The sequence below is a fragment of the Panthera tigris genome, chromosome C2 (assembly GCF_018350195.1).
Source record: "Panthera tigris isolate Pti1 chromosome C2, P.tigris_Pti1_mat1.1, whole genome shotgun sequence".
NCBI classification, from domain to species: Eukaryota; Metazoa; Chordata; class Mammalia; order Carnivora; family Felidae; genus Panthera; species Panthera tigris.
In genome coordinates, this window is record NC_056668.1 from 8148671 (window position 1) to 8286515 (window position 137845).

The 137845-nt window shown below is 43.9% G+C and overlaps 1 protein-coding gene and 2 pseudogenes across 1 annotated transcript; all 3 read left to right on the forward strand.

Annotated features, from left to right (window-relative positions):
- The first annotated feature begins 18342 nt into the window (after window positions 1-18342).
- LOC122230841 lies at window positions 18343-18437 on the forward strand (annotated as a pseudogene).
- A 3497-nt stretch (window positions 18438-21934) lies between these two features.
- Window positions 21935-22096, forward strand: LOC122230900 (annotated as a pseudogene).
- Window positions 22097-48477: 26381 nt separating this feature from the next.
- VPS26C (VPS26 endosomal protein sorting factor C) lies at window positions 48478-94669 on the forward strand. Its single transcript, XM_042999004.1, has 8 exons — window positions 48478-49060; window positions 73314-73457; window positions 74651-74800; window positions 82371-82451; window positions 86144-86218; window positions 90730-90880; window positions 91121-91273; window positions 93835-94669. The coding sequence occupies exons 1-8, from the start codon at window positions 49004-49006 to the stop codon at window positions 93915-93917; spliced, it is 894 nt and encodes a 297-aa protein (XP_042854938.1). The 5' UTR covers window positions 48478-49003; the 3' UTR covers window positions 93918-94669.
- The last annotated feature ends 43176 nt before the right edge of the window (window positions 94670-137845 follow it).

Below are 137845 nucleotides of genomic sequence, written 5' to 3' on the forward strand. Positions count from 1 at the left end.
GATAAGGTTGTGTTAAGCAAACATACATACAAAACACTTTATTTACAAAACACAACCTTCTAGAATTCAATTTGGCATTTGGCCTGCAGGTTGTAGTTTACCCACCCTGCTCTAAGATAATGTATGGGGGCCTGCCATAAGATAACCTTTGGATGACAATGTTCTAGGCATTCTAGAACTCTTAAATAGGGAGTAAATGCAGGAAAGGAACTATGACTTAAGCAAGGATGGTAGTTATGCCTCAGTGCTGTGGCCCCCCAGAGAGAACACAGTCTGGGTAATGCTACTAGAAGGGAGCATACCTTTTCCCCACTTCTGTTTTCCATAGTGAGAGTTTTCCTCTAACACTAGAGAGGTGGAACCATTATTTAGAAGATGAGGTAGCATGCTTGGCTCAGCTCTGCCCTATTTCTTCTTGAGAGGAAGTTGCTTACAAGGACAAAACGTCCCCTGCTGTGTTCTCATGCCTACACAGTACCCCCATAGAGGGAGGCTTGATCCCATGAAGGACTCCCTGGGACTAGGTAAGAAAGACTGCCCAATCTGAGAGTTAATATTGACAAGCTAACTTGTGGAATAAGCCGAAAGCTTTGTTTGCTAATGTGGCCTCCATTATTAATAAGATAATAGTTTGGTCCTCATTGTTTTTCTTCAAACTATTTACAAGTCAAGTAGGGGAGGGTGGCATTCGTTGGGTGCCAACTAACAGGCCCCAACATATAAAACAACATTGTTTAATTTAATACTTTCATTTGAGAGAGGCAAATAAAATACTTTAAGTCAGGTTTCAGACCACCAAGATAAAGGTATGACCAGAGGTGAACTGAGTCTTACTGAAACTGCAACCCAACCCCAATCCATCTCAGTTCCCAACTGGATTGAGGTGATTAGCTCTTCACCCTATATATTTCACATAGGAAAGATGAAGTCCTGGAGACTCTACAATCCTTTTATATATAATGTCTGACATACAGTAAAAAAATAAATTTTCAAAGAGACAAGACCATATAATGAATAACCAATAAAAACATAAATAAACAACTGATGCAGACCAAGAAATATTACAAGTATCGTCATTAACAGACAAGGACTTTAACCACGAACACCGTGTAAAAGTAAATGGAGGAAAAGATGGATAAAATGGGTGAAACATGGAGACTTTCAACGTAGAATTCATTCGTAGATGGAAATCTGTAAAAAGAAACATGGACATTTTTTGGACTGAAAACAAAATTACCGAAATTAAGAACTTATGGGAAGAATTTAACAGAAGACTGGCATAACGGGAGATAGAAATAATAAAATAGAAGTGAGATCAGTAGAAAAAAAAAAATCCAAACTGAAGCTCAGGGAGAAAAAAACAACAGACTTGGCATAAAACATTTGTGGGACACAGCAAAAGGTCTCACAAATGTACAACTGGAGTCTCAGATGGAAAGGAGACATAGAATAGGGCGGAAGCCATAGCTGAAGAGATAACGCGGGAGCATGAAAACATTAATCTATAGGTTCGAGAAGCTTGGAAAACTGCAAGCAGAATAAATAAAAAGAAATTAGTATTCAGTCACATTATGTCCAGATTACTAAAACCAAAAACAAAGAGAAAACACCATTTAGAGTAAAAAATATATCTTTAAGAACCTACAATTAGACTGACAGCTGATTTGTCAATGAAACTATGGAATCCATAAAATAACGGAGCCACATCTTCAGACTGCTGAAAGGAGAAAGAAACACTGACAGCAGACTTCTATACCTAGTGAAACTATCCTCCAGAAATGAAAGCACATAGAATCATTTTCAAACAAGAATGGGGAGACTTTATTGCCAGAAGTTCTGGATTCAATAAACTGCCATAGGAACGTCTTGAAATTGAAAAGAGATGATCACTCAAAGGAAATTAGAACCTCCAGAAGCACTGAAGATCACTGAAAAGGCTAAATAAGAGAAAATATAAAGGACTGTTGATTGTATAAACCGGTAACAATCCCGTCTTAGGTGCTCTCTGCCAGCCATAGGAGGATAATACATGACCACATTCGCACAAGGAGCAGGAAAGGAGTATAAGAGTTATGGTGTCATGAGGCTCCTGCATTTAGTAAATGGTAAAAGTGCGAATTCAGACCCAGTTGTATAAAGTCAAGGGTGAATGATGAGATCTCTCGCTAAAAATTATATAAGAATATTTAGTTTAAAAGATAATAGAGGAGGGGCTCCTGGGTAGCTCAGTTCACTAAGCGCCCAACTCTTGATCTCAGCTCGGGTCTTGATCTCAGAGTCATGAATTCAAGCCCAGAGTTGGGCTCCATGCTTAGCATGAAGCCTACCTAAAGGAAAAAAAAAAGATAATAGAGGAGAGAAATGGGATGTTATGATGGAGATGGTAAGAGTGGTTATTTCTGTGGGGAGAAGGGCACAAGGAAGGCTGATGGTATGCTGGAAATGTTCTCTATTTTGATCTGGGTGGTAGTTATGAGGATATATTTAAATTATAAATGAATGTATGTTATATATGATATACATACCTTATCCTACTATTAGCATTTACAATTTAATGCACATAATTATATAAATGTTACAATTAATTATAAACATATGAATATATCATATGATATACGCTATAATATTTATATACATTTACATTATATATAAATATTATGACATATTTATATAATAGCATATAATGTATATAAAATATGTACTTTTTAAAGATTTTTAAAAGTTTATTTATTTTGAGAGACAGAGAGAGAGCAAGCACAGAGGAGGGTCAGCGAAAGAAGAAGAGAGAATCCCAAGCAGGCTCTGTACTGTTAATGGGGAGCCTGAGCAGGGCTCAAACTCACGAACTGTGAGATCGTGACCTGAGCTGAAACCAAAAGTCGGACGCTTAACAGATTGAGCCACCCTGGCACCCTTATAATATACACATTTACATATAAATTCACTGAGCTGTACTCTCATGGTTTGCGTACTTTATTATGTGCAAAATAAATCTTAATAAAAAATTTAAATATGTCAGCAAAATAAGAGAAACATTGTATCCATGAAACAAGAATAGGATGCTTAAAATGGAACAGATTGGAGAATCAAAATGAGTCTTTGAAAACTGCAAATATGATAGATATAAATATATATAATAGCAAAAAGAAAAGAACAGTAAAAGAGCTGAAAGATTAAGTCTAAAGTATCTCTCTGAAAGTAGAACAAAAACACTATGTCCCACAGGAGAAAAAGGTAACAAAATTAGAAGCTCATTGTGGATGTTGAATATCTGGCTAACAGGAGTCCCAGAAAGATAGACCAGAGAAAGTGGGGGAAAAAAGGAAATTATTGAATACATAGTTCAATGAATTTTCCCAGAACCAAAGAACACGAGTCTCCAAATGAAAACTTCCACCGAGTGTCCGGCACGATGAATGGAAAGAGACCAACATCAGAGAACACCATGGTGCCATGTCAGGACATCAGATAGAAGAAAATATCCCAAGAATTTTTAGACAGAAAAAGAAGGTCACCTACAAAAAGTCAGGAATTGGAATGGAATTCAAGTCCTCAACAAAACACAGACAGCTACGAGATAAGGAGGCTAAAGCAAACACGCGATCCAAGAATCTGGGGATCCAACGCAGAAGAGACACACTGGGAATTCCCAGCTCGGTGATGAGGCAAAGTCCCAGTTAATAATTGTGCAGTAGGCCTGGGGGCATGCCGTGCGGACCCACACCGGTGGTCAGAGAACTCCACACCAGGCGTCCTCACAAAGACAGTGCGACTGATACAGATTATCTGGGGAAAGATGGCATGGAGCGGGATTTTACAGAGCTGTTATTTTTAGGTGAGAAAACACTTAATGGCTCCTAAAAAGCAAAGCAACTGAAGAAATCAAGCAATTAAGTCCAATAAAATAGGCAGTTTTTACAATACAGGAACTGTAATTGTTGTATACTCATTAGTCAGTATATGGTCCTATATCCTGTAGTAATAATAGTGAGAATATTGAATGTGGAACTGAACGCAAGAGAGCTAGCATCGTCTCCTACTACACCAGAGAGTTATTAGATCTAAAATTGTAGGACCCAAGAAATAGCAGTATCTGGGTTTATTTTTAAATTGGGAAGTAAACACAGAACTGGCAGCTAAATGCATTGAAAGCAGGTATCGTGGGAAACAGGAAGTGGAGGCAAAGGGAAGACTGCATTTTTTGTAATGAGGCTTTTTGCCCCAAACCGTTTTCTCTTTTATTTTGAAAAATGTCAAGTGTATGGAAAAGTTCAAGGGTACAAGGAACACCCAGATACTCTTAACCTGGATTCCATGTGACCTTCCTCTCTCCCTTATTTTCTTTTATTTTTTTCTGAACCTCTTGAAGTGAGTTGACAACATCACAATACTTCCTTCATAAATACTCCAGCTGGTGTCTCCTGAGAACGAGGACATTCTCCTCCACACTCAGAGTATCATCATCACATCCAAGGAAATGAACACTAATCCCTTGTGATCCCCTATGTGGATTGATGTACAGTCTACAGTTAAGTATTCTCCATAGTCTCCCAAATCCTGTTTATATATATATATATATATATATATATATATATATATATGTATGTATATGTGTGTGTATATATATATGTGTGTGTGTGTGTATATGTATATATACATATATATATACACACACACACACATATATATATATATATTTTTTTTTTTTCCATCAGGATTTAATCAAATTTCACAGTTTGCCTTTGGTTGTTTCATCTCTTTGGACTTTTAAATTATGGAATAGTCCCCAGTGCCCAGGTCTTTCTTGTTTTTCATGACACTGACTTTTTGGACGGGACTCTAGTTGTTTGGTACGATGGGTCACATGCTGGAGGTTTCCTCATGACCGGATTCAGCTTCCTATGGAACTGTTCCCAGGCACTATTATATTACTGTAGAAAACAAAATCAAATGGAAAAAACGGAGATGGTATTTGTTTACATTTATTGAAAAGACGACTCTGTTTCTCTCTCTCTCTCTCTCTCTCTCTCTCACTCTCTCTCGGTCACCTTGGGCTGGAGTTTGCTGCCTTCCCTGTGTTAATTGGGTCAGCATGTGCTCACTAAGTGATCTCTGACACAAGTCACTCCAGGAAGCAGGTTAAACACCTTTTCTCAGAGAGGCATACATTTTCACAGCTTTTCATTTGAAATTTGTTCCCAGTGGGGATTTTTTTCCCCCTCATCTTCCCAAGAAATTCTGTGACTGAAAATTCGTGTGAGTTATCTCAATCACAAACGGAAGTTGTTTCTGCGCAAATCCCTCGGTAGCTGAATGGATTTGATTCTCCTGTGTGATAAAGCCAGATCCAAAGGCAGCCCTGTAGGGACGTGGGTTCTGTGCCCGGATCTGCCATTGACACCTTGGGTGACCTTGAGGAAGCCCTTGGCCTCTCTAGGCTCCAGTGTTCTTATCTATAAAAAGAAGGGGGCAGAACAAGTTGATAATGAAAGGTACCTTTCAAAGCATGATTCTCAAGTGAGCAGAAAGAGAGGTCAAGGGCGGATAGCCACCCCACACCTGGTGGGTGGCCCTTTTTACCTTCCTGGAACTCAACTCAGACACACTCTCCACCCAACAAGTCGATCCTCGGCTGTAATCGGGAGACAAATAGGTGGGGGAAGGGCACAGAGAAGAGCAGATCAGGGGCAGTGGTGTAAATACCAGTGCTAAGGGGGCGGAAGAAAACCCCGCTTCCAGGGTGATCTATGTGATGATAAATCGCGAGACAAATAGTCTAAGAAACCAGTGTAATGTTAAAAGCAAAAGAAACCTCAAAATATTCTTGTGAAGTCCTCAACAAACACTTAATAAATTTAATGATTTAATGGCAAAGGACCTCAGGACACACTCCCCCAATATGTGCCCCTTTGGAACACCGATTGTTTTGAGCTGAAGGCTCTGGAAAACAGCAGATACAGGACAGAACCTCTCTGATCGCCCTTATCTGCCTGGAGACATCTCCAAAAGGAACTTGGTCATCTATCCCCTCCCAGGAGTGTCTTCAGCAGGGAAGATAGACTCTCATCACTGGAGACATGAGACTAGAAGAAACTGTCATACATCCCATCTAGTCTTCTGAGGGCCCCCTGCTTCCCTAAAGTCATCTGCCGTCCCCTAAGTTGGCTACACCCCCCTCATTCCCCTATTAAGACATACATAAGCTTTCAAGTCTCACCCACCTTTCAGTATTCTCTTTTGTCCCTACGACGCCCCTGTGTGCATTATACTAAAAGTGAATACATCTGTCGACCTTTTCTGCTGTGAATGCGCCTGTTGTCTGTCTATTTCATACACCCAGCTACACAGCCTAGGAGGGTAGAGGAAAGTCCTTCCTCCCCTACAGGGGAAACTCCAGGTTCCAAGACTGTTGGTGACACCACGTTACCTTTGTGGCTGGTGGTCTTTCCTTCAAATTGCTGCAAATGCTTTGTAAATTCTCTCTCAAAACCCGACAGAAGGAAGGCAGAAGAGTGCAGAGGCCCCCGGAAGAGGCGTCAGCTGGCCCGTGTGCTACCACTCTGCAGTTCATGGGTGCTTCAACTTTGGGCAAACCTCACAGCCCCTCTGGGCTGCCATTTCTCATCTGTGCAAAGGATGGGGGTGGGGTGGGGAGAGTATATTGAGTCATCTCTCAGATTCTTTACTGCTCAAGAACTCAAAGAGCCGGTTCCTGAAACTTGGGCAGAAGCAAGAGAACATATTTGTTGCATCATTTGTACCATGGGCACATTCGATAGCTGGTTGGAGACCTACTGGCTTGGTGTTTCCCTTTAATGGGCTGCTTTCTAATTGCTTTTCCTCTTTTTGAAATGGGTATTAAGGAAATATCTGATTTTTTTTCTTTCTTGGCTTACAGCCATGGCTTCTTGTCCCAGCGTTTTCCAAGTCTGTGAATAATGATCTGGTTTAACGTATGGATACCCTGAAGGTAATACCACAAATTGCTCATGATTCAGTTTTGCTTGTGCTTCCCCGTGCAAGGTTCTCCCCGTCTAAAACACTCTGGGATGAGAACTTTACCCACAATACTACTTTAAATGTACACAGACCTTTCCACTAGAGTGTCTTTCACATCTCTGATAGCAGTGATCAACACAGGCTTTAGTGAGGAGTGAGGAAAAGTAAATGCCTTTGATAATGTTGGAAGGGGTCTTTAAAACAGATTTCTCATTTACTCCTAGACTCTAAAATTTTTCCTAGATCCCGAGAGCCATGAAAGCCTGGAGAAAATAGAAAAGGAAGGAACTCGGATGTATAGTGCTTTTTCAAACAGGAGATAAAATGCTGAGTCAACCAGGCGGTCTCTGATTCTAGGTCAGACTTACCAGGGGGTAAGGATTGAGGAGAGAGAGACATACGGAGGCAGTGCCCCAAGACTTAAAAGTCTTAGGAGATACATTGGGGCATCTGCCTTTGGCTCAAGTCGTGATCTTGTGGTTCTTGAGTTTGAGCCCGCATTGGTCTGTCTACGGTCAGCACAAAGCCTGGATCCTCTGTCTCCCTTTCTCTCTGCCTGTCTGTCCCCTGCTCATGTGCTAGCTCTCTCTTTCTGTCTTTCTCAAAAATAAATAAACATAAAAAAAGTCTTAAGAGATACATTAATCAATCACAACGAGTGGACTTTTTTTGGAACCTGATTCAAACAGCTTGTTTAAAAAATTATAAGGGGCGCCTGGGTGGCTTAGTCGGTTGAGCGTCTGACTTTGACTCGGGTCATGATCTCATGGTTCGTGAGCTGGAGCCCCGCATCGGGCTCTGTGCTGACAGCTCGGAGCCTGCTTCGGATTGTGTCTCCCTGTCCTGCTCCTGCTCTGTCTCTCTCTGTCTCTCAAAAATCAATAAACGTTAAAAAAAAATTATTCCTATTTTAAGATGCTCTACTCACGTTCTTCATGTTCATTTTGGAAAGTTTGTATCTTTTAGGATAATTCTTCTAACTGAACTGATAACTGAAATCATAATGATTTCTGGTGATCGCTTCAAAATAATTTGAGTTGGGGAACCGGGTGGGGTTATAGGTAGAAATAGATGAGCCAAAAGCTAATGAGCATTGAAGCTGATGGATGAGTCTGGGGGGTTTGTGCTATGAGTCTTCATTATCTGTTCGAAAATTTCCATAACAGTTTTTAAATAACTACCAAGAAAGCAAATCTTCTCACAACAGAGCAATAAGGGAAGCGAGAGAAGCCAGGGTTTGCCCGTCCCGTTTTACACTAGGCATCCCTTTGGGGTTTGGGGGTAGAAATAAACTCTTAGAGTTTGAGGTAACCGTGAAGAATGGAAATGGGAGAAGGAAGAAAGGTCTCGATGCTTTTATATTCCCCAACAATGCTAATATCGCCACACATTCAAATAACGTTTCACAGTCTCAAGTCCTTTCTGTCTCACTGGATCTTGGAAAAACCTGGTGTGTATATTCGTTGTCATCTATGACACCTGATGAAATGTCGTCATTGTGTTGTGTTCGTGTTTGTTTTTGGATGATTTACTTTAAACCTCTGGAAATAGACTCTTGCTTCTTTATTAGTCTCATAGTTGATACTTACGGATTTATTTCCTGTTCGAGTTTTGCGTGGAAGACAGTCTGCAGGTCTATTTACGATATTAGAATTCTTAAATGCTCCCCTATCATGATTTGGAGCAGTTTTCTTTTTCCTCTTAGCTTCTATTTGGGGCGGGGGGGGGGGGGTGTACAGGGGAAAAGCCATTCTTTTTCCGTTGAGCCCACCCAGCTCTTTTATTTTGTGTTTCCCCTTATCTCCAAGGCTTCCAGCAGGAGTTGTGAAGCCATCAGAAGTGTTCTGTTCTTTTAAATCCCTTACCAGCTTTTCCTTTATTAGCCACATTATCCTTTATCTCTTTCCTGTGACGGCTTTTGAAACACAAATTGATGAAGCCATGTCTTTTGTTATTTAAATATTATACACATCAACATTTACAAGTGTATTACAGGAAGACTTAAACCCAATATCCTACCCTAATGCTGACAAACCTACACATCTGAAGAAATACCACTTTCCTTTCCCCCTTTTTTGTGTATCTCGGGTTCCAGGATTCTACCCTCCTAGCGCGTGAAACTACCAGAGGGTCTGGCATTAAAAATTCCAAACTGGTCACAGACCTTCAGCGAGGTCAAGAGCAGTAAACACCTTATCTTTATAAGGGCAACACATTCTTAAGTTAATACGAAGGCCTGGATGTATTTTGCCAGCATTGGTCTTTATGCAATCACGGGACCACCACTGAAGGGTGCAACGAACTTCTATGCCATCGGAAGATCATCCTTTAAGGGTCTCTAAGCCGAGCTCTGGTAGGGAAGGGATCCCTTGGGTGAAGGCTTCCCTGGGCTCCGACAGGAGTCACTCTGTGACTCTGCAAATATTAAATATAGCCACATGAATCACACTACAAAATTCCAGCCCTGAAATCTGGTGTCGGGCATAACAATTTGTTCTCTCTCCTTGCTCATGAATAACAAAGAATCAATTGAAGAAATTTTAGCCTGTCTAAAGAATACCCTGATGTTTTTTTCCTCCCTGGAGGAGACACATTCTGTGTTTGACATGACATATGCTTCTCAAGTGTTATTTTGTTTCATTAATCTTTGAACTAAATTGTCAGTCCTTGTAACTAGAAAGACATTTCCCCAGAACCCTCCTGACTCATGCTAAGGGTACACAACAGCTGATAAACTCTAGTGACCTCTGAGGAGACAGATGGGCTGTGTGGCTTTCAACACCTACGTGGCTTTCTGGACCGTGGGTGACAACATAACCCAGGTTAAAACGCTCGGCAAAAATGGGCAGACCATTTCCAGACGTGTTAAGTCGAGAGCAGGGGCTGCATTAACCGGTTCTACCGTCCTATCAAATCTCTTGGCTTTAACTTTCCTCTCCCTTATTCTTTCTCATTTGTTTACGCCTTTGTGTGTTTCTGTTAATAATTACAAAGTAATGCAGGCTCATGGCAAGAGTAACAACGGCTAACATTTATTGATGGCTTCTAAGGTGCCAGGCACTCTAGGAAAAGCTTAAAACTCGCACCTCACTTCATTTTCAACAACTCTTTGGGGGAGGTAATATTATCTCCAAATTACAGATTTAAAAAGCTTGGATGTACAGGACTCAGAAAGTTTATCACCCACTCATCCTTCCTGAAAAAATTTCCTTTGGGGAAAAAGCAAGGAATCCAAGAAAGAGAATACAATTCAAGACATGTAAAAGTGGTGAGAAAAATAAAGTAGTAAAATGTAGACTTAAATCTTAAGGTTAAGAGATTTAAGAAAGGGTTTTAAGAAGACAAAACAGAGTAATGGGAAAAGAACTTAAGTGATAAACTGGAACTAAAATTTCAGATTATTGCTCCAAGACATGAATTGCTTAAGATCTTGTCTTGTTTCCCCCCAAAAGTTACACTGACTCATTCTAAGCGCTGGTAGAAAAGCATTATTAAAAGCTTTCATTAAAATTGAGGGCCATCTCCTACAATTGTCAAGGTCATCAAAAATAAGGAGAGACTGAAAAGGAGTCAAGTCACAGCCAAGAGGACAACTGAGGACTAATGTTAAGCTAAAGTATTAACATTGAGGGAGTTGAGCTCCTAGAGGAAGGTCACTCTGCCTGTCTCAAGGACTCGTCAATGGGCTGTAAGTTTTAAGGAGATTTTATTTATTTATTTTTCTTTTGCCTTTGTTCTCCACATCAGAAAGTATTCAGTAAATATGAGTTTTTAATAATGATTAAAAAATTAAGGGCTGTCATAGAAGAAAAGGAATAGAATGCATATTTTTCCAAACTATAGAAGTAGAAGACTTAAAGAAAATTCAAGAACCCAACAAAAATAGAAACGTTAAAGAGCAAAGAAAGCAACGTAAATAAAAAAACGTAAAATAAGACACAAGGACTCAGTAACTACAGTAAATGTGAATGAGCTAAATTCATTATTAAAAAGCAAGTGTCCACACTCATTAGGTTGGCTACTATCAACAAACCAGAAAATAACAAGTATTGGCAAGTAAAATGTGCTGCACTCAATTCCAATGTGGGGCAGGCAGGGAGGGGCTCCTGTACAACCACCAAGCAATGAACTCAATTCTGACAGTATCTATCTGGAGATAGTATCAGATCCCACAAGTTAAGGGTTCTGTCTCACAGACTAGCATCCCCTCCTTCAGGTGCCAGCCACAAGACCAGGCTGTCACCTGTGCTTCAGTTCTTTTGACCAGAGATGTGAGGTTCCAACAACCCCCGCCTTGGGTTCCATTAATTCCTAGATTGGCTCACAGAACTCAGAAAAACATTGTACTTACTAGATCATTGGCATGTTACAAAAGATTGTAATGCGGGAGTAGCCAGATGAACGAGATGCATAAGGCAACATGCCCGGAAAGGGCTCAGAGATTTCATGCTCTGTCTGTGAAAACCAATTTCCCCAAATCTCCATGTGTTCACCAACTCAGAAGCTCTCCCAACTCACTCCATTTGGATATTTATGGAGACTTCATTACATAGGCATGATCGATTAAATCATTGGCCATTGGTGATCAACTGAGTCAATGTCTAGGCCCTCTCCCCTTCCTGAAAATGAAGGGAGTGAGTGGGACTGGAAGTTCCAACCCTCTCTAATCACAAGGTTGGCTCTACTTGGCAACCAGCCCTCATTCTTAGGTGGAATCCAAAAGTCACCTCATGAACATATAAAAGACACCTTTACTGAGCAATAAAGAAGTTCCTTAGTTAATTCCAGAAAAGGGGGTGAAGATACACACACACACACACACACACACACACACACACACACACACGTGTGTGTGTGTATCTTTCCTCAAATATATATTTGTTGTTATAAATCACAATATTATGGTGAAGATGTGGAAAACTGAAACACTTGGGCATTGGTATTGGGAATGTAAAATGATGCTACAACTATGGAGAACAGTATGACAGTTCCTTACAAACCTAAAAATAGAATGACCATATGAACCAGCAATTCTACTTCTGGGTATATATCCCAAAGAGTTGAAAGCAGTCTCGAAGAGATATTTGCACACCCATGTTCATAGGAGCATATTCACAATAGCCAAAAATGGAAGCAACCCAAGTGTTCACTGATAGATGAATGGACAAACAAAATACAGCATATACATACAACGGAAGACAATAGTATATACATACAGAATGAAGAAGAAAATACATTCTGACACATGCTATGACATGGATGCACCTCGAGGATATTATGCTAAGTGAGACGACCTAATCGTAAAAAATGTTGGGGGCACGTGGGTGGCTCAGTCGGTTAAGGTGAAGAGTCTGACTTTTGGTTTTGTTTCAGGTCATGATCTCATGGTTCATGAGTCCAAGCCCCACGTGGGGCTCTGCACCGGCTGTGTGGAGTCTGCTTAGGATCCTCTCTTTCCCTCTCTCTCTGCCCCTTTCCCTCTCTCAAAAAATAAATAAATAAACTTAAAGTAGTGTTGTATGATCTCACTTATATGATGTTTCTAGAGTAGTCAAGTTTATAGAAACAAAAACAGAATGGTGGTTGCCAGGGGCTGTTGGGAGGGGAAATGGGGAGTGGTTTCATGGATAAAGAGTTTCAGCTTTGCAAGATGAAAAAGTTCTGGAGATTGGATATACAACAGTGCTAATGTACTTAACATTTCTAAATGTTAAGTATACTTAAGTATACTGTATACTTAAAAATGGTTAAGATGGTAAAAAAAATTTATTTTTAATTTATGTATTTATTTTGAGAGAGAGAACATGCACTTATGAGCCAGGGAGGAACAGAGAGAGGGAGAGAAAGAATCCCAACCAGGCTACACACTGTCAGTGAAGAGCCAGAAGTGGGGTTCAGTCTCATGAACTGTGAGCTCATAACCGAGAGTGAAATCAAGAGTCGGACGCTCAACCGACTGAGCCACCCAGGCACCCCGAAGATTGAAAATTTTACTTTATGTGTATTTTACCAGAATTTAAAATTTTTTTGAAGAGAAGATTCTTAGACTGGGTGAAAACATAAAAATGCATCAAGAACATTCTGTGTCACCAAAGAAAAGGAAACTAAACAACAATGAGATATTGCTACATACTCATCAGGATGGTGAAAACCCAGAACACTGACATCACCAAATGTTGGTAAGGATGTGGAGCAGCAGAAACTCTCATTCACTGCTGGTGGGAATGCAAAGTGGTACAGCCACTTTGAAAGGCAGTTTGGCAGTTTCTTGGAGAACTAAACATACTCTTACCATAAGATCCAGCAATTGTGTTCTTTGGTATTTACCCAAACAAATTGAAAACACGTACACACAAAAACCCATACACAGATGTCTGCAGCAGCTTTATTTATATTTGCCAAAATTTGGAAGCAACCAAGATGTCCTTCAGCAGGCAAGCGGATAAAGTGTGGTCCATTCCGACAATGGCATATTATTCAGTGCTAACATCAATGAGCTATTAGGCATGAAAAGACGTGAAGGAACCCCAAGTGCATATTAGTAAGTGAAAAAAAAAAAAAGCCAATCTTAAAAGGCTATTTATGGTATGTTTCCAAATATATGACACTCGAAAAAGCAAAACCATGGAGATAGTAAAAAAAAAAAAAAAAAAAAAAATCAGAGGGGCACCTGGGTGGCTCAATCGGTTAAGTGACTCTTGATTTCAGCTCAAGTCATGATATCACGGTCTGTGGGATTGAGCTCCGCACTGGGCTCTGGGCTGACAGCACGGAGCCTGCTTGAGATTCTCTCTCTCCCTCTCTCTTTCTGTCCCTCTCTCTTTCTCTTTCTCAAAATAAATAAGTAAACTTAAAAAAAATAAGTATGCCAGCAAATAAGACAGAAATGGAGCTGCCATTTAGGACCCACCACTGGAAGTCACATGGTAAAAATACTCAATTGGTCAAAGCCACCCCAGATCGACCGGATTCAAAGGGAAGGATAAGACCTAATCTGATGGGAAGACTAGACTGGTCACATTTTAGAATGTCTTGTCGGATGGAAGGTATTTTTGCAGCTACCTTTGGAAAACACAATGTGTGACATAAATAAAAATCAATAACAATACAGAAGATTTGAACAATGCTATTAAACAGATGCAATTAGCTTATGTAGATCCCTGCATATACGGCTGTTAAGTACAAAATACCCACCTTCTGAAGTATTCATGGTGTCTTTACCAACAGCGATATATGCTGAGCCAGAAAGCAAATCTCAACAAATTTCAAAGGGTAAGAATTATATAGAGAATGTGTTCTGACCCGCGCGACCTGAGCCAAAACCAAGAGCCATACACTTAACCGACCGAGCCACCCAGGCGCCCCTAAGTCATGGGGGCTAAATCATGATTTTAGAAACAGCATGTATCAAAATTTGTGAAACTTCTGCATGTTGCCACGTTGTAGTAAGCGGTACCAGTCTAGCCTTCCCACTCTTCCCACTCAGAAATGGCTAGAAAACTTTAAACTATATATAAAATAAATGCTGTCAGATATCACACAATACACAGTGCTGGACTGTGAGGTCTTTAAAAAAATTTTTTAATGTTTATTTATTTTTGAGAGAGAGAGAGAGCACAGCCCATGTACGAGCAGGGGAGGGGCAGAGAGAGGAGAGAGAGAATCCCAAGCAGGCTCCATGCTGTCAGTACAGAGCCCGACAGGGGACTTGATCCCAAGACCATGAGATCATGACCTGAGCTGAAGTCAGACGCTTAACCGACTGAGCCAGCCAGGCGCACCTTATTATTATTTTTTAAATGTTTATTTATTTCGAGAGAGAGTGCAGGGGAGGGCCAGAGAAAGAGGGAGAGAGGATCCCAAGCAGGCTCCACACTGTCAGCACGGAGCCGGATGCGGGGCTTGATCCCATGAACTGTGAGGTCATGATCTGAGCCGAAACCCAAAGTGGGCCACTTAACCGACTGAGCCATCCAGGCATCCCTGTCTCTCCAATCTTGTTGCCACAATTTGCCTTGTGTCATCCCCTCTCTTATGGATCCGAGAAGAGTTGTTAACTTTTTCGTCTGTTCGGCTTTTTACTTATTAGGATGGAGTGGTGGCTTGCCAAACTTCTTACATGTAGAACCGGAAACTGTTAAGTCTCCCTCTTTCATTTCCAACACTAGTAACTTGTGTCTTTTTTTCTTGGTTGGCTTGGCTAGAGTTTGATCAGTTGTATTCATTTTTTTTTTTTCAATGGTTGTATTAGAGAGAGAAAGACAGACAGTTCGTGAGTGGGGAAGGGGCAGAGAGAGACAGAGACAGAATCTGAAGCAGGCTCCCGGCTCTGAGCTGTTAGCACAGAGCCTGACGCGGGGCTTAAACCCATGAACCGAGAGATCATGACCAGGACCCAGGAGCCCCATGATAAGTTAAGTTGTATTTTCATTTTTATTCAGTTTAAAATATTTTAAAATTTCTCTTGAGAATTTCTTCTTTAACCCATGTGTTATTTAGAAATGTGTTGTTTGGGGCGCCTGGGTGGTGCAGTCGGTTAAGCGTCCGACTTCAGCCAGGTCACGATCTCGCGGTCCGTGAGTTCGAGCCCTGCGTCGGGCTCTGGGCTGATGGCTCGGAGCCTGGAGCCTGTTTCCGATTCTGTGTCTCCCTCTCTCTCTGACCCTCCCCTGTTCATGCTCTGTCTCTCTCTGTCCCAAAAATAAATAAAAAACGTTGAAAAAAAAAAAAAAAGAAAGAAATGTGTTGTTTGCTGTGTCTCCCTCTCTCCCTCTGCCCCTCCCTCCCCCGTTCATGCTCTGTCTCTCTCTGTCTCAAAAAGTAAATGAACGTTAAAAAAAAAAAATTAAAAAAAAAAAAAAAGAAAGAAACCCATACAATTATACATGTTTATAAACGTGTGTCCTAAACTACTCTACTCAGGAATATTTTTGCTTGTTTTTGGTTTGGTATGTTTCTAATGTTAAGGCTTTACAATACTAAAGCAAAAAAAAAAAATTATACAAAACAAAATAAAATAAAACAAAACAAAATAAAAAACAAAACAAAAAAAGAAATAGACCCATACATGTGTGGTCAGTTGGCATAAGAGGGCAAAGACAATTTGCTGAGGAAAGAGTGGTCTTTTCAACAAATGGTGCTGGGACTCTAGACAGCCACATAGAAAAGAACGAAGTTAGAGCCCTGCCTTACACCAGGCACCAAAATTAGCTCAAAATGGATCAAAGACCTGAATGTAGAAGCTAAAGTATGAAACATCTAAAAGAAAACATAGGAGTAAGAAAATCTTCATGACCTTGGATTTGGCAATGAATTCTTAGATATGACACCACAAGCACAAACAAAAGAAAAAACAGAGATTGGACTTCATCAAAATTAAAAACTTTTGTGCTCCCAAGAAAGTTATTAAGAAAGTCAAGGGGCACCTGGGCGGCTCAGTCGGTTCAGCATCTGGTCTGGATTTTGCTCAAGTCATGATCTCACGGTTTGTGAGTTCAAGCCCCACATCTGGCTTTGCAGTGATAGCACAGAGCCCGCTTGGGATTCTCTCTCTCTCCTTCTCTCTGCCTCTCCCCTGCTTGCTCTCTCTCTCTCTCAAAATAAATAAAGTTTAAAAAAATTTAAAAAGTATTTCTTTCTGAGGGTCCTAGGCCAAAATATTCAAAGCCATTGATTTAATATCTGAAGTTATTGTCTGAACATGTTAAAACAGGTGCCACAAAATGTTTCTTACGACTGACCTTGAGCAATTTTACCTTTTACCGTGTTAGTCTCAAACAATTATATTATGTATAACTGTATTAGACTTTGTTTCACAGCCAGTTACATCTATAGAAATACAACCCATAGAAGAAATTATGGTTTGAAAAAACTTTCTATTTTTCTTTCCTTTTTTTAAAAGTTTATTTATTTATTTTGAGAGAGAAACAGCACGAGTGGGGAAGGATAGAGAGAGAGGGAGAGAGAGAAGAATCCCAAGCAGTCTCCATGCTCTCAGTGTGGAGCCCGATAGGGGGCTCGAACCCATGAAACTGTGAGGTCATGACCCGAGCCAAAACCAAGAGTCTGACACTTAACCGACTGAGCCACCCAGGCACCCCAAGCCTTTCTGTTTTTCTTTACAATATTTAAACTCCTTTGTTGAATAGCTAGATAAAAATTTACAGTTAAATATTTAACATACTTAAATGTTTGAATATTTGAATTTCCTTAAAACATTAGTTTAAGGTCTGAAATCCACAACTTAACTGACATTTACCTTGGGTTGGGGATGAGAAGTGATGGAGGGCCTGGTCTAGGTTTTACTTCTTATTAATACAACCTTATCTATAAAGGAATACGGCTCCATGGAAAAGTGATGTCAACTATTAATTGGTTTATTGACTCGGCTATAATATTTGCTTTATTTTCTCGTGGTGTAAATATTTCATAACAAAAAGATTTTTTAATGCTGTCCTTGTAATTCTAATGTTTTAGTGCCACTTAATTCACAAACACCTGAGATGTAACTAAGGGGGTCATTAGGTTCTTGAAGGGAGAAATAGTTTTTGTTCGTTTTTTTTTTTAGTCTTGACACATTTTGATGAAAAAAATGTCCTTACTATGACCTCCTGTTTCCATGAGATAGAGAGCGGGTCTTTAGTCTTTGGAAGCAGAGGAGCCCGAACTTAGACTGTAGAATACGTTGTTTTGAGTACACGTGTCATACGAGAGCAAAAGCCTACCGTGGAAAGACCAGTCAGGAGGGCAGTGTTGCAAAGTCCAATCAAAGGAAACCCCTCGCTCAATCTGAGAAGTTGTGCTGTGAAAGGAATGGACGTTCAGACACTAAAAAGGAAACTGAAGACTCCTGGTCTCGGAGGTGGGCCCTCAAATGTGTCCACGGTGTGAGAGTAACCGTGAAATCGAGACAGCAATGGGTCAGGCAAGGAGCGGACGGTCTCCTTGGGTCCTCTGACAGACAATACTTTGGCCGCCTTGAAAACGGGTAGGCCTGGAGGTGAAATGGACAGCCACACTCAAAAGGAAAACTAAATATTCCTCCTCAGATCCAACCCCCCACAAAACCCACTCTTAACCATAGTGAATATATAAAGAATCATCAGACACTCTGGAATACTCAACAGGCACCCTCCCTCCTCCTCCCTCCTACTCGCTCCTCTAAATAAGAAGGTACGCACAGATACAGTGAGCTTTTTGGAGACGTTGGAGAACTCTCAAGATGCTTTATTTTCTGACACGCATGCGTTCAACCTATTTGGAAAACGTTCTACTTAGAGCAATGTTTCTCACCCTTAAATTCACCAAATAATTTTTAATAAAATAGAAGCTACTAAGTATATTGTGCTCGCTGTGGCAGCACAAATACTAAAATTGGAACAATACAGGCAAGATTAGCATGGCCTCTGCACAGGGGGACACACAAAAAGCTACTTAGTACAGGGGCGCCCGGGGGGCTCCGTCAGGTGATCCTCTGACTCTTGATTTCGGCTCAGGTCATGATCTCACGGCTCGTGAGTTCGAGCCCTGTGTCGGGCTCTGTGATGACAGCACAGAGGCTTCTTGGGATTCTCTCTCTCTTTCTCTCTCTCTCTCTCTCTCCTTCCTCCCCCATACTCACACACACACACACACACACACACTCTCTCTCTCTCAAAATAAACAAACAAACATTTAAAAACAAAACAAAAAACACTACTAAGTATATAGTTAAATGTGGTTTGTTTAAATTTGAAAGACAGCTATAGATCTTAGCATATTTTATTTTGGATTGCATCAGAGAGGAGTTGAACACAAGCTCTGAGATGTTATTTTCATTCAAAGGAAGGGGGGTCATCCGCAGCCGGCATGTTTCTATTCACACGCTAGTTACATGCTGCACAAGACCCATTCCCGTGAGAGGTGACTGCCTTTGGAGGCTTACTTTTAAGATCGCTAATTTAAGAAGTTTCTTCTTACTTTTGAGTGTCGATAGTTTCGTGTTCTTTCAGAGGTATTCCCCTGAAAAAATTTCCATCCTTATTTTTAGAGTTTCTTATTATGGAAAAATTGAAATACATGCAAAAGTAGACAGACTAGCACAATGAACCCAAGTCACCTAGATTCAACAGTTATCAGCTCAAGGTCAACCTTGTTTCATCTATGCCCTCACCCACTTCCTGCCTTCCAGTATTGTTCAGAAGCAAATCCTGACATCGTATCATTTCAGGCGTAAATATTTCAATATGTAACTCTAAATGACAAGGATTCAGATTCTTTTTTATTTAATTAATTAATTAAGTAAGTAAGTAATCTCTACGCCCAGTGTAGAGGCTCTGATTCACTACCCTGAGATCAAGAGTGTGTGTTCTTCTGACGAGCCAGCCAGGCGCCCTGACAGAGATTATTTCCTTTTTCTTTTCTTTTCTTTTTTAAGACTTTATTTTTAAATGATCTCTACACCCAACGTGAGACTCAAACCCACAACCCTGAGATCAAGAATTACGTGCACCACCAACTGAGCCAGTCAGGCGCCCCAAGTATTTTTTTTTAATAAAATAAATCTATAGTTCCATTTTGCACCTAAAAATTAATAACGATTGTATAATTTCAAATACAGGCGACATATCACATTATAGAGAGTAATTCAGACCAAACTGGGTTTTTGAAAGCTCTCATTTTGTACCGTAAGGAAGACATTGTGGTCTGCCTTCCTGTCTCTGGAAGGAAGGGATCCGAGAGTTAAACCAGGACAGAGATAGGCAAAGGGAAATGCGGTCTTACCTGGATTAGTGAGGACTCTGACTGCAGGTCAGAGCTGGAATAAACAACCATAAGAGGCTCTTTTCTTCCTTTCTAAATGTTTTATTTATTTTTGAGAGAGAGTGCACTATAAGGGGAGGGGCAGGGAGGGGGGATAGTGGATCTGAAGTAGGCTCTGCGCTGACGGTAGTGAACCCAATGTGGGGACTGAACTCACGAATCTTGAGATCATGACCTGAGCCGAAGTCGGACGCTCGACCTAGTGAGCCACTCAGGCGCCCCAATGAAACTCTTTCTTTCGGGGATACTGGAGTGTCTGATGGAAGGGAAGTACAGGAAATCAGCAGGGGCTCAGAAGGGATCTGGACTGAGAACTGGGGTGGAGGCACGCCAGAGGGACCCTCTCCATCAGACAACCCTCCTCTCTCTCTCTCACCTATATTTCATTCCTCTTGACTGGAAAAACAGCTGTGCGAAAGCCCCCGAATTTCCTCTCTTTCTCTGCATGAGAAACCAAACAAAACTGGGATGGGAATATCTTAGTAATAATTGCAAGTTTCCAGGAAAACCGGCTCCGATTGGGCCAACGTGGGTTAAGCGCCCACCCTGGGTCCAGTCGGCAGTGACTGATGGGGGGAGTGTCACGTGTCACAAACATGGCTGCCAAAGTTTCCCCGTGGTCTGGCGGGGAGGCGAATCTCCCAGAGAAAAGCAAGGGCCGTTGCTCACGGACTGGGTTGTTGCCGAGGAAAACCGGGAGCAGAAGCGTCTCTGGAGCTAAGGAATCAATGGTGGATCACCGTGTGCAGGGTCTCACAGACAGGAAGGCATTCCTCCCTCCTTATGCAAAAGTGGACAGGTGTCCTCACGAGCGAAGAGGTTCCGTCCTGGGCTGGGTTGTCAAACTCAACCAACGCTGTGCTTCTCTCCCCCTCAACAGTGATCCCAGAGTGAGAACCACCCTACAAGCCAGTGAGTGAAGGTTTCGTCTACCTCTAGCTCGGTCATGTCCCATGGTGGGTGGGGGCTGGGAAGTTGCAAGAGAAAACCCTTTCAAACTATGCCCTCCGACCGTCACAGGGGGACTCCTCTACCTGAGAGCAAGGCTAAGAGGCAGGTAAAGAGGAAGGCACACAATGAGATGTGGATATGAGACAAAGAGGTTTGGAAAGAACCAAAGACTAAACTCAGCTGAGGTGCTTAACAAAAGGCCTGGTTAGGCATCTTCATCACTTTCATTGGGTCCTACTTATTCCTTACTCTTTCTTGTTTGGTTGCTTTCTTGCTTTCTCTTTCCTTCCTTCCTTCCTTCCTTCCTCCCTCCCTCCCTCCCTCCCTCCCTCCCTCCTTTCTTTCCTTTTTTCTATTTCTTTCTTACTTGCTTTCCTTCCCTCTCCCTCCTTTCTCTCTTCTTTATTCAGTGTTCCTTCATCTGTGTTTTGAGGATCAGCAGCAGAAATCACCTCGGAGGCTCCTGCAAGATTCAGACTCTGGCCATTGTTCCCAGACATTCAATTTGGTCTTGAATGGGCCTGGCCTGGGAATCTGCCTTCGTAACAAGTCAGGAGATTTTAATGCACACCCAAGTTTGAGCACCACTTGCTGTGGACAGAAACATTAGTCAAGTTGGCCCCAGAATTTTCCATTCATTCCCATGCCTTTAAGCAAGATGAATTTTCCTAATATAATTTCCCTACATTTCTGTGGTGATGGAGATGTGTGGAGCCAGCATACCGCAGTTGTCAGTCGAGGCATTCAAGTCTACACCCTAAATACCTCTCCTCCTGCCCCAGGAGCTGCCCTAAACAGCTGCCTCATTCAAGAAAAGCTCCCCAAACTCTCCTGTTCTCCGAGTCATGTCACATCTCCCCAGATGAGGGAAGTGGTTTCTTTGCCTCTCTCAATCTAATGTATTAACACTCTTGAACATGGCATTGGTTGGCTAATATAATAACAAGCATGTTTATATAGAAATTGTCAATTCTAATTTTTGAAATGTCACCAAGCCCGATTTGATATAACATCGTCTAGATTTATACGTCAAAGCGCCCTCCTCGGGAGAGAGTCTCCCCATGCGAAGGTATGATGGCTACCATGAAATTATAGGCAAGGCAAGCTGGTTGTATCAAGTAGTCTTGGGCTGGTCCTGAAAGAACCATTTCTTTTCATTTCTTTAAAAAAAAAAAAGCTTTAGCTTTATTTTCAGCCTTTTGGCTAAGATCAAGTGGAGGATCTGTTCTTATCAGTTTCATACCTGATACGTCCTCTATCCAAGGACAATGCATTAAATGGATTTTAGGAACAGGTAGTTAGAAAAGGAGCTTGCTCCGCCCATTCCTCCAGGTACAGTCCCCCCCCCCCCCCCCCGCCCCAGTCCAGAGCTTCAAACTTGGGATGGCTGGGAATGCAAGCTGGTGCAGCCACTCTGGAAAAAAGTATGGAGGTTCCTCAAAAAACTAAAAATAGAACTACCCTACGACCCAGCAACTGCACTACTAGGCATTTATCCAAGGGATACAGGTGTGCTGTTTCGAAGGGACACATGCACCCCCATGTTTATAGCAGCACTATCAACAATAGCCAAAGTGTGGAAAGAGCCCAAAGGTCCATCGATGGATGAACGGATAAAGAAGATGTGGTATATATATACAATGGAGTATTACTCGGCAATCAAAAAGAATGAAATCTTGCCATTTGCAACTATGTGGATGGAATTGGAGGGTATTATGCTGAGTGAAACTAGTCAGAGAAAGACAAACATCATATGACTTCACTCATATGAGGACTTTAAGAGACAAAACAGATGAACATAAGGGAAGGGAAACAAAAATAATATAAAAACAGGGAGGGGGACAAAACAGAAGAGACTCATAAACAGCGAGAACAAACTGAGGGTTACTGGAGGGGTTGTGGGAGGAGGGATGGGCTAAATGGGGAAGGGGCACTAAGGAATCTCCTCCTGAAATCATTGTTGCCCTCACTATATGCTAATTTGGATGTAAATTTAAAAAATAAGATTTAAAAAAAAAAGAAAAAGAAAACGACATAAAACTCTAAAAAAAAAAACAAACAAACTTGGGGTGGCTTTGGGGCATCTGGCTGGCTCAGTTGGTACAGCATATGACTCTTTATATATTTTTTTTAACGTTTATTCATTTTTGAGAGACAGAGCACCAGTGGGGGAGGGGCAGAGAAAGAGGGAGACGCAGAATCCCAAGCAGGATCCAGGCTCTGAGCTGTCAGTACAGAGCCCGACGCAGGACTCAAACCCACGAACTGGGAGATCATGACGTGAGTCGCAGTCGGCTGCTTAACCAACTGAGCCCCAACCCAGATGCCCCAAGCATGGGATCTTGGTCTTGGGACAGTGAGTTCAAGTCCCATGTTGGGCAAAGAGGTTGCTTAAAAAAAAATTTATATACCATAAACTCACCCATTGCAAGGATACAGTAGATGTGTTTTAGTGAATCTCTACATTTACACACACATTATGAATGAATTCAGTCTTCTTTTTTTTTTTTTGAGGTTTTTTTCTTTTTTAAGTTTATTTATTTATTTTGAGAGTGAGAGAGTGAGCAAGCGAGCCGGGGAGGGGTAGAGAGAGGGGAAGAGAAAGAATCCTAAGCGGGCTCCGCATCGTCAGCAAGGAGCCTGATGTGGGGCTCGAACCCAGGAACCGTGAGACCACGACGCAAGCCAAAGACGGATGCTTCGCCAACTGAGCCACCTAGGAGCTCCTGTTTTGTTTTGTGTTTTTTTTTAAGTTTTATTTCTTTTTGAATCCAGTTTTCCAACACTTCCATCCATCCGAAAGCCTTCCTTTGCCTGTTGGCAGTCACCCCCTGCTCCCACCCACAGCCCCGGGGCAACCACTGATCTACTTCCTCCACAGTTTTGCCTTTTCTAGAAATAGAATTATAAATAGAATCTATAATAGAATTATAAATAGAATTGTAGTCTTTGTGTCTGACTACTTTCACTCAGCAAAATGCTTCTGAGGTCTAGCTCAGGCTGTTGTGTAGACCAAGAGTTCATACTTTTTCATTGCCAGGTAGTAGTCCATGCAAAGGATCATTTTAAGGCCTTCATTTAAAATGTCTTCACGTCGGTATGATTGGAACTTCTCTATGACTAGAAACTCCAAACCTAGACAATTTCTTGCCGTCTCTGTGCCATGAGTGGAGAGGAGGCCTGCCCGTCATTTCAACTGTACCAGGTGGCAGAGAAGATGAGAGGATCGTTTTCTGAGTGTTGCTTCAACATTCAGCTTGTATGCTCAGACTGCAACCTATTTTTCAGTAGAAAAGCAGGGCATGTCTTTTCCAAGATGTAACTGTTGAATGCAAGGTGTTTCTGAAACATGCTAATATCATTGATCAGGGAAGATTTATAATATGCCTGTGAGCTTAATCACCCTTTTATATGTATTTTACTACATAAGAAGATCCATGTAAGACTACATGATCTAGGGGCACCTGGGTGGCTCAGTCTGTTAAGCATTCCACTCTTTTTTTTTTTTTTTAACGTTTATTTATTTTTGAGACAGGGAGAGACAGAGCATGAACGGGGGAGGGTCAGAGAGACAGGGAGACACAGAATCTGAAACAGGCTCCAGGCTCTGAGCTGTCAGCACAGAGCCCGACATGGGGCTCGAACTCACGGACCGCGAGATCATGACCTGAGCCGAAGTCGGATGCTGAACCGACTGAGCCACCCAGGCGCCCCCAAGCATCCCACTCTTGATCACAGCTCAGGTCTTGATCTCAGCGTTGTGAATTCAAGCCCCACCTTGGGCTCCATATTGGAGCCACTTAAAAAAAAATTTTGTTTTAATTAAAAAAAAAAGCCAACTACGTGATCTATCGCAAGCATACCGGTCTGTGGCACACGTGTTTTATAGTTACCTTAATTCTTGGATTCCCAGGAATGGGCTACAGGTCCTAAATGAGCTAAAACTGTGATATTCTGTGAATGTGCTCCATGCATCTATTTTGGAGTGCATGGTCTCTGGTTCGAATATCTTTGTGCATATATTGCTTTGGAAATACTTTCTCAGCTTCGGAGGCATTCTCCAAACACTTTCCGACATAGCCCACATTCCAGGGTGTTTGCAGAAGGGCTGTCGCTCTCCCCCCACGATCCATTTCCGGCTGCACAGCTGAGTGGCCCAAAGAGGAAAGAGTATCTAGTAGTTTGGAGAATGTAGTTCAGTGGGCCCTAGAGGTCTTTATTTTTAACAGTGTGATTAAACAATATTTCTGACAGCACAGGAAATTAGACACATGCTTATGAAGTGCTTCTTTTGAAAAGGGCACGATGCCAGGCTAGAAAGCAAGGATTTATAGACTTCATTCATTAAAAAGACATTTTAGCAAAATAAAAAAAAATTTTAGCAAATTTTTAAAAAAGAATTTTGCTAGGTGCGGTGGGAGGTACAAACGGGAGTAATTCTCAGCTTCAAGCATGTACCATCTGAGGAGGAAATGGGACTTTGGCGTTATTCCTCAGGTGATCTGTGTTTGTCGATGGACTTTAGAAACCTACATGTTCTTTCCTTTGGTTTGGTTTGGTGTGACAGAAAAATGGTTTCTGAATTATTCTGGAGACAGAAGTCTTTTGCTTCACCAGAATACAATCAGAAGAGCAGGAGTTAAGTGGATCCAATTGTTTTGGGAAGGTGCATTTAAACAGGTCTGCAGCTTAGGAGATCGTTTGTCTTTTGTGTCCCAGGAGCCAAAAAAACCTGGGTGCTGATTCCGGCTTTGCTGGCTTTTTGTTTGTTTGTTTGTTTGTTTGTTTGTTAATGTTTACTTATTTTTGAGAGAGAGACAGAGAGTGCGAGCAGGGGAGGGGCAGAGAGAGAGGGAGACACAGAATCCCAAGCAGGCTCCAGGCTCCAAGCTGTCAGCACAGAGCCCGACGCGGGCTTGAACTCATGAACCTCGAGATCATGACCTGAGCTGAAGCCGGATGCTTAATTGACTGAGCCACCCAGGCACCCCCCTCCCTGCCCCGGCTTTGCTGTTAATTACCAGGGTGATCTTGGCATCTATGTGGGTTTCCCCAGGGTCTTGGTTGTTTCTCGTCTAGAAAAGGAGGACACGTGTGGCTATAAGTTTTTAGGTTCCTGTCAGCAAGAAAATTCCACAAGGCCTTTTTCACTGGGAAAACAAATCCCTGGCAAGCTCTTGTCTAATAATTACTGTTCGGTAACCCTCCTAAGGCTTTATGACTTTTCTAATCTTCCGGCGTTATGCATTTTTTTCTTTCCTTGGGTTTGTAATGGAGCAAAGTTAAGAAACATGTCATTGATACATATTGAGGTTTTAAACATTGACCTTTGCCTGAGTAGCAATGAGAAAATGAACGTTTGTGTTTCTTTAACATATATATACACATATACACACACACATACCCCTTCTACCATGAAAATGAGAAAATCGAGTCATTAACATAAACAAATGAGAAGTGAGACTTTGGGGTTTGAGTGTGATTCCTCCCACCCTCCTCCAACCTCCGATACGAGACTGATAAACCGTGAGGATGGTGGTGGGAGTCACCTGATGCCATGTCCCAATGTCCCGCCGTTCTTAAATAAAGGAAGGATAAATTCCCTGTCTTCGTAATGTAAAAAAGTAGTCTTTGTTCATCTTTTACGTCTTGACGATTAATTTCTCAGCCATCTGCAAAAGCTGTGATGAAGCTTTAAGAAGAGCAAAGGACAACAGAACATCAAAAACATAGAAATGAAAGATTCAGTGCTCACCCTGCCTGCGTGTACGTGACGCGATGCAACTGGGCATAGGGCACCCTGGTACATGTTGATAAAATTCAGATATCGGGTTTTAAATCCGTAAGTCTTCATTCTCACCAAACAAATTTCTGTTCTTCAATTTTAAAAAGGCATATCAAGAAAATCGACCTCGAAGTTTAGGAGTTAAGTCCAATCTCCAATTCGTTAGTCATGGAAAACATGATGATCAGATAATCAGAAAACAGTCCCTTCCTATCCTCAGCTGAAAATGGAAAACGAAGGGCCTGTGTGTGATACGGGCTCGGGAAGAAAGGCCGGGGTCACAGCGAGGCAGGAGCGAGCACAGAGAGGCAATGGCCAGGGAGGATCTGATGGCATGGGGGGACTTGGATTAACGGTGAATCTAGTAACAGGTGGGCATAGAGTTTTGCAATCTGGATGTAAGCAATACAAAAGGAAGTGTCAAAGAAAAAAAGAAGAGTGAGTTTCAAGCAAATGCTGAAATTAGGTCCTGCTGCAAACGACAGAAAGCCCAATGTAACAGTGGCTTAAACATGATTCCGACGTTTTCTCTAAACAGTCGCATGAAGAGCGCCTCCATCAACAGGAATCCAGGTTCCTTCCTCTGGTGGCTCACATCCTCAACATAGAGCTTCACCTCATGGGCCCAGACAGCCCTTCAAGCCCCATCTAGGCAGCAAAATAAGTGCCTCTATTCAAAGATACTTCCCAGAAGTGGCAAATACCAACTCCACTTATATCCCATTGCCTAGAATTTAGTTACATGGTCACAACTGGGGAAATTGGGAATCTGGTGGAGGTTGAGTTCTTTTTAAAGATTAAAAAAAAAAAATTTAAGTACAATCTACCACCCACCATGGGGCTCCAACTCACCACCCTAAGATCAAGAGTTGCATGCTCTAAAAACTGAGCCAGCCAGGCACCCCTGGGTTTCTTGATTCTGGGTACTTTGTGCTCAGTTAAAAATTGGGGTTCTAGGGGCGCCTGGATGGCTCAGTCGGTTGGGCGTCTAACTTCAGCTCAGGTCACGTTCTCGCGGTCCATGAGTTGGAGCCCCGCGTCGGGCTCTGGGCTGACGGCTCAGAGCCTGGAGCCTGCTTCTGATTCTGTGTCTCCCTCTCTCTCTGCCCCTCCTCTGTTCATGCTCTGTCTCTCTCTGTCTCAAAAATAAACATTAAAAAAAAATTAAAAAAAAATTGGGGTTCTAGGGGTGCCTGGGTGGCTCAGTTGGTTAAGCATCTGACTCTTGATTTTGGCTCAGGTCATGATCTCACTGTCATGAGATCCAGTCCTGCTTCAGGCTCCATGCTGAGTGTGGAGCCTGCTTGGGATTCTCTCTCTCTCCCTCTCTCTCTCTCTCTGCTCCCCTCTCAAAATAAATAAATAAGCATTTAAAAAAATTGGGGTTCTATTGTGCAGAAGAGTGCATCTGTGTAGTAAAGACATTAACCTTGCCCGGAAAGCAGTCTGGCCCTTGTCCTCTCCTTCCAATAGGTTGTTAAACTCCACTGGACTGTGTAGATTGGGGGCCGCCATGCTGGAAGTCCATGTCATTCAAGGTCATTTAGGATGAGGTGTTTGGGTCGTGAGGTATTAGTTCAACTTCAAGAGGAGCTTGGGGGATGCCTGGGTGGCTCAGTCAGTTGAGCATCCAACTTTGGCTCAGGTCATGATCTCACAGTTTGTGAGTTCAAGCCCCGTGTTGGACTCTGTGCTGACAGCTCAGAGCCTGGAACCTGCTTCAGATTCTGTGTCTCTTTCTCTCTCTGCCCCTCCCCTGCTCACACTCCATCTCTCTCTCTCCCTCCCCTCTCTCTCTCTCAAAAATAAGTAAATCATTAAAAATTTTTTTTTTTTTTTTTTTTTTTTTTTAAAGAGGGGCTTGGGACTGGGTGGCTCAGTTGGTTAAACCTCCGACCTTGGCTCAGATCATGATCTCACAGTTCCATGAGTTTGAGCCCCACGTTAGGCTCTGTACTGACAGCTCAGAGCCTGCTTGGGATCCTCTCTCCCTCTGCCCCTCTGCTCGCACTCTGTGTGTGTCTCTCTCTCAAAACTAAATAAAAAAATTTTTTTTTAAAAAAGAGGGGCTTGGGACTCACATCAGATATATGGGAAACCAGCACGATTACAGGGTGGAGCCCCAACAGAACACGTCTCAGAGGGTGGACGGGCTTCCCCAGGTGGCAGTGCCCCACATGTGTCTTCACGCATCGATGCCGGGAAAGTATGCTGCCCGCGACCCCACAGGGAAAGGACAATGCAAGATCCACCCTGGGTACTTTCCTGGACTCTGCCCTCTGTACGCCTTCCCTTGGCTGATTTTAATCTGTATTTTTGTTGTTGTTCTTCTTCTTAACTGTAAGTATGGGTACAGCAGCTTCGAGCGGGCTCTGTGAGACTCTCCAGTGAACTATTGAAACCGAGGACGGTTGGAGGAATCCCCCTAACTTGTAATTAGTCTCAGAAGCGAGAGTGGTTTTATACGGACTGTGCTCACTCTACCTTCAGAGCATCCCAACCCTGTCCTGGGGATGGCACAACGGTGCAGAGGGCAAGGCTGTGTGTGGCCAGAGGCTCTGTGTGCTCTGGGCCTTACTTGTCTGGCCTGAAAATGAAGGTACTAACATCTGAATAAACTTGTAATTCAGTCGGGACATCCCAGCACACTGCGATGAAAGATATTCTGCTATAGAAGAGGGGGAGAACATTGGAAGAGAAAAGGAAACCATCACAAAACCCACTTGCCTTCGGCCACCCACGTATTTATATACCCCTCCTCCCACACGGAGTACAGATTTATACTTTTTGCAAAAGCAACAACCTCAGAGTCCCATTTAGGCATATCCTTCAGTTCAAAAGCCTGCGTCTTGGGTGGCGTCCAGAACTCTCCATTAGTGCAGAGGGCTCCTTGTGGTCTGGAACCCCTGAACCTATAGAAAAGTGATCTGCTTCAAAATAAGCAATATACAATGATGCAGTAGGAAAAGTAGCTCCAGTGAAAACTCCCACTGGAAAGGGGAGTCACCGAGGACACCCAGCAGTCCTTGACCCACAGCAGGGATCAAATCCTGGGGGAACGGGATTGGTGGGGGCCCCCTTCTCTGGCAGTACAGTAAAGTATTTGGACAGTGCATCCGAATACCTTTGGCTCTGGAACAAGATTTCTTGCCTAATATCCTCCTGGCTCCAGCCTGCAGGGGGACCTCCTTGTCCCTCATTTTCAAAAGCCCCATCAGAAGTGAAATTATTTGCTGCCTGAGAGCGGAACAGATACGGGGTCCTAAGAATTGCTTTAGGGATTGGTGGACTACTTGGCAGTTTCTTTTTTTTTTTTTAAGTTTATTTATTTATTTTGAGAGAGAGAGAGAGAGAGAGAGAGAGTGTGTGTGTGTGTGTGTGTGTGTGTGTGTGTGTATGAGCAAGGGAGGGGCAGAGAGAAAGAGAGAGAGGGAGAGAGAGAACCCCAAGCAGGCTATTCGATGTCAGCGTAGAGCCCAACACAGAGCTCGAACAGACGAACGTGAGATCATAACCTGAGCCGAGATCAACAGTTGGACACTTAACTGACTGAGCCACCCAGGCACCCAAGTCTCTTTATTAATATAACTAATACCTTCACAAATCTCCTGGGTTTCTGATATGCTTGTTTCTGGTATGTTCTACTTTAGGACTGCCAGATTTAGCAAATCCTCAGAAAACACAGGATTTCCAGGTAAGCCTGAATTTCAGATAAACAATGAATGATACTTAGAAGTAGAATACTTGAAATTAATTAATTAATTAATTAATTAAAAGAGAAGTAAAATATTGGAGACACCTTTACCCTAAAAAATCATTTGCTGTGCTCTCCTACCCCCTTCTCTTCCATCAAATTATAGTCCCTTTGGATCCGATGAAATGGTGGGCTTGGTGACAAAGATAACACCCATATAGTGATGTCTGCCTCTGGACTGGCTCTCACTGCTTGGCAGGAAAACCGAGATATAAAGGTCTTTGTGAAATTAGGAGGCCTCAGTAAAGCCGCCTACCCAGGCTGCCTTTGCCTGGGTTATAGAAGCTTGGGTTTTTTAATTCAGCAAGACTCCAAATTATCAGTTTATGAGTCAAATGAATTGTAGACTCCAGACAGAGGAGATTTCCCAAGCAGAACAAATTCCCCATTCTGTTTCTAGGCTGCCTGGCTTTTTCCCGAGTTCCCCTCTCTTTTGGACTTTTTGGGAAGTGGCAGGCGGCAGCCGAATGTGCCCCAGATTCTGAAATTTTCCAACCATTTTTTCCTAACGTTCTGCCTTGGTCAGCAGGCAGTGTGCCTTCTAATGTAGCAATGGGAACATAGCACCAGATGTCTCACGGCCGTGCGCCTGCCTGTGAATCTTCGTCACTCAACTGCTTAATCAGTTCACCATCTTTTAAGTCCTGTTAGGACTGGAGCCAGCTGCAGATGTCAGAGGTCACGAAATAATAGTCACCGAGGTGGGGATATTAGTTTCCTACTGTTACTGTAACCAATTGCTACACACTTAGTGGCTTAAAACACCACACGTTGGGGGCACCTGGGTAGCGACCAACTCTCGATTTCGGCTCAGGTCACGGTCTCACGGTTTATGGGATCGCGCCCTGCGTCAGGCTCTGTGCTGACAGCGTGGAGCCTGCTTGGGATTCTTTCTCTCCCTCTCTCTCTGCCCCTCCCGCACCTAGTGATAAGGGTGACTGAGAAATGTAGACATTATTCCGGACAGATACCTGCCCAGCTAAAATAATTGGGGTTTCTACTGCTATAAAGGAAGAGGAGGGTATCTGTTGGGGGACACCTAGTAGTCTCCACTGTTCCTGACTAAATTTCTAAGATGATATGTACATATTGGGGTTGAAAATGAACTTAATTCACATGCAACTGTGCTGAGTTCCAGAAGGCAGACAATTTTTACCTGTGACTAGTCTCGTGCAGATCTTTGGAGTAACAAGCATCCTCTGCGTAGCACTGAGACCAATGTTCCCTTAAAAAAAGAGAAAGAAAGAAAGAAAGAAAGAAAGAAAGAAAGAAAGAAAGAAAGAAACATACATGTAAATACCTTCCAGGGAATAAGAACATGAAACAGAAGTTTGATGATTCCGGAAATAAACACAGGAGACTTTCCTCCAGAACCTAGAGTGAACCAAATGATCTATCAGGTAGCAGTGAATGGGTAGTTTGAGTTCTTACTGGACAGAGGTGTGGTGGCTGGAGGAGGTGCATCTCAGGGCCGAAGTGAGGCTCCAGGACGTGGAGAACCAGGAAGTGGGATGGGGTTTGGGTGAAACTGGGACCCTGCCTCCTCATCTACAGGTAGAAGCCCTCCTGCTCTCCCAGCTCACACCCCTTCAATAATCAAATCACGTCGGGGCTAGGCCCTGAGAGGTCCCCTCTTGGCCCACTTCTCTTCTTCTCTCTTACATGATTGCCACAACTGTTGTCCAGTCACCGTTACCTCTTGCGAAGATTTCTACAAACATCTCCTAACTGCTCTCCAGTGTATTCTTCACATTGCCGCCAGAAGTATCTTTCTAGAATGCAAAGCTGATCGGTTCATGTTATAGGTTGAATTGTGTCCCTGCAACGACGATATGTTAGAGTCCTAACCCCCAGGACCTCAGAACGGGACCTTATTTGGAGAGCGGGCCTTTGCAGAGGTGATCAAAGTAAGATGGTGTCATTAGAGGTCCTACGATAATAACTCTTCGTGCTGCTGGAATTGTGTGCTCCACCTTCTTTTCCCTTCTAGGCTGGACGCTACATGAAGGCAAGACCTTATCTGTTGGGTCCCCAGTGAGTCCTCAGGATTTAGCATAATAAATAAATGTGAGACCATTGACCAAATGAATGAATGTATATTTTCCCCATAAATTGTGTATTTCTATTTCCAATTTCACCCCAACTTTTATTTTAAAACTTTGAAACATGGAGTGGAGCTGAAAAAATTATATAGCGAACAGACATATGCCAATTATCTAGATTCTAGAATTAATGTGTGGCTATGTTTGCTTTATCACCTACCTATCCATCCACTAATCTTCCTTATTTGAGTAGGAGTTTGAAATTTAAAAAAATTTTTAATGTTTTTTTTGAGAGAGAGAGACAGACAGACAGAATGTGAGTGGGGGAAGGGCAGAGAGAGAGGGGGACACAGAATTCAAAGCAGGCTCCAGGCTTCATGATGTCAGCACAGAGCTTGGCCGGGGGCTCGAACTCACGAACTGTGAGACCATGACCTGAGCCAAAGTCGGATGCCCTACCTACTGAGCCACCCAGGTGCCCCTGAGTTTGAAAGTAGAGATGCCCCCAAGGTCCTTGGCAAAATGTCTGCTCAATTTGGTAGATATCCCTAGGACAGCAGAAAATTCCTGAAAGCTATATCCTAGTCCTTTGTGCTAAAGCTATGATCATGTGAGTTTAAAAAAATATATATTTAATGTTTTATTTATCCTTGAGAGAGAGAGAGAGAGACAGAGCATGAACAAGGAAGTGACAGAGTGAGAGAGGGACACAGAATCCGAAGCAGGATCCAGGCTCCGAGCTGTTAGCACAGAGCCCAATGCGAGGCTTGAACTCAGAAGCCATGAGATCACAACCTGAGCCTAAGGCAGACGCTCAACCAACTGAGCCACCCAGGGACCCTGATCATGTGGGTTTTTGACTGCAATTTTAAAAGTGGAGCTCTTAGAATTTTCTAGCATTTTCCTTATCCTAGATGTTTACATATTTCCAGATTAGGTGTATACCTAGGATTAACATCAAAACTGTTTTGCATGAATATAGAAACTGCCCAGGTAAAGCAGGAAGAGCTCGGTGATCACAGAGAAGCTAAATCAATGGGGCTATAACTGAAATCGAACAAAGGACACTTCATCTGGAGGATGAATCCCCGGGTGCAGCCGCTGTCCTGCTCAGTCAGGGTCAGAGAGGGTGAACCAAGATGTGGAACTTCCCTACAGGGCTGTGGTGGTACCAGATACCTCCTTGTCACCCAGCCCCCCGGAAATTCCAGGAAAACCCAGTAGTCTCTCAAGGACACCAGAGCACAATCCTGTAGCTGACACAGGAGCCTAGCCTGGGGACCAGGCTGCTGTCATGTTTAAACCTCAGTGAGTCCCGGGGCGCCTGGGTGGCTCAGTCAGTTGGGTGTCCGACTTTGGCTCAGGCCAAGATCTCATGGTTTGTGAGTTCGAGCCCCCGCGTTGGGCTCTGTGCTGACAGCTCGGACCCTGGAGCCTGCTTCGGATTCTGTGTCTCTCCTCCTCTCTCTGCCCCTCCCATGCTCATGCTCTGTCTCTGTCTCTCAATAATAAATAAACATAAAAAAAAAAAAAAAAAAAAAAAAGAAACCTCAATGAGTCCCATCCCTGATGTGCTCTTAGACGTTCATGAGGAATGGCAGGGAATCAAGTTAATTTCCGTGATTTCCACCTCCCCCTTCCCCCCCACTGCTCCGCTCCTGACATCACCTTGTTCTATTCTTTTCAGAGTTACTCACTTTACTCCACAGTTCGCATTTGGGGGGGAGGGGCTTGTTTTGCATAAGTTCTAGCTACATCGATTATAACAACTTTTTTAGCGGATTTACACTTTACTTTTAACGGATTTACAAAGTGTTGGGACATGATGGCCCACTGATGTGCTGTAGGGAGTTTGCAGGTGACCCATTGGCAGTGTCTCTGTGGTAGACGACACCCCACCTCATGGCAGGTAGACAGAAAGCAAACAACACAAACGAGGAAAAGACCTGTGTGGCACCAAATGCTCACTCTACACAAGTTGAATTATCGGAAGGCTGTGAAAATGAAATTAATGTAAGAGATGAAACATGTGACTTTAACAAGTTGTCCTTCCTGCATTGCCTTTTTGATGACAAAAGTGCTCATGATTTAGTATTCACCGATTTGCCTATTTGAGAGAGATTTCAAATGTCTCCCCTATAAATGGTAAAGATCTCCCGTCAGGAAGAATACCCAGAAATGAGTAAATTAATCTTGTCTATCACTTAAAAGAAGCCCGTCTTTGGCTTGAGTTAGGAAAGCCAATATAGTCATGGTTTGCTTTAGATCATTTAAATCAGCTCCTGACTCTTGCAGTTGGAAAAATCCTGACTGCCCTTATCAATTAATTCCTCTTCCCTCTTTTAAAGTTTAATGGCTGCAGCTGCTCTGGAAAACAGTGTGGAAGTTCTTCAAACAATTAAAAATGGAACTGCCCTACGACCCAGCAATAGCACTGCTAGGAATTTACCCAAGGGACACAGGAGTGCTGATTCATAGGGGCACATGTACCCCAATGTTCATACCAGTGCTTTCGGCAATAACCAAATTACAGAAAGAGCCTAAATGCCCATCAACTGATGAATGGATAAAGACGATGTGGTTTATATACACAATGGAATACTACTTGGCAATGAGAAAGAATGAAATCATCCCATTTGCAGCAACGTGGATGGAACTGGAGGGTATTATGCTGAATGAAATAAGTCAGAGAAGGACAGATATCATATGTTTTCACTCATATGTGGATCTTGAGAAACTTAACAGAAGACCACGGGGAAGGGAAAGGAAGGGGAAAAAAAAATAGTTACAGAGAGGGAGGGAGGCAAACCTAAGAGACTTAAACACAGAAAACAAACTGAGGGTGGATGGGGGGTGTGGGGGAGAGGGGAAAGTGGGTGATGGGCATTGAGGAGGGCACTTGTTGGAATGAGCACTGAGTGTTGTACGTAAGTGATGATCCATGGGAATGTCCCCCAAAAACCAAGAGCACACTTTACACACTGTACATTAGCTGATTTGACAATAAATTATTATTAAAAAAAAAGTTTAATGGCAAATATATTTTTTAACTTTCATAGTAAATATTTTAAAGATTTTGGTTTATTTTTTTTAAGTAATCTCTATGCCCAGGGCGCCTGGGTGGTTCAGTGGGTTAAGCGCCCGACTCTTGGTTTCAGCTCAGGTCATGATCTCGAGGTTTTGTGAGATTGAGCTCCATGTCAGGCTGGTGCTGGCAGCTTGAGATTCTCTGTTCCCTTCTCTGTTTGCCCCTTTCCCACTTTCACTGTCTCAGTCTCTCTCAAAATGAATAAAATAAATTTTAAAAAGAGTAATAATCTTTACGCCCAACCTGGGGCTCGAACTCATAACCCCAAGATCAAGGGTCGCACACTCCACTAACTGAGCCAGCCAGGCACCCCTTAGCTTTAATAGTAAATACTTTAAATTTGATGGTAAATACTTTTGAAATCATGCATATTTGTGAGAAGAACCATGCCCTAAATACCCCAGCACAGACATTGTTGACAGTTCAGGGGCATCTCTTTCTCTGCTAGGTTTTCTGTGCTTTTTGTTTGTTTAACCTAGAGACTTAGGTCGCATGTGTTTTATTTGTTTGCCTGTTTTTCACAACTGTGATCATATAGATAAAATTCTGAATTTTTTTAAACTTTGATTTTAACACAACCATTTTCCAATGTTAGCATGTGATCTTTGTAACTATACTTTTGAAGTCAACTTATAGAAGTATAATTTATACAAAACATATCTGCTGTGTGTGTATATATACAGATTTATGAGTTTTAACAACATAGATAACCTGTGTAACTACCTCCCCAATCAAGATATGGATTTTTCCATTGCCTTAAATGTAACCTCCTGACCCTCTGAGGGCAGCACCGCTATGTCACAGCCCCACCCTCCCTGGCCACCTCTCAAACATCCCCTTATCTGTTTTATGTCATATTGATTAGTTTTACCTACTTGGAACTTACATTAAGTATATAGATTTTTATGGCTGACTTCTTTTGCTCAGTGTATCTTTGGGATCCATCCATGCTGTTGTGTGTGTCAGTAGCTTATCCCTTTGTATTGATAGTGTTTTATCGTATGGATATACAACAATTTGTTTATCCATTCACCACTTGGTGAACATTTGGGTTGTTTCCAGTTTTTCTCTATTATGAATAATGCTGCTATGAACATGCAAGTAGAAGTCTTTGTGTGGACATATGTTCTCATTTTCTTGCATAAACACTAGGAGTGAACATGCTGAGCCACTTATTAATTAGGCTCTTTGTCTTATTATTGGGTTTTAAGAGTTTTTTACACACTCTGATATGTGTACTTAGTCAGATATGTGTACAGTGAATATTTTCTCCCAATGTGTTGCTTGCCTTTTCATTTTCTTAGTGGTATATTTTGAATAGCAGAAGTATAATTTAGCATTTTTCCTTTTGTAATCCATGATTTTTATGTTCAGTCTAAGACTTTTTTTTGTCTACCCTAATGTCAGGAAGATTGTCTCCTATGTGTTCTTTCAAAAAGTTTATCCTTATAACATTCAGGACTATGATTTATTCCAAGCTAATTTTTATGCATGGTGTGAGGTAGGGGTTGAGGTCCTTTTTTTTTTTCCAAATAAATTTTTCATGATTTTGCAAATATCTAGTTCAAAACCCTATGCTGAAAAAGTTTCTCTTTCCCAATCAAGATTATCTTGGCATCTTTATTGAAATTCATATGATTTTGTTGACTATATATGTATGGGTTTATTTCTGGACTCCCCATTCTATTCCATTGCTGTATTTGTCTATCTTTATGCCTTGACCATTGCTTTATCCTAGGTCTTAAAGTCAGGCAGTATAAATCCTTCAACTTTGTTCTTCTTTTTCAAAATTATATTTGCTATTCTAGGTCCTTTGCATTATCATATTACATTTTTGAAATGTTTATCCATTTTTTGAGAGAGAGAGAGAGAGAGAGAGCATGTTGGAGGATGGGCAGAGAGAGGGAGACACAGAATCTGAAGCAGGCTCCAGGCTCTGAGCTGTCAGCACAGAGCCCGACACAGGCCTCAAACTCATGGACTGCAAGATCATGACCTGAGCCAAAGTTGGACGCTTAACCAACTGAGCCATCCAGGCGCCCATCATATCAATTTTTTAATTAGTTTGTCCATTTTTCAGAAAAGGCTGCTGGACTGTTGAGTGGGATTGCATTGAGTGGAAGAATGGACATCTTAATAACACTGAATCTTATACTTCATAAACATGGAATATTTCTCTATCAATTTACAACTTCTCTTTCCAGCATAGTCATGTTTTTAGTGAGAGATAATATCTCACCAAATTGGAGGTATCGTTTATCAAATCTGCCCATTTTGTCATTTAGGTTGTTTCCAATTTTTATTATTAATAATTTGCTGTGAACATCATGGCATTTAAAGTTTTTTTTTTTTTTTTTTGAGGCACCTGGGTGGCTCAGTTGGTTAAGTGTCCGACTTTGGCTCAGGTCATGATCTCATGGTTTGTGAGTTTGAACCCCATGGCGGGCTCTGTGCTGACAGCTCAGAGCCTGGAGCCTGCTTTGGATTCTGTGTCTCCTTCTCTCTCTGCCCCTCACCAACTTGTGCTCTGTCTCTCAAAAAATAAATAAATGCAAAAAAAATGTTTTTAAGGTTTTTTTTTTCAAACCTAGGGTTCTTTTCTTTTCGTTTTTTGAAAGTAGACTTCACGCCCAGTGTGGAGACCAACATAGGGCTCAAACTCATGACCATGAGCTCAAGACCTGAGCCAAGAGCAAGAGTTGGTTGCTTAACCAACTGAGCCACCCAGGTGCCCCTAGCATTATTTTCTTGAGATAGGTTTACAGCAGTGAAATTACTAGGTCAAGGAATATAAACATTTTAAAGGCTTCGGTATATATTACCAATTTTCTTCCTATCTGTGTTGTACCAATCACATTGCTATCACAATGAATGAATACTCTGTCAATATTGAGTATTTTGCTAATTTAACCTGTGAAGTGGAAGATTCTTTCTGGAATTTCTTTTTTTTTTTTTTTTTTTTTTTTTTAATTTTTTTTTTTCAACGTTTTTTATTTATTTTTGGGACAGAGAGAGACAGAGCATGAACGGGGGAGGGGCAGAGAGAGAGGGAGACACAGAATCGGAAACAGGCTCCAGGCTCCGAGCCATCAGCCCAGAGCCTGACGCGGGGCTCGAACTCACGGACCGCGAGATCGTGACCTGGCTGAAGTCGGACGCTTAACCGACTGCGCCACCCAGGCGCCCCTGGAATTTCTTTTATTGATGGTAAACATTTTTCCGTATGTCTGCTTACTCCATAATTTCATCTTTTGCAAATGTTACTCATGTCCTATTTCTTAGAGTTCTTCTTGTTTTTTTAAAAAATTACAATTTTATTTTATAGAGAGAGAATGAGCAGGGGAGAGGGACAGAGGGAGAGAAAGAGAGAGAATCTTAAGCAGCCTTCATGCTCAGCGAGAAGCCCAATGTGGGGCTTGATCCCATGACCCTTGTATCACGACCTGAGCCAAAATCAAGAGTCAGATGCTCAACTGACTGAACCACCCTGGCACCCCATTTTAGAGTTCTTACAGATTCAAATGTTATCTCTGCTGGTAGTCAAAATTCCAAGAATGACCCCCACTGACCTTACCCTTGTATGATCCCCTCCATTTAGAGGGTGGGTGGACGCGGGGTGTATGATGAAATATCATTCCCAAGATTATGTTATGTTATATGACACCATTAACTTTAAAATTGGGAGATTTTCCAGATCAGCCTAAACTTATCATAAGCCTTTTATTTATTTATTATTTTTTAAAAATTTTTTAATGTTTATTTATTTTTGAGACAGAGAGGGACAGAGCATGAACGGGGGAGGGTCAGAGAGAGAGGGAGACACAGAATCCGAAGCAGGCTCCCGGCTCTGAGCTGTCAGCACAGAGCCCGACGCGGGGCTCGAACTCACAGACCGTGAGATCAGGACCTGAGCCGAAGTCGGAAGCTCAACCGACTGAGCCACCCAGGCGCCCCTCATAAGCCTTTTAAAAGCAGAAAGTTGTCCCTGGGAAGGAAGGAAGGTAAGATCAAAAGGAAATTCAAAGAGATTCAAACCACAGGAAGGATTCAACATGCCATTGCTAGCTTTGAAGATGGAGGGGTCCAGTGGAAGGATGAAAGACAGATCTCTACGAGCTGAGAGTGGTCCCTGCTGACAACCAGCAAGTGAGCAGGATCTCAGTCCAGCAACCACAAGAAATGACTTCTGCAAATAACCTGAATGAACTTGGAAGTGAGGCTTCCAGAGCCTCCAGATAAATAGCTCAGCTAACAGACACCTTGACTTCAAGCGTGTGTGATCCTAAGCAGAAAACCCAGTTGAGCCCACCCAGACTTATATCTGATAGAACTGTGAACTGGTAAACAAGTGTTATTTCAAATCCCTAAGCTTGTGGTAATTTGTCACACAGCCATAGAAAACTAATGCATCCTCTTTAAACAACACATGATCTTTGCTTGTCATATTTGTTGCACATCCTTCCCATTCTTTTTATTATGGGTTTTCTCCCTTTGTGTATAGTAAAAATGTATATACATTGAATTGATTCTTTTGTTTTCCTTTATGATACTATTCTATCAGTCAATCTCCAGTCACAAAGTCTTCCCAAATCTACTCCAGCTCCACAGTTTTTTTCCCCCACAGTTTTTAAAGTTCAATTATATTTTCTAGCTCTTTATGTGGTTTAAATTTTTAAATTAAAATGCCTTTTTATTAAATGAAACATGTATATAATTCTAAAGTCAAATTGTGTGGCATGGAACATTCAAAGAAGTCTAGTAGCTTCCATCCCCACACCCACCCCATTCTGTCTTTTCTCCTTAGGTAAGCATTTACTTTGGTCATCTATTGCTACATCACAAACCATGTCAAAACTCAGTGGCTTGAAGCAATGGCCCTTTTGTTATCTCTCACAGTTCTGATGGTTGATTGAGGCTCAGCTAAGTGGTACTTTTGCTGGTCTTGCTTTGTGTCATTCATGTGGCTGTGGTCAGATAGTAAGAAGGGTGGAATGTTCAAGATGGCTGCATTCATATGTGTTAGGTACTTGGAGGGGACAAGAGGAAGGCTGGTCTTAGTGGTGGGGGACTGGTGCTCTTTTTCCCTCCATATTGTCCAAGGCCTCTGTTTCTCCTTGTAGCTCATCAACATGGTCTCTCCACCAGTGTCTTGGGGCTCCTTACATGGTTCTCAGAGCTCCCAAAGCACAAAAGCATAAGTTGCTAGGCCTTTTGAAGGCTTAGGCCCAGAACTCCCTCCACATGCTATTTGTTAAAGCAGGTCATATGTGCTAATATCTGTATGACATGGCCCAGGACCCTCACCTCCCCAGTTGCTCATTTCTTGTTGGAATTCTTTTGCTGGTTATTCTTGCTTATTTATCATTCCAAATAAACTTTATAATCAACATGCCTGGTTGCAAGAATAAAGAGTAGATGATATTTTTATTGGCATTGCTTTAAATTGATCAATTAAGCAGAGGACAATGAACATTTTGATGCTATTGAACCTCCTTATCCAAGAACATGGTATGCCTTTCCTTCCCTTCAAAGCTGCTGTCATGTCTTCTACAAGACTTCACTAGTGTTTCTCAAATAATTTTTCCACATTTCCCGTTAAACCTATGTCTAACTTGTTCTATTATGTCCTAAACTTTTTAATTTCAGTAGGTTTTCGGGGGTGGGGGGAAAAGGGTTATGGCAGGATAGCAAAATCTAAATTATCTTTTCACCTAAGTATAAAGCCATTCAGCCTAATATCATTTGCTGAATAATCCTTTGTTCTGTGCAGATTTATGCAATCTTTTACCATCTTTTACCATAAAATTTCATATATACTAACAAATTGGAATTTGTTCTGAGCTACTCTGTCCAATTGATCCTATGCCAAAATGATGCTGTTTTAACTCTTATTGCTTTACTATGTTTTATGCCTACTAGAGCTCTTTTCCCTACAATTAACTTTTCTTAAAGATATATAAATTCCATTATTTTTAAGAAAAATTGCCATTAAACATCCTCATTAAAAATTATATTGAGAGGAATTAATTAAGCCTAAAAATTAATTTTATAAGACTGTACATTTTTTAAAAATTTAGATTTCCTGGTCAGAAGTACTGTGCATATCTCCATTTTTCATATTTTATACACATATATTTTTTATGCTTATTTATTTTTGAGAGAGAGAGAAAGAGAGAGACAGAGTACAAGCAGGGGACAGGCAGAGAGAGAGGGAGACACAGAATCTGAAGCAGGCTCCAGGCTCCGAGCCGTTAGCACAGAGCCCAATGCGGGGCTCGAACTCATGAACCAAGATATCATGACCTGAGCTGAAGTTGGGCACTCAACCAACTGAGCCACCCAGGCGCCCCTATCTTATATTTCTTAATTCAGCTTTGTAGCTTTCTTCATGTAACTCAAACATTTATTACATTCAAATTACTCTGAGTATTTTATATTTTTATTGCTATTGAACATACAATCCTTATTTTCATTTTATTTTCTGACTGGTTACTGCTGTTAAATAGAAATGCCTATTGATTTTTGTATATGCAGCTGTTTTAAAATCTACAGGCACAACACATAAACGGTCAAAAAAGTAACAGTCTTCATTTCTCTGTAAATTAACCTGATTTAGCTCTCCAGCAACCGTTTCTGCTGAGGGTGGGGGGAAAAAAAATCAATCTTACTATGTAGTTGGAACTCAGTTGATACTATATTACATTCCATTTTCACATCCCCATTCTCTTTCTTGCCTTCTCTCTGAAATAATTCTATCTGGGATGGGGAGAGGTGGATGGTTCAAAAATGTCATATATCTCAGCCAGTATCCCTGCTGGTGCAGTTTGTAGTCTCCTCTCGGTCCAGCCAACACTATGCTAGAGCGTTTTGCTAGAATAAGCCTGAGCTCTCCCCACTGCCAACTCAATTCGAAGCTCACTCTTGCAGGGTCTTCTAATCCTCTCCTCTTTCACTCAGGCTCTCTGCTTTTTCCTTTCTTTTCATAGCCCAGCCCAGCCCCATCCTCAACCAGGATGGTGACTCCAGAGGACAGGCAGCCAGCCCTCGCCCCCAGATCGGTTTTGCTCTTTCTGTGCCTTTTCCTGTAGATCAGACACATTTATTTCATGTCTTTGGCAAAATGCTCTTTATCACAAATTCGTGATCCGGGGCATAAATCTGGTGAAGGGAGGGTTGGTGGTGGCGTACCTACTAGGAATTACAAGGGATAAAAAAAAATACGTTGGCTAGTATTTCAAAAATAGTGTCTCCTTCTACTATGGGATTCGAACATACAGAAAAGCACAGAGAATAGTATAATAAAGCTCCATGCCCTCATTATTCAGCTTCAATAATTATCAACATCTCTCACCCATGGCCCTGTCCCAACCATACCTGCTCTCTTTTTTCTTCCCTCCTTCGTGGAGTTATTTTTTTTTTTTAATTTTTTTTTTTAACGTTTATTTATTTTTGAGACAGAGAGAGACAGAGAATGAATGGGGGAGGGTCAGAGAGAGAGGGAGACACAGAATCTGAAACAGGCTCCAGGCTCTGAGCTGTCAGCCCAGAGCCTGACTCAGGGCTCGAACTCACGGACCGTGAGATCTAGACCTGAGCCGAAGCCGGTGCTCAACCGACTGAGCCACCCAGGCGCCCCTTGTGGAGTTAATTTAAAGCAAATTCCACATATCATATCATTTCACGTGGCCAAATATTTAAAGCCTTTTCTAATAATTTTTCAGAGGAATCTTTCTTCAGTGTATCCAAAGGCTTTGGTATGAAGCATTCACACTTCCTTATTTTTAGTCGATTACTGTATTTTTATTTGCTCCTTGACCTAATGCATTTGGGAGAGTTTACTTGAATTTCTAAATAGTTAAAATTTGGCTGGTTTAAGTATCTGGACCATACTTAGTTATTTGAATATGAGATTTCCTTTGTGGTATAGTATGCAATCAATGCTTCCAGATAACTTGAAAAGGTGAATCCCCTGTGAGTCCATTACATTTCATTGTACTTAATTATTTAAAATCCTCTATACCTTTATTGTTTATGCACTCAGTCTCTAACAGGTTGTGTTTTGTTAAAATCTTCTACTAACTGTATCTACTAACTGTACATTTATCTTTATATGTCTAAATGTTTTTGGGACACCTGGGTAGCTCAGTCGGTTAAGTGTCCGACTTCGGCTCAGGTCACGATCTCATGGTTCGTGAGTTCGAGCCCCGTGTCGGGCTCTGTGGACAGCTCAGAGCCTGGAACCTGTTTTGGATTCTGTGTCTCCCTCTCTCTCTGACCCTCCCCCACCCATGCTCTGTCTCTCTCCCTCTTAGAAATAAACATTAAAAAATTTTTTTAAAAATATTTTTGTCTATATATTGTTGCCATATGTTACAAGTTGAATTGTGCCCCCACCAAATTCATATGGTGAAGTCTTAACCCCCAGAACCTCAGAACATGATTGTATTTGGAAATAGGGTCTTTACAGAGGTAATGAAATCAAAATGAGGTCATTAGTGTGGGCTCCACTCCAACATTACTGTGTTCTTACAAAAAGGGAACACTTTTTTTTTTTAATTTTTTTTTTTTTAACATTTATTTATTTTTGAGAGAGAGAGAGAGACAGAGCATGAACGGGGGAAGGGCAGAGAGAGAGGGAGACACAGAATCGGAAGCAGGCTCCAGGCTCTGAGCCATCAGCCCAGAGCCTGACGCGGGGCTCCAACTCGCGGACCACAAGATCGTGACCTGAGCCGGAGTTGGATGCTCAACCGACTGAGCCACCCAGGTGCCCCACAAAAAGTGAACACTTAAGGGTGCCTGGGTGGCTCAGTTGGTTACGCAGCTGACTTCAGCTCAGGTCACGATCTCACGGTTCGTGAGTTCGCACCCCATGTCGGGCTCAGTGCTGATGGCTCAGAGTCTGGAGCCTGCTTTGGATTCTGTGTCTCCATCTCTCTGTCCCTCTCTGGCTCATGCACTGTCTCTGTCTCTCAAAAATAAATACAAATATTTTTTTAAAAAGTGGGGGGGGGGGCATTTGGATACAGACGCACACGTGGGGAGAATGCCAGGTGAGGATGAAGACACACAAAGTAACGCAGTGTGAGGGGTCGCGGAGGAAGACCACCATCTGCAAGCCAGGGAGATGCACCTGGCGCAGAACCTTCCCTCACAGCCCTTGGAAGGAACTAACCTTCCTGCTGGAAGGACCTCACCCTGCTGACATCTTGTTTTCAGACCTCAGTCTCCAGAACCAAACAAGAGAATAATGTTTGTGGTTCCCAGCTGCCCATTGGCAGTACTTTCTGATGGTGGCCCCAGTAAGCTCATGTGCCATACAATTCTCCTATGGCTTTTACAGCGTGTGCCTTCACCATCAAGTTCTCTCAAATCACCTTTGACTGTAAGTCGAACTCTTGCCTGACTTTCACATTTCATTGGCAGTTCTTTGCCCGGTCTTTTCATCAAGACCCTCTGTCCCCTGGCACTAAGCCCAACGTTTGCCGCGTGCACATACGTAGCATGGTGATTGGTGACTGCACATGTGAGCTCTGGATCAAAATGGGTGGCTGCCACTTAGCTGCTACATGGCTTCGGGCGAGTCCACTAACCCTTCTGTGCCTGTTTTTCCCTTTTGTAAGGTGAGGGAGTCATAACTGTACTTATAAGGATGGAACAAATTAAAATATTTCAAGTGCTTAGAACAGTGCCTGATCCACAGCAAGTACTTTATATATATGTGAGTTGTTATGAATCACTTTATAAGGAAAGAAGCACTGAGATCATTTTACAGAGGCTCATAGAAGTTAAGTCAGGAAGCTGGCGTGACAGGATTGTTGCAGGCTGGTTGCCAAGGGGCAGGCCCTGAGATGGAGATGAATGTGCAGGAAATAAATTAAGGAGTGTTCCCCAGATCAACAGGTGTTGGGGGTGGGGTGGGGGTGAAGCAAGCAGGGTTGGGTTGGGCAGAGGGAAAAGTTTAATTGTGATGCAATCACAGGAAGGCTCCCCAGCCAATGGGCGCAGAGTGCTTTAAAATATGTCCACAGATTCTTTGATATTCCCTTCCAAAGGAGCCAAATTCCCCTTCCCTTGGGTGTGGGCTGGAATCAGACTCTCTTCCTACCAATAAAGGAAATGTAAACGTGAGAGTTCAGAGCCTAGGCCATAGAAGGCACTGCAGAGCTCGGTCTGCTCTCCCTGTGGGACTGCCTGGTATGGGAGAAGCTGGCCGCCATGCTGTGAGGGCTCTCAAGCAGCCTGTGGAGAGTGCCACGTGGTGAGGAACTGAGGCCTTCAGCCCATAGCCATGTAAGGGCGCCATCTTGGAAGTGTATCCTCCAGTCCAGTCCAGCCTTCAGAGAACTGTTGACTTGGCTGCAACCCCCTGACACCTTGAGCCAAAACTACCCAGTGAAGTTCCTACCCAGCTCCTGAGTTCCTGACTCACGGACACTACGAGTTCAAAAATGTTTGTTGTGTTAAACTGCTAATTGTTGGAGGTAATTTATCACACAGCAATAGATAACTAATAGAGGGATCTTGGGAGCTGACTTGTCCTTCAGAGTCGTTCCAAACTGGGGTGAAGGGAAGAAGTCTTTATGTTCTAAATTGACTAGTCATTACAGGTGGGCTGTCTCCCCCAAATTCCCTCCCCCACCCAAATGACCATGACTTTGGGCAATGCAGTTTTCCTCAGCTAAGGGCAAGCTTTAAAGAGTGAGTTTAGCCGACAACTTTTGAGAGCAATACTCCCAGCAGCTCAGAAACACGTTCCTCAGTCCTAAAAGGTCTGAACAGAGCAGCACAGCCTCCACTAAAAGATGTTTAGTGGTCCGTCTCCTACAGTCCCAGAATGGGCAATACGCTCATTCAGCACAGCTGAAACAAGCATAGTGCCCCATCTTCCAACAAAAGATGCCTACACTTGGAGGCAGGTATTTTCCCCAGAGCTTAATAAAGAGCTGCAGTCAAGTCCTGCTTCCACCAAATACTTCCCCAATCCTCTCCATCTCAGTCGACATGGGGAGGGAGAGGAAGGAATAAAAGGAGGCAGTTGGCCTTGCAGAGAGTTCAGCGTTTCTGGTGGGAGGTGACGTAGAGGGGGAGGCTGCAAGGTAATCTCTCCTTGGTATTGGTGGGGACTACTGCAAGGAGAGGCTGGTCTTTCATTGACTCCTTGCAAACCTGTCTGGCCTACATTCTTGATTTATTCCTGCCTGCATTTTCGGAGGGAGCAAGAAGATTGAAGAAAGACAGCAGGGTGGAGAGGAGAGGCCTTGGGGCAGGTTCCAGTCCAGCCCTTTTGTGTGGCAAGGATGTGTATTTCTCATGGGTCACGCGGACTCCGTGGGAGATAAATGGTCTTGAGCTGCCTTGCTGAACCGTCACAAAGAGGCTGGGTGTACTACTGGGTGCTGGTAGGGGATGATAAGAAAATATTGAGCTGGAGATAGATCTTCCATGGAAATGCATGGGAGGGAGAAGGCCCACCAGACCTTCTCATACGTGCCCCACGAAAGGAGTTTTGAACAAGGACCAGTTATCAAGACAAGCAGGAATCAATTAAGAGAGAACTTTGGCAGTGGCCAGTTAAAAGATGCTTGCCTCAACACAGAAGCATCCAGGCCTTGAAGAGGACGCTGAAGAAGTGTCTGAGCCAGAAGCATGACTCGTACCTTCCCACTCCCAACTAAGGATCTGGGATCCCACTCATGTCCTGAGACTGGCACTTTGATGTGGTCTGATTTTTAGTAACTGAAACTGACCAGACAGGAGTATGCCCTAAGGTGTAGCTGAGGGATGGAGAAAAGATTCAAAACAACAGTGACTGGAGAAAAATGGACCGTTTCACGTTTGAAAGCCATCACACAGAGAGGGCCCCCAAACTGATTACACTGACAATTGCTGGAACCAGAGCTCTTTGCTCCGCACCAGCATTCCACACAAATTGTGTACAACTTACAAAGAGGAATAAAAACATGGCCTAGCTGACCTCAGGGAATAAGAAATGTTTGGTTGTAAAGTTAAGTAGAAAGCAGGTTTGCAGAGGCAGACAAGTCTAGGATGTGGATCCCTGTAAGAGGTTTCTTTTCCTGTTTCCCTGCATTGTCTACTGAGATTGAGATTTACCAGTTGGAAATGCTAGGTGAGTCTAGTGGAGAGGGATTCATTTCTTGAATTGCAAATAGACTAGTCTGTGATTATCAACTCCCTAATGAATTGTTTTAGAATTGCTGAGTCTGAGTTGCAGGAAGACATCCAAGACAGAGACTGAAGCCTTGAGGGCAGAGAGGAGCTGAAACCGGAGACCTGAATATTGGGAAATACCACCTTGCATCACCCTTCAAAAGCAATTGTAGCTATAGCACCATCAGTGTCGTCCTATAAAATGCCTTAAATTCTCAAGAGGGAGGCACCGGTCACACTAATTTCACGAAATCGTTTTACGGAAGATTTCTAACGTCATCCTGTAACCAATGCACATTGAAAAACAAACATCAGAACTAAAGAATTTAAGAACAAAAAGCACTTCTTCACCGCATCGCCAAAATAACGAAATGTTACCTGCCTGCTTATTGGCAAAGCCCTCGTTTAAAACATCTACGAGGAATTTTATTCGTCACGGCAAAACGTTTCCTACCACTTTATTGCTGCCCTGCCTGGAGGCCACTCCCCCCAAAACCAATATGTCTTGTGCCTGCTTCAGTCGGCTCCGTCCGGGAATGAAAAACAGACTGGGCAGGTCCGCTTCGGCGCCGAGGTTCCCATCCGCGCGCGCTGCCGGCACCCACGGCCTGCGGGCCGCGCCTCCCCGCATCCTGCGCACCGACATGAATATTCAGCCCCCGGTTCCAGGGCGCGCGCCGGGGGAGTACCCACAAGCCCCCGCGGCCCCGCCCAGCCGGCCTCCGGGGACTCAGAGCGGGGCGAGGTCACCTGGTGCTCCCGAGACCTTGGCCCGCGGCCCAGCGGCAGGGGCGGGCCGGGCGGGCCGCCCGCCAATCGGCGCCTTGCGGGCCGGGAGCGCGGGGCCGCGGGCAGGGGAGGCAGTGCCGCAAAGGCGAAGACGCCAGTCTTCAGAACCCTCGGGAGAGTGGGGGAGGACTAGAGACGGCGAGAGGCAGGAGACTAGGGAGGGAACTCAGTCCTCAGTTATCACCACCTTAAGGCCAACATAGCGCAGCGCCCCTGGGCCGCACAGCCTGACGGGAGCTTCACTTACCCCGCAAAGGCAGGGCCCGCGCTACGCGACCTCGGCACCACCCCCCACCGCGGGGCACGCCGGGAGCGAGCCGTTTTGGAGGGTATTTCCGGTGTTAGGACAGTCCTTACGGAAAGGGTGGGGCCGGCCCGGTCCCGCCCCTCACGCCCAGCAGGGGCGGGGTGAAGAGTGACAGCCCCTCGGCCCGCGCTAAGGCCCGCCCCTGCACCGGAAAAAGGAAGGCGGGGGAGTCGATCCCGAGAAAGGCGCGAGGTCTCCAGGAAAGACAGCTAGCGGCGAGGGAAAAGGGGCGGGCCCGGGTCGGAGGGGCGGGGCGACTCGCCTTCCGCTCGGGTCACGCGCGGCAGGAAGTGCTGCCGGCCGCGGAGTACTCGAAATGGGGACCTGCCTGGATATTAAGATTAAGAGAGCGAACAAGGTTTATCACGCCGGGGTAAGTAGGGTGGGCGGGCCTGCAGGTCCCGTCGTCTGCGGGGCCCCGCGCACTTCTGGGTGTGCCTGGGCGGGGCAGAGCGCCCCTGCAGGTGCGTCCCCGCCAGGTGTGTTCCGCGCGCGGCCCGCAGCCCTAAGGAGGGCACCCCGGGCGGAGTTGCCACCGCGTCGGCGGGGCCTGGGGGCCGGAGGGGCCGGCGCCTGGGCTGCAGCGTTCACCGTCTGGCCTCGTGAACATCCGGCTCGGCCTTGCTTCCGGAGCTTGAGCTGTCCAGTGAGGGCCGAGGAGCTCGGTGACCACCTGCCCCGTTCCTTCGCTCCCCCTGCTGTGACTGCAGGGGTCTTACTGAACGAAAAGCAGAATTCGCTTTGAAAGCAGAAATACGCACTTCGGGCCCCGGTCAGCTCTAACACCGTACAGAAGTGACTTATTTCTCCGGTTTTATTGTTTGAATGATCTACAGAAGGAGTAGCATATTAAAATGCAAGTACAAAAAAATAAAAATCTTAATTATGGCACTAACAAGTTTTGTGCCTGCCATTCGCCAATCACTTAATCTCCTCAGTCCTCAGTTGCCTTATTTGCAAAACGAGGGTGATGCAAGGTTCTTGTAGCTCAACCCTACTCTGCAGTAGAATCAATCACCTTGGGAATTTTAAAGTATGGTAGCCAGGGCCCCACTCCCAGAGATACCATTGATTGTAATGTGCAGCCGGTGTTAAAATCCCAGCTGGCTTGCACTGTGGAACAAACTTGTGAGTAGCAGTTGGTCACATTAATGCAGAGCAGTCTCAAAAAGGATCGAAGACCAAGCAAAGATCATGAACAGATGCTAAACCTTTTGAGTTCAACACAGCTGGGGAAACCTGATATTTACACAGACTCAAATGGTCACCTCCCAGATTGTTAATGTCAAAGGGGAAAAGCTACCTTTATAATGGAGGAATCAGGTTATCAGGACTCCAACGACAACCAACAGTGAGCATCACCTCACTGCCACCACTAGTGACACTGAGGTTTAGTTCTGGCATGATAATAAAGGGTCTGGCCTGATGGCACTGAAAAGCAAAAGCCCTTCGATGTGATATTCCTACCAAAAGGGTTCGACTTAGATCAGTTCGTAAGGAAACAATCAGGCATTTCCAAATTGAGGAACACTCTGAAATAATTGGCCTGGATTCTTCAAAAATGTGAATGTCATGAAAAGCAATTTTTCTAGATTAAAAGAGCCTACAAAGATACGACAACTAAATACAGTGTGTAATTCCTGATAAATAAATTTGGATATAGACTGTACGAAAAATAATTTTGTATGGGTGTTAAATTTCCCGAGTGGGATATTTGTATTTTGGCTATGTAGGAGAATGCTCCACATACTGAAGTCTTTACGAGTAAAGTGTGGAAATAACTGGATTTTAAATAGTGCACCCACATATTGTGTGTGCGTGGATGTGAGGAGAAGAGAGAGAGCAAGTGGGGCAAAGTGTTAATAATTGAGGACTCTGCTCGAGTCTACCTTGTATTCTTTTTTTTTTTTTTAACGTTTATTTATTTTTGAGACAGAGAGAGACAGAGCATGAACAGGAGAGGGGCAGAGAGAGAGGGAGACACAGAATCTGAAACAGGCTCCAGGCTCTGAGCAGTCAGCCCAGAGCCCGATGCAGGGCTCGAACTCACGGACCGCGAGATCATGACCTGAGCTGAAGTCAGACGCTTAACCGACCGAGCCACCCAGGCGCCCCTTGTATTCTTTTTTTAATAAGAATTTTATTGAGATGTAATTCAAATACCGTAAAACTTATCCGTTTAAGGTGTAGAATTCAGTGGCTGTAACATATTCACGGGGTTGGGTGAATAATCACCGCCATGTAATTTTACAACATTTTGATCCACCCAAAAAGAAACCCTCCACCTGTTAGCCGATACTCCTCATCCCCTCTACATCTCAGCCCCTGGCAATCACAGATCTACTTTGTGTCTCCATGGATTTGCCTATTCTGGAAACTTCATATAAATGAATCATGCAACATGTAGCCTTTCATGACTGGCTTAATTCCCTTAGCATGTTTTCAGCGTTCATACATGTAGCATATGTCAATCAGTTCCTTGTCCTTTTTATGGCGGACTAATATTCCATTGCATGGATAGACCGTGTTTTATTTACCCATTCATCTGTGGATGGACATTTAGGTTGTTTTCACTTTGGCTTTTATGAAGAATGCTACTATGAACATTCCTGTACCAGTTTTTGTGTGAACATAGGTTTTCATTTCTCTTGCATATACACAGAGGTGTGGAATTGCTGGGTGATACAGTAATTTTATGTTTAACGTTTTGAAGACCCACCAAACTGTTTTCCAAAGCACTGGGACTGCTCTACTGTGTGTGAGTGTTCCAGTTTCCCTACTATTTTGTGTTCTAGGAACTTTTCTGTGGCTTGGAAATTCAGAATAAGAATTGGGGGCAGGCAGTGGTAGGAGACTGTATACATTTTGCCTTAATCATTTTCATTTCATTAAAAAGTCAGTACATTCTATTCAGAGATGTTGGGCCAGCTGAGATGTTTTCTGTGGCTTTTAAATAATGGCACAAGTAATCGAAGGTGCATCTAGAAAAGCTGCAAGAAATGAAGCGGTGAAGTTGCCCCCGCTGGAAGTCTTCCACTTGTAGGACCAGGCCTCGTGGGTGGCGGAGTCGAAGGTGGTGTCAGCTTTGCACAGCTACTAGCGCACGTCCCTTAGTGCCATTAACGGGGAATAGAACCTGTAGTTGCTGGCTTATGGCGGTTGTAGTTTAATTAACATTTTATTTATTTATTTATTTATTTATTTATTTATTTATTTATTTATTTTTAAATTTTTTTTTTAACATTTATTTATTTTTGAGACAGAGAGAGACAGAGCATGAATGGGGGAGGGTCAGGGAGAGAGAATCCCAAGCAGGCTCCACACGATCAGCACAGATGACACAGGGCGCAAACCCACGAACCGTGGGATGACGCCCCGAGCCGAAGTCGGACACTTAACCGACTGAGCCACTCGGGTGCCCCCCTACGGCAGTGTTTCTTAATCTCGCGTTGGGAGACCATACATGGTGAGTAGAAGAGAAAAATCGAGGTAACGTCTCCTAAACAGATGGTTGCTGTCTATGTTTTTAGAAGCCAAAGGAAGAAGAAATGTTACTACACTGGGCAGTCTAATCAACCAACAAAAGTATGTATCTGGACGTATGTGCCTGTGACTCGGATGTCAGACTCCGTGGTCTGTGATTCAGGATAGGTGGAGTAGGCCAGGACTGCTATGGTGGCTTCCTAGGCTCCAGCCGGCAGGACCCTTGCTGGCCAGTTGCTTGATGCTCTCAGGTCCTGTGGACAGTGCGTGTTTCAAGCATAGTTTGGGCCATGGTCGTGTGAGGGGTGGCCTCTTTTTCCCACTCTTACTGGCCGCAAGGGGAACTAATCACATACAAGTTTTCGATTTTCCCTGCACATCTCAACAGCGCTGGTAAAGATTCCATTACTCAAGATTTGACTCCTCAGTGGGTCACCAGAGCACAGTACCTGTAACTGTCATTGTTTGACGTGGCTACCACCTACGTTAGCCCGATCCTTAGGTCATAAGTGATTGCCATTCATGCAAAACATGTTTGCCTGTGTAACCACATAAAGCGGTCTTCTGTTCCACTCAGACGTACTTGGTAAGCACTGGTATGGGTTTGTTAGTCAGGCCGTATCAGTCCGTTTTACTGATGAGGAAACTGAGGCCTAAGCAGGTTGAGAAACTTGCCCAAGGTTACCCAACTCGTGACAGCCTGGATTCCAGCTCAGGCCAGCTAGCTTCGTCCATCCAACCGTCTTGCCATCCTGCCTCCCTAAGAGTGACTATAATTGTGCAACATGGTAGAATTTATAATGTAGAAATAGTTGTTATTAATTTCCTAAGAGTGTTATAAATAGTATTATAATATTTCCATTTAAAAAACTATGACTTCTGGGGCGCCTGGGTAGCTCAGTCGGTTAAGCATCTGACTCTTGATTTCAGCTCTTTGTTAGATCGAGTTTGGGATTCTCTCTCCCTCTCTGCCCGCCCCCCTTCTAGCTCTTTTCCTCCTTCTCTCTCTTTTAAAATAAGTAAATAAACTTTAAAATAAAAAAATAGGGGTGCCTTGGTGGCTCAGTCTGTTAAGCATCTGACTCTTGATTTTGGCTCAGGTCGTGATCTCACAGTTGGTGGGTTTGAGCCCTGCTTCGGCCTCTGTGCTGATCGTGTGGAGCCTACTTGGGATCTCTCTCCCTCTCTGCCCCTCCCCCATGTGCACGTGCACTCTCTCTCTTTCTCAAAATAAATAAATAAACTTAAAATAAAACATAAAAAAATAAATCAGAACCTCTCCCCTACGCTTAAACCATGGAAACCACTGGTTTCTTAAAAAAATTAAAAATGAAACAAAAACTATGACTTCTACTCAGAAGAATGTACTGATTCTGTTACTGTGCTTTTCAGTATTTTACTTATCATAAAAGCATTTGAAAATGGCTTTGATTCTGCAGATGCCAGAGAACCTGAGTTACCTTGGGTTTAAAATTGGCAGTTGGGTTTTTTCCTAGAAAAAAAAAAAGTTTTTTCCTATTATTGACAAAATGATAGACTTTAAAAAGTCACAGTTGAATCATTTAAAAAATAAAAATGTAATTCATGCCTTGTTGACCACTTAACATTTTATAGAAGGCTGCTAAGTGAAAAGCAAGTTCTTCCTCCTCTCCCCCCCCTTTTCTGTACCCTGGAGGTATCCCCTAGCAGTTCACGTACTGGTCCAGGCATTGCCTATGAGTAATAGGTGTACATGTGCATGCACTCACACACACACACACACACACACACACACACACACACACACCTTGTTCTTTCTGCTTAACAGTGTCTCTTTGTCTTGGATACCTGTTCATATCACCACATCCCCATCAGTCTCCTCCTTTTTTAGTTGTTACTTAATCTAAACAAATTTATTCACCCCGTGTCTTTGGTCTCATGAGGCTTGGCGGTCAGAGAGAGAGATGGGTAACTATATAAACGAAAGGTGAGAAGGAGCTCAGATAGGAGCGTCTGTGGCAGATGAGCACAAAGTTGGGCATCCGCATTTCGGGCGGGCAGTAGTAGGGCCCTCTGGAGCTCACTGGCGGTGATGTTTGCACCTAGCTTTGAAATTTAAGCACTGGTCTGGGGTCTCCCTCCCCACCGGGCCTGTTCATTCCCACCAGGAGGAATAGACAGGGCGGCAAAGTGAACAAGAACCCGCAGACATTTGCAAAGCAGTCCGAGTCCAGTAAAAAGGTTTCGGACCTTTTTTTGTAGGCTTTTCCAGTGACTTCTATAATCCCATTTGGCAGTGATTTTTTTTTTTTTTTTTTTTTTTGAGAGAGTGCACGAGCAGGGGAGAGGGAGAGAGTGAGAAAAGAGAGAGAGAGGGAGAGAATCTTAAGCAAGCTCCACACTCAGCACAGAGCCCCACACAGGGCTCAATCCCACCACCCTGGTACCATGACCTGAACCAAAACTAAGAGTTGGACGGTCCACTGACTGAGCCACCCAGGTGCCCCCGCAGCAGTTTTTAAAAGGGATTTCACTTTATCATCTTTCCAAATATTTCCCCTCTTTTTCTTGAATTTATTCTGCCTTTTTCCTGTTGTTGTCTTTTATGTTCCTAACTTGACTGTTCAGCATATCAAATTAGAGCCTCCTTTTAAAAATGCAGACATTTCCCTCTAAGGACTGCTTTAGTTACAACCGCAAATCTGCTCTGCCTACGCGCTGCCTGAAGACACGGCTCCAGAGGACCCCACCGAGACTGCATGGCACAGCAACCTCACACTGCAGACATGGGAAGACCCCCAAATCACTCTACCACCGTGTCGCGTGAGGTGTGATTTGTGGCATTTCATACTTTATAATGAGATATTACTGCAATATCTTCCAATTTCCACTATGGTTTTTCCTTTGACACATGAATTGTTTAGAAGTGTGTGTTTTCATTTCTGTTGTAAAAACAATTCTCACTCATAGACTTAGAATAATTCTTTTTTTTTTTTAACATTGTATTTTTTATTTTTTAAGAGACAGAGAGGGACAGAGCACGAGCAGGGGAGGGGCAGAGAGAGAGGGAGACACAGAATTGGAAACAGGCTCCAGGCTCAAAGCTGTCAGCACAGAGCCTGACACGGGACTTGAACTCACGAACTGCGAGATCATGACCTGAGCTGAAGTCGGACGCTCAACCGACTGAGCCACCCAGGCGCCCCAACTTAGAATAGTTCTTAAATTGCAAATTTGAATTTTAGAAAATTCCTTATGAGTACCTTGAACTGGAATGTGTGATCATGGTGGAGCAGAGGTGTTGGTCCGGTGGTCAGGAAAAGACTTAGTATCATGCCATGTTTTCTGTAACTCAGTAGTAACCTGTAATGCATCAGCAACACCGTTTATAGGTACCTGTATCATTGCACCAGTTAAACTTGTTGCAATTAACTTGTTCTTTGAATCTTCCTAACTACAATACTGTTTTGTTTACATTTATATACCTAGGGCCGTCAGTACCTGCCTACTCAGTAGGCACTCTAACACTTTATTAAACAATAGTTGAAGCCTTTAAACTAAATTCATAAAGCTAATAGTTTTCTAAACGCATCAATCAGAAAGGGAAAGCTATGGTTTCATAGGTATACTATAGATTTTCCTTTGTAATTACAAATAATACTCTAGGCATAAATTCTAGACAGATGTTGGTAAGATTCTTATTTTGGCATAGCCCCAGAGCTATGTGCGAACCCTCTCCATTATTTGTATCTGCTTTAGGACTATCGTTCTTATGGTTTTTTTTTAATGTTTATTTATTTTGAGAGAGAGCATGCATGTGAGCGTGGGCCGGGGAGAGGGCAGAGAGAGAAGGAGAGAGAGAATCCCAAGTAGGCGCCACACTGTCAGTACAGAGCCCGATGCAGGGCTCAATCTCACGAACCGTGAGATCATGACCTGAGCCGAGTTTACGAGTCAGACGATCAACCAACTGAGCCACCCAGGCACCCCTATGACGATCATTCTTAAAAGAATGATTCAAATAAATATGGGAATGGAGACTTCCAAATTCCTATCAACGTGATTCTCTTCTCTGCAATTCAGAAACAGAAAATAGTAGAAAGTGGTCCAAAATTTGATCTGTGCCTTCATCACAATTTACATAGCGCAGAGTGAGTAGACCTTCCTCAGAGCTTAAAGCAGCATTGCTGTTCCACTCTGAGAATCCTCATTGAGTTCAGAAATTTGACTAGTGTTTCCCAAGCCCCATGTATGTCTGATACAAGATAATCAGTAATATGATTTAAAAAGAATTCCCTGGGGCGCCTGGGTGGCGCAGTCGGTTAAGCGTCCGACTTCAGCCAGGTCACGATCTCGCGGTCCGTGAGTTCGAGCCCCGCGTCAGGCTCTGGGCTGACAGCTCGGAGCCTGGAGCCTGTTTCCGATTCTGTGTCTCCCTCTCTCTCTGCCCCTCCCCCGTTCATGCTCTGTCTCTCTCTGTCCCAAAAATAAAAAAAAAAAAAAAAAAAAAATAAATAAATAAAAAGAATTCCCTAATTCCATATTTCCAGTGAACATTCTGATATCCCATGAGAGCACTTAACTAAAATTGCTTTATAATAACATATACTAATATGGCCCATTCCAACTTTAATCCCCACCAACACTGAAGAATGCCCGCATTTTATGCCTGAGAAGACTGAGGCTCAGAGAGTTCAGTGACATACACTGATGAGAGGAAATATTTGAAATCGGGCTTCTGTATGCCTTGTCTTAATTTTTAAGGCCTTAATTTTTCTCAGCTGGAGGAGGAAGCTGATACCTACTCAGAAGTGTTATTGTAAAATTAAATGACATAATGTTTTAAGACATTTACTGTAGGCTCTGACCCTTAGTAGGGGCTCAAATGGTAAGTGTTGGTATCGCGAGGTTTTCCGATAGTGTCTGTTCACACAGAATCGCTGTGTTAGTGCACTTTCCAAGTGGCGTACAAGTAAGTGTTGTATCAGATGCTTCTCACGTCGTCAGATGTCTCTCCACCGTGGACTTGGAGGAAGGAGGGCCAGTGACCTAGCAGCCCCGATAGGGAGCCCGGCAGTTTGGGGCACTGAAAGCTGAGTGGAGTGTTGGTCTCCCTGTATACACTCCTCACACGGTGCAGTAGATGTGTTTTTGATCAAAAAGTTTGACTCCATTGCACTGTAAATTATTGTTTTCAGTGCACCAGGGAAGTTTATTGGTTGAAAGAAACTTGCAGTAAATCTTTTGGTAATGTAAATACGGTTCATTTATTTTTATAAATTCAGAATGTTTTATGTTCTAAAATCCTGGCACATGTACTCATGAAAGTGATGCTGTTAAATAATGTGCTTGTGCCAAACATAAATAAGAGCTTTGCTCTCCAGCATAGCCAGGTCACAGTGATAAGGGATTTGTGCCCAGTACGCTGATTACTGTAGCGTGAGAACCGCTAGATTTCCATCTTGTCTTACTTGGCTTGCATGTACTTTCTTGTTACAAAATTAAAGAGGGAAAATCCTATATGTAACTGTTATTCTGAGGAAAAATTGCAGGACTGGACTGGAATGGAAAAAGAGCCCCTTACTGTACTTTGTACTGCAGGATTCTTGATGCACGAATGATCAGTTCTGGTGAATGCTGATGCAGGTACTTAGGGTACAAAGATGTAGATCTTTGAGCCAGGAGGGGTGAGTAATCCTAAGACATGTGGGGGAGGTCTGAACCTTTTAGGAATCTCTGTCGTCGAAACGTTGAGTGGGTCTCTAGAATAGAATCTAGAGATTCTAGTGGGTCTCTAGAATAGAATCTAGAATAGGCCTCTAGAATAATCGAATGCTCCTCCAAAGGCCTGTCTCCTGAATCGTAACCTAACCCTTATGTAATGCATGAGAGGCATTTTCAGAATTATCCAAGCCTGTTTGAAAACTGGGTGCAGTAAAATGATTCATATAGTTCTCTAGTTGGTGTTTGTGACAGCGGGTTTTGTACTGACCTGAGCATTAGGAAAGCCTGCTTGACCGCTCTGGGTGTGCCGGTTTCTAGACTCGGCAGCAGCTGGACGAGTGTCAGCACGCAGGGCCAGGCTGCCCTGACTCCAGCAGGGTGGTTGGGTTTCCTCTGCCTTCCTGTGGATGCCGGTCCCCAGTTCGGACCTCCTGGCCTTGCATCATCTTGGATTTGCTGGTGGAACCAGCCGCACCCTCCCCGTGGGCTCAGACCCGCATCTTTGCCTTGCCTGCTTCCTGCGGTGATGGTCCCCCAGCTGGAGAGCCAGTAGCATGGGCAGGTTGGGGGAGATGCCACCTCTCTCCCCGTCTCATCCCCCCCTCTTGACTCCGTCCCCACTACTGCCCCAACCCGAGTCAGCAGAGCCCTGCTGGGCTGTTCTCCAGACTTCAGGTTCAGCTAACGCTACGGATGGACGGTCCCTGCTATGTCTCCCTTACCTCCCCGCTCTCGGTCCTCTTGCACCTGTGAACCATGGGCTGCTCATCCCCTCAGCTTTGAGCTGGACCGACTCCCTGGCCCTGGCTCTCCTCCTACTTCCATCACTCTTCCTGCATCTCTGCCCACCCTGCTTGTCCTCTGCCCTCTGAGCACAGGCATGTTCTAGAAAAGCTGTAAGTTGAAGTCTGTTTTCCGTTTGCTTCCCACTTTCATTTCAGCTACACCGCGGGAGTTTTTATCCCCCCAGCTCTGAATATCTCTTCATCTCATTTGGGTTTTTTTTCCCCCCTAAATCAAGTAGTTGTTACACAAAAATGCAATTCTTTTAGTAGACAAATCAATGGCCTCACCCCCACCCCCTGTTAGTTTTCTGGGCTTCAGCTGTTTCATTCAGAAAACAGTCCCTTGTGAGCCACTGGGTGGGTGGGCTGACCTGTTTCCCCTCCCCATGAGCGCACAAAGCCTTGGAAGTTTCCGAAGAGCATTATTAACAAATTAGCAACTGAGGGTCTCGTGCCAGCAAGAAAAGGACAGTGTTCTGAAGCTCAGAAATGAACTTGACCCTGTCTGGATGGATGGTTGAAGGAGACGTAGGTCACGCGGTGCGTGTTTGTGAGCCACTGTGATTGCCACGTGTGGCTGGAGATGCAGGGTGCTGGGCTCTGGTGTGTTGGGCATTGTTCCTCTCCGGCTGTGGGGTACTGGGTCCTTCCAGATGCTTTCCACAGACAGGTAAAGATCCAATTTTTGTAAAAGACTTTTGTGAAGTGAAGAATTCCTTTCAGTTTCAATTAGTGTCCCCTACCTGCACACAACACTTTCCGGACACAGTTTTATGGTGAGCAGCTCTTAAAAAGACTGCGTCGGTCTTCTATTGTCCTTATTGAAGAGAACAAAGTCTACTTTCTTACTCGTAGGTAGAAGAAAATTCAGGCTCAGAGCAACAGTGCCTTTCTTGAGGTGATGGAAGATATATATCCCCTTTCATCCCCAAAACTAAAGGGAGTGTTTCCTTATAAACAGCTCAAGAAAATGAACAACATCGTTTAGAATGAAGATTCCCCCCCACACACCCAAATTTAAGCCTTGAACCTCTTATGTTAAATGAAATCTTATATAGAACTCTAACATAACCAATTTTTGTAAGTGTATGTTTTATAAGCATATAAAATCAGAGCTTTTCCCTTTGAGGAGGTTTCCCCTGGCTTCCCTGACTCATCCTCAGATCCCAAAGTGGCTGCTGAGGCGTCTGCATAGGCCTGGGGCTCAGCGTTTCGCAGCTTGAAAAGTACTGGTTGTATGATGTAATGACTGGCCACAGCCAACAAAGTTGAAGTTTTGTATCATCCCGTTTTATTTTGTCTTATGCCAGAACTTGAAAGCTCTATTAACTTTCACATATAATGCAGTGGGTGCAACCAGGCTTAAAGCATTTTGCTTTCATTCACTGGAGTATTTAAAGAATAATAATAATTAAAAGAGGTAGCCTCCTACTCTACACGAGATTCCAGACCCACCCTTGCTGGTGAGTCTTCTGCCAGTTTCCTCCCTGACAACCCGCTCACCTGGGGTTCTTGGGCCAGTAGTCCCAGCAGAAGCCGGTGGGGTCTGGCCGCCTTCACCGTTGTTCTCCTTACCGGTGGGTGATTAAGCTTGCCGTGGGAAGAGCGGTGTCAGATTGTCAGTAGAGCCTTTGATTCTTGCTGGGAACCTGAACCTGGTCATGCTCTCCTGACCCCGGATGCTGATGCTCAGAAAGGGCTTGCCTCTGAGAAACTGTGGGCTCCCACCAGCTGTCCTCCTGGCTGTCGGGCAGGTTCTCATGGTGTGTGACATTGGCACACGGGCTTTCTAATGATGGCTGGGCTCCGTTCATCCCCAGCACCCCGCCCTCTATGCTGACGTGCTTCTCTATGCTTATGGTTTTCTGTCACACACCTGGCATGATGTCAGCCAAAAATCGGCCCTTCCTCTGCTTCTCAGAAAAGATCGTTTAAGACCATTACTCTAAAACCCGAGTCATCATCTTTAGGAAAGGAACAGAGGTCCCATCAATGGAAAAGTAAGGGATAGAAGGACAGAAATTCCTCCCTTCAATAATAATCAGGAAAAAAAAAAGCCACTTTTTTTTTTTTTTATTGAAAAAAGATCTAGTGGTGTTAATTTGGCCATGCGTTTCAGATCTTTCAAAAAAAGTTCTATTTTGTAAATTTAAAAAAATCTATGTTTTCCCTTGCTAAGAAAATTTAAGGAAGAGGAAGGAGTATCAGATGAGAAGTAGCATTCCCTGTCCCCCTCCTTCACTGCCCCGTAAGCGCCCAAGAATTAGCACGTGACACTCGCAGCCTCCCGCTGTGGCAGGGTCCTACAGTCTCCTTGGGCAGGGTGCCCGGGAGCCACTGGGCCGCCTGGAGCAGAGGCTGCTGCTGCGTTGGGAAGCGCGATCGGTCGGCCCTGGGCTCTCTGGCCCCGTCCCGCCTGTGGGCCCTGCTCCCCTCACCTCTCGCCCTCTGCTCCCGGGCCCGGGCTCTGCCTTGGGCTGATGCTACACTGTTGATGCTACACTGTTGATGTGTACGTTGTTGATGTACTGTTCTCATTCATATGAGAGTTCCCTCTGCCTGGGATTCAGTTTGGTGGCTTGTCGGAGTTCATTATGTAAGCGGGCTGGCCGTTCAAAGCGTTTTCTTTGGCCAGCTCGCTGTATTCCTCGGTCATTACTCTGGCATATAATCAGGCCAGCTCCCAGCCTTCTGTGACGGGAGCTCCCTGAAGCTCTTGGTTTGTAGTCTGGAGCCTTTATGCTCCCTTATGCCAGCAGTGGCAGACAAATGTCAGTGTTCCCAAGTTTCCGTGAGTTTTACTGTTCTCGAAGTCTGAACCCAGTCATCTCTATTAAGTCAGCACTTTGCCGATACGCAGTATCCAACCCCTGAAACCACACAGCTCACCAGGATTCTAATGTGACCCTCCCGTCCTGAAGACTCGAAAAGGTTTCACTTTTTGTGACTGGCGTCGGCAATCTTATTTTGCCCCTTCCGGAACTTTTACTCAGTGGCTCAGATTTCTTTTCCAGACTCCAGAAAGTTTGGGAACTGGAAATTGCAGAGGTGTCTCCCTCGGACAACTGCCATGAGTTTGTCAGCCCATTTTACTTAGTATCTACACCTGTACTTCTATACCTAGAAGTACAGAAGAAACCTGCTGTCTTTCAGCGTAGTAGTACAGCATCAGAATGCGCTACTAAAATGCAAGCCTTGAGAGAGGGACTTTGTCTCTTTTGTCCGCTGCCCTGTCCCTGGTACCTGGAACAGTGTCTGACTCCTAGAAGGCATACCCAAAATGTTTGTTCAATACATAATGACGTTATTTCTGCTATTTTGGCAATACGTATGTGAATGTAAGCCAAACAAGTTAGTATCTCAGTATTTTGTTACCGTTCTGTTGTCAGTGAACCGATTGATTTTCATCGATTTTTACTTAAATATTAATCACTTTCAGGGGTGCCTTGGTGGCTCAGCCGGTTAAGCGTCTGACTCTTGATTCTGGCTCAGGTCATGGTCTCGTGGTTTGTGAGTTCGAGCCCTGCATTGGGCTCTGTGCTGACACTGCAGGGTCTGCTTGGGATTCTCTCTCTCCTTCTCTCTCTGCCCCTCCCCTGCTCATGTTCTCTCTCAATAAATAAATATTTTAAAAATCTTTAAATATTAATCACTTGCAGACTGTGACTCTGTTGTCGAGAAAGTAGTACGTATTGAAGAGGGCATCTTTTGGGATGACCACTGGGTGTTGTATGGAAACCAATTTGACGATAAATTTCATATATTAAAAAAAAGAGAGAGAGTAGTATGGCTGTATTTCCGTCTCTACTTAATGATCTCTGTGAGTTTCTTAATTGAGGTTATCACATACAATAGATCACTCTTCAGCGAAGAGTTCTTTTGAGACGGTAACCGCCACCACAGTCAAGATCTGGAGCAAGGACACCTGGGTGGCTCAGTTGGTCGAGTGTCCAACTCTTGATTTCAGCTCAGGTCATGATCTCATGGTTCGTGGGATCAAGCCCACATCAGGCTCCGTGCTGACCATGTGAAGCCTGCTTGGGATTCTCTCTCCCTCTCTCTCTCTGCCTCTCTCCCGGGTTGCATGCATGTGCTCTCTTTCTCTCTCTCAAAAAAAAAAAAAAAAAAAAAAAAAGACCTGGAACAGTTCTGTCACTCCCTGAAACCCCCTGTGTCCTCTGTAGTCAACCTCTTCTCCCCCCTCTACCCCCCACCCCCACCCCAGCCACTGGCAAACTCTGGTCCGTTTTCAGTCCCCTATGGTTGCCCTGTTCCAGAATATCTTGTAAGTGGCCTAATTTTGATTACACAATATGTAGCCTTTTGAATCTGGCCTTACCGTGTAGCATAATGCCTTTGAGATTCATTCAAATTGTTGTGCGTATCAATGGTTTGTTCCTTTTTATTGCTGAGGTGTCTTCCCAGGTATAGATGTACCACTGTTTGTCCAGCCATCCACCTGTTGAAGGACATTTGGGTGATTGGAATAAAGCTACTAGAAACATTTGCGTACAGATTTTTGTGTGGACGTAATCTTTCATTTCACCTATAAATGGGGTTAAGTAGCATTATAGGTTTTAATGACAGATCGGAGGCGATACAGTCTCTTAAATTCTCCTTTCTAGAACTTCAGTAAACACCACATGATACTGGCCGTTACTGACTATGTGGTGACCTATCTGGTGATGCTTCTGCTTTTCAGACAAGATGGGAAACAGTTGTGATACAGAATAGTGGAAATGGGGGTACCTCACAAATTGAAATCTCCCTAATGTTTCTGATTTCTGTTTTCCAAACAGAATGGGTCTCTGAGTGCTACTAAGAAAGACGAGTGTTTCAGCAATTGTCTTCGCGATTAATTGTCTAACTTGCGTTTTCCCACCTGGCTCGCCGATTTACCTTACGATTTTGCTGTGCATTTGATTCTCTCGTTGGTAAATGAAAGGACAGCCCATTATCGATGTACAAGATCTCTAGACCAAATGTGGTGTGAGAATCCCAGGGTGGTTCTGAGTAGTGCTGCAGCATTAGGAAGGAGGGACTTGTTTGGATACACAGAGGACTCTTGGGAACAGTGCCGGCTCCTCTGGGACCATCAGAACGGAAAGATACTGGAGAGAGAATGGCTGAGGCATCAAGTAAGAGGCCTTTGCCTCTCTGGCAGTTGTGTTCAAGTCCAAAGCAAGAGATAATCCAGCTGTGGCTTTCTAGCATACAGTCTTCAGATCTTTTCCCAAGGCGAGCAGGTTATCAGAATTTAAAGAACTTAGAGTCTTTGTACTTTTAGATCCAGAGGCCACCCATTCTGGGATTGATCTTACTTTAAAATTGATTTATTATGTTAATAGTTAATCAATTCACATGGTTTAAAATTCATGAGTTCCAGGATGGACGCATCTACCCCTCACCATCCATCAAGGTCCTCTCCATGGGGCAACCAAAAGCTATCTATTGCTTGTGATTCCTGCCAAAGAGATTTTATGCATATATAAGTAAATCATACATATGGCCTTTCTCTCCCCCCTTTTTTTTTCCACAATGGTGCAGTATGCATCCTTAAAAAAAAATAATAACCACGTATATACTAATGTGAATGATTTCCAAGGTATTGTTAAGGGGAAAACCACCATTTTCCTGTTGTTGGAATTTAGGTTGTTTACAGCCTCTTGTTATTACAAACAGTGTTGTAGTGAGTAACCGTGTTCCTAAGTCATTTCACCTGTGCTGGTATATCTCAGGAAAATTCCTAGCTAGGAATTGCCAGCCCGCGTGTTAGTGAAATGCCTTTGGTATTGCCAGATGTTCCTTATGAGGTCATGGTACTCCAGACTCCACCCACCCCAACATCTGAGGGTACCCATTGCTGCCTCCCTTAACACAACACGATAAAATATTTTGATCTTTAGTAATCTGATGGAAAATGGTGGAAAATGGCACTTAGGATAGTTTTATTTCTCCTATTGCTGTTGAGATTGAGCGTATTTTCATGGGTGTGGAATAGATTGCCTTCTTTTTCTGTGAACTCTTTGTTCCTATCATTTGCCCATATTTAAAATATTTTTTGATGTTTGTTTATTTTTGAGAGAGAGAATGAGAGACAGAGTGCGAGTGGGGAGGGGCAGAGAGAGAGAGGGAGACATAGAATCTGAAGCAGGCTCCAGAGCCCGATGCAGGGTTTGAACCCACGAACTGCGAGATCCTGATCTGACCCAAAGTCAGACACTTAACCGACTGGGCTACCTGGATGTCCCTTCGTTTGCCCATATTTTAATTTTTCTGTTAAGTTGTTTATCTTTTCCTTTTTTTTTTTAGGAGTTCTTAAAGTATTAGAGAAATCATCAGCCCTTTGCCTTTTACATGGAGTTGCATTATTTCCCAGGTTTATCATTTATGTAAATGATTTGCTCATAATCACTTTTATGAAACAAACTTTAGGTTGTATCTGTAGTCATGTTTATTCAGAATTTTGAGTCATTCTTAGAAAGGCCTTCCCCACTTTGACATGATAAAAATCATCCTGTATGGTTTCTTCCAATATTTTGGTTGTTTCTGTTTTTACATTTAAGTCTTTGATGCGTTGTGAACTTTTCTGTGAACAAAGGTTTACAGTATGGCTCCAGCTTAATTTTTTTTCCAGTTCTGAGGCTAGTTTTCCAGTATCATTTAGTGACTTTTCCATCTTTTCCTCTGGATTTAAAACGCTTACCTTTATTATCTGTTAAATTCCCCTACTATCTGGGTCTATTTCTGGACTCGTCTATTTCCTTCTGTTGACCTTTCAGCCTGTACATGCCCTGCACCTCACGTTGTGAATAATTGTGGCGATGTGACATCTCATGGGGCTAGTCTCCTTCTTTTCAACATTTACTGACTATTCCATAAGAATCTTCAAATCAGCAGCACCTGGGTGGCTCAGTTGGTTGGGCTTCTGACTCTTGGTTTTGGCTCAGGTCATGATCATGGTTCATGGGATGGAGTCCTGTGTCAGGCTCTGTGCTGTTGGCATGTAACCTGCTTGGGATTCTCTCTCCCTCTCTCTGCCTCACTCCCACTTTCATGCACATTCTCTCTCTCCCTCTCTCTCTCTCAAAATAAATTAAAAAAAAAGAATTTTTGAATCAGCTTGTCTGGTCTGTCTCACCCCACCAAACCCCCCCAAAAGAGAATTATTTTCTTTAGGATTCTGTTGCCTTTATAGACTTAACTTTGGGAAAGTAGGCACACTTAGGGTGTTAAAACTTCGTGTTCATAAGTATGGTATGGCTTTTCATTTATTTTGTGCCCTCAGCTGTTTTAAGTTTTTGTCTTATCTGTGTTTTGGACATTTTGTTAAGTTAATTTATACCATTTTAACTTTTGGGGGCACCTGGGTGGCCCAGCTGGACGGCTCAATTAAGCATCTGACTTCGGCCCAGGTCATTATCTCGCAGTTCATGAGTTCGAGTTCTGTGTCTCGCCCTCTTTGCCCTTCCCCCACTCACGCTCTGTCTCTGACTCTCTCAAAAATAAATAAACATTAAAAAAAAAAAAAAAAAAGCTTCCCATATAATATTTTAACTTTTTTTGCTTTTGGAAATAAAGTCTTTACTTCCAGCCATGTCTTCTCATTGGTGGTGGTTTTATACAGGATGCCTTATTCATTTCTCTGCATTAATTTTCTACCCAACTGTCTTCCTGAAATTTTCTTCATGTTGATAATTTTCAGTGAATTCTCTTGGGTTCTTTTAGGCATGCAATCATATTATCTGCAGATAATGACCATTTTGCTTTCTACTTTTCAATTTTCATACTATTTGTCTAGTTTCATTATGTTAACTAGTACTTGTAGTACAATAATAGTGGTGACAGTGTTCATCTTTGTTTTATTCTTTTTTAAAATATTTTAGAGAGAGAGACAGAGTATGAGCGGGGGAGGGTCAGAGAGCGAGGGAGACACAGAATCTGAAGCAGGCTCCAGGCTCCGAGCTGTCTGCACAGAGCCCGACGTGGGGCTCGAACTCACGAACCCATGAGATCATGACCTGAGCCGAAGTTGGTCGCTTAACCGACTGAGCCGCCCAGGTGCCCTGATCTTTGTTTTATTCTTGATTTAAAGGCAGTGTATCTCATTTCCTATCAAGGCTGAGGCTGGCTTTTGGGAAAAGTAGATATATTTTGTCATGTTAAGGAAGTATCCTTCTAATGTTACTAAGAATTTTATCGAGGATGGGTATTAGATTTTAGCAAGTGACTTCTGTGCATCTCTGGAGACGACTGTATTTTTCTCTGGAGAGCTATTAATGCGCTGTATTAATAATTTTTCTCAATAATCGAGCTATCCATTCCTGGACTAAATCCCACTTGATTATGATGTGATATTCCTTTAAGTTGCTCCTGGATTATATTTGCTAATATTTTATATACCTTTTATCTGTTTGGGAGTAGTTTAATATTGGAAATTTCTGCTTTTCATATATTTTGGGAGTGGTCTATGAATTTCTCTGGGCCTGGCGCTTTGAGCAGGGGTTTATTTATACCTTTCTGTACTTTTTCTAAGGTGATTGATTAGGTTTCATGGCTCCTTTGTTTAGGTTAATTGTATTTTCTAGAATGATAATTGACTTTATCAACTTTTCAGATTTACTTACATGCAGTTGAATAATGTGTTCTCCTATTATTCTTTTAATAACCTCTGTATCTCTGATACTTCCCTCTTATTGTGGAAATTTGTGCTTTTTTTTTTCTTGATAGTCATTTGCTTCCCCCCCCCCCCCCCCCCCCCCCCGAAAAAAACAACTGTTGATCTTACTTATGGGCCAGCTTGGTCAATTTTTGTGAAGGAACCACGGATATTAAGTGTGTATGTCAGTTTCCAGGGGGTAGAGTTCCACATGTACCGATCAGTCTTACCTCATTGACACGGAACGTAGGTCCTTTATAGCCTTTCTTCTCTTTGTCCTTTTATCTGTCATGAGCCAAGAGGGTGAATGAACACCTCCCACAACTAACGTGTTTCCCTCAATTTGTCCTGGTATCCCCTGTGGTTCTTGCATTGCGTTTCGATGCTGTGTTATTTGATCTGCAGCGAGTACTGCCACAGGTCGTCGCTGTGAGTGGCACTGCCTCGGGTGGTACAGCGCCCTTCTGCTTCAGCCCTTCCTTCTCTGAACTCACCCTTGTCTGATGTGAAGATTACAGCCCGTGATTTATTTCTTCGCTTTTGCCTCACAGTCCTTTGCTTATCCTTTCTTCTTCTTTTAGGTGCTTCTCTGTCATACACCATAAAATTGGGTTTTGCTTTAAGATATAATCTGTATGTCTGTTTTTAATAGACGTTAATTTAGCCCATTTATTAACGCGACATATGTTTGGCATTGGTTCTGTCACTGCTGCTTTGTTGTCACTCGAGGGGATGGTTAAGTACCTTTTAAAACTTCTTCCTCTCTTATTTTCTTTGCTTTGTGTTGATTTTCTAATACTTTGGAGTTTTATTTGTTATAGTTGTTACCCTTACAACTTTTTATTGTGCCCCACATCTGCCGTGTTTTAGACGTTACTTATAATTCCCTCTTGTGAACGATGATGAGATGACTGTATCCCCTCTTTCCTTCTTCCTTTCTCTTCTACCAACTGGTCCTGGTTATTTACAAATATTAACTCTACTGGCGTCTACCTTTGTTAAGTTTGTACTGTACGGTTTGACGTGTTACCTTTAGATCCTCACCGTCTAATAGAACTCTCCCCAGTGATGTGCATGTCCTGTACGTTATGACAGCAACTGGCCGTAAAGTGGCTTTTAAGCACTTGAACGTGTGGCTAGGACGACTGAGGGGCTGAACTTTAAATTTTATTTATTATTAACCTATATAGATTTGAATTTAAATAGCTACCTGTGGCTGGTGGTTACCATACTGGAGAGCATGGCTTTATTGGAGTGTTTGTAAGTCCCAGCTGTGAGAGTCAGGAAAACCATGGACATTATGCCACTTGCTGCGTTGTCTCTCCCTTCCTTCCCCAACTAGTGTCACTTAAGTCACTTCTACACTGTGAGGTATTTTGCATCCTTCTACCGTCATCATTGTGTATCTCGTCGTTAGAGTTGAATGGATTGAATCTTCTCGTGTTTGTTTTGTTTTTTTAAAGACTTTATTTTTAAGGAATCTCTACACCCAGTGTGGGGCTCAAACCTGCAACCCCAAGACCAAGAGTCACACGCTCCACTGAGCCAACCAAGTGCCCCACAAGTGGGTTTTTTTGACACGGTTTTTCTAGCCATCCCACAGGTGCATATAATTTGCAATGTAGTAAATTCCTCAAGGAGGATTTTCATACAGTGTTGCCTGGGGTTTATTTGTTTCTGCACATTTAAAACTCTTCTCTACTGGAGTGACTGTTGAAGTGGGTATAAAATTCTAGGATCACTTTGTTCTTTGAGCACTGTGTCAGGCATTTTGCTGTCCCTTCGTTTTGTGTCTTGCTGTGGAGAGTCTTTTCTCCCCTCTTGTGAGTGACTTAATCTTCCTGCCTGACTCCTAAAGGATTTTCTTTTTTGGTTTAGAATAATTTTACTGTAGTTTGTCCTTTTTCTGACCATTCCTGATTCATTTTCCCTCTCAGTATTTTAAAATTGATCAGTGACGACGTGTTCTGTTCCATTCTTTCAGTTTTCTTATTTGGGAACTTTGTTATGCACCTGTTGGATGTTCCTCACAGTCTGTCCTGTTTGTCATTGTTCTTGTGATTCTTTTTAATTCTTAAATTTTTATTTAATTTGAATTTTCTTATTTCTGCCCTGCATGCACTTTTTGCCCTTTTCGGCTTCACCCCCTTTTCTGTGGTGTTTTCGTTTTTTTCCTTCCACTTCTTCTCTGAGTTTTTCTTCTACCTTTATCTCTTTCTGTGGCCTCATCATGTCATTATCCCTGAGCTCTTACCGCTCTGTTTTGTGTCCATCCTTTATAGAAGCAGTTTAAAGAGTTCATGGTGAAATGCATCTTCACAGTGTTCATCTGCTTGATGATACTGTTTTTCCTGGTGAATGGTCATTTATGAAGATTGAATAATGAATATGGATCGAGGGCCTGTGGTTGCAATCACTCTGCCCTTGTGGAGTTTATGTTCCAGGAGTACAGATAATAAATAAGAGAGAATTACTTATGTGTATTTTATTGATTAATTGATTGATTTTTGATTTAAATTCGAGTTAGTTAACATACAGTGTAGTACTGGTTCAGGAGTAGAACCCAGTGATTCATCGCTTACATACGCCCCCCTGTGCTCGTCCCAACAGGTGCCTTCCTTAATGCCTGTCGCCCGTTTAACTCATGCTCCCTTTAGCCCACCCCCCACCCACCTCCCGTCTAGCAACCCCTGTTTGTTCTCTGTGTTTAAGAGTCTCTTAGGATTTGCCTCCCTCTCTGTTTTTATCTTATTTTTCCTTCCCTTCCCCTATGTTCATCTGTTGTGTTTCTTAAATTCCACATGAGTGAAATCCTACGATATTTGTGTTTCTCTGCCTGATTGACTTCTCTTAGCTCATAGCCTCTAGTTCCATCTACATTGTTGCAAATGGGAAGATTTCATTCTTTTTGACCTCGGAGCAGTATTCCATTGTAAGTGTGTGCATATACGTATATATACCACATCTTCTTTATCCATTCATCAGTTGATGGACATTTGGGCTTTTTCCATAATTTGGCTATTGTTGATAGCCCTGCTATAAACATGGGAGTGCAGGTGCCCCCTTTGAAACAGCATTTTTGTATCCTTTGGATAAATTCCTAGTAGTGCAATTGCTGGGTCATAGGGTCATTCTATTTTTAATTTTTTGAGGAGCCTCCACACTGTTTTCCAAAGTGGCTGCACCAGTTTGCAGTCCCACCAGCAGTGCAAGAGGGCTCCCCTTTCTCCACATCCTCTCCAACATCTGTTGTTTCCTGAGTTGTCAGTGTTAGCCATTCTGACGGGCACGAGGTGATATCTCATTGTGGTTCTGATTTGTGCCTCCCTGATGACGAGTGACATTGAGCATCTTTTGATGTACTTGTGTGTATTTTAGGAGGTGACATGTGCCCCAGAGTGGAGTTGAGGTGGGGCTGACTGTTGGGGAGAGGGCGGTTTTGGACAGCACGGTCTGCGAGGGCCTCACTAAATGGGGTCATTTGCATGATGACTTCATAGAGAGGAGCGAGTGAGTGTTGAAGAAAAACGATCCGTGACACTTGTTAAAGATGGTCGGGCAGGCTTTTTCAAGGATGACTTCTGTGGTGGGCTCAGGGGAGAGAACAGGCTCAATTCTGATCACGGTGTAGGTAAAGAGTGGGGGTGGGGAGGAAGAGACGCGGGGACTGAGTCCAAGTGGGGATTCTGGCTAAACCGATCTAACGGGACTCTTGCTGAAGGCAGGCCAGGTTGACGGGGTCTCATGTGTTGGGTGAGGAACCTGAGCAAGGGCGATCAGATATGGGGGGTGGCTAAAGCAATTGGCACAATTCTTGCTGCAGTCAGACATTGCAGAGGTGAACACGGGAGTCCAGAAGTTGAGGCCTCGTTGAAAAAGAGCTCAAGAGAAGCTGAGTAGAGTTTGGTCACAAGCCGTGTGGGTATGTGCAGGAGGAGCATCCAGGTTGGGGGGTGGGGGGAAGGACATGTGCAAATGCCCTGAGGTTGGAATTTGCAGGCACCTAAAGGACTAGCAGGGGGGCCAGTGGGGGAGGATTGGGGTGAAGTGATTGAGGGGGAGGGCTGAGAGATGAGGTCAGGGAGGGGGAGAGAGAGGAGAGAATCTCAAGCAGGCTCCTCGCGGTCAGCACGGAGCTTGACGGGGGGCTCAAACCCACTAACGGTGAGATCATGACCTGAGCCGACGTCAGGAGCCCGATGCTTAACCAACTGAGCCACCCAGGCGCCCCTACGCTTGGGCAAATTCTATATCCTTCTTTTATTGGCAGAGATTGAACAGACCTGTATATCATAGGAACAACTAACTTATCTACTATTTGATTAATTTTGTATTCTCTCTGCTGCGTTCTTTCTGAATTAAATCAGCGAGTGACAAAAGAGTCCCTTGGGTCATAATTATTTACTCTGCTTACTTCCAAGGTGCTTTGCTTCTTTTTCCTTCTCATGCCATAGGGATGAGGGAAGGAAAGGTGCTACTGATTATAATATGCCAACCAGCGGTCAGCCCAGACCCTGCTCCTGTGACATTAACTGAAAATGTTGTGATTAGATAGGAGCAGAACTGTCCCAGGCATGACTGTGTTGCATTAGGTGATAAAGTTCATGCAATTGTTTTGGCTCATTTTATTTCTTGCATACACTAGTCAAGTAGATTTTTAAAAATATACTAGTGAATTTAAACTTCTAAAAATTAGATTTCTGTTTAATATGGGTTGACAAGAACTAGTAGAATTAATTTTAATTAAATTTAAAAGTTAAATTATTTCAGAGGGGTTTTCATTTAAATTTGCCTACGTACTTTTTATGGGGGAGTAGGAAACAAAAACAAAATACTTAGCATATTTAAGGGACATAGAATATTCCCTGCTCCCCAAATTCCATATACCATGATAACTTGGTCAGAGGGTTTTCACTGGATGACTAGAGGAGATGGAGAGGTTTCAACATCAATAGGACAGATGGTTTTTAATGCTTTGATCTGTGGGCCCGTTTTAATTTTGCTGTTTTCCTTTTTTTGTGTTGTTGCCCCCACTTTTCTGCCATCATATTACCGCTTGACAGACGCATGCTGTTTCTGAAGGTCATTTCAGAAACACATTGTTTGAATTTATTGTGGATTCTCTTTCCGCTCGGGTGGATGCTATTTAATCTCAACTTCCTTTTCCACCCAAAACCCCCATAGCAAATTGAGACTGTCGAGTTCAATGGCGACAGGAAGAAACTGCCATCCAGCCGAGAGTATAATGTCCATATTCTGTTGCTCAGTAATTATCTTCAGGCAAATGAATACACGATCTGTTGTGAAATCGTTCTCAAATGATTTATGATCCAGGGAATTCTGGGCTCGAATGTCTGCAGAGTGAACCTGCACGTGGAGAGATTGGGGAAGACCTTTAGTGAAAGGCTGGGTTGCACTCACGTGTTGTGTGGACAGGCTCGAGACCCCCCCCCCCCCCCCAGCGAGGCTTCCTGGGCAGAGAGAGCACCATTTAACAAGGAGTTGTGTTAAATTATGCATTTGAAAATGTGTAGTCGTTTTAGCATAATCGGGAAAGAACCCAAAGAAAAGGGTCTTACTTGATCGTATTCTTTCTGAAGAAGTCATTATACGTGCTCATGTGTAACATGATTGTGAATCTGCCATTTGCCTCAGGCCCTTGTCTTTGCCCTTTTGAAATCAGACATTTGTTGGGATTCCCCCAGCCGGGAGGGCGGATGTGTCTGGAAGGGGGCGATCGCATGAGATCCCTCGCCCGCTCCCCGCCTCGCGCTCCCCGGCAGTGTCACCCAGCTAATTGTCCATGTAGTTGTCCATGGCCGTCCGGCGCCCCCACCCGAGGCTGTGCCTTCTCCATCCCAGCATCCAGGCCTCTGGTCTGTAATAAGTGCTCAGTGAATGTCTGCATCTTTGAACAGATCCTTAAGGAGACCTATTTTGGCTAATAAGGTGAATGCAAAGGAACGTTAATTTGGTGGCTGTCTCTGCTTTCCTAGGAAGTCCTCTCGGGCGTGGTGGTCATATCTGGCAAGGATTCAATCCAGCACCAGGGAGTGTCTCTGACAGTGGAAGGAAGTGTGAACCTCCAGCTCAGCGCCAAGAGCGTGGGTGTGTTCGAAGCTTTCTATAATTCTGTTAAGGTAAGAATGCTCAGGTTGCACATCTTTTTTTAGTTCATTATCCCCATAATTGTGGGTTTTTTTGCTTGCTTTTTGGCTTTATTGTTGTTACCTGTCGTCGTTTTGTAAGGTATAGTGATAGTCATACTTTTAACACTTACTAATCAAACTGAAAAAAATACTCCGATATTTTGATTCTGAATCTCTCCTGCGATCGAAAGTCTGTTTTTATTCCTAGAAGATAGGACGAGGAAAACTATAAGTGGTCTAAATTCAGCCTTTAAAGAGACCAGAGCCCTTCTGAGACGTTGTGCCTTTGGCTTCTGGCACTCACCTTCCCAAAACAAAACCGTTACTTGATATTCAGATAAGACGCAGGTAGGGCAGTGGCCATTCTTTCCTTTTTGTCATTTTGGGTAGAGGTCTGTGTTCCGGAATATCAACTCTTTTTCCGTACTTATAGTGTCCGTTTCCTGAAGGACATGTTAACTCTCGGTGTTGAGAGGGAAGGAGGTGAGAGGAGAGAAGGGCTCTTGCTGCCCGCGTTCCGATTCCGGCCTTCCCGCCCTCTTCCGCAGTCTCCCTGCTTTCCTCCAGCAGCCCTTGGAGACTCACTTCAGAAGCCGGAGATCTTCTGAGTGATGCTAACCCAGGGCTTGGAACACATTAACTACGGCGTGATGGCTGCCTTCGGGCAGGTTCCCAGTGTGATGCAGAGGCACGCAGGGCTGAGGCCGGGCGGGCCGCTCCCTCCGCACACGGCGGGCGGGCGGGCGGTGGGCAGGCTCCCGGGAGGCTGGTGTCCGAGGCGGGTGCCGGCTGGTGAGAAGCCCCGGTTCAGGTGGCGGCCCTCCTGGCCGCTCGTCCTGACGGTGCTGCACCTGCTTCTTCATTCCGAAGGTCAGAGTGCGAGGCAGGAGGGTTGTTAGGATAGTTGACTGAGCTTTTTGGGGAGAGGAGAGGAAATACCGCTTCAGATGTGCCCCAAACATCGAAGCATCCGGTACCGTGAAGGAACCATTATTGTGCCAGAGACTTGAGCCGACTGTGTGGTCACCTGCAGATACAGAGCTGTGCGGCCCAGGACACCGGTAGGGGGGGCACCCAAGGGCTCGTGGCTCGCGGCTCTCAGGGGATCGTTAACGGACACAGCGATTCGGAAGTACATCCAGAAGTGCGTGCTGATAGACGGAGTTGCTTTTTTGTCTTTACAGCCTATCCAGATTATCAATAGCACCATCGAAATGGTGAAGCCAGGAAAATTTCCCAGCGGCAAAACAGAAATTCCTTTTGAATTTCCCCTGCACGTGAAGGGCAACAAAGTCCTGTATGAGACTTACCACGGCGTGTTTGTCAACATTCAGGTGAGCGCTTCCTAACGCTGCGGGGCCACCTTCACAGCTGTTCCTGTGCAAAACGGCTCCGTGTCTCTTTCACTGAAAGTTAACAGACCCAAGAAGTTGATGTGGTTGTTGCCGAGACCTCCTGTGTGTATTCTATTTTGATTTCTCATTTTGCTTTGCAGAACACGGTTTGTGTGCGGCTGTTAGTTTTGATAGAAGTCCCAGAGGACCCGTGCTACACGGCTTCTTTGAAAAAACTCCGTCGTTTCTTTTGGCCCCCACTCAGGCCGCATGGACGCCGCGTGAGGGGTGCTTTTATTGTTTGGTGATAGATATGCCCTCACGTCTCTCTGGCACCCGCACTAATTGTCTATTTTCTACGTATAAATATCTCTTTGTTAGACATCCAAAGGCTACTACTTTGACATAGGCTTGTATTCTTTATTGAACAAACCTTGTAAATGAGGGGAAGTGAATTATGACTTCCTGTCTACCTCCGCTAGCCCAGGATGCCTTTCACAGCCACTATTGTGTCAGGCACAGTTTGGAGTCATGACTCAGAGCGAGCGAGCGAGCGAGAGAGCCTTTGCTTTATTCAGTGGAAAGAAAGGTACTTTTGTGACGCCAGCTCTGCAGGGTTCCCCTTGCTGGATGAGACAAAACCATCTTGTCTTACGTACGTGCAAGAGGGCAGCAAGTTGGGAAGTTTTTTGATTTATTGAGTTTTAGCCGATAATTTGGTCTTGGTAAGTCCCCATTCCCCTGCCTCGAGTGTAACACTTTAAAAATGCAACACTTTAAAAATGCGGTTCCTCAAAACACTCCTGAGAGTTTTAACTAAAGGTCTGTCTACGCGTGAGTTCCATGAAGTGCTTAAAAGATGGGCAGACAAGAACCACGTGCCGCCTGGCGTACTGTGCTGCACTGAGTATCTTTCTACAAAGAAAAACCGTATCTAGTCCTTTGTTATTGGTGCACCTGTTTCAGGCATTCTGTATAGTGAAGGCTTTGGACAGGCCCGTAGGAAGTACTTGTAACAGTGGGGAAGCGTCTAGATTGGAAGGAACATGCCTGCATAGACGTGAGTCCTCTGGCCAGCTTTCTAGGCTGGGAGCACTTTCACCGTATAAGAGCATAGATGCAAAATGCCTTTTTAGCAAGACTGAGACTATCTCAAACGTTTATTTGGAAATCATATTTATTCTCTTTCCAGAATCAGCATCACCGCACTTTCCTGACATGGTAGCTCTTTAATCCTGTTTATTTAATAACATAAGCATATGTTCATTACAAACCGAATAGAATAGTGTTCAAATTTCAGTGGCATACTTCTTGTTACTTCCTCCTATATTCTTTGTTTTTGTTAAAAGATTAATTGTTTGAAATCAAATTGGAGGGCCGCCCGGCTGGCTTAGTTGGTGGAACATGTGACTCTTGATCTCGGGGTTGTGGATTCAAGCCCTACGTTGGGTGAAGAGATTACTTAAAAAAATAAAATCTTTCAGGGTGCCTGGGTGGCTCAGTGGGTTAAGCATCCATCTTCGGCTCAGGTCATGATCTCACGGTTCGTGGGTTTGAGCCCCAGTGTCGAGCTCTGTGCTGACAGCTCAGAGTCCGGAGACTGCTTCGGATCCTGTGTCTCCTTCTCTCTCTGCCCCTCCCCTGCTTGTGCTCTGTCTCTCAGAAATAACTAGAATATTAAAAAAAATAATAATAATAAAACCTTAAAAAATCATATTGGAAATTTCATTCTTTTCCAGATGTTGCCAGGAAGGGCATGTGGATCTACAGTTGACCCTTGAACGGCATGGGTTTGAACCGTGCGGGTCCGCTTACTTGTGGATATTTTTGTCAGTGCATACAGTTCAGTGCTATAAATGTGTTTTCTCTTCCTTAATTTTCCTAGTAACATTTTCTTTTCTCTAGCTTACTTTATTGTAAGAATATAGTATATGATACATATAACCTAACAAAATATGTGTTAAACCACCGTTAATGTTATCACTCAGGCTTTTGGTCAACAGTAGGCTCTCAGTAGTGATGATTTTGGGAAGTCACAAGTTACACCTGCGTTTTTGGGACTGGTGCCCCTAACTCCCCATTGTTCGTAAGAGTCAACTATACATAAAAACTTGTGTACTTATGTCCTGCATAGCTGTATGTAAGTTGGAAATTCTTTAAAATGCCGTTAGAGGGCTAACATGTGGTGAATTCTTTTAGTAAGGTGTATACTCTCCCGACCCAACCTTTATTTTGGCCCTAAGATCTTACCCCTTGAGGGTTAACTTCAGAATGCTACAACCTGGAATTCTCTACCTCCCCAAATATCTCACAGATTTCTAAAGATGAGGGGATTTCTTCTTATCCTAACCTTAGATTCATAAGAGCTTATCACCTAGATTCAACATTCATTAGAATTTTGCCACCTTTGTTTCATCTGTATTTATCCTTCCTGAATCATTTCAAAGTTAGTTACAGAATCTCGACACTTCATCTAGAGGCACTTCAATGTCCATCTCTGGAAAATAGGGACATTCTCCTACAGAATCACAGTTGACATTTTCACACCTATCAAAATTAACAGGGATTCTCAAATACCATCTCATTCCCAATTCATATTCAAATTTGTCATTGCTTCTTTTGAGAAAATACACTTTAAAAAAAAAGATTTTATTTAATTCATTAAAAAACATTTTTGTAATGTTGTTTTTTTTGAGAGAGAGAGACAGAACATAAGCGGGGGAGGGGCAGAGAGAGAGGGAGACCCAGAATCCGAAGCAGGCTCCTGGCTCTGAGCTGTCAGCACAGAGCCTGATGCAGGGCTTGAACTCGTGAACTGCGAGATCATGACCTGGGCCAAAGTCGGACGGACGCTCAACCTACTGAGCCACCTAGGCGCCCCAATTTAATTTATGTTTTAAAAATGTTTATTTATTTTTGAGAGAGAGCATGAGAGAGTGCGTGGGGAAGGGGCAGAGAGAAAGAATCCCAAGCAGTGCAGAGCCCACAGTGGGGCTCAAACTCAAAACCCTGAGACCAAGAATATCACATGCTCCACCGTCTGAGCCAGCCAGGTGCCCCTTGAAAATATACTTCTTGAGCAAAACTAGGATTATGGGTTTTTTAAATCTGCTTTTCACTGATTGGTTGATTCAGTCATTCGGTTTCTAGATGGGTCTTTTGCTAGCCTTCTTGTTTTATTAGCAGAGCAAGTGCCTCCCAGAGTCCACGGTGACCACTTGTGGTCACAGGGCTGGCCTTTGCACCACCGCTTACCACGCTTACTCTGCAGATTCGTGGGCGGTTTACTTTGGATAGAAGGTGGTGTTAAACTAGATAGAAAGTGTTATTAAACCTAGTAACATCCTCTTTCTCAAATGACGTGGGCACAAAGACATTTTACACTTATAATTTGAATTGTGTTGTAGTAACATATTGTAAAAACAGTAAAAACCATAAGACAGAATAAAGGGTTTAAGATGCAGCCAGTATTAAATTCTCAGCTTGCAGGGTCTGGGTTTCCTTGTGACTCCTTAGACGGAGGCTCAGCGGTGTTTGCCCGTCTTCTTCTCAGGCCTGTTCTCACCTTCATGATTAGATCATGCATACGAGAATCCGCCCGCTTTCCCTAGTTGTCCTTGGTGCGCCTTTTCTTTTAAAAGTTATGTAAATCGTAGGCAAGTTTTATTATGTTTGTTCCACGCATGTGGCCATAGTAACAACGTTTTGTCCTATAATAACACAGCATAGAGCGGTACTAACATGTCTGAAATCGCAATTCAAAATTAGTTTATCCAGATGCTAGTCATTCTTTGTCATAGTTCAGAATATCCTTTCTGGGAGCCTGCTTCAAATCTATCGGCAGTCTTCTTTCTTCTTCCTGTTGGCTCTGTGTTTACTGACGGTCATAGAAGATCCAATCTCGCACCTCTTTCTGGAGCCCTGCTCAGTCTGACCGTCCTGACCCCCTCTGACCTGCGGAAACTCCTACCACCTGGACCATTTCTTCACGATCGGGCAAGAGCGCGATAAAGCAAAAAGATCGAGGGCTTTGCGGCAGACAGATCTGGGCTTGAGTTACGTGTTGTGTAAAGATTCCGAGCATGGGTTTTGGCAGCCAGCAGGTGTAAATTCATATCCCACCTCTGTGACCCCGAACAGCCTTCATGACCTCCTCCTAGGGGATTAATGAGGTCTTGGCATGAAGTGCTTAGTTAGCTCGGTGCCTGGCACATGGAATGGTCCAAGTCCGTATTTGTTGAATGATTGAATATAAATGAGGTATTATTGGTAGCTGTCCTTGCATTATCCTAACAGTTCTATTGGAGTTGTTAGAATTAACTGAGATGGTGCATGTAAAAGAATTGACATAATTCCTGGAACAAAAATCAGCATGTTCCTCTTCTCCGCCTTTCTCCCCACCCTCGCTTGTTAGCATCTGCCCATGTTACGAATTACTGCCTTCATACTTCAAAACATTCCGTGGCCAGAAGTTGATGCCACTTGTTCTCCTGTGCGAGTGATGGAAATCCAGTTCAAGCTGACTTCGCCTAAAAAAGGTATCCGATCACAGAGCCAGAAGTGCGGGAGGCCAGCTGTGTCCCCGGCTCCGTTGTCTTCTGTGCAGGCCTCATTCTCAGCTGGGTTCTTCGCTGGCCACGGCAGAGCTGGCTGCTAGCGTGTGGCTGGCGTATGATGTACTGGATTGGCACCCCAGCAGAAAGAGTTGTTTCCGACAGTCCCCGTAGCAGGCCTGGCTTGCCGGTCGCTTCCAGGAGGCTGACGGGAGGTCAGCTCTGCCAAAGCCCTGAGGCTAAAAATGAGGAAGGGGAAGTTCCCACTGGGAAGAGAATGCAAGAGACCAGGCCGGTCCGATCAAAATGTCGCCCATGCTGGACAGTGTGTGGGCTGTGTAGGAGAAAGACAAAACACGCGTGTGCATACACACAGACTGCACGCATACACACACGTTGTGTGCACACACACGTATACAGATCTAGCAGTACCAGGCCTCACTGAGCTTGTCTGGCTGGGGAGACCAGATTGAAATCTCAAAAGAGAATGTGTGTGTGTGTGTGTGTGTGTGTGTGTGTGTGTGTGTGTGTACACACGTATATATACATCCCTTGTCTACAAAGATCTTTATATATAGATATAGATATAGATCTTTGTAGATCTTTTTTTTTTATTTATTTTTTTTTTTTTTAATTTTTTTTTTCAACGTTTATTTTATTTTTTGGGACAGAGAGAGACAGAGCATGAACGGGGGAGGGACAGAGAGAGAGGGAGACACAGAATCGGAAACAGGCTCCAGGCTCCGAGCCATCAGCCCAGAGCCTGACGCGGGGCTCGAACTCACGGACCGTGAGATCGTGACCTGGCTGAAGTCGGACGCTTAACCGACTGCGCCACCCAGGCGCCCCTGTAGATCTTTATATATATAAAGATCTTTGTAGACAAGGGATGTTTCTTTAGAAAAATGTTTTAGGGGCGCCTGGGTGGCTCAGTCGGTTAAGCGTCCAACTCTTGGTCTCTGCTCGGGTCATGATCTTACAGTTCTTGAGTTTGAGCCCTGTGTCAGGCTCTGCACTGACAGTGTGGAGCCTGCTTGGGATTCTCTCCCTCTCTCTGCCCTTCCCCTGCTCATGTTCTCTCTCTCCCGAAATAAACAAATTTTTTAAAATGTTTTAATAACCCGGTAACACCTTAAATATATAGCAACTTCTTGTATAATGTGGACAGGTCGTTCATAATAATGTAGCTTCTTGATTCAACCATGCATGTAGTCCCAGTTATATAAAATATTTTGAACATAATTCTAAAGTTTTTCCTGGATGATTAAAACTGTAGCTGACTTTCTTCAATGTGGGTTATGTGATTTTTTTTTTCAGATTAGCATGAAGACAGTGATCATGCTATAGATTTTTGTTACCGGTGTGTCAACCCACAGACAAGAACCATGTGAAGAAACAGTCCCAGGTCAGAGCTCTTAGCTCAGGGACCGGCCCCGCAGAGGGACCCGCTCCCCCTTGGGTAGAACCGGGCCTGTCTTGCAGGAGGTACACGAGCAGTGGCTGGTTCAGAAAAACAGCACAGGCACAGCAGAGAAACTGAACACGGGTTAAAAGCTAGCGTGATGCCACCTGCCTTACCTGTCCCCGTCACCTTGCACTCAGGGTATGTCTGTGTATTGGCACATGGGGAACGGCTGAGAGGGAGAATAGTTAAGATCGGCCATGCATCGACCCCTGTGGAAGCTGGCTCCTGGATACGTGGGGCGTCTTTATACTCTTCTCTTTACTTTTGCATATGGTCGACTTTTCCAAAATAAACATTTTAAAAGATTTCCCCTTCTTTATTACTTCTTAAGGTTAAAATATGGAGAGCTAGTGGTGCCAGGGTGGCTCAGTCGGTTAAGCGTCTGGCTTCGGCTCAGGTCATGATCTCACGGTTTGTGGGTTCGAGCCCCGTGTCGGGCTCTGCTGGCGGCTCGGAGCCTGGGGCCCGCTTCGGATTCTGTGTCTCCCCCCCTCTCTCTCTCTGCTCCTTCCCCACTCACACTCTGTCTCTCTGTCTCTCTCAAAAATAAATAGACCTGGGGCGCCTGGGTGGCTCAGTCGGTTGAGCGGCCGACTTCAGCCCAGGTCATGATCTCGCGGTCTGTGGGTTTGAGCCCCGCGTCGGGCTCTGTGCGAACAGCTCAGAGCCTGGAACCTGCTTCGGATTCTGTGTCTCCCTCTCTCTCTGACCCTCCCCTGTTCATGCTCTGTCTCTCTCTGTCTCAAAAATAAATAAACATTAAAATAAATAAATAAATAATAAAAATAAATAGACCTTAAAACAGTTAATTGAAATGTGGAGAGCTAGTTTTGAGGTGCCCTGGAGTCTTAGACCTTGAGCACTGTCACCGCAGAGTCCTCTCTTCGCTAAAGCCGGAACTCCTGGGTGCAGGGTCCGACTCCGATCTTGGTCCGTCACCCGGCGCCGTGCTGTGCACACGGTGCCACGGGCAGCTCGCTTCTCAGGGGCGGTTCGTGAGATGCCAGACGCTGTCCTGGGGCTTCTTGTCCTTCCTGTGTGTTTTCTAATCCTCAGGACAAAATAGCTGCCATTTTACTAAGAGCTGCTACGTGCCAGACCCTGTACTAAGTGCGTGTCACACATCTCATTCGGCCCTTGCTGCAGGCAGGTACTAATATCCCCATTTTAAAGAGATCCCTCCTCTTTAAAGCTCACACGGGTTGTCTTATTTGTCAGGGTTCACACGCTAAGACAGACAGCTGGATTTAAAGCGGTGCACATTCTTTCCTCTCTCTGCCTCTTATAGGTGAGACTCTGTGCCTTTGCACCAGCGGGTCAACTACGGGACGTCCGCGGCATCACCCGGAAGTGTGTTTTTGCTTTTGGTCTTTTTATAGAAATGCCTTTACTTTGAGCACTGGCTCCCCCAGTTATGTATATTAAGTTCATTGAACACAGTAGTTGGACCACGTTTCCCTGAAAGTTGGCTTTCTTGGGTCTTTGGATAAAGTTCCAAGGTGGAAGCAGACCACACTAAAACGGCATTTTCTTGTCCGATTTCGCCCTCCAGTACACCCTGCGCTGTGACATGAGGCGGTCTCTGTTGGCCAAGGACGTGACGAAGACCTGCGAATTCATCGTTCACTCCGCTGTAAGCTGTGTTTGGGGCTCTGCGCATCATGATGGGACTCTTCCGCAGGGTCTGGTCTTTTCCCCCGTTTGTAGGCCAAGAAGTTAGCCTGGTGCTGTGTCATGGCTGCTGGGGAAGAGACTCCTGGGTTGGAGACAGGGATGCTAGTGTCTTCTGGCAGGATCAGAACCCTCCAGGGGGCCGTGCCTCCGCTGAGAAACAGCGGGCAGGGGCGCCACCTCTGTCATAGGAAGCAGCAGGCCTGTTTCCGAGGAACGCATCTCTTCCTTTCTCAAGGTCATGACGGCCACACAACCCAGAGCAGTGGCCCGCCTCAGACAAGGGATGGTCAGGACCTTACCTTGTTGGCACGCCCAGTGAGAGCACACAGGGACCTTCGGGGTCAGGGTGGGTCGCGTCTCCCAACACTTCCTTTTTTTTTTTTTTAATACATTTTTTTAAATGTTTTATTCATTTTTGAGAGACATAGACCATGAGTGGGGGAGGGGCACAGAGAGAGAGGGGGGCACAGAGAGAGAGGGAGACACAGAACAAGAAGCAGGCTCCAGGCTCCGAGCTGTCAGCTCAGAGCCCAACGCGGGGCTCGAACCCACAAACCGTGAGATCACAACCTGAGCCAATGGCAGACATTAATTGACTGAGCCACCCAGGCGCCCCTCTCCCAGCACCTTCTGTTATTATTTTGCAGTGACGACATATTCTTTATTTTATTTATTTATTTATTTATTCATTTTTTAAAATTTTTTACAACATGTTCTTTAAAATTTCCTTTCACGTGCCGACTGAGGGAACTGGATCCCTCTCCCCTGTGACTGTTGGCGATTCCGGGTGAATTCAAGGTAGAGTCCGCAGCCCATCTGTGCTGTTCCTTGGTCGTCGTGCAGAGCCTCACGGTGACTGGCCATGTCTGCCCTAGGTGTGACACGTGTGACGGATGTCCACAGCATTGGATTCCCTTGTCTCCCGGGCCTCTCTGCAGGCCGTGTCGTCCTTCCCTTCCCTGGGCTGTGTGCTCACACCTCCAGGTCAGGGCCGGCTCCCGCTTTCTCTAGGCCAGCGCTAGCCTAGCTCCCCCTTGAATGGCCGCCTAGACTCAGATCGCAGCGCATCTGCCTTTCGTTTGATCCTGAGCAGTTTGGAGACGGAGGTGGCCAAACTGGGGTTCCTGGAGGCGCCCAGGTGTACGGGGTCTGGACGTGTCGGCGCACGTCTGCCTGGGCCGTCCCTGGGCTGACCCGGGAGCACCGCTTCTGAGGGCCTCACCGGGCCGGGTAAGACCCGTGCGTGTGCTCCGTGAGCGAACGGGTTCTGCGGGGCTGCGGGCCGTGTCAAGATGGCACCAAACTGGACAGACGCAGAAGCCACTAGCTTTCCCTGACTCGCTTCCCTTCGTAGGTAATTGCGCAAGGCGCCGCGTCCTGGGGACCCCACACGTCTCCCACCGTCCCTGCCACGTGCCTTAGTAAATGGGGGCTTCTACAGAGCTCCGCGGGGAGGCACGTTGCTTTTGTGGAAAATTTGCAATTGTATTTCTTTTGTACTGTTATGAAATGTCCATGGATGTCTTTTAGTCATGGTTACATAAAAATGTAAGACTTAAATCTCTTGTGCAGAAGATGGGCAAAATCACCGATGTCCTTTATTTCCATCATTTTTGTGATTTTTTTTTTTTTTAGGACGTCTAACATTTATCATTAACCCCTTATTAAATGTTTAATAATCACTGTTTAAGTGTCTTTTAGTGATAATGTATTATATAAAATATTAAAAATATTTATCTTTTTTTAGAAGTCATGTGATTTAGGTATTTTCCTTTTTTGTATCAAAGGTCTTCACATGGAAGCAAAAAAAAATATTTTTTCTTTAATGTGGATTATTCTGTAAAAGAGACATACACCCTTTTATGTCTTTAACAAAAAGAACCTCCAGCTTTGTGAAGGAGAATAAACCCAAATTCAGCCCCCTGCCCAGAGCCACACTCCAGGCCAGGTCTTCCCTGACCCCCGACCCCCAGCCTGCTCATGACTGCAGGGCCCTGTCCGAGGTCAGCTCAGGGCAGGCCCTGACCCTGGTGCCGTGTGGGGCTCCCGTGTGGGTCAGGGCCGTGTGGGGCTTCCTCCATGCTCCTGGCAGCTTACCAACACCCAGCCTTCAAAGACCGTGTTTTTGGGGGCGCCTTGTGGCTCAGTTGGTTAAGCGTCCGACTTTGGCTCAGGTCATGATCTCACCGCTCGTGGGTTCAAGCCCCACGTCGGGCTCTGTGCCGACAGCTCGGAGCCTGGAGCCTGCTTCGGATTCTGTGTCTGCCTCTCTCTCTGCCCCTCCCCTGCTCACACTCTACCTCTCTGTCTCTCTCGAAAATAAATAAACATTAAAAAACTAATAATAAAAAAAAGAACCCTGTTCTTGGGGTGCCTGGCTTGCACAGTTGCTGGAACATGCAGCTCTTGATCTCAGGGTTGTGAGTTCGAGCCCCATGTTGGGGCTTAAAATCTTAAAAATAAAATCTTAAAAAAAACTACAAAAATAATCCTGTTCTTTTTTACGAACGATTTCATGAGAAGGCTAAAACCATGCTGTGATCTCTAGTCGACAAGTTAAGTACTCCTTTAAATGCCATGAGGAAGAATATGTCCACTAAAGACTATGTTCATGAACCTATTAATAAGAATATCGCGTAGAATACGCCTTTGGTAAATGAGTAAACTTGGCAGTTTGGCTCCTGGCATCTGGCTGTCAGTGGCCTCGGGATCCCAGCGCCGGAGCGGAATCCGCCAGGCAGGCCCTCATGAAGCTCGGCGGTGCCGATGGGTTCCGCAGCTGTGCAACGTGGAGGTGACCGTGCTTGGCTGACGATGGCAACATTTATGATTATTTAATGGGAGTGATCCTCCCGGTGGACACTTGGACGGCTGGGTGGCTCACAGTGCCGGCCTTGGAGCCAGACCACCCGGGTTTGACTCTCGGTTCTGCCACTTGAGACCGTCCGGGTTCTCTGTGCCTCACTGTCCTCGTCTGTGAAGTGGGGCCGGTGACCGCAGCAGCACCCCGTAGGCTCGTCGCGCTCGGTCAGGAGCGCATCAGAGGTACTTGGCGCCAGCTCTTATTCTAAAGCTTTAACGTGAATACCTTCCAATACTACTACCATTGGTTCTTAGGTCTGATTTTTAATTCCCGGACCTGAAAGGGACCTGATAGGTTAAGAAAGTGGTCCCTCATTTTACAGATGAGGAAACTGAGTCACAGGGGATGAAGAAATGTGACAAAGAGCACAACACTGTCTTTCGGCAGAGCTGTGTTCGTAGAACCCAGGTGAGCTGCCTCGCACTGCCAGCTCCCCGCCCCCCCCACCCCCCAATCCATTCTGCTGCCTTTCGTCTGTTTAAAAACGGAAAGAGAGGGGCGCCTGAGTGGCTCGGGCAGTTAAGCGTCCGACTTCGGCTCAGGTCATGATCTCACGGTCCATGAGTTCGAGCCCCGCGTCAGGCTCTGTGCTGACAGCTCAGAGCCCGGAGCCTTTTTCAGATTCTGTGTCTCCCTCTCTCTCTGCCCCTCCCCTGTTCATGCTCTGTCTCTCTCTGTCTCAAAAATAAACGTTAAGAAAAAAAAAAATTTAAAAACGGAAAGGGAAGTTGGACCCGTGGAACCCTGGGCCTTCAAGCCGCTGATGTTGGTTTTACCTCCTGTTTTAGCCTCAGAAGGGGAAGCTGACCCCGAGCCCTGTGGACTTCACTATCACTCCCGAAACCTTGCAGAACGTCCGAGAGGTACGTGCACTTCCCACTTGAAAGCCAGAGATGTTTTCTTGGTGACCGGGCCCCGTGGACAGACCGTTGACCAAGGGTTCCTTCTTTGGGTATGAGGTCATCAGCAAAGAGTAACGTTCTGATTATCTCTGTACCCAAAATAGCCTGGATTTTTGGTTTGATTTCTTTTTTTTTTTTAATGTTTATTTGTATTAGAGTGTGTGTGTGTGTGTGTGTGTGTGTGTGTGTGCGCATGCGTGCGTGAATGTGAGTGGGGGGAGGGGCAGAGAAAGACAGAATCCAAAGCAGGCTCCAGGCTCCAAGCTGTCAGCACAGAGCCCGACTAGGGGCTCGAACTCACAGACTGTGAGATCATGACCTGAGCTGAAGTCGGCCACTTAACTGACTGAGCCACTCAGGCGCCCCTGGTTTGATTTCTTTTTAAACTCGGTAACTACTTGGAAGAAGAATGCTTTTCCGAGGCTGCTCCGGGAGCCTGTATGCCCACCATGGTCCCCCCGCTCTCCTCCCGGTTCTTTTGTGCTGCGGTCAGAGCCCCTTTTCCCTGAGTCCCGACCACCCCCGCACTCACTTCTTAGCTGGCCACCTGCTCTCTTGTCCGAGGGCCTGGCTCTTCTTCCCTGCTGTTATCCCGCATTCTGCTGTCCGGACCCTGTCATCTGGGTTAAAGGCAAGTCTGGGAGGCCTGGGGCACAGGAGCGGTTATTGGCCTCCCTGGGGAGGCAGGGGTGCGTCCTCAGGTGCCTCTCAGAAAGTCCCTTTACCACCTGGAGGGGACAGGACCCCCATGGCCCGGTCGGCTTGTACTCTCACAGGGATTTGAACATGACTGGACACGTGCAGGGAGTGCAGGTGGTAGTGACGGGCTGAGGCTGCGGCCGCGGCCCGGATCTCACTGCCCTGGTCCCTCCCCGGCCTCGGCTGTTCAGCCCGAGAACTACCCAGTGGTGTCCCAGTTGGCGCTCATGCTCTTAACTGGTTTGTGTTTCTTAGGAATCTAAACAATACAGAACCAGGTGACAGAACGGGAGAGGGGAGGGGGGCTGAGTAGATCCAAGAGCGTCTTGTAAAGAGCACCCAGCCAGATCCTTTGAACGAGAGTTTTGTTCCTTCCGTCATGTCCTGCACCCTCTGGTGGACCTTAATGTTTCTCTTTTTGCCCGGCCTTGGTCTAATTGGTTAAGGTTGCGAGGGTTTTTTTTCTGTTAGCGTACTGTTACCTGCTCCTTTTCTCTCTAACATCCTGTTTCTGTTTTCCTAACAGTGATCCCCAAATGTTCAAACATGCAGAGACAATCATGCTTTTCAGTAACAACACGGAGAACGAGAACCTTCTGCCGGAAGGTTTATAACATTTTCGCATTTTCCTCCTACCACACCCTTGTTTGTTGAAATGGTCTGAAATCTAAGGTCCGCTTTGTCTGTTTCATTTTTCTCAGTGTTAATTAAGCCTCTGTTGGCTTAGAAGCCATTTCTTACAGTTGCCTGAACTATCACAGTCAGGATTTAACTGTCACTGCTTTACTGGAGGTGTCACCGTGGTCATTGCTGCCTGTTGCTTCCTCTCCCATTCTCGTGTGTCTTCAGTTTATTTTCTGTGTTGCTGGAGTACATCCTAGAGTCATTCTTTCAGAAAGGGCAAGGAGTGAACTTACATCCTTGAGTGTCTAACAGACACCAGACACTGGAACCCTAGTTTGTTCAGGTCGAAGACTCTGGCTCTAATTTCGTTTGCCCTTAGAACTTGGGAAGTAGCTGCCTGGTGTTCTGGTGCCTCGTGATTCTGATGATGACCTGATCCCCAAATTTGTGCGAGCTCATCTGTGTCTCCTCCCTCTTCCTTACCCAGCCCTGAAAACTTCCAGTATCTCCCCATCCTTAGCATTGTGGAACGTCTAAGCCCTTGCCCAGATTTTGATGTTTCCTTCAGCTGTCTTTCCTTCAGCTCTGTGACCATCTCTCAGTGTCTCTTAGACGCATCCCAGCAGAGTCCTCGGCTCGGTCTTCCAGCTCACTGATTTGCTCTTTGGTTGGTATGGAGCCCAGCTATTGAAACGTTTGCTTCGGGCGCCTGGGTGGCTCAGTCGGTTGAGCGTCCGACTTCGGCTCAGGTCATGATCTCATGGTCTGTGAGTTCGAGCCCTGTATCGGGCTCTCTGCTGACAGCTCGGAGCCTGGAGCCTGCTTCGGATTCTGTGTCTCCCTCTCTCTGGCCCTCCCCTGTTCATGCTCTGTCGCTCTCTGTCTCAAAAATAAATAAACGTTAAAAATAATAATAATAATGATAATAATAAAAGAAACGTTTGCTTCACAGCGGTGTGATTCATCTCCAAGCAGTTCCTCTCGCAAGATAGCGCCTCTTCCTGCAGACACACGGCCCTTCATCTCTCTTCCTGGTGATCCTGTTTGCTGGCATCGGCCTCTTTTTCTTGCTTTTATTTTCCTCAAGTGTCTATCGGTTTTTGGGTGTCAGCTTATGTTTATATAAACGAGGATCAAACGTGTGTGGCCTTGTTAACCAGACTGTCTGTCCTCGGCCCAAATGATAATCTGTCCTTGTGGTTACACACGCACACTCTACCTGAGGAGCTCTGCTGCAGGGGAGGGGCATTCGGCCCTGTGGGCTCTCTGTGAAGGTGTGCAGGTGGCTTGTCTTCTGGGGTCAGAGCCTTGTCGTCCTGCATTGTGGCCGTAAATGGGGACGCTCGCCCAGCCTGCTCTGGGAGCGTCCTGGGTGGGAAGTCCCCCTCGAGGGGGACACGCTGACCCCAGAGGCCGCCCATGGCCAGTTCCGCCATCCCTGTGACTGCCCCGCCCCGACTGCCCCTTCCCCGGGTGGGCCCCACCTCTGACCTCAGGGCTGCCCAGGGCCCGTTGGGAGCACGTGTGTGCAGAGCTCTGTCTTCTAACCGCGGGACGTGGTTCCCTGAGCTGGGAGCTTCACTGTCCGCGCACTTTTATTCACAGAAACACTTCACCGGGCTAGTCTTTCTCTGTGTAGCTTGTTTTTTTGTTTATTTATGCCAACGTCATGTCCCCGGGAGGAGGGGTAAAGTGAATTATTAGTCAGAATCTTTAGCTGGGCGTTGAGAGCTTTTCTTTTTTGCCAGTTGCCTAAAAGAATTTTAATGCAGACTGCTACTGCTTTTTAGTTTTCGGAACAAATAGCCTCTCTGTAGTTATTTTTAGAACTTTGTCTTGAATCAAGTCTTTTTTTAGAGCTCTCTGCCCTTGGGGCCAGCAGGTGCGGGTCCCTGCACCCCAGTTCCGGCGCTGCCCGACAGGGGAGACCAGTCACGGCCACCGCTGGCCCCTGAGGTGTGGCTGGTCTGAACTGGGATGAGCTCTGGGTGTCAGGTCCTGACTGGATTTCAAAAAGAAAGAGAATATAAATGTAATTTTTAATATTGATTATATGTGGAAGGGAGAGTTTGGACCTGTTGGTTGATTTTAGCTGTTTCCTTTTACTCCTTAAAATATAGCTACTAGGAAATTTTAAATTACATAGGTGGTTCCCATTTTGGCTGCTTTTTGTTTCTGTGAGACAGCAGTGCTCCAAACACCACTTTAGTAACTGGGACCAGCAAGGTGAAGGCTTCTAGAACAGTTACCTCTGTTTATATCCACTTCCCACAAGAAATCATCATCCACCTGTGACCAGGTTCTTAGGTCTACAGAGGAAGCATCCAGAAGGTTTAGTCAATTGTTTTCTTTAAATGTCCTTGAGGGGTGCCTGGGTGGCTTAGTTGGTTGAGCGTCTGGCTCTTGATCTCAGCTCAGGTCTTGATCTCCTGGTCATGAGTTCAGGCCCCACATTGGGCTCTGCACTGGGAGTGAAGCCTACTTAAAAAAATAGTAAAAAATAAAACCAAATGTAAAAAAATTTTTTAAATGTCCTTGAAATAAAATAAATGCCTTGGCTTTTCAAAATTGCATAATTGGGAGCATAGCATTCTTAGGGAGAGACAGCATGAGCAGGGGAGGGGCAGAGAGAGAGGGAGACACTCTGAGGCAGGCTCCAGGCTCCGAGCTGTCAGCACAGAGCCCGACACGGGGCTCAAACCCACGAACCCTGAGATCGTGGCCTACGCCGAAGTCGAACGCTTAACCGACTGAGCCACCCAGGCGCACATAATTGGGGGCATTTTTAAGTTGATTATTTTTTTAAAACCTTTTGGGTGTATGTGTGACCAGTTGCCCGTGGCCCTTACACGCTCTTGGCAACTTCCTCGGGCGTTTTTCGGTCGTGTTGCTTGGCAAGAAGGAGCTTTCCAGATCTGATCTAGGCGATCGGGACAGCTCCGAGGGAGCCGGCCATTCCGTGCGGGCCGTGTGGACGCCTGGTGTCTGCGGGCAGCTGTTGAGTAATTCAGTCTGTTAGCTGACCCGACCGTGGGTTTTACGAAAATTACCCAGCTTCGCGTTCGGTTTTTACTTGCACCGAGTGGCTGGCTGTGGCGCGATCTCCCTTGGCACCTTCGTCCCTGACGTCTCGCTTCTGTTTGTCGTAGAGAGCCCTGCTCCCCAAGTTTCTCATCAGGGGCCATCTCAGCTCAACCAGCTGCGTCATCACGCAGCCGCTGACGGGCGAGCTGCTGGTCGAGAGCTCGGAGGCCGCCATCAAGAGCATAGAGCTGCAGCTGGTCCGCGTGGAGACCTGCGGTAAGGACCCGGCGGCCGGCCGGCCGAGGGGGGAGCGGGCCGAAGGGCGCGCCTCCCGCTTCCAGGACGTGTCCGTGGGAGAAGGCGCCGCGCGGAGGGAGGCGGCTCGAGTCGCGTGGGGCAGACGGCAGCGCCGGGTGAGCGGGGTGACACAGGTGCTCACGGGGTCCCCGGGGTCTCTCGCTCGGCCCGTTTGGACACCCGCTGTGTCCTGACCGCTCGGCGGCCCGCCTCCCCCAGGGTGCGCCGAAGGATATGCCCGAGACGCCACGGAGATTCAGAATATTCAGATCGCCGACGGAGATGTTTGCCGGAGCCTGTCTGTCCCCATATACATGGTCTTCCCCCGGCTGTTCACCTGCCCTACGCTGGAGACCACCAACTTCAAAGTGGGTAAGCGCGCTGGCTCCCTGCCCCGGGCCTGCCGGGGTTCTCCCGCGAAGGCGGGGCCCGCAGAAGGGCCACCGAGTGCCCGAGGCCCAGACCCACGCGGGTCTGCTTGGGGCGGGCTCGGCCCAGAGCACCCGGTCCTCCGGCCGCTCGGCAGGAGCTCCCCGAGAGGCTGCCGTGCCAGCCCTGACCGTACACGTGAGCGGCGCCGGCCCTCCACGGGGAGGCAGCGTGGCCCTGTCGCCGTGGGGCAGGGACCGTGGGTCCGAGAAGGAAACTAGCACAGCGGGGAGCAAGCCCGCCGTGTGCGTGAGGAGGTCAGGCAGGCTCCTCTGATAGGCTGGCGTTTGGGGGAGACTCGGGCGTGACCATCAGTGTGATCACCGTGAAGGCTGCTGTCTTCCACCAGCTGGCGGCGTCTTGGTCATTTTCCATGACGAATATTTGTGAAGCCCCTCGAGTGCTTTTACCTGCCATGTGACATCATAACAAGCACGTCGTGGGGTCAGGACATCGTGGCAGGAGCAGAGGGTACCAGACTCCGTTGTTTGCCAAACACGTACAATGACGGCGATGTCTGCTAAAGACAGCGTGGGGTCAGATCTGACCCGAGCTAAGTTGCTGTGACTTTTTTTTTTTAATTAAAAAAAAAATGTTTTTTTAACGTTTACTCATTAGTGAGAGAGAGAGAGAAAGAGACTGAGCATGAGCAGGGCAGGGGCAGAGAGAGAGGGAGACACAGAGTCCAAAGCAGGCTCCAGGCTCTGAGCTGTCAGCACGGAGCCCGATGCGGGGCTCAAACTCCCCAACCGTGAGATCATGACCTGAGCCCAAGTTGGACGCCCAACAGACTGAACCACCCAGGTGCCCCGCCGCTGTGACTTTTCTCACAAAACATGTGTATGATTATCGAATAGCTGGTGTGTGCCCACAGCAGAGAGGGCAGGGCGCCAGGGGCTGGAGTGCAGAGCGAGCGCCCTCCGCTGCCCCCCGCAGGTGCCCCCCTGGCGACCAGCGTCAGGCCCCCAGCACGCTGCCCACGGCGCCCTAAAGGCCGTGTTTTATTTCAGCATACTTTGATTTTAAGCCAGAAGGAGGAGCTTATCTGTTGCTTTCTCACTTGGTTTTTCTACATAAACTTCAAGAGCTCTAAACATTTTTGTTCTTCTGTGCTGTATTTTAAGCACCTAACTTTTTGCATGCTGTTTCTATCAGATTTAGAAAGTATCCATATAACATATCATGCGAGCCTGCGATTCTTCCATATAAATCATGCCCTCAGTCCTTCAGCCGGGACAGCAGTAATGCTCTTCAGACCTGATCGTGAATTTCATGTGGTTTGGGGCTGACAGGCTCCCGGACACCAGTAGGGACTTGGTGGGGCTCACAGGCCGCCGGACACGGCTGGTCGGGAGCGCACGCAGCAGAGGGAGGGCCCGATGGCTGGGCCCCGCAGCTCCCGTGGGCCCTGGAGTTGCTGTCCGTGAGCCCGGCTGCGGTGAGGCTCCGAGCGTCTGGCTGGGAGGTGGGAGCGAGCCGTACGTCCCAAGTGTCCAGCGGTACCTGCGTGTACCCCCTTCAGCTTTGCTGGTGCTGACCACGCGTGACCCAGTGCTCCGTCGGGCCCGGGTCCTCCCGCAGGGACCGGCTCGGGGCCCCGGAGCCTGGGCGGAATGGCTGTTCTGCCCCGTGTTCTCTGCCGTAAGGAGAGCCAGCACCAGCTCCCTGACCTGGGCCTTCCCGGCCTGCCGGGCATCCAGCCACGCCGTGCCCCCTCCAGGGAGGACGGCAGGGGGGCGGGGGGATGGGGGAAGACGATGGCCACCAGAGTCCCAGCAGGCCGTTCGAGTGCCATGGCGGTCGTCACCATGAGGAGAGAGACGGGGGCGCTGCTGGCCGACAGCTCCTGCCAGGGCCGCCCCCTCCCCCCCCCAGGAAGGCAGACAGACACCCTCGGGGACACTATCCTCAGGACTCCAGCCACGAGGGCCTTGGGTGAGGTGACTGCAGAGCCCCTTCCCCAGCCGAGCTGCCTTGGTGCTTGGCCCTGGCCTCTTGGCACGGAGCTCCCCGCTCACACACACCGCTTTTGCCGTCGTCAACGAGAGACCGTTCTTTGACCCGGCGTGTGGGGTGAATTGACCCCTCCCGCAAAGAACAACAGTGAAACCGCAGTCTCTCATTTGGGGCGGGAGACAGGGACCCACACAGCTGGCCAGTTCCCAGTCGGTTCTTCCATGAAGAACTGTTGGATGAAAAAAAAAAAAAAAAAGCAAGACTATGAATGAGCAGAAAGGATTCTAGAAGATTCTCTCTGGTAAGGACAGAGGATGAGGAAAGTGTGGTTGAGAAGCTGACCTCTTCCTGTTCCAAGGAGAGAAGACCAGTTCCCCTAGAGAGAGTCCTCCCCGGTTCCCCTGGAAGCTGAGGGTGACCGTCGCGGGTCGTGGGCACAGAAGCCCCCAGGGCTGCCTGTGCGCCCCTCACCTTCAGAGCCGGGCGGTGGGCCTGTGGCCTCTGCTGCGGGGGCAGGTGAGTGTGACACCCGTTCTTTCTTTTCTCAGAATTTGAGGTTAACATCGTTGTGCTTCTCCACCCCGATCACCTCATCACCGAGAACTTTCCGCTGAAGCTGTGCAGGATGTAGCCCAGGAGCGGGCAGTGTGGACGGCGGGAGCTGCGGGGCGGAAATGCGGCTGGGGGGCCGACCCATGGGAGCCGAAGCCCGCAGCTTGTGCTTCCTTTCTCGATGAATCTGTGTCAGAAACGGAGCTGACCCCCGACCACAGTCACCGTGAAGCTTCTGCTTCCAGTGCTCGCCTCTCGTCAGACCTCTTCTTTAAGACTCAACAGGACTCCGTTGTTTTTGGCCAGATCGCTTGGCAGAAAGCAAAACTTCCTGGGACTCCTGACTTAACTGCCCCCTTTTAGAGGCAGTAAAACTACAAACAGCCGTTTGTGCTTGGCCGGAAAGTGGGATCCCGGAGGCCGAGGAAACCCTCCGCACCGAAGACTCCCCCGCAGCAAAGCAGCTTCGCCGGATGGTCACGGGCAAGCGGCCGGCTTACGACGTTGGTGGATTCCGCCCGCGCGGGGCCGTGGGGACGGGGTCTGCGGATCATCCACGCGGGGCCGCAAGGAGGCGTCCTCTAGAACGGTGTAGCATTTTTTCCCCGACTCTGTTCTGTAGTCCTTTTGTAACATTTTTCATAACAACTTCCAAGTTTTGAGGGAACTGGAATAAAGCGTCCCTTCCTGGCACGGGAGGAAAAAACGTCTGTCTGCACCTGTTGTTGCTGTGGGTTCCGAATGGCAGGAGACCTGTGCCCGGGGCAGTAGGCGAAGACCCCTCTGCGGTGGGTGGTGCTGGGAAAATGCCCCGGACGTGATGAACTTGGCCTACCCCCAAGCCCGTGACGGAGGTGCGTTCGGTAAAGCCACGTGGCTCACGGAATGTGAGCCTGTTGCGACGCGTTTCTTCCTTCTGATCCTGCCATTGTATCTGTTGGTCCGCAACGAACAGGCCTCAGAGATAAGCCGTGTGCTTCGCACGTTCCCTGGCCTCCCTGACGGTCCCTCCGCCCGGTGAGGCCTGAGCAAGGGGGCCGGCTGACCCCCCCGCACCCCGGCCACGCCGCTCTCTTCCGCGACGGCGTCCTGCGACGGGTGAGGCCCAGGACGGACACGCCTGGGTCAGGCACCGCCTTATCCTGGGGCTTCGCCAGCGAAACTGACAGCGCTTATCCACGGAGTCATTCCGAAGCTGGCTCCCAGAGAACGCGTTTCCGGTTTATAAATCGCCCTTTATGCTCACGTGGCATTAATAATTGTCTTTGATGATGTGTTTAGAGTATCAGAAGACAAAGAGGCCATACTTTCTGGGAAATTTCAAAGGCAGAAGTCATTTTTAATGAAAAAAAAAAGCTAAAGAATTTTGAGAAAAGGTTTGGGATGTATGTTGCTATAGAATTTCCGTAGTTAACAGGTTTTATGGATATAAATATGACGACTGCCCTTCTTAGGGGCTATTAACTCAAGACCTGCCAGCAGCCTGGCCGCTTTGATTTTCGTCTCATTGGATCCCGAGTGGCCCAGGCAAGGGCCTCAGGCTGGCCATGTCCTTCCCCTTCCTGGCCAGACACCTCCCGTGGCTGCTTTTTTTTTTTTTTTTTTTTTTTTTTTTTTTTGCCGCTACCCTCCCGTGGCTTTTTAAGGGAAACACAGATGTGTAGATATCTCGGACAGCGGCAACCGCCCGGCTACTGTCCTGGCTGGCTGGGGCCCGGGTATCCGCTGTCAGGTGCCCGGGGCTGCCAAATTCGCCCATTAGAGCAAGAGCAGAGGAGGGGGAGGGGAAGGAAAGAGTCTGAACCGTGAGTGTCTACCTGTGTTAACTTGGAAATGCCCCTCGAGGCAGGAACGCGCTTCGGCTGTCAGAGATCGGCAGGCAAGGGGCCTGGCTCCAGTTCTCGGCCATGTTGTAAGTTCCGGCGTAAAGGTAAGAGGTAGATCAGAAATCAGGTGTGAAAAAGCCAAAGCGTTTGTGCCTGAATTCGTCCAGTTGATGTCCTGAGCCTACCTGCTCTGGTAGCTGGTGGGGAAGAACACCCTGGTGCCCCGTCTGCCCCCACCATTGGAATCTCATAATTCCCAGTCTGGGTCTGAATTCTCCTCTTAAAACTTCGGGGGTGGGTGGGTGGGGGGTGGCGCCTGGGTGGCTCCATCAGTTAAGGTAAACGTGGTTTCCCTGTTCATGAGTTCGAGTCCCACATCAGGCTGACGGCCTGCTTCAGATCCTCTGTCCCCCCCCCCGCCCCTCCCCCACTTGTGTGCACCTGCGCATGTTCTCTCTCTCTCTCAAAAATAAACGTTTAAAAAAGTATTTAAAAAACTTTAGGGGAGAAGATTACCTCCACGTGCAGGCAGAGATGCGGGCTGTGGCAGATGGCTACACTCTGGGATCCCACGATCCCTTTCAGAACTTTTTTTCCGAAATAATGTGCTTCCGTGAACCCAAGGCCTCCTGAGTAGGGACTGACTTCCAACTCCTTTGCTGCTGGGTGTGGTTGTGTGATGAGGAGGCCGTGGGCCCAGGAGCAGCCTGCCGCCCAGCTCAGCCTAGCCGGAGCTCAGCGCCCTCCGGGATGGCGGAGAAGCGGGACACCCGTCCCCGAACGTGTAAGAACGGCTCACCTCCCCACCCTGTGTGGCCACGGGAGGAAGGAAGGGACACCTCTTCAGACCTCCAGATTGCCGGGAGGCTTGGCAGCCCAACCCCGCCCCAGAGCGGGTGGCGGGAAGGGCAGGAGCCCCACACCGGGGCCGGGCCTGGTAGGGCCGGAGGTACCCACGCGTGTGCAACAAACATCTTCGTGACCCTCCGAGCTGAGAGATGGCTTCGAGGCTCTCAGGGGTCCAGAACCCTGCTGGGGTCGGCTGGCCAAGTGCCAGGGTGGGAGGAAGCCCAGTTCCCCTGGGAGCCGCCATCGCCACCCGTTGGGTGGCCATGCCCGGCCCCACCCAGGAAAACCTCCCTGACCCGAGTGGAAGGACCCAGGGCTGGTTTTCACGGTTAGTGCTCAGTCGATTAAAAGGACTAAGTTGCTGGCTTCCCCGGAGAGAAGGGCCGGCTTAGCACCAAGAGTGAACTCAGGGAAGACAGCTGCACGGCATCCTTGTATCCTCCGCTTTGGGGGGAGAGCTGCAGCGGGCTCGCGAGGGTGGGCTCGAGGGTCTTGAGCCGGCCCCGACCCGTCCTTGAACCTTGTCAGGAGGTGCTGCCTCCCGTGAGGCTCCTCCTTTCCCTCCAGAGGGTGCACCTCGAGCTGCCTGCTCAGGGTGGGGGTGGGGGGTGCCCCACCCTGGCGGTTCCGAGTCACTGGATGTTGAGATACCAGCCGTGGGGGCGCCTGGGTGGCTCAGTCGGTCGAGCGACTGGCTCAATTTCGGCTCAGGTCAGGATCTCACAGTTGGTGGGTTCGGGTCCCGAGTCGGGCTCTGTGCTGACGGTGAGGAGCCTACTTGAGATTCTCTCTCTCCCTCTCACTCTGCCCCTCTCTCTCAAAATAAATAAATAAACTTAAAAAATTAAAAAAAAAAAAAAAAAGAGAGACCAGCGGTGGTTCTGGGTCTAGTGGGAGTAGGAGATACGTGAGCGTTTGTCGTCGTTTAGGATCTGGCCCCATCAACAGTGCTGTGCACGTATCATTTAGCCGAATGGTGATCCTCGGAGGAGGGAACGGTTACTCTCCGCATGGCTGATGGAGGGATCAGAACTGACGGAGGCACCGCCCGCGCCTCCCTGCCTCCCGGGGGCGCTCTGTTTAACGAGGTCCAGTTTCACCTGCGCCAAACCCCGGGCCACCCTCACCTCGCTCGGTGCGGGCCTCACTGTGCCACGTCAGCGACATGCTTTTCTGCCCTATTCCTCCTGTTCCCCGTCCCACGTTGGCTGCGTCACCGTGTCGGCCGAGGGGAGCTCAGGGCTCTGCTGCCTTTGTTCTCAGTGGTGGCCTCCGTTTTGATGAGGTGAATCAAATGGAGATGAAATCAGGAGACAGGAAATCGTTTGCAGCTGGATGCCGTTAAGGAGTGAGGTGAGTGACAGAAGACCCACAAGTCCAAGACAAGTCGTACCCTCGTCCTGATTTCCGTTCTGGAAAGTGAAAATGTCAGGGAATGTTCTCGACCAATTCAGCCCACTGTAGTGTCTTGTGGTAATGACCTCACAATGGCCTTGTTGAGGGGGTTCTGTTATCCCCACTTCGCAGCTAAGCAAGCTGAGGCCCAGAGAAGCTGTGAGCTGCCCGAGCCACATCGCTCTATGTTTCCTGGCCCGATCATCCGCCCCCACGGCCCCGACTTCCCACACCAAGAGAGAATTAGAATAGCCATTGCCAAAGGCGCACGTGATCTTGTTCGTGGGGGGCCACCTGTTCGTGCACCCCTGCTGTCAAAGCCACTCTTCGTAATTGCCACTGGTTGTCAAAGAGGCGGAAGAAAGTTTTGTGTGGAGAAACCTCTGTCCACGGTCAGGCTTATCCAAGCTAACGGATGTTGAGACCAGCGTAGAGCTGAAAAGTCACAAGGCAGGGCAACTGCTTGGGAAAATGCTCCGGGAAGAGAAGGCCACTTTTGGGCATGAACAATTCTGGAACGCCAAGGTGGGCAAAACTAGACACTCGGGCAGAAAAAAAGTGCGTGCATGTGGGTCCAAGAGGTGGAGGTGACAGTAAGTCTCCCGGGTCAGTGTCTTCACTCTGACCACCAAAACCTATTTATACTCGAGACTGCCAAGAGTGGCTGGAATAGTCAAAGAACGTGACTTTACTAAGAAACCTAAGGGTACCTAGCTTACAGACTCAAAGCTGACCCATCTACACTTACACAAAATGCAGTGAAGTGATGGAGGGAGTAAAGGCAAACCGGAGTGATAGCTCAGTGAGGAGTCGTGACACACAATTCTGCTTTCCTGAGAATGTCGCTGGTAGAATGGGGCCACCTCGGCCCCCGCCAGGTTAGGCAGGATTCCAAGTGCTGCGGGGTTTTTCACATCCAAACCCAGCCAGGCCCTCTGAAACCTTGCATTAACATACAAGAAGCATACTCTGGAGGTTTTAAGTACTTAGAAAAGTACAAGACATCATTTGCACCTGTGTCTGCAAGACTCTTGTCAGATTTTGGGAGCACCCCCTTGACCGAGACCAAGGGGGCGGAAAAACCAAAATATTGGATTGCCTGTGATCGGCGTCAACTGTCACTTGCTCCAGCGATGCCTCTGTTTGGTTCCCTTGGCAACGTCCAGCAGGGGCAGGAGGCTGGGGTTCCCTGAGGTAGGGTTTGTTAAACAAGTGCTCCGTGAGATGGGATGTTGTCACTTCCTTTCTCAGGGGTCACCCATCTGGGGGACAAAGGACTAGGGCTTCAGAACCATCACTTCTGGGTCTTATGGGATGGGACCGGCTTTCCTGTTTTAGACCAGCAGCCGCTGATCAGGCCCCCTGAGGGAGGCTGGGCCAGCAGCCCAGACGTATTGCTGCTTGATGCACCAAGAAAAGGGTACGTACAGACTTAGTTGACGAAAGGTTGTGGAAAAGAGCAGAAAACTAAAATCAAGTATTCATTTTAATTTTTTAAATGTTTATGTTTTAATTTTTTTAATGTTTATTTTTGAGAGAGAGAGAGAGAGTGTGTCAATGGGGGAGGGGCAGAGAGAGAGAGAGAGAGAGAGAGAGAGACAGAATCCGAAGCGGGCTCCAGGCTCTGAACTGTCAGCACAGAGCCCGACATGGGGCTCGAACTCATGAACCGTGAGATCATGACCTGAGCTGAAGTTGGACACTTAACCAACTGAGCCATCGAGGCACCCGTTTTAGTTTTAAAATAGTTTTCAACATCAAAATGTATTAAAACAGAAAACACAAAAACAGGTAAATTCAAGAGATGAGTATTGATTCCCTGAAGTGTTTACCACCATCTTTCTTTCTATCTTACAGAAAATAAATATTTTTTTAATGCATGGAAAATTTGTAAAAATCAGGTATACATTCTTCCAAAAAAGAAAGAAAATCTCAATAAAATGTTAATAAGTAGAAATTGCCCAAGCCACACAGTCTACCATATTGCAATAAAATTAGAAATTAATACCAAAAGAAAAATTCAGTATAACCATTTGTAAATTTTATAACATTCTTCAAAAAGAAAATCAGAACTTTATTTGCAGACCTTTTAAAATTTAATGAAAATGAGGGGCGCTTGGGTGGCTCAATAGGTTAAGCATCTGACTTTGGCTCAGGTCACAATCTCATGGTTCATGGGTTTGAGCCCTGAGTTGGGCTCTGTGCTGACAGCTCAGAGTCTGGAGCCTGCTTCAAATTCTGTATTTCCCTCTCTGCCTTTCCCCTGTTTGTGCTCTCTGTCTCAAAAATAGATAAGCATTTAAAAATTTTTGGGGAGGGCGCCTGGGTGGCTCAGTTAAGCATCTGACTTCATCTCAGGTCATGATCTCGCGGTTCGTGGGTTCGAGCCCCGCATCGGGCTCTGTGCTGACAGCTCGGAGCCTGGAGCCTGCTTTGGATTCTGTGTCTCTCTCTCTCAAAAATAAATAAAAATATTAAAAAAAATTTTTTTTAATTTAATGAAAATGAATATACTATATGGCAAGGAGCTTTGCACAGTGACTAGTGCTGCAGTCAAAGGATAATTCATAGTCTTTTTTTTTTTTTAAGGTTGTTTATTTTGAGAGAAAGAGCACTCACATGCGCAGGGGAGGGGCAGAGAGAGAAGGAGAGAGAGAATTCCAAGCAGGCTCCATGATGTCAGCGCAGAGCCCAATATGGGGCTTGATCTCACAAACTCGGAAATCAAGACCTGAGCTGAGATCAAGAATCGGATGCTTAACTGATTGAGCCATCCAGGCTCCCCTTAAGTGTTTTTATTATTACAATGGAGAGAATGAAAACTAATGAGTTAGGCACTCCTAAGTCTCGAAAAGCAAGAACAAAATAAGAATGACAATAAGGGGCACATGGGTGGCTCAGTCAATTAAGCATCGGACTTCAGCTCAGGTCATGATCTCACGGTTTATGAGTTTGAGCCCCGCACTGTTTGATCTTGAACCCTGCTTCAGGGGAACCCCGCTTCTCCCTCTCTCCCTCTTCCTCCCTCTCCTTCTCTGTCCTTCATGGAAATTCTCTTTCTCTCTCTCTCTCTCCCTCTCTCTCTCTGCTCTTTGCTCACTTGAGCCCCTCTCTCTCTCTCAAAAAAAAAAAAAAAAAAAAAGTGATGATGAAAGCAGGAATTGATTGATATGAAAGCAAAAACACTGGAAAGTTTATAACTAAGTCCAGGAGTTGGTACTTGAAAAGACTGATTTGCTTAGCAGAGTTTTTTTTTTTTTTTCCAATATATGAAATTTATTGTCATATTGGTTTCCATACAACACCCAGTGCTCATCCCAACAGGTGCCCTCCTCAATACCCATCACCCACTCTCCCCTCCCTCCCACCCCCCATCAACCCTCAGTTCTCAGTTTTTAAGAGTCTCTTATGCTTTGGGTCTCTCCCACTCTAACCTCTTTTTTGCTTAGCAGAGTTTCAATAGGACAAACTAAACGCAACTCTTGATTTTGGCCCAGGTCATGATCTTGAGATTTGAGAGTTTGAGCCCTGCTGGGCACTGACAGTGTAAAGCCTACTTGGGATTCTCTCTCTCCCTCTTTCTCTCTCTGCCCACCCCCCTTCTCTCTCTCTCTCAAAATTAATAAATAAACTTTAAAAAAAGAAGCCAATGTATCATGACCAGGAAGGGGTATGTGTGTATGTTTACAATAGGAAAAGGCAGTTCAACACTAAGGAATCTGTTGACATGATTTATCACATTAATCAGTTAAAGGAAACCATCTTAATGCATGCCTTAGGGTATATATTCTTTAATGTTTTATCTTGTATTTTATTTTGTATATGTTATTCCAACATGTACAAAAGGAGAGAATCATATAGATCATGTCAGATCCAAAGGATATGTATTCTTTTTATTAACATCTTTATTGAGATATAATTTAGAAACCATAAAATTGACCCATTTACAGTGTATAATTTCATTGTTTTTTAGTGTTCTCACAGAATTGTGGAACCACCACCACCATCTAAACTTAGAACATTTCTTCACCCCAAATAGAAACCCTGAACCTATTAGCAGTCAGTCACTTCCTGCCTTCAGCCCTGAGAAACCAGTAATTTACTGTCTCCATACTTTGCCTCTTCTGGACATTTCATATAAATAGAATCATACATTACATGGCCTTTTGTGACTGACTTCTTTGACTTTGTATCGTGTATTTGAGGTTCATCCACATTGCAACGTGGGTCAGTAGATCATTATTTTTTTAAGTTTATTTATTTTGAATGAGAGAGAGAGAGAGAGAGTGGGGGAGGAGTGGTAGGGAGACAGGGAGAGAATCACAAGAAGGCTCTGCAGAGGCTATCAGCATAAAGCCCGATTCGGGGCTCAAACTCATGAACCATGAGATCATGACGTGAGCCAAAATCAAGAGTCAGACACCTAACCGACCGAGCCACCCAGGCGCCCCTATAGCTTGTTACTTTTGATCGCCACATAACATTCTGTTGTATAGCTGTACGATATTGTGTGTATTCTCAGCTACAGGCATTTGAACCGTTTCCACTTTTTTGGCAATTAAGAAAAATACTGCTCTGAACACTTATATGCATATAAGCCCTTTGTGGACATGTGTTTTTACTCCTCTTAACTCTCCATGTAGGAATAGAAGTTGAGGGTCATAGGACTCTTTGATCTTTTAAGGAACTGCCAGACTGTTTTCCACAGCAGCTGGACCATCTTACATTCCCGCCAGTAGTGCCCCAGGGTCCCCATTTCTCCACGTCCTCATCACCGCTTGTTATGGCCCATCGTTTTATTGCAGCCATCCCAGCAGGTGTGAAGTGGTATCTCATCGTGATTTTGATTTTGATTTCTCTGAGGACTAATGATATTGAGCATCTTTGCATGTGCTTACTGGACGTTTGTGTGTCATCTTTGGAGAAATGTCTATTCAGATCTTCTGCCCTGTATTTAATTGGATTCTTTGTCTTTTTATTACTAAGTTGTGAGAGTTCTTTGTACATTCTGTTTACAAACCCCTTTTCAGATATATGATTTGCAGGTATTTTCCCCCATTCTGTGGGTTGCCTTCTCGCCATCCTGATACATAATTTAAGCACGAAAGTTCTAAAATTTGATTAGTCCAGTTTATTCATTTTTTCTTCTGTTGCTTGAGCTTTTGTTGTCATATCCAGGGACCTACTGCCTAATCCAAAGGCCGGGAGGATTTACTCCTGTGGCTTTTTTTCAAAGAGTTTTATAGTTTTAGATATCAGATTTATGTCTCTGATCAATTTGAGTTAATTTCTTGTATGTTGTGAAGTAGAGATCTAACCTCATTCTTCTCTATGTGGATATCCAGTTGTCCCAACACCATTTGTCAAAAAAAACCACTATTTCTCCCCATTGAATTGTCTTGGCACCCTGGTAAAAAAATCAATTGATTATACACATATGGGTTTCTGGACCCTGGATTCCCTATTCCATTAATCAATGTGTCTATTCTTATGTCAGTACCATACTGTCTTGGTTACTGTAGCTTTGTAGTAAGTCTTGAAATTGTAAAGTATGAGTCCTATGACTTTAATTTAATTTATTTTTTATTTTAGAGAGAGAGAGCAGGCTCAGCAAGGAGCCCGACATGGGGGTCGATCCCACGACCCTGGGATCATGACCTGAGCTGAAATCAAGTCAGACACTCAACTGACTGAGCCGCCCTGGTGCCCCAAAATACAGTTGATTTTTATATATTGTTTTGTATCCAGGATTCTTGCTGATATTAATCACTAATAGGTTAATTACAAATAATAGGTTAATTAATTACTAATAGGTTTTTTTTGTGGGGGGTAGATTCCTTAGGATTTTCTATATACTAGATCATGTCATCTGCAAATAGAGTTAGTTTTACTTTTTTCTTTCCAACGTTGTCTTTTATTTCTATTTCTTACCTAATTGCTCTGGCTAGGTCCCCCAGTACAATGTTGAATACAAGTGATGAGAGTAAGTGACCCTAGGAATACTTCTTAAAATCAAGATAAATGTATGTTATTGCATATAGAAAAGCTCAATTGTAAAGATATCAGTTATCAAATTAATTGAAATTTTTTAATATTTAGGGATGCCTGGGGGCTCAGTTGGTTAAGCGTCCAACTTTTTTTTTTTTAATGTTTATTTTTTTGAGAGAGAGACAGAGTGCAATTAGGGGGAGGGGCAGAGAGAGAGGGAGACACAGAATCTGAAGCAGGCTCCAGGCTCTGAATTGTCAGCACAGAGCCTGATGTAGGGCTTGAACCCGCAAACCATGAGGTCATGACCTGAGCTGAAGTCAGCCGCTCAACTGACTAAACCACCCAAGCTTAAATGTCCAACTTTTGGTCACGGCTCAGGTCATGATCTCACGGTTCATGGCTTCAAGCCTTGCATTGGTCTCTGTGCTGATAGCATGGAGCCTGCTTGAGATTCTCTCCCTCTCTCTCTCTCTGCCCCTCCCTGGCTCATGCTCTCTCTCTGTCTCTCTCTCAAAAATAAATAAAAATAAAAATTTTTAAATTTTTAATATTTAACTTTATTCTAATATAAATCTTAATGTAATATTTTCTTTGGATCTAAAGTTCATATGGAAGAATAAGTATGTTATTTTTTTAAATTTTCTTAATATAATTTATTGTCAAATTGGCTTACATTCAACACCCAGTGCTCATCCCAACAAGTGCCCCCCTCAATGCCCATCACACACTTGCCCCTTTCCCATATCCCCCATCAACCCTCAGTTTGTTCTTTGTATTTAGAATATTCAATAACATTTTAAAAATAAAGGAAAAAATGAAAGGTAATACCGAACCAGATTATTAGGTAGTATGAAAAAAAAAAAAAACCCAAAAAATTAAAACAGTATGGTAGCTGTGCCAAAAGAGACAGGACAATTTACCAAATATAAAAGCCACAGTTGGACCCAGGTGTATAAATAAGAACTTAGTATTGAGACAAGCAAGGAATACGAAGTTAAAAACGTCATTCAACAGTTGCAGAAGAATTGAGAATATTATAAGTTGTGTTAAAAATTGTATTGCCGGGGCGCCTGGGTGGCTCAGTCGGTTGAGTGTCTGACTTCGGCTCAGGTCATGATCTCGCGGTTTGTGAGTTCGAGCCCCGCGTCGGGCTCTGTGCTGACAGCTCGGAGCCTGGAGCTGCTTCAGATTCTGTGTCTCCCTCTCTCTCTGCCCCTCCCCCACTCAAGCTCTGTCTCTCTCAAAAATAAATAAATATTAAAAAAAAAATTTTGTATTGCCAGTAACCACCTCAAAAGGAAGTAAATTTCAAAGGTATAACAATGTAAAAGTAAATAATGACATAACAATACCAGAGAAGATATAGTAAGTTGATGAATCACTGAATTCTACACCTGAAACAATTACACTGTATGTTAACTAACTGGAATTGAAATAAAACTTAAAAAAAAAAAAAAAGAAGATATAGATAATATATAACTTTTATATGGTGAAACTTTTAAATATGACAGCAAGGACAAATGTCATCAAGAAGAATATTGATGGTAAAAACCTTCAATACATAAAAATTTTCTGGAAGTTAAAAGAGGAAAGACAAATTAGGAAAACTATGACATAATGACTTGCAAGGTATGAATATCATTAACATATAAGAATAGTCTTACAGATCAGTAAGAAAAGTATGAACGCCCCAAAAGAAAAATGGGTCAAGATATGAATAGACAATTCACCAGAGGAAAAACATGTAGCCAATGAACTCATGAAAAAAAAAAAAGGGTCAGCCTCACTAATTTCTTCATTTATGCAAACATGTATTAGGCAATACGATTTATCAGCCATTTTTCTGGGATACCCAGTGAACAGGGTAAAAAGCATGGTGTCTATGAAAGTTAAAGGTTCCTAAATTCTCTTTATTAAGGGAGACGTGGGAACAAGATTACGTAAGCCCTTTCTTTGATTCAGAAACGTATGAAATCAGATACATGAATCTTTTCATTGAAAGAAAAATGGTAATGCCAATCACATGGCCTAATAATCCTCTTCTTGTTCAGGCTCTGTGTTACAAATTTCTGTTCTTTCCTCACAGTAGAAACTAAGGATACAAAATAGTTATGACTCGGGGAGATAAACAAAGAACTTGTTGTCAATGAATCAGGTAGAAACTAGCAAGAAACACTAAATAAACCTAAAACCTGGCTCTGCTCCATCATAACTAAATTTTCTGTGGTGTGCCTTTTTGCTAAGCAGTATTGCAAAATCATAAATAATCATTAAATACCTGCAATGCATTATTTAACCTCTTAGCTAAAATCAATTGCTTGATATAATAAACATTTTTTTTCAAATTTTAAATTTAAAAAATGTAAATAGTGTTCATTCGTGAATTATGTGTGCGTGATTTTCACCTAAATTGTAAATGAAATCACCCTTTTCTCTTGCTCTTTGTTCACCATCAGCTTCTAGTTTTTGTGATACAGCTTCCATGATTTATTATCTCCGTTTTGCAAAAGTGTAACAGACATAAAGAAATTAATGTGTTTTACACACTAAGGTTAAATATATCCCAGATCTTCGTTTACAGATCAACCTGTATGTTCTCATGGGGTTTAAGATGCACATTTTTAAAACAGTGTTTAGGAAATTCAGCTTCTACTCATGAAGGGGAAGCTGGTACCAGACTTGCCTCTCTTTCATAAACAAATAGCAAACTAGCTAAAATATAGGAAACACCTGTGTTTAAACATTAGGCTAGTCAGTGCAGGACTGACATCCCTGGAAAGAGGGAAGCACACACAAGGTGAGTCCTAAGAATGCCGAGGCTTTGCATGTGGGCCGTAGCACGTGGAGGGGGGACTGAGGAGGACATGTCATTGCAGAGTTGGGGAATCGGAGATCAGAGTTTGGGTAGACTGGAATGGCTGGAATTTAAGTTTCAGAACACTGGAGAGGAGAAAGATACATAGAGCAAAAGCTCCAGAAATCTGAAAGGAGTCCCCTTGAACCTGTGGCTGAAAACTTAGTCACATATGATGGGGTTTTGGAATGGGGGTGGGGGTTGGAGCCGATGGCCAAGAAAGAATTCTCAAGACATCTTTGGTGCAAGAAGGTGAATTTATTAAAGCACAGGGCAAGACCTGTGGGCAGAAAGGGCTGCACTGGGGTCATGAAGAGTGACTGGTTATATACTATGGAATTGGGAGAGGCAAAGGCAAGAGGGAGGCCTCCAGAAGGACTTTCATGTGCTAAAGAGGACTCCTAAGTTACCTGAGGCCTTGCTATTGACAAACTAAGGTTGTTCTTCCTCTAGTAAGGCACTAACATTAGGACAGTAGGGGTTCCTGGAGAAATGTATACTCTGTATTTCCCCAAGTATTTGTCGATAGCCTACAGGTTATAAAGAACTTTAATTTTACCTGACATTTCCTTCTTGCCTTTGTTCCCCACATTACTGTGAAGGGGGTTGATATTAGGGGCTCCAGGAAACTGAGTCTGTAGGTTTCTGGATATTGGTAAGATTGATATCAATAGATTGATAATCTATTGATAAGATTGCCTTTTTCTTATAATTTACTAAGATATTTGTAAACTGATGGAGACTCATGTCCTGTATGACTGTGATCTCTATCAGTTAACCATTTGTTTTCTTTCCTTTCCTTTGTTCTTGGGCAGCCAGGAGAGCCTGAGGAATGTCACACACATCCCACCTGGGGGAGGTGGATGTGTTAGCTTATATGTTGCCCCTTGCCCTGTGTTCCCTCATCAATATATATGTAAGGTGAATCTCCAAAAGTCAAGGAAATGCCAGGTGTCTGTAAGCCAAACTGTTTTCAGAGCTGACACAGTGCTGGGAGGCATGTGAATTCCAACCAGCGAGAGGGAATATTCCAGAAGGGTCATGCATAATTAGCAGGGCTACTCTAAACCCATCCCACCAAAGCTTAAACACAAGTCTTAATGGGGTCAAGTTGATCTTCAAGAGTTTAACTATCAGCCAAAATGAACTCAACACTCTTTAAAAGAAGACAGACTCCAGACCCTCAGTTGGTATAATATACAATATCTAGTATCCAATCAAAATTACTAGACACTCCAAGAAGCAGAAGAATGTGATCCATAAACCAGAGAAAACTCAGTCAAAAGACATAGATCCAAAGTTGGCAGAGAAGGTCAAATTAGCAGATAAGCAACTTAAAACAGCTATTAAAAATATGCTTAAGGATTTGTGAAAAACATAACATGATGAGAAAAGAAATTAAAGGGGCATCTAGGTGGCTCAGTTGGTTAAGCATGTGACTTCTGCTCAGGTCATGATCTCATGGCTTGTGAGTTTGAACCCCACATCGGGCTCTGTGCTGACAGCTGGGAGCCTGGAGCCTGCTTCAGATTTTGAGTCTCCCTCTCTCTCTGTCCCTCCCCACCTCACCCTCTGTCTCTCTATCCTTCAAAAATAAATAAACTAAAAAAAAAATGTTTTTAAACAGAAAGGAAACTAAAGACATAAAAAATAATCAAATGGGGAGCATTTACCTGTTTACTAGAAAGGATGCTGCCTGATTCCGGGATCATTGAATTAGGCCAATTGGATAAGGGAGAAAAGGAAAGGAAAAGGAAGAAACAAAGAGAGGGGAAGGAAAGGGAGAGGGATCCTCCCGAGCTGTGGGTTGATGTCAGGTGGTCTATCATCACTGAAGTCCTGGAAAAAAGTGTTAAGTGGGAGCAGAAAAGTATTTGCTTGAATAATGACTGAAAATTGTCCAAATGTGATGAAAATTGAAACAGTTAAATAGATTTCATTACATCAATATTGACATAATGTTAGGAAGTTGTTAAATTGGATAAGGTAGATTTGCATGGAAAAATCATGTATTATAAAGTGAGAAAAGCAAGGTATAATGATAATAGGTATAGAATCATCCCATTTGTCTAATTTTGAAAAGGATACACATTATCTTATATGAAATGGGTATGGAAGTAGCCACAGTGAACTTTTGGAAGTAGATTCCTTTGGACAGAGGATTGGGGGTAGAGGGAGAGAAGGACAGATTCTTATTTATTTTTAGTTTTTTTATTTTGTGTCCATTTGAATGTTTACCTCATCCACGTATTTTTTCTATTCTTAAAACAAACACAATTTAAAATTGGTGATGTGTTCTCATGCACTGCTCATGGGACTGTAAATTGGTATACATATGTGCGTATGTATACACACAAATGCTAATACATATGTGACACAGATTAAGAAAAAAACTAGGGGCACCTGGGTGGCTCAGTCGGTTGAACGTCCGACTTCGGCTCAGGTCATGATCTCACAGTCTGTGAGTTCAAGCCCCACTCCGGACTCTGTGCTGATGGCTCAGAGCCTGGAGCCTGTTTCGGATTCTGTGTCTCCCTCTCTCTCTCTGTCCCTTCCCCGCTCATGCTCTGTCTCTATGTCAAAAATAAACATTAAAAAATATATATTAAAAAAAAATTAACTAATCTAGGCGCCTGGGTAGTTCAGTTGGTTAAGCGTCCGACTTTGGCTCAGGTCATGATCTTACTGTTTTTGAGTGTGAGCCCCGCATTGGGCACTGTGCTAACAGCTCAGATCCTGGAGTCTGCTTTGATTCTCTGTCTCCCTCTCTCTCTGCCCCTCCCCCGCTCTCTCTCTCTCTCTCCAAAATAAATAAATGTTAAAAAAAATTTTTTTAAGGTAAAGAAAGTATGCTATGATAATTTTCACATTACACAAGGCATTAAATCTTTGCCAACATACAGTTCTTCTTGGGATGTGTATAAACCTGAAACACAAGAAAATGGAGTAAAGGCTCAGAGAGCACTTAAAAAAGCAAAGAGCTGGAAAAATGAGTGACACCCGTGATGAAGAGACTATTCAACCCGGAGCCCCCAGGAGGACTCTAGCGTAGCCCTCCAGTGTCGAGGCTCTGGCCATCACCCCCAGATCTGTGACCACTGGTCCGGCCCACACCAGGCAGCAGAACCTGTGTCCACATGAAGCTCTCAGGCTAGCAGAGAAGATGAGAAAGGGCTGTTTCTTCTGCTTGGCTTGAAAGTCTTTGAAGGTAGGAGAGGCAGACTGGTGTCTGACTTGTTGTAACAGTAATAGCTCACACTTATCTAGCGCTATGTGCCAGCCACCGTTCTAGGTGCATTGACAATACTCTTACGTCTCCAACTTAATAGAGTGGAAACAAGCATGGAGAGATCGGTGTAATTTGCCCTAGGTTACCTACTGGGGAGTGTTGGAGGTGATATTCTCAGCCACGGCTACTCCCCAGTTAGGGCCCTGACTGCAGGGTGGGAGGTAACCAGGGCACTTCCCAGGAAGCTCTTTCCAGGCCTGACTGGCATATGATTAATTCAGTTGTCCAATTGGCCAACGTCGATAATACGTTACCCCCAGGTACCCGCGTCTTCCACCTTGACTGCATGTTGGAAACAGGCCACAATGACTACTTACTCCAGCTACTGAGGAGAAAGCCCAGGCCCCCCACAAATGGTGACTCTCCATGCAGCCAGTTGGAGAGCCACGGCCAAGCTCATTGAGGATGGCATTTTCTAAAGCTCTGTAATTTCACCCTTTGTGAGGGGAAGGAGATTTCCCTGCCCTGCCCCTGTGCCTCACACTTCAGAAACCCAACAGCTTCTGTAAGTTTCCCGGGCTTTGCATAGAGCAGGTAGGCAACAAATGTTTGCTGAATAAGGAGAATGAAAAGCAGGGCCTGGGGAGAGAACTGATGAGATCACCAACCTGTGGTTAGTAGGATTGAATTGGCCATTGTTTTGAAAAACAGAGGAGGTTAGAACTTAAATTAGCTCAACCCAGAACTGAGTAATTGCATGTAAATCCGCAGGCCTGCCTCCGTAGCAAATAGAAAGATAAATCTTTCATCTGTAAAATATGGACAATAACTCCTACCATGAAGGATTCAAACACTTGGCACAGAGCCTGGCCTGTTAAAAGTGCTGGGTAAATAGTGGCCTCAAAAAGTGGCCTGAGGAGGCAGGGACTAATCGAGCAACTTCATCAACGATGAATTTCCCGGGTATTGATCACCCTGGGCAAGCGGCTGCCCCTGCCTTCACAGCCCATGACATCACAGAGGGGAAGGGCCTGGGAATTTCTGAATTTGTGTTTGTAATCCTAAAAATAAATTACCATTTTGTCCTAGTCGTTACTACATTTATACTCATGAGTCCTGTTCTTTTATCATTACTGCCATTGAGAAAAACGCAAACGCTTCCAGTATCCTTTCCGAGGCAGCACGTATAGCAAGAGACTAAGTGGTTCCCATGGTATGATTCTCTGGACCCTCAGAGGAACCACTAACTGCTCCACCGAATTGTAAGAGATCTGGAGGGAAAGTGTCCACAGGGGAAACTGGTAAGGTTTGATGGATGTAATTAAATTAAGACCAAGAAACAGGTTTCCATCTGTGAGGACAAAAGGAAGAGCTACTATCTTAACGCAAATATTTAGTATGGAAAAGTGGCATTTAAGAACTCATTCTTACACGGTGGGAGGTAATTTTCTGAGACGAGCTTTACCTTGTAAAACAATCTAAAGGCATCATCAAGGTTTCTGTAATCAGAGAGTTTTGGTGTGTCTTTCATAGAAAAAAGTGAATCAAGCAAGTAATCCGTCCTTTTCTCCAACCCTACAATTGAAACCAGTTTTAGTTCTCTTCTGCTTTCAGAGGGGGAGAGATTTAAAACCTAAATCAGGGACCCTTCTCTGCTACAGGGTCCCAATATTCCTTTTTATAATTAGTATTTTTTTTTAATTTTTTTAATGTTTATTATTTTTGAGAGAGAGAGCATGAGTAGGGGAGGGGCAGAGAGAGAGAGGGAGACACAGAATCTGAAGCAGGCTCTGGGCTCCAAGCTGTCAGCACAAAGCCCGGTGCAGGGCTCGAACCCACAAACTGTGAGATCATGACCTGAGGCGAAGTCGGATGCTTAACCGACTGAGCCACCCAGGCTCCCCCAATAATTAGTATTTTTTAAGTGTACTTATTTACTTTGAAAGAGAGAGAGAGCGAGCAGGGGAGAAGCAGAGAAAGAATCCCAAGCAGGCTCCACACTGTCAGCACAGAGCCCCATGCGGGGCTTGAACCCACAACCAACAAACCGTGAGATCATGACCTGAGCAGAAACCAAAAGTCACATGCTTAACCGACTGAGCCACCCAGGTGCCCTTATAATTAGTATTTTTTATTCACAACCAATATTTTCATAATTAGCAATAGTTTAATATTGGTCAAATATGTTTAAATAGCTCCTATGGTAACCCGATAGATCCATATATAAGCTGCCTATACACAATTTAAAAAAATTACTATAATGCTCAACTATAATACAAAGAAATAAATGTATCATAAAATAATACATACTTCAATTAATCGCTTTGGCACAGAGAAACTAGAAGATATCAAGACAGGATACTGAAGTACCTAATGCCTGTAGGCACAGAATCCCCATGAATATGACAGCTACAAATGTAGCTGATTTGGGTATGTGCTGTGTTGGGGACTCAAACAAACGCAAAACGGGAGTGTTGGAGGATATCACTTTCCAAAACAGTAAACAACTTTTGGTAAAATTCTGGAAAAAAAAAAAAAGTACAGTCAAACCCTCAAACCTCTATTTGCACAGTAATTGCATTCCTAGAAAATTCAAGTACATTAAAATTCAAAGGATACTTGGTATTCATGCATAAAGTTAGGGTCTCAACCTGTGCTGTCCAGTTCAGTAGCCACAAGCCTCTAGCTATGTGTGGCTACTGAGCATTTGAAATGTAATTACCGGGGCGCTGGGCAGCTCAGTGCTTTGAGCATCCGACTCCGGCTCAGGTCATGATGTTGCAGTTTGTGAATTTGAGCCCCACATTGGGCTTGCTGCTCTCAGTGCATAGCCCACCTCAGACCTTCTGTCTCCCTCTCTCTCGGTCTCTCCCTCACTTGCTCTCTCTTTCTCAAAAATAAATAAAACACTAAGAAAATTTGAAATGTGATTACTTTGGATGTTGAAGACTAGACTTAGAATAATTTCAAAAAGAATGTAATATATCTCCATATTAATGTTTATATTGATTATATGTTAAAATAATATTTTGGATAAATAAAAATGTAAAATTTTTAAATAAAAAAATATAAGATGTAGTACCAAAATTAATTTTACTTGTTTCTTTTTACTTTTTAAATGTAGCTATTAGAACATTTAAAATGTGATATGTGGCTTAGGGGCACCTGGGTGGCTCAGTTAAGCAACTGACTCTTGATTTTGGCCCAGATCATGATCTCACCATTGTGAGATCGAGTCCCGCACAGGGCTCTGTGGTGGGTGTGAAGCAGCTTGGGATTCTCTCTCTTCCTCTCTCTCTGCTCTTCCCCTGCTCATGTGCTCTCTCTAAAATGAAAGAAAGAAAAGAAGAAGAAAGAAAGAAAGAAAGAAAGAAAAAGAAAGAAGAACAGTAAAGAAAGTAAAGAACAAAAAAGCAAAGGAGGAATGGAAGGAAGGAAGGAAAGGAGGCAGGGAGGGAGGAAGGAAGAGAAAGGATATGTGACTTGCATTATGGGACAGCAGCACTAATATGTAGACTGAGTCTGGTGGGTCTTTGAAAAGTCCCACATCCTTGGCCCTCCCCAGCTGCCTCCCAGTCATTGAGACAACCAAACACATCCTCACGTATCTCTAAAATATCTACCTTGGACAGGTAATGTGGACTGTTCTCCCTATAGGATGAAGCTCCCAGCTATTCTCTCTGGGCCTCTCTGTGCCCCCACCCTCCTCACACAGCTCTGGCCTCATACTAAACACTTCAGCAGCCCTGAACTCCTTGGTCACCCCAAGTTTGCTACTAAATTCCATTTGGACAATATTTCAAATCCCCCTCTGGTCACACATCTAGTATGTTTAAGGATAGTATGTTCACCAAGGTAATTTATCAACTGTGCCAATAAAACAAATCTCAATACATTTTAAAAGATCAAATGACATAAAACATATTCTCAGAACTAAATTATATTAGATCACAATAATTCAATATAATTAGATTCTATCAAAGTGAGATATTTAGAAAAACTTCAGATATTGGAAATTAAACACACTACTAAATAACCAATGGATCAAATAAAGCATCATCAGGGAATTTAGAAGATATTCTGAACTGAATGCAAAGGGAAACACATCACAATTTGTAAGATGCAGCTAAAGCATTCTTTAGAGGGAAATTTATAATTTTATATATATATAATAGAAGAGACAGTACGTTTAAAACCAATAAGAAGCTAGAAAAAGGAGAGCAATAAACAATAGAAAAAGTTAACAAAGCCAAAAGTTGGTTTCTCAAAAAGAGGAGTAAAATTCATAAGCTGTCAATACTAACGAAAAAAGAAAATATGGAGCGCCTGGGTGGCTCAGTTGGTTGAGTGTCCAACCTCGCCTCAGGTCATGATTTCACAGTTTGTGGGTTCGAGACCTGTGTCAGGCTCTATGCTGACAGCCCAGAGCCTGGAGCCTGCTTCAGATTCTGTGTCTCCCTGTCTCTCTGCCCCTCCCCTCCTCCTGCTCTCTCTGTGTCTCTCAAAAATAAATAAAAATGTTTAAAAATTTTTTTAAAAAAGGAGAGAGAGAAAATAGAAATAACCAATAGTAGGAATGAAGAAGTATCTATAGGTCCTTTAGATATTAAAGGGACAATGAAGAAATATTAAAAAAAAAACTTTATTCCAACAAATTCAATCTAGATGAACTGGAAAAATTACTTCAAAGACATAAATTAGTATAACTAACTCAAAAAGAAATGGAAAATCAGAATGCTCCTATATATATTAACTAGATTTTTTTACCAAAAAGCCTTTCTGTAGAGGAAATTCCAAATTACCCAACATTTAAAAAAGAATTAGTACCCATATTACATAAACTCTTTCAGAAAACAGAACACTTTGCCATTCATTTTATGAGGTCAACGAAACCCTGACACCACATCCTGACAAAGACATTCCAACTCGAGATTTACAGACTAATAATGCCTCATGAACATAGATGCAAAAATCTTCAGGGTATTATCCAATATAATGCAGGAATATCAAAATATATACATAAATAAATAAGGTTTATCAGATGTGATTCACCACATTAACAGAAAAAAAAAGTTATGTGATCACTAAAAAAAATGGACAAAATTTTTTTAAATGAAAGAACTTTCTTTTTAATATTCAGTGTTAATAATTTATTACATTATGAAAATAATTCAAGGTCCTTATTAATGATTTTTAATAAAGTTTTTTTTTTAATTTTATTTGTTTTGAGAGAGACAGAGACAGCGTGAGCAGGGGAAGGGTAGAAAGAGGGAGAGAGAGAGAATCCCAAGCAGGCTCCGCACTGTCAGCACAGAGCCTGATGTGGGACTCAAAGTCACAAACTGTGAGATCATGACCCAAGCTGAAACCAAGAGTCGGACACTTAACCAACTGAGCCACCCAGGTTCTGCCCACCCCCCTTATTAATGATTTTTAAAACTCTCAACAAACTAGGAATATGAACTTCCTTAACTGGATAAAAGGCATCTATGGAAAACCCATAGCTAACATCATACTTAATAATGAGAAACTAAATTCTTCCCCCCTAAAACCGGGAACAAAGTGAGAATCTCTTATACTGGAAGTCCTAGCCAATGCAGTAATTCAAAAAATAAAATGTGTAAGATTGGAAGGGAAAGAGAAGAACTGACTTTATTTGCAGACACAATTGTCTACATAGAAGATCTAAGGAATTAGAAAACAACACTAAGAGAATTAATAAGCACATTTGTCAAGGTTGCAGGATACAAGCCTATAAAAAACACTTGGACAAAGAAGTTTAAAAATAGCATTTCCAGTGTTAGTAAATATGCAGCATACTTAGGAATATTTTTAATGAAAGATACGAAAGACCAGAGTGAAAACTTTAAAACATTGATGAGAGAAATTTAAAATGATCTAAATAAATGGAGAGAGATCCATTATGGTTATAAGTTGCAATAATCAACATTGTTAAGGTGTTTATTCTTCTAAAATTGATCTGTAGATTCAGTGCAAACCCCAAACTCCCAGTGGCTTTATGTACTAAATACCTGCTTCTAAACTGTATTTGGAAATGCAAAAGACCTCGAATTGCCAAAGTTATTTTGAAAGACGAAAATGCTGATGCTGGATTATATTCATTTGCTCAGGCTGCCATAACAAAATACCACAGACTGGCTGGCTTAAACAACGGAGATTTATTTTCTCACAGTTCTGGAAGCTGGGAGTCTCAGATCCCAGATTAAGGTGTGGGCAGGCTGGGTTTCTCCTGAGGCCTCTCTCCTTGGCTTGCAAACAGCCGCCTTCTCACTCTGTCCTCACAAGGTCTCTTCTTAGTGTGTGCAACCCCAGGGGTCTCTTCCCTTTTTCATAAGGACACGGTTGTATGGGATTAGGGCTCCACTGTTATGACCTGCTTTTTTTAACCTAAGCTATAGCCTGAAAGACTCTATTTTCAAATGAAGTCACATTGGGGGTTAAGGCTTCACCATGTGAATTTAGGGGGAGACCCAATTCAGTCTATAGCATGGATCTCACCCCTTAAGAGTCTGATTTAGTTGTGCTGGGGATGCTGGTTATAGGCTGCTGAGATGCTCCCAGGGATTCTCATGAGTAGCCATGGCTGAGAACAAATGAGTGAGGACGAAGGTCTCAACCTGTGCAGGAGCTGAAGGCACAGAGGCTCTCCTGGGCCCTGTGAACTCTGATCGATGACATCAGGTAGACAAAGGATACTCTGTGAATAAGTGCCTGGTAGGACAGAGTTCTATTTCAGACACGTCCCCCCGCATCTTGTGTGATCCTGGGAAAGCCGTGTAACACACTCAGCCCAACGTCAGGCCTGGAGTGATGCTCGCTACATAGAAGTCATTAGCCAGGCACTAAACTTCACATTTACTCCACTTGAAGATCCAGACTCTTTCCACTATATCCTAGTGATGTCAAGGCTGTGAGGAAACCCAGCAGTAAAAGAGAGGAGGGAGCAGTAATATTCTCGTATTACATGGTCAGGAGCCCTAGTGTTTGGATGTTAGTGGGTTTTATTCATTGTAAGATTCCCGTGTTTGTATGTTGTCATCTGTTGGGGTGTGCTAAGCTGGAGCCATTCAGAGGTGGTCTAGCCACCTCTCACTACTCCCACCACAGGAACAAATGAAGATTTGCCAATGAGAACCAGAGAGAACCACAGAGCACCTACTGCCAGTCCGCCATATACGGACGCCTTAGAAACAAACACAGTCCATTTCTCCTCTAGTCGTTTCATCAGGATTAAGGGGGCTATTTTTAGTATTGGTGTGGCGACAACTGGCAAGAGGCACGGAAGAAGCTTCTAGCGTTTGCATCTACTTTATCTGAACTCCAGGCTCACCGCACCCCTTGTGCCCTCCGTCCCCTTCATCTTCGATATCAGTCAGGGCAGTGACGGGCCCCTGGCCCCTCACTCCAGCCCTGTCCCAGCCTGGGTCTCCCGCCTCCACCTAACAAGCTTTGGGGCTGCTCCCTTCACAGGCTCCACCACTGCCCACAGTTCCTGTCCTGGAGTCGTAGGCAGGGAGGAAGAAGGACACCGAGAAGCCAATGAGAAAGTCAGTGAGAAGAAAAGAAACCAGGGCAGACCACCAAGCACCAGGGCCAGCTCCCTAAGCCACAGGTTCCCCGCCTTCCCTCCCTCTTCGCCCTCCCCAGCTCAGGTCTCTGGCACCAGAAGTGGGCATGCCATTCTCACAGGGCTAGGTCCCCAGGTTGGCAGAGCCCCAAAGGGCTTTGGTTCGGAGCAGCAGAAAGTTGCAGACAAGCAGTAGATTCCATTCTGCACAGTCATTTTCCTTTCCTCTCCTCCCTGCCCCCTGAGGGCCTTTTCCACAAATGAAGGCTCACACCAGCTGCCCCGTCAAGAGAAGGCATGCTGGGATATCTCCCATCCTGTCAGGGGCAGCTGGCCTAGACTGCTTAATGACCGATCTCTGGGCGGTCAGGCTGACCTGATGTGCAGATGCTTCTTGAGACAGAAGGGCTTACCTCTTTCCAAGTGTGGCTTGGGGAAAAAGTGTTAGGATAAAAGAGAGTTTGACATTAGAACTTAAATCTAAAATCCTTTTGACTACTTGAGAAAAAAATTGCAGAAACATATAGGAAACTCTTCTCTTGTGCCTTTGACATAAGAACATAAACTTACTTGTGGCGCCTGGGTGGCTCGGTCGGTTAAGCGTCCGACTTCGGCTCAGGTCACAATCTCACGGTTTGCGAGTCCGAGCCCCACATCGAGCTCTGTGCTGACAGCTCAGAGCCTGGAGCCTGCTTCAGATTCTGTGTCTCCTTCTCTCTCTGCCCCTCCCCTGCATGTGCTCTGTCTCTCAAAAATAAATAAATGTAAAAAAAAAAAAAGAAACTTACTTTATTTATTCATTATGTTTCTATGAAAACCTCTTACCATTTTTGAAGATGCGCTTTTAGGTGCTGTGAGGAGTGTAAGTGCAACCCAGCTCTCAGCAGGGTCTCTCAGATCTCTGATCTCTGAGTCAGGAAATCTCTTCTTCGCCTTATGTTGTGAAAATCCAACTTCCCCTCCAATATACTAGCAAGTTCCAGGGGACTTCTGTTCTTTACACCAGCTCATTCTCCAGATTTCTGCTTCTCAGGTGCCTCGGTAGCTCAGTTGGTTAGGTGTCTGACTTGGGCTCAGGTCATGCTTACAGTTCGGTTCGTGTATTCAAGCCCCGTGTCAGGCTCTGTGCTGACGGCTTAGAGTCCAGAGACTGTTTTGGATTCTGTGTCTTCCTCTCTCTCTGTTCCTCCCCCACTCACACTCTGTCTCTCTCTCAAAAATACATAAACATTAAAAAAATTTTTTGATGGGGTGCCTGGGTGGCTCAGTCAGTTAAGTGTCCAATCTTGGCTCAGGTCATGGTCTCGCGGTTTGTGAGTTCGAGCCCGCATCAGGCTCTGTGCTGACAGCTCAGAGCCGGAAGCCTGCTTTGGATTCTGTGTCTTCCTCTCTCTCTGCCCCTCCCTTGCTGTCTCTCTCTCTCTCTCAAAAATAAAATAAAAACATTAAAAAATTTTTCTTTAATGCTTTTTAAAGCAAAAAAAAAAAAATTCTGGTTCTCTGTTCCACATCTCGTGGAGTCATGAATCTTTTCTTCAATATGTACCTTCCACAAAAGCTTGACTAACACAGAATTTGTAAGTATGATAGATTTCATGAAAAAGTGGGAGCGTTGAGAAGGAGGCACTCATATTACAAAGAGACACACAACTTTAAATGGTATTTTAGACACCGTTTTTTACATGCCTTCCAGGACTTCCAGATGTGGTCAGAAGTTCAGGTATGGGACTTATTCTCTCACAATACCATACAACCGGACACATGTAAAGCAACTGCTTTCAGACATTGGATAAAAGCCGTTAGAGGACTACAGTCCCTAAGGAAAGTGAAACATTAGGTGAGCACCACATTCATTCTGGCTTTCTGCTTGGGGACTCTTTGCTTAACATCCTGTTCATTTAGTTGAGACCCTCCGAAGGGTGGAGCTCATGAGTAGGACTACTCTTGCTCCAGGGCAAGGGTCACTCTAAACGCTTCCTCACAAACCGATTAGCAAGACTTGGAAGGTTAAGATGTATCAACAAATTCACTGCGTTTCAGAATAAAAAGGCACATTATTTAAGGGAAGACAACAACATACAGGCATGCAACAAAGGAGCATCCACAATATCTAGCCTGTAACCCGAGGGCATTAGTGTTTAATGAGTACAGAGTTTCAGTCGGAGGGAAGATGCAAAAGTTGTGGAGAAGGATGGCAGTGATGGTCGTACAACAATGTGAATGTACTTAATGCCACTGACATGGACACTTAAAAATAGTTAAGATGGATGGGTACCTGGCTGGCTCAGTTGGTTAAGCTTCTGACTCTTGATTGCGGCTCAGGTCATGATCTCACAGTTCGTGAGATTGAACCCCATAATGGCCTCTGTGCTGACAGCTCAGAGCCAGCTTGGGATTCCCTTTCTCTCTCTCTTTCTCCCTCCCTCTCCCTCTCCCTGTCCACCCCTCCGCTGCTTGTGCTCTCTCTCAAAATAAATAAATAAGCATTAAAAAAGGAGTTAAGGGGCACCTGGGTGGCTCAGTCAGTTAAGCATCTGACTCTGGCTCAGGTCATGATCTCACAGTTTATGAGTTCTGGGACCCTCTCTATATATGATTTCCTTCTCTGTTCTGCCTTCTCAACTCTGGCATTGGATTCTGTGCTGACAGATTGTCTCTCTCTCTCTCTCTCTCTCTCTCTCTCTCTGCATGCCCCCTCCCATGTTTTCTCAGAATAAATAAGATAAAATAAAATAAAATAAAATAAAATAAAAATAAATAAATAAAAATACCTTCTAAGACTACTGCTTCCAGGAATAACAAGGACAATATGTGCCTTCCTGCTTGAAACACTAAAACACCAGAAAAAGAAAAAAAACAATGATATGCAAATAATGGGCATTAAGCAGCACAGGACAGTAACCCTTGAGAAAGGGAAAACAAAGGAGCCCTACAATGTCCTCAGTTTACTGTCTGGACAGAGTTTCCAAACTACAGCATTGGGAAGGGAAACCCCAGTGGAGGCCCGCAGTCTACCTGAATTGAGAAGATGGAGCTGGGAGTCAAAAGAGGCCAAGGCAGACAGAGTTGAGAAGGCAGAATTATCAGAGAAAGGAATCATATAGAGAGAGGGTCCCAGAGATTTGCAAAGGGTCCCCTTGAGTCTTTAGCTGATTACTGATCAGCGCATGCCTATGATGACACCAACAGATACTGGAGAAAGAGTCACTAAAGAGGACCAGATGAGATAATCCCTATGCTTTACTCAGGACCAGTAATGGTTCCATGTTATTTAGAATACAAAAGGTTATAACTTACAAGGCATCAGATAGAATACCCAGAAGGTATTGGTTCAGTAATGAAGGAAAAAATAGCCCAGATTCAAATCTACTCTAGTCTCAGCTAACAAAGTTAAAAAAAAATAATGAAAGCATCAAACTATTTCCAAGTAACTTAAATGTACTGCAGAACAAACTTAAATGTACTGCAGAATATTTATAGAGAAATATCTACCACATAAGATAAAGGTTACACTGTCTAGCATTCAACCAAAAATCACCAGGCATGCAAAGAAGTAGAGAAATATGACCTATAATAATGAGAAAAATCAATCAACAAAAACAGGAAAAAAAGGGAAATAGGTAATAGAATTAGTAGGAAAGTACATTAAAATAGTCCTTTTAACCATATACTATATGTTCAAGAAGGTAGAGGAAATAAGCATGTTCAAAACCACAGAAATATTGAAAAGACATAAAATGAACTTCTAGACTTGAAAATTACAATGTCTGAGATGAAAAATACACTTGGTGGGATTAATAACAGATCAGACACTGTAGAGACAAAAATGAGTAAACTTAAAAATATAACAATACTACCCAAAATGAAGCATAGTGTGTGTGGGGGAACTGAAAAAAAAAGTGAACAGAATATCACTGAGCTGTAAGAAAACAAAGTAGCCTAACATCTGTTATTGGACAGCACAGGAGAAATAAGAGGACAAGAAAAAGATGTGAATAAATAATGGCTAAGAATTTTCTTAAGTTTGATGAAACTCATAAGCCCACAAATCCAAGAAATTCAAACTATAAACTGTAACTATAAACACAAGAATCATGAATAAACTACATCAAGGCACATCATAATCAAATTGCTCAAAACCATTGACAAAGAGAAAATCTTAAAAAAGGAGCCAGAGAAAAAAGGCACATTACATACAGAGAAACAAAGATAAGAATTACATGAGACTTCATATTGGAAATGATGTGAACCCAAGGACAATGGAACAAATATAGAGCACTGAAAGTAAAAAGCTATCAACCTGGACTTCTATGGTCATCAAAAATATCTTTCACAAAAAAGTAAAGAGTTTCTCAGACATTGAAAAGGTGAATGAATTCATCACTAGGAGACCTGATCTATAAGAAATATTAAAGGAAATCCTCCAGGCAGAAGAAAAGTAATACCAGATGGAAATCTATATCTACATAGGTAAAGAAAGAGTACTGGAGATACTACATGTATTGATAAATATGAAAATGAGTTTTCTCCTCTATTCAGAAAATCTCCTTAATAAGTCATTGTTAGATCATAAAAGTTCTCACCACCAAAGAAAGAAAAAAGGTGGTGATGGATGTGTTAACTAAAATGTTTTGGTAATCACTTCACAATATATACATATATCAAGTCATTACACTGTACAACTTAAACTTACACAATGTCAGATGTTGATTATATCTCAATAAAATCAGGGCTGGGGGGAGAGTCACTGAGATGCACATCATCAGCCATTAGGAAAATACCAATTAAAACCACAATGAGATACCATTTCAGACACATTAAGATGGCTATAATAAAAAAGATGGGCAATAGCAAGTGCTGATGAGGATGTGGAGAAGCAGGAACATTTGTATACTGCTAGTGGGAATGCAAAACAGTGCAGCCACTACTTGAGAAAATAGTCTGGCTGTTCCTCAAAAAGTTAAGTATAGAGTTACTATATAACTGAGCAATTCCACTGCTAGGTATATGCCCAAGAGAAATGAAAACAAATGTCTACACAAAAACTTGAACATGAATGTTCATTCCAGCATTATTCATAAAAGTCAAGAAGTGGAAACAGGCAAAATTTCCATCAACTGAAGAATGGATGAATAAAATGAGGTATATTCATACAAAGGAATATATCCAGCAATAAAAATGAATTACTGGCACATGCTACAAAATAGATGAACTCTGAAGACATTATGCTAAGTTAGAGAAGGCAGTCACAAAAGACCACAGATTATATTATTCCATTCATATCAAATATCCAGAATACACAAATCTATAGAGAAAAAAAGTAGATTGGTGATTGTTGAGGATTTTGGAGGATGAAGGGTTACTGTTAAAATATATGAAATTTATTTTGGGGATGATGAAAATATTCTAAAAATTGATTATGGTGATAGTTGCACAACTGCATATACTAAAAACCATGGAATCATATACTTTATAATTGTATATAAATTATACAATTGTATAATTGTAAATTTTCTCAATAAAGTTGCTATAAAAAGATAACTATTCATTCATTCATTCATTCATTCATTCATTCATTCATTTATTTTAAATAGGCTTCATGCCCAGTGTGGAGTCTAACATGAGGCTTGAGCTCACGACCCTGAGATCAAGACCTGAGCTGAGATCAAGAGTGACGCTTAATGAAATGAGCCATCCAGGCACCCTGAATAACTGACTTTAAAAATTTTTTTTTCTTTAATGTTTATTCATTTTTGAGAGACAGAGAGAAACAGAGTGTGAAGGGGGAGGGGCAGAGAGAGAGGGAGACACAGAATCCAAAGCAGGCTCCAGGGTCTGAGCTGTCAGCATAGAGCCCAATGTAGGGCTCAAACTCACAAACTGTGAGATCATGATCTGAGCCACCCAGGCACCCCTGACTGTTAAAAAAAAAAATAATTGCAACATACTATAGGGTATATAACTTATAGCGTTCAAAATGTATGGCAAAAATAACACAAAGGTCAGGAGGGGAAAAGGAAAGAATACTGTTGTAAGATTTTTATACTATAAGTAAACTGGAATAATTTACTTGAAGGAATTATATTATTATTTAATATACATAATATTACTTGATGGAAGTTAAAGGTGTAAATTATAAATAAGTCAACCACTAAAATTAAAAAAACAGGTAGCTAATAAACCAAAACCAAAAATTTTAAACACATAGTTACTCAAAAAGATGGCAAAAAAAGGAAAATAGGAATATTGCAAATAGAAAACAAACAGCAATATGGTAAATTTAAACTTAACTATACCAACAATTACATTAAATGTCAATGTGCAGACACCCCAAATAAAAGGCATAACTTGTCAGGTTGGTTAAAAATGTGATGCTTGATTGGCTGCTTATAAGAAACCTAGTTTGAATATAAAGACACAAGTAAGTTAAAAGCAAAGGGATGGGAAAAAATATACTTTTCCAACACTAATCAAAAGAAAGCTGTATCAATCTATATTAATATCAGATGATGTCGATTTCAGATAAAAAATATTACTGGAGATAAAAATTGGTCATTTCATAGTGATAAAGAGTCAATTCATCAAGAGAACATATAGAACATATACTAAATATTTATGCACCTAATAACACATCTTCAAAATACACAAAGTAAAATCTATTGTACTCCAAGAAGAGACAAATCCACAATTATAGTCAGAAGTTTCACACTGTAATTGAGAGAATGAATTGACAGAAAATCAGGAAGTATTATAGAAGGCTTGGAAAATACTACCAACTAATTCCATTTGTTGATTGACACTTTACCTACCAATAGCATAATACACATCCTGCATGTGGAACATTTGCCATGACAGACCACATTGTGGGCCATAAAAACTCTTAATACTTTAAAAGGATTCAAATCATATAAATTTTATTTTCTGACTCTTGGAAGTAAATTAGAAATCAATAATAGATATCTTTTAAAAGATATCCATCTTTTAATATACCATTTAGTTTCCAAATAAGATGGAATATCTTTTAAAAGATATCCATCTTTAAAAAGATATCCATCTTTTAAAAGATATTCCATCTTATTTGGAAACTAAATGGTATATTTTTAAAGTAACCAATAGGTAAAAGAGAAAATAAAAATCAAAATGAATAAAATATTTTGAACTGAATAAAAACACAACATTACATTACAGGACTTAATGATGAATCCTACCAAACATTTATGAAAGAAATAGTGCCAATTCTATGCAAAGTCTTTCAGAAAATCAAAGGGAAAATACTCTTGAACTCATTATATGCGGCCAAAAATCATCCCATTATCACAAACAGGGAAAGACATTACCAAAAAAAGATATTATAGATTAATATTCCTCATGATCATAGATGAAAAAATTGTAAAACAAATTAGAAAATCGAATTCAACAATATTACAAAAAGGATGATCAAATGAGATTTATTCCAGGAAAATAAGATTTACTTAACATTTGAAAACAAAGCTATATAATTTACCATATTAATAGACTGAAAAAGGAACACTATATAATCATCAAAATTGATGCAAAGAAACATTTGACTGATTTCTTTAATTAATTTTAAATTGAAGTATAACTGACATACAATATCCTATTAATTGTAGGTGTACATCATAGTGATTAAATATTTTTATATCTTAAAAAAGTGATCCCTATGATAAATCTAGTTACCATCTGTCACTATACAAAGTTATTACAATATTATTGACTATATGCCCTATGCTGTACATTATATCCTCATGACTTACTTATTTTGTAACTGGAAGATTTTACCTCTTAATCTTCTTCACATATTTTGCCCACCCACCAACCTCTCTCCCCTCTGGTAACCAAAGGTTTGTTTCCTGTATCTATGAGTCTGTTTCTATTTTGTTTGTTAATTTGTTTTTGTAGATTCCACATGTAAGCGAAATCATATGGTATTTGTCTCAAAGCTTATTTATTTATTTTTGAGAGAGACAGAGACAGCATAAGTGGGGAAGGGGTAGAGAGAGGGAGAGAGATAATTCCAAGCAGGCTCCATGCTGTCAGCACAGAGCTTACACAGGGCTTGATCTCACAAAACCACGAGATCACAACCTGAGCTGAAACGGAGTCAGACGCTTGACTGAGCCACCAAGGCACCCTCATATAGTATTTGTCTTTCTTTGTCTGAATTACTTCACTTAGTATAGTACCCTCTAGGTCCATTCATGTTGTCACAAATGGCAAAATTTCATTTTTATGGCTGAGTATATTCCATTGTGTGTACATATATACCACATCTTCTTTATCCATTTATTCATTAGTGGAGACTTAGGTTGCTTCCATATCTTGACTATTGTAAATAATGCTGCAATGAACATAGGAGTGCATATATTTCTTCAAATTGGTGTTTTCATTTTCTTTAGATAAATACCCAGAAGTGGAATTGCTGGATTATGTGGTAGTTCTATTTTTAATTTTTTGAGGAACCTCCATACTGTTTTCCATAGTGGATGCATCAATTTACATTCCCACCAACAGTGTGTGAGAGTCTCCTTTTCTCCACATTCTCCAACACTTATTTTTTGTCGTTTTGATAATAGCCAATCTGACAGGTGTGGGATGATATCTCATTTGGCTTCCTTTGATTTGCATTTGCCTGATGATTGGTGATGAGTATCTTTATGTGCCTGGTGGCCATCTGTATGTATTCTTGGGGGGAAAAAATGTCTATTCAAGTAGACATTTTTAATCTTTTTAAATTTAAGTTGTGTAAATTCATTACATATTTTGGATATTAATTCCTTATCAGATGTATGATTTGCAAATATCTTCTCTTATTCAGTAGGTTGCTTTTCATTTTGTTGATGGTTTCCTTTGTTGTGCAAAAGCTTTTTAATTTGGAAAAAAAAAAAAGCTTTCTTGTTTGAAATAATTCCATTTGTTTTAGTTTTTGTTTCCCTTGCCTGAGGAGACCAGACCAAAAAAATATTGCTAAGACTGATGTCAGAGAGCTCACTGCTTATGTTTTCTTCTAGGAGTTTTATGAGTTTATGCAACTCATAATTTTAATCCATTTAATAACTTTAATCCATTTTGAATTTATTTTTGTATATGGTACAAGATAGTGGTCCAGTTTCATTCTTTTGCATATATCTGTCCTGTCTCCCCAACACCATTTATTGAGGAGACTGTCTTTTCCTGATTGTATACTCTTGCCTCCTTTGTCATAAATTAATTGATTATACAGGTATAATTTTTTTTCTGGGCTCTCTTTTCTATTCCATTGATCTGTATGTCTGTTTTCATGCCAGTACCATACTGTTTTGATTACTACAGCTTTATAGTATAGTTTGATGTAAGGGAGCATAACAGCTCCAGCTTTGTCCTTCCTACTCAAGATTGCTTTGGCTTTTTAGGGTCTTTTGAAGTTCCATATACATTTTAGGATTCTTTGCTCTACTTCTGTAAAAAATGCCATTGTTATTTTAACGGAGATTGCATTGAATGTGTAGATTTCTTTGGATAGTATGGATGTTAATATGAACAATATTAATCCTTCCAATCTTAAGCACAATATATATTTTCACTTATATGTGTCATCTTCAATTTCTTTCAGTAGTATCTTATCATTTTAAGGGTATAGGTCTTTCACCTCCTTGGTTATATTTATTCATTTGTATTTTATTCTTTTTGGTGCAATTTTAAATGGGATTGTTTTCTTAATTTTTCTTTCTGATAGCTTGTTATTAGTGTACAGAAATGCATTCAACTTCTGTATGCTAATTTTGTATCCTCTGACTTTACTGAATTCATTTGTTAGTTCTGGTAGTTTTTTGGTGGAGTCTTTAAGGTTTCCTATATATAGTATTATGTCATCTGCAAGTAGTGGATTTTACTTCTTCCTTTTTGATTTGGATGCCGTTTATTTCTTTTTCTTGGGTAACTGCTGTGGCTAGGATTTCCAATACTCTATTGAATATAAGTGGAAAGAGTGGGTAACCTTGTCTTGTTCCTGATCTTAGAGGAAAAGCTTTCAGCCTTTCTCCATTAACTATGATGTTAGCTGTGGGTTTGTCATATATCGCCTTCATTATGTTAAGGTATGTTCCTTCCATACTCACTTTATTCAGTTCTTATCATAAGTGGATGTTGAATTTTGTCAAATACTTTTTTCTGCATCTATTGAGATATCATATAATTTTGATCTTTCATATTGCTAATTTGGTGTATCACATTGATTGATTTGTAGATATTGGACCATCCTTACATGCCTGGATGCATAAATACTAAATGGGATCCACAAATCCCATTTAATTATGGTGCATGATCCTTTAAATGTATTGTTGAGTTTGGTTTACTAATATTTTATCGAGGATTTTTGCATCTATCTTCATCGGGGATATTGGCCTCAATTTTCTTTTTGTGTGGTATTTGCTTTTGGTTTTTCTTATTTTTGATTTTTTAAAAACTCAGCAAACTAGGGATATACATGAACTTTATCAATCTAATAAAGGATATCTATGAAAAAACTACAGTTAGCATTATAATTAGTGGTAAAATACTGAGTGTTCTCAGCATAAGATGAGGAATAGGTAAGGCTGCCTGTTCTCACCACTTGTTTTTTTTTTTATTTTTAATTTTTTAAAATGTTTATTCTTTTTTTTTTTTGCAAATGTTGTTTTTTTTTAATTTAAAAAATTTTAATGTTTTCCCCCCTGTGCACAATCTTAAATTTATTTATTTATTTTTAATTTACATCCACGTTAGTTAGCATATAGTGTAGCAGTGATTTCAGGAGTAGATTCCTTAATGCCCCTTACCCATTTAGCCCATCCCCCCTCCCACAACCACTCTAGCAACCCTTTGTTTATTCTCTATATTTAAGAGTCTCTTATATTTTGTCCTCCTCCCTGTTTTTATATTATTTTTGCTTCCCTTTTCTTATTTTAATCTGTTTTGTATCTTAAATTCCTCATATGAGTGAAGTCATATATTTGTCTTTCTCTAATTTCACTTAGCATAATATGCTCTAGTTCTATCCACTTAGTTGCAAATGGCAAGATTTCATTCTTTTTGATTGCTGAGTAATACTCCATTGTGTGTGTGTATATATGTGTGTGTGTGTGTGTGTATATATATATATATGTGTATATATATATACACATATATATATATATACACACATATATGTGTGTGTGTGTGTATATATATATATATATATATATATATGTGTGTGTATATATATACACACACACATATATATATATATATATACACCACATCTTCTTTATCCATTCATCCGTTGAAAGACATTTGGGCTCTTCCCATGCTTTGGCTATTGTCTATAGTGCTGCAAGGGGTGCATGTGCCCCTTCAAAACAGCACACCTGTATCCCTTGGATAAATACCTAGTAGTGCAATTGCTGGGTCATAGGGTAGTTCTATTTTTAATTTTTTGAGGAACCTCCATACTGTTTTCCATTGGCTGCACCAGTTTGCATTCCCACCAGCAGTGCAAAAGAGATAATCTCTCTCTGCATCCTTGCCAACATCTGTTGTTGCCTGAGTTGTTAATGTTAGTCATTCTGACAGGTATGAGGTGGTATCTCACTGTGGTTTTGATTTATATTTCCCTGATGATGAGTGATGTTGAGCATCTTTTCATGTGTCTGTTAGCCACCTGGATGTCTTCTTTGGTAAGTGTCTATTCATGCCTTTTGCCCATTTCTTCACTGGATTATTTGTGTTTTGGGTGTTGAGTTATATCAGTTCTTCATAGATTTTGGATTCTAACACTTTATCAGATAATGTCATTTGCAAATATCTTCTCCCATTCCATAGGTTGTCTTTTAGTTTTGCTGATTGTTTCCTTCGCTGATTGTTTCCTTATTTTGATGAGGTCCCAATAGTTCATTTTTGCTTTTGTTTCCCTTGCCTCTGGAGACGTGTTAAGAAGTTGCTGAAATTATTCATTTATTTTTGAGAGAAAGAGTGCGTGAGTGGGGGAAGGACAGAGAGAGACACACAGAATCTGAAGCAGACTCTGAGCTGTCAGCACAGAGCCCAATGTGGGGCTTGAATCCACAAACTGTGAGATCATGCCTGAACCGAAGTTGGATGCTTAGCCAACTGAGCCACCCAGGCACCCCTTCTCACCACTTCTATTCAGCATTGTGCTTTAGTGCATTGTATACAGTTCAATAAGACAAAACATCCAGAGTAGAAGGGAAGAATTAAAACTTTGTTCTCTAATGATATGATTATCTATGAAAATTCTTGAGTATATAAAAAAAAGCTACTAGAATAAGTGGGTTTAGCAAGTTTGCACAGTGTAAAATAGATACACAAATATCGCTTATATATCAATATCCTAGTTGTAAACAATCAGAAATTGAAATTAAAATAAAAATCATTACCAACAGCACCAAAAATAGAAAATACTTGCATAAACTTGACATAATATGTGCAAGATCTCTACACTGAAAACTGCAAAACATTCCTGAGAGAAATTAAAGAAGACTCAAATAAATAAAGAGATGTACCATGTTCATGGAATGGAATATTCAATATTGTGAAGATGCCAAGTCTCCCTATATTGATATATGGGTTTAATGCAATCCATGACAAAACCCAAGCAGGCTATTTTTGTAGAAATCAACAAATCGATCCTAAAAAGAGTTGTAAATCAAGGAGGAGAAAAACATGCATTGGGTAAGGTGTGGGTCCAATCCAAGATAGCAATAAAGGTAATTCTATGATGAAGCTGGACAAGAGCCTGAGAAAATAGGCTAACGGTGCATAATGGAAGAAGATAGGAGCAAAGAAAGAGGGAAAGAGAGGCAACCAAAAATTTCAGGAAAAAAAAGAGCCAATGTAGAACAGAAGTCAGTGGGCTCCAAGACAAACAGATAAGATGAGAATAGAATAGGAAGATATTGGGGATTCAGTGAAGTTCTTTTCCCAACAACATGAGTAGCACAAAGGTTGTAGCATTGTGACCATGGAGAAGGCCATTTAACCATGGGACACTACTTGCATGGTCTCCTGAGGTAAATGAAGGGAACCCCCCACTGCAGCTGTATGTGAGTGCATGCAGCAGGGGAACTGGGATTTCCAGGGGTTTCATAGTCTACATGGTTGGAGAAGGGTTTGTAGGGGTATGGGAAGCTGAGCTGTTTTGGCTGGAGGGGAAGTGGCCAGTAGATGAATGCCTTGAGCAGCATCTTGGCCTAGGAGGTACAAATCCTGACTCAGACACTTTCCAGCCTTATGACCTTGGTGAAGCTATTTAACTCTTTAGATTTGTTTCCTCTTCTGTACAAGGTGATAAAAGTAAGCTCTACTTTGTAGGGTACTTAGAGAAATTAAACGCTGTGATGTTTGTGATCAGTGCGGCAGCCAGAACATTTTACTACACTCAAGAAACAGTCATTTGTAAAAGGAATGTTGGGAGACAGTGGAGGTCAGAGCCTGTGTTGGGGGTTGTGAGGAAGGGGAGATTTGGAGGCCACCACAGCCCATTTGCGATGTGTGGCTCTTATTCTGTGGCTTCACTGGTTTTAAAAAATGTTGATTGAGCAGCCACAATGTGCATGGCATGCTCATTTGATCCTGGCTGTATGAATATGAAAAACAAGGTTCCAGGAGGTTAAAAAATTTATCAAGGCCACAGTACTAGAGGCATTCAGGGAGCAGAGAGGTGGCAGAATGAAAGGGGAGGTCTGGGTGTCTTAGCTTGCAGTGGCACACTGGAAGGGAGCTGGTGGCTAAAGGTCAGGGGCTGGTCTGGGCTACAGGAAGACAAGGTGTGAGAAGTGAGAATGACACTGATGACCTGGGGAGGGAGCTGGTGCTGAATGAACGGGCTCAGGCCCAGGATACGTGAGCCCACTGGTATGCCCACAGCTCTGCTGGGCAGATCCATTGAAGGTCTGTGGGGGTGTGATTGGGTCCAGAATTTCAAGTGACTAGAGGAGGGTGGGAGTGGGGCAGGGTGTTAGGGGTGGAAGCAGATGCTCAGTTAGGAGGCTGATAAAATACAGTTGAAATTGTATCAGAGGTGTCTGCTGGATTGGAAGAACAAATATTGTTAAAATCTCGATACTACTCAAAGCAATCTACACATTTAATGCAATCTCTATCAAAATACCACCAGCATTTTTCACAGATCTAGAATAAACAATCTTAAAATTTGTATGGAACCATAAAAGACCCTGAATAGCCAAAGCAATCCTGAAAAAGAAAATCACAGCTGGAAGCATCACAATCCCAGGCTTCAAGCTATATTACAAAACAGTAGTGATCAAGACAGTATGGTACTGGCACAAAATCAGACACATAGATCAATGGAACAGAATAGAGAACCCAGAAATGGACCCACAACTATATGGTCAACCAATCTTTGACAAAGCAGGAAAGCATCTCCAATGGAAAAATGTCTCTTCAACAAATGGTGTTGGGGAAACTGGACAGCAACATGCAAGAATGAAACTGGACCACTTTCTTACACCATGGACAAAAATAAACTCAAAATGGATGAAAGACCTAAATGTGAGGCAGGAAACCATCAAAATCCTGGAGGAGAACAGAGGCAGCAACTTCTTTGACCTCAGCCAGATCAACTTCTTACTAGACATGTCTCTGGAGGCAAGGGAAACGAAAGCAAAAATGAACTATTGGGACCTCATCAAAATAAAGAGTTTCTGCACAACAAAGGAAACAATCAACAAAACTGAGGGGCAACCTATGGAATGGGAGAAGCTTTTTGCAAATGACATATCTGATAAAGGGTTAGTATCCAAAATCTATAAAGAACTGATATAACTCAACACCCAAAAAACAAATAATCCAGTGAAGAAATGGACAGAAGACAGGAATAGACATTTTTCCAAAGAAGATGCACAGATGGCTAACAGACACATGAAAAGATGTTCAACATCTGTCATCATCGGGAAAACACAAATCAAAACCACAATAAGATACCACCTCACACCTGTCAGAATGGCTACAATTAACAACACAGGAAACAAGAGATGTTGGTGAGGATGTGGGGAAGGGGGGGACCCTCTTAAGCCACTGGTGGGGATGCAAACTGGTGCAGCCACTCTGGAAAACAATATGGAGGTTCCTCAAAAAGTTAAAAATAGAACTACCCTATGATCCAGCAATTGCACTACTACGTATTTGTCCAAAGGATACAAAAATACTAATTCAAACGAACACATGCACCCTGATGTTTACAGCAGCATTATCAACAATAGCCAAATTATGGAAAGAGCCCAAATGTTCACTGAATGATGAATGGATAAAGACGATGTGACACACACATACACCCCAGAATATTAGCCATCAAAAAGAATGAAATCTTGCCATTTGCAACAACATGGATGGAGCTAGAGTGTTATGCTAAGCAAAACAAGTCAGAGAAAGACAAATACCATATGATTTCACTCATATGTGGAATTTAAGAAACAAAACAGGTGAACATACGGGAAGGAGGTAAAAAGAGAAGAGAGGGAAACAAACCACAAGAGACTCTTATGATAGAGAACAAACAGCGTTGATGGACGGGTAGTGGATGGGGGGATGGGCTAAATGGGTGATGGGCATTAAGGAGGGCTCTTGTTGGGATGAGCCCTGGGAGTTACATGTAAGTGTAACTTACTCCTGAAACTAGTATGACACTATATGTTAACTAAAATTTAAATTAAAAACTTGAAATGAAGGAAGGAAGGAAGGAAGGAAGGAAGGGAAGAAGGAAGGAAGGAAGGAAGGAAGGAAGGAAGGAAGGAAGGGAAGAAGGAAGGAAGGAAGGAAGGGAAGAAGGAAGGAAGGAAGGAAGGAAGGAAGGAAGGGAGGGAAGAAGGAAGGAAGGAAGGGAAGAAGGAAGGAAGGAAGGAAGGAAGGAAGGAAGGAAGGAAAGGAGGAAGGAAGGAAGGAAGGAAGGAAGGAAGAGAGAGAGGGAGGGAGGGAGGGAGGAAGGGAGGAAGGAAGAAGAAATGCCTGTTGCATGCCTCAGAGTAAGTCCCTTGTTAGTCCAAGCCTACACTTAGGACTAACATTTAACGAGGGTCCATCAGCAAGCTGTACCGCCTGCCAGATGTTGAAATGCCTCCACATTGGTGGTCTCAAGCCCAAGTCCCAACTCCATCCCATGACCCCCAGTGTCCCATCTCTGCCCTGGGATCCTCCTGTCTCTGCACATTCCACCAGAACAAGGGATAACACTGACCTCCTTGCTCTCCTTAAACACCCATCAGGTGCTCCCTTGGCCAGCTCTGTTCTTGCTTTTGCTCTACCTGTTCTGTCCGGCCCTTCTCCCTTTCCTCCACAGGTCCTTTGCCTGCACTCAAATGCTACTTTCCCTGGCTTAACATCTGTGAGCCCTGCCGTCCCATACACACTGCCTCATCCCTTCCCCAGCTCTACTTTTCTCTGGATTACCAGTGCCATACCATATATTTTACTATCGTACTTGAGGCCAGTCTCCTCTACTAGAATGTTGAAGACTGGAGATCAGGCCTCTCATGGCTTCTGTTCCCTGTAGTATCTCCCACACTCACAACACTGCCTGCACATGCTAGACTCTATTCCACGAAGATCTGATGAATGACTGCGTGACAAATGGACAGTGGATGTGCTGTAGTTCAGTAGCTCACCAAAGTGACCAGGGCCATGTGGCTTACTCCCAGAAAGCACAGCCACAAGGTACTGAAAATTCTTGGGAGAAGTGAAGGTGTCAGGGCAGACAAGGCCCTTGTCCTCCAGGAGGGGTCCCTAGGGGGACGAAGACAAGGGAAGGACGGACACATGGGCTGTGTCTCACAAAGGCCCCGGAAGCAGGGCTTGATGGCCATGTCTCTCACAGGGAAGGCTTGTAGCGAGTGCTGTGTCCTAGGCTCCAAAGGTCTGACCAGTTTCGAAGTTGTGGTAGTTTTGAAACTGGAAGCAAAAGCACCGTGGCCTCCAGTGAGGCCCCCGTCAAAGCCAGAGTCCTGCTTGGCGCGGGAGTTGCAGCCAGCGTCTGGAGGCACAGTGTCCATCTGTTCAACTGCTTTCTTTTTTCGGAGGCTGCTGGCTCACCCCGCTGGAATGGGGTGGCACTTCAGGACACGAAGCTTGGAGCTGGTGGCAGATTTCTTGGAACTGGTAGCAGGGAGATCTAAATTAAGACCTTTATATCACACCAAATAAATAGAAGCTGAAATAGAGGGCTGAAGGAATTAGGCAAAATGCCTTTATACATAACTTTTGAAAAATGGAGGGCGGGGGGGGGGGGGAGTTGGAAAACAGAATGGTATTTATTCACTCGCGTCCCAAGGTATTTGCTGAAAACAATGACACCTCTGTTTGACACAAAAGCACATGTTAGAAAGAGCAAGCCTTTCTCTTTGAAGTGTCCTGCCACAGAAGCCTGGGTAATAAATACCAACCACTTTGTTGGGAGGCCTCTGGGGGCAAGACTGAGGTCTGGCCCAATTTCAAGCTGCCTCCTGCCTCCAGGGAGGTAAGATGAGTCAGTCGCCTGTGGCTTGGGGTGGTCCACGTGGTTCTTTCTTGTCTGGCACCCCTGAAGGACACCTGCTTTGGATTTACCTGCGAGCTTCCTGAGGCAGGAAGGGTGTCTTTCTTTCTTTTCTTCGCACAGGACCCGCAGCCGTACCAGGTGTGATGCGGGCAAGTGGCTGCTGGAAGGAGCTGAGACTCTGCTGGGTCTCCGGGCCAGCATGCCCCAGCCACTGTGGTAAGCAGTGTTCTCTCCAGGATGGCAGTGAAAGGGGAGCAAACCCAGGACAGGGCCCAGGACGGGCACACAGAAGGCACTCTTGGCAGCGAGGGTGAGGACCTTCGCCTGATAGAGCCATGAGAAGGAGCTCGTTCGGCAAAAAATCATCTCGAAGGGCTGATGTGTTAAAATCCCCTAATCGCTGTGTCAAATGTGAAATGAGAAAGGCATAAAGGGCACCTCCAGTGCCATTAGACCAGCTGTCTCTACGACAGACAAAACTGCCTTCACGGCCTCTTCGGAGGTGGAGGGCAGTAGGGCGGCAAAGCCTCGATAAGTCACATTTGCCAATTTCTGAATACTCCCAGCATTGAACAGAGTTGGGAGAATCCCGCTCTACGTTATTCCCACCATACCGAAACTATATACATCAGTGACCCCAAAAGCATAATGATAAACTCTAGCAATCAGGAAGGAATTACCTTTGCTTTTTATAGAATTTAATTATAAGGTTATACATTCCAGTTTCAGCAATGGTTGTGTCGAACAGCCGGCTCCCAAAATTCCTGAAACTGAACGACTGGCTCTTGCTCCTGGGGCCAGTGTAACCCAACCCCAGCATCCCAGACCTCCCCCGGCCAAGGAGGCTGGCTGAACTGGTCCTCGCAAAGAGAATGGTCTCACTTGCCAGTACGAGTGAACTCCAAGGCAACTTACACTCCCTTCCTAACAAGGTGTGCTCTTTGGCTTTTTTTTTCTCTTCATTCAGCACCAGTTACAAGTTTGGCATCAGGCTCACGTTTTTTACTACCCTACTGAGCAGCTTTCTGAAGAACCACTGGCCGGCTGAGGTCATTGCTGGGAGACTACAGGAGCAGGCAACCGAAGGAAAGGTTGTTCTGTTCTGTGCTGGGGCGTAGAGGTCAACGCTGACTTCTGGTGGGAATTTGGTCTAACAGTCACGAGGGCCAGGTGTACAGGTGCGTGATGAGCCTTTCTAGGAGCTCTGCCTAAAAACCATAGTAATCACTAAGCTTCCCGAGCCCAGGCTTAGCATTTTGTTTTTTGTTCATTTAGCTTTGTTGAAAAGCACTACAGGAAAGTACACAAATTTTAAATTTACTGCTCCGTGGATTTTCCAAATGATCTCTTCAGGTAAGTGTAATACTCTGCCGAAGATACACATTTCCAGAGCCCTGGTGGACAACCTTGTACTCATTCCGTCAGCAGCATCACCTTGGAGGTAACCAGGACTCTGACTTCTCCCACTTTGGTTTCTCGTTCTTGAAATTCACACGTATGCAATTCAACTTTGGCTGCTTTTGCTCAGTATTCTGCTTGGGAGAGTCGCCAGTGTTGTTGTGTAGAGCGATGGTTCCCTTAATTTCATTTCTGAGACATTAAACCATTGTGTAGACATACCACAATTTGCCAGAACATTCTGTTCATGGACCTTGGGGTTGTTTCTAGTCTGAGGCCATTATGAACAAAACTAGCATAAAAATACTAAGTACTATTGCATGCATCTCTGGTAAGTGTACATGTGTGGGAGTGGGATCGTGTCAAAGGGTACTAGTGTAGGGTTAGCTTTGGTAAATACTGTTATCGTGGTCGTACCAATTTACTCCCAACTGCAGTGTATGAGAGTTCCAGTTGTTCCTCATCTCCACCAATGCTTGGTCTCGTCGGTCCTCTTTTTAGGCTAGCCATCCTGGTGGATTATCTAGTGGTATCTCATTCCAGTGTTTATATTTCCCTGATGATGAATACTGAATAACTTTGGCTATTAAAATGCACAATAACCTTCTGGATATTTGTGAAATGGCCAAAATTATTTGCTCATTTCTAAATATACAGTCTTTTTATTCATATGTAACATTTACATATTCTGGGTCCTTTGTTGGATTTTTTCTGCTTCATGGCTTGACTTCTTGCTCAATGATAATTTGATAATGAGTTAATTGTAATGACATCCAATTTATCATATTTTTTATTCTCATGGTGTTTTAAAAAAAATGTTTATTTTTGAGAGAGAGAGAGAGAGTACACGAGCAGGGAAGAGGCAGAGGGACAGAGGATCTAAAGCAAGCTCTGTGATGTCATGACAGCAGCGAGCTGGATGCAGGGCTTGAACTCACAAACCGTGAGATCATGACTTGAGCTGAAGTTGCTTAACCTACTGAGCCACCTAGGTGCCTCCCTCATGGTGTTTTTTGTGTCCTAATAAATCTTTGCCTATTCCAAGGCCAGGAAGATTATCTGTTTTCTTTAGAAACTTTATTTCACTTTCTATACTTAGTTAGGACCATGATCCTTTTGGAGATCATGTTTGTGTGGTGTGAGGTCAAGGTTCATTTTTTTCCATATGTACATCTTAAATGATGACCTTTTCTGATTATTGATGGTTGTCTCATTAGGATTTTATAGTTTCTAAGTGTCATTTAATTTCTGCAGTTTTGCTGAATATTTTCCCTTTTCTTTCACTCTTAAAGGGGAAGTAGGAAGAGACAATATAACCTGGAGGCAATGACAAGAGTGAATGAGCACAGTTCCGAC

Bases quoted from the DNA above. Each gene is read 5' to 3' on its own strand.
- VPS26C (XM_042999004.1), top strand. From the start codon at position 49,004: ATGGGGACCTGCCTGGATATTAAGATTAAGAGAGCGAACAAGGTTTAT. The intron at 82,452-86,143 runs GTAAGCTGTGTT...CTCCTGTTTTAG, and splicing joins AATTCATCGTTCACTCCGCT to CCTCAGAAGGGGAAGCTGAC. The intron at 91,274-93,834 runs GTAAGCGCGCTG...TTCTTTTCTCAG, and splicing joins GACCACCAACTTCAAAGTGG to AATTTGAGGTTAACATCGTT.